General features: G+C 40.8%; 9 protein-coding genes across 17 annotated transcripts; 5 read left to right on the top strand and 4 right to left on the bottom strand.

The window, feature by feature from the left end:
* The first annotated feature begins 9,196 nt into the window (after window positions 1-9,196).
* sptbn4a (spectrin, beta, non-erythrocytic 4a) lies at window positions 9,197-35,009 on the top strand. 3 transcript variants are annotated; one of them, XM_035626965.2, is made up of 20 exons: window positions 9,199-10,256; window positions 18,614-18,877; window positions 20,584-20,817; window positions 21,889-21,978; window positions 22,068-22,346; window positions 22,446-22,576; window positions 22,719-22,923; window positions 23,671-23,916; window positions 24,056-24,190; window positions 24,458-24,699; window positions 25,128-25,266; window positions 25,375-25,459; window positions 25,784-25,995; window positions 26,176-27,563; window positions 27,727-27,787; window positions 27,873-28,141; window positions 29,175-29,192; window positions 29,924-30,094; window positions 30,316-30,358; window positions 32,005-35,009. In XM_035626965.2, exons 1-20 carry the CDS (start codon window positions 10,134-10,136, stop codon window positions 32,302-32,304), a joined length of 4,635 nt encoding a protein of 1,544 aa, XP_035482858.1. In that variant the 5' UTR covers window positions 9,199-10,133; the 3' UTR covers window positions 32,305-35,009. The 3 variants fall into 3 exon arrangements, with proteins under 3 accessions (XP_035482860.1, XP_035482858.1, XP_035482859.1); XM_035626966.2 differs by lacking the exon at window positions 29,175-29,192; XM_035626967.2 differs by lacking the exons at window positions 25,128-25,266; window positions 25,375-25,459; window positions 25,784-25,995; ... (5 more) ...; window positions 30,316-30,358; window positions 32,005-35,009 and having other exon boundaries at window positions 9,197-10,256; window positions 24,458-24,703.
* A 2,897-nt stretch (window positions 35,010-37,906) lies between these two features.
* micu2 (mitochondrial calcium uptake 2) lies at window positions 37,907-44,512 on the top strand. The gene is made up of 12 exons (XM_035626975.2): window positions 37,907-38,222; window positions 38,447-38,582; window positions 40,259-40,290; window positions 40,385-40,460; window positions 40,731-40,778; window positions 40,994-41,076; window positions 41,805-41,858; window positions 41,988-42,085; window positions 43,107-43,278; window positions 43,385-43,493; window positions 43,578-43,735; window positions 43,982-44,512. The coding sequence occupies exons 1-12, from the start codon at window positions 38,025-38,027 to the stop codon at window positions 44,081-44,083; spliced, it is 1,266 nt and encodes a 421-aa protein (XP_035482868.2). The 5' UTR covers window positions 37,907-38,024; the 3' UTR covers window positions 44,084-44,512.
* Window positions 44,513-44,590: 78 nt separating this feature from the next.
* LOC118301453 (interferon regulatory factor 2-binding protein 1) lies at window positions 44,591-49,772 on the bottom strand. 2 transcript variants are annotated; one of them, XM_035626972.2, is made up of 2 exons: window positions 47,711-49,772; window positions 44,591-45,449 (listed from the first exon to the last, which is right to left on the bottom strand). In XM_035626972.2, the coding sequence occupies exon 1, from the start codon at window positions 49,526-49,528 to the stop codon at window positions 47,744-47,746; it is 1,785 nt and encodes a 594-aa protein (XP_035482865.1). In that variant the 5' UTR covers window positions 49,529-49,772; the 3' UTR covers window positions 44,591-45,449; window positions 47,711-47,743. The 2 variants fall into 2 exon arrangements, with proteins under 2 accessions (XP_035482865.1, XP_035482864.1); XM_035626971.2 differs by having other exon boundaries at window positions 47,719-49,772.
* Window positions 49,773-51,028: 1,256 nt separating this feature from the next.
* LOC118301454 (heterogeneous nuclear ribonucleoprotein L-like) lies at window positions 51,029-60,602 on the bottom strand. Of its 2 annotated transcripts, none has more exons than XM_047330624.1 (14): window positions 60,437-60,602; window positions 59,800-59,918; window positions 58,600-58,696; window positions 58,045-58,130; window positions 57,808-57,904; window positions 57,627-57,699; window positions 53,424-53,459; window positions 53,112-53,180; window positions 52,765-53,003; window positions 52,395-52,516; window positions 52,078-52,279; window positions 51,934-51,991; window positions 51,573-51,668; window positions 51,029-51,441 (listed from the first exon to the last, which is right to left on the bottom strand). In XM_047330624.1, exons 1-14 carry the CDS (start codon window positions 60,518-60,520, stop codon window positions 51,383-51,385), a joined length of 1,437 nt encoding a protein of 478 aa, XP_047186580.1. In that variant the 5' UTR covers window positions 60,521-60,602; the 3' UTR covers window positions 51,029-51,382. The 2 variants fall into 2 exon arrangements, with proteins under 2 accessions (XP_047186580.1, XP_035482867.1); XM_035626974.2 differs by having other exon boundaries at window positions 58,600-58,837; window positions 60,437-60,590.
* Window positions 60,603-64,224: 3,622 nt separating this feature from the next.
* slc8a2a (solute carrier family 8 member 2a) lies at window positions 64,225-93,246 on the bottom strand. 3 transcript variants are annotated; one of them, XM_047330491.1, is made up of 14 exons: window positions 93,092-93,246; window positions 80,861-81,266; window positions 79,188-79,325; window positions 78,666-78,893; window positions 78,285-78,563; window positions 77,238-77,672; window positions 76,217-76,578; window positions 75,108-75,211; window positions 74,276-74,293; window positions 70,839-70,951; window positions 68,166-68,265; window positions 66,315-66,581; window positions 66,022-66,165; window positions 65,763-65,948 (listed from the first exon to the last, which is right to left on the bottom strand). In XM_047330491.1, the coding sequence occupies exons 2-14, from the start codon at window positions 81,203-81,205 to the stop codon at window positions 65,935-65,937; spliced, it is 2,547 nt and encodes an 848-aa protein (XP_047186447.1). In that variant the 5' UTR covers window positions 81,206-81,266; window positions 93,092-93,246; the 3' UTR covers window positions 65,763-65,934. The 3 variants fall into 3 exon arrangements, with proteins under 3 accessions (XP_035482861.1, XP_047186446.1, XP_047186447.1); XM_035626968.2 differs by having other exon boundaries at window positions 64,225-66,165; XM_047330490.1 differs by lacking the exon at window positions 74,276-74,293 and having other exon boundaries at window positions 64,225-66,165.
* A 3,118-nt stretch (window positions 93,247-96,364) lies between these two features.
* On the bottom strand, window positions 96,365-99,822 carry nccrp1 (P1, F-box associated domain containing). The gene is made up of 6 exons (XM_035625399.2): window positions 99,622-99,822; window positions 98,531-98,611; window positions 98,351-98,447; window positions 97,402-97,497; window positions 96,853-96,991; window positions 96,365-96,781 (listed from the first exon to the last, which is right to left on the bottom strand). The coding sequence occupies exons 1-6, from the start codon at window positions 99,761-99,763 to the stop codon at window positions 96,620-96,622; spliced, it is 717 nt and encodes a 238-aa protein (XP_035481292.2). The 5' UTR covers window positions 99,764-99,822; the 3' UTR covers window positions 96,365-96,619.
* An 824-nt stretch (window positions 99,823-100,646) lies between these two features.
* On the top strand, window positions 100,647-118,264 carry hlcs (holocarboxylase synthetase (biotin-(proprionyl-CoA-carboxylase (ATP-hydrolysing)) ligase)). Its single transcript, XM_035625398.2, has 11 exons — window positions 100,647-101,121; window positions 105,094-105,234; window positions 105,669-105,831; window positions 107,245-108,272; window positions 109,573-109,746; window positions 111,124-111,404; window positions 113,371-113,438; window positions 114,471-114,631; window positions 114,841-114,955; window positions 115,992-116,205; window positions 117,717-118,264. Exons 1-11 carry the CDS (start codon window positions 100,858-100,860, stop codon window positions 117,886-117,888), a joined length of 2,781 nt encoding a protein of 926 aa, XP_035481291.2. The 5' UTR covers window positions 100,647-100,857; the 3' UTR covers window positions 117,889-118,264.
* A 1,459-nt stretch (window positions 118,265-119,723) lies between these two features.
* Window positions 119,724-133,203, top strand: riox2 (ribosomal oxygenase 2). 2 transcript variants are annotated; one of them, XM_035626589.2, is made up of 10 exons: window positions 119,725-120,020; window positions 122,122-122,568; window positions 123,536-123,655; window positions 125,339-125,467; window positions 126,838-126,941; window positions 129,409-129,511; window positions 130,310-130,475; window positions 130,583-130,671; window positions 131,185-131,292; window positions 132,988-133,203. In XM_035626589.2, the coding sequence occupies exons 2-10, from the start codon at window positions 122,128-122,130 to the stop codon at window positions 133,138-133,140; spliced, it is 1,413 nt and encodes a 470-aa protein (XP_035482482.2). In that variant the 5' UTR covers window positions 119,725-120,020; window positions 122,122-122,127; the 3' UTR covers window positions 133,141-133,203. The 2 variants fall into 2 exon arrangements, with proteins under 2 accessions (XP_035482483.2, XP_035482482.2); XM_035626590.2 differs by lacking the exon at window positions 123,536-123,655 and having other exon boundaries at window positions 119,724-120,020.
* Window positions 133,204-134,181: 978 nt separating this feature from the next.
* On the top strand, window positions 134,182-142,474 carry tiprl (TIP41, TOR signaling pathway regulator-like (S. cerevisiae)). Of its 2 annotated transcripts, none has more exons than XM_035626627.2 (8): window positions 134,182-134,335; window positions 135,869-135,996; window positions 138,291-138,470; window positions 139,615-139,714; window positions 139,868-139,999; window positions 141,273-141,368; window positions 141,510-141,572; window positions 141,926-142,474. In XM_035626627.2, the coding sequence occupies exons 1-8, from the start codon at window positions 134,297-134,299 to the stop codon at window positions 142,052-142,054; spliced, it is 867 nt and encodes a 288-aa protein (XP_035482520.1). In that variant the 5' UTR covers window positions 134,182-134,296; the 3' UTR covers window positions 142,055-142,474. The 2 variants fall into 2 exon arrangements, with proteins under 2 accessions (XP_035482520.1, XP_035482521.1); XM_035626628.2 differs by lacking the exon at window positions 134,182-134,335 and adding an exon at window positions 134,379-134,533.
* The last annotated feature ends 228 nt before the right edge of the window (window positions 142,475-142,702 follow it).

Genomic DNA, 142,702 nt, shown 5'->3' with positions numbered 1-142,702 from the left:
CAGACTGTCCAAAACACAGCGACCAGACTTCTTACTGAAACCAAAAAAAAGAGCACATCACTCCCTTTTGAGTTACTGTTCTTAGCTTCCGGGAAATTTTAGATTGGATTTTTTTTTTTTTTTTTCTGTTGACTTTTGTCGAACCCTTCTGGACTTGCAGGTCTTAAACTCAGCCAAAGGTTTGCTAGTTATGCCGCAGTCTCCGCTGAGGACCGAAGGTGAAGGTGAATTTCAGTCATTTTTGGAATGTTTGATTTTGTTTTCATCTCAAAATATTACAGTAATTCCATTCGAGTTTGAGTAAAATGCTATTGATAGAGTGTAAGTACCTAGTAACTCTTGGTCTGGTTCAGTACAAAGTCACAATCATGGGGACGACTGCTGACCTGACAGTTGTCCAGAAGACAATCATCTACGCCCACTAAGGAGGGTGAGCCACAAGGTAATCGCTGAATCGGGAGAGAAGCTAAACAGAGCAGTATTGGACGCTGCTGTTGTTGCGACCGGCAGCACGCGTTCACTTGTTGCATGTCCGTTTGTTTTGTTCATTCCTTTAACTTGTTTTAAAGCCACAAATGTTCACAAGTTGTTCACCAGCCTTTAATTAAATTTTAATTTAACGACTCTCTCGTCTGCACTGTGTGATCATGGAGATACAATTCCTGGCAAGAGATACACCTGGAAACTACGCTGAACCTCGTCGTGGGCCTGTTTGTCAAGCCTCATGCAAATAAGGGTGCAATACACTCTGGACTTTCTTCTTGGATTTCAATCATACAATGTTCCAGTGGATCAAGCTGCAAACCTGGTCTCAAGCAGTGGGGAGTATGACTGTGACATGCGGAGTTTCAGACCCCCGAAAACTCATGGTAGAAAATATAGGAAAAGAGGGAAGAGGGGCGGTGTTTGGCAGCGAAGTCTTCCTTTACTGTCAATAGATCTGGTTAATGTCCAGTCTTTCAAAAATAAGACTGATGAACTGCAAACGTATGTGTATTGTAGGCACGAGTTTAGAGTTGTGTGTGTGTTGGCTTTCATTGAGACGAGAAAGAGAGGCGCCGACCCGGTCTCTATATTCAACATTGATGGATTTGGATCTGCCTGGACAGTGACTCAAGGGTGACAGGAAAGCACCACGGTGGAGGTGTTTGTATGTATATTAACCCCAAATGGTGTAGGCCCAAAAAGTGCCTTATAAATAAAATATTATATTATTATTATTGTTATTATTATTATTATTATTATTATTATTATTATTATTATTATTATTAAGTGTCACTGTACGTGAGTGGATCTGTCTACCGGACATTGAACTGTTGTTTGTATCAGTCAGACCCTTTCATCTACTGAGGGAATTTCCACAAATATTCTTAACAGTGATGTATATTCATCCCAGAGCAGACGTCAAAATTTGTGATATTCTCAGTGTCACAGCGTCTTCAATCTATCTCAACTGATGCTCCGTGTTTTTTCCTGGTTGAGGTAATCATGTAAATTGTAAAAAGATTCTGAGCAGCTTTACCCCGTACATCACTTGTCCCACTTGTGGTAACAAGACATTGGATCTCTGTTATGGCTCTATTAAGGGGGCCTATAAGTCTATCGCGAGTCCTCCTCTGGGATTCTCCGACCACAATTTGGTTCATCTGCTCCCTTCATACAGGACCATGCTGAATAGGCACAAGGCGCAGACATGTGAAGTCCAGGTATTGAGTGAGGATAGCTCTCTGGCCTTTCTGGGTTGTTTTGACTGTACGGATTGGTCTGTGTTTCAGGAATCATCAAAAAGTATTGATGAATTGACAGATGTAGTATGCAACTATATTTCTTTCTGTGTTGATAATGTGATTCCATCAAAAACAGTTGTCTCCTATCCTAATAAGAAGCGTTGGATCACTAAGGATAAAACTGGTTATGCTGGGAATTTGAAAAGTAGTTTGTGCTGAAATAGCTAAGGCAAAACATAAATAAAGGGCTAACATTGAATCCAAATTCAAAGAGTCCGACCTTAGATCTGTCAGAAATGGTATGAAATTGATGACTGGTCTACGTAAAAGCTGTAATACTGTCTTTCTAAATGGTTTCACTTCAAACGTGCAGCTGGCAAATTAATTTAATAGATTTTCTCTATGGTTGAAAGCTTAATAAACAAATCAAGGTTAGCAAGAGCCCAGGTCCAGATAACATTAGTGGCCGGGTGCTTAAGGCCTGTGCTAGGCAACTCAGTGGAATTTTTCTAATCATTTTTATCCAGTCTCTTCTGGTTCAAACTGTTCCTAAAATATGGAAACATGCCACCTTTGTCCCTGTGGCTAAATGCAAGAACCCTAAAATATTGAATGATTTCAAACCAGTAGCTCTGATCTCACTGGAGATGAAAACTTTTGAGGAAATGGTTTAGTAGGAGATACTGAGGCAGGTTGAAGGTCAGTCGGACCCACTTCAGTTTGCCTATAAGGGCAGGCAGAGGTATTGAGGATGCAACACTTACTGTGTTCAATTTCCTCGTTCAACATCTGCAGGCCTCAAAAACTCATGCTAGGCTTCTATTTATTGACTTCTCATCCGCATTTAATGCTATCCAGCCTTATCTCCTTGCTGAGAAGATTTTATCTTGAACTTAAATCTTGTTGGCTGGATTGTGGATTTCTCGTCGGACAGGTCACAGTGCGTCACGGTTAACGCTATCGTATTCCCTAAATTATTTTCTTCCACTGGTTGCTATCTTTCACCATTGTTTTATTGAATCTGTCCTCCCTTTTTGCTTTGTGGCTTGGTATGGCAGTCTTCCATCGGCCGAAAATAACAGGCTAGCAAGGCTGGTCAAAGTGGCAAGTAAGCAATGGGGTGCAGCAGGCCCAGCTGAAGGATATCTATTGGATAACGTGTCACCTGCAAGGCTCAACAAATTCTTACCTGCCCTAACCACCCACTTGCAAGGAGTTTAAAGTTTTTTTTTTAATATATATATATATATATATACAGTATATATATACTTTAAAATAAAGCACATTTTAAAGTATATAATCTGTTATGCCTGATATTTTGTGTAACATTGTTTACCCCCCCCCCCCCCCCCAAAAAAAGAGTAAAAGGAAATTGGGCTGGAAACCATCCACTGAGGAATTCTGAGACAGTTAATATTCATGATAACGCAGCCTCCACACTATGGTGGCTGCACGGACCTGGTGTCGGCGGGGTCGATAGGGTCGCGGCCGGCGAGGTGTGACGCCCGGACTGCAGGAGAGCGGCGCCCCCGACACGTCCGGTCTGGATGGATTCAGAGAGGGAGCGCGCCGTCGCAGTGAAGGCCGACCACGGGTGCGTCGGGAGACGACACCTGCATGTGCCGCAAAGGAGCTGGTGGACACCGCAAATCGAGTGACGCCCGCAGGTGACCAATCCCTCGCGGGCTCCCGCGCCCCTCACACACAGTGGTAATACACTCTTTTTTTTTAAAGCGTCTCGCAGTCTGGCGCACTGTTGCCTGCGTTTGCATATTTGACAGCGATTGGTTGTCGTATTAGTGACGTACCAGATGAAGCTGGCCAAGGATTCGTTTGGATTAGAAATGTCAGAGAAGTGCAAAGACATGTCCTCCTCCAGGAGAAGAATGTAAAAACACCTCTACAGCGACAGGATTCGCTCCGATACGAGCCCCCATGGTCAAAGTCAGACATGTTAGAGGACAGAAACAGAAGAAAAACACTTTTTTGACTGGAGGGGGTCTCTAGGGTCTCTTGGCCTCTGGCCGCCGTTTCAGAACGCCCAGAACGAAAACAAAGGTTCAATTTGCTTCATTAACTTGCTCGTTCTTGTGGATGGCATTTCAGGATAGATGTTACTGGGTCAGTGTAAATGACACAAATTCAAGATTTCATGGTCGCCTGAAGAAGAGAGGATCAGAGTGAATGTCACCTATGTTATAATGCCGATGAAGCCCATTCCTCTAGAAATCCATAGAACAGATGGACATCATCTGTGCCAAATTTCATGCTGATAAAGCGAAGCAGAGCAAAGGTACATGCTTTAGATTTCATGTCCCACTCCTAGTCAAGATCTTGATTGTTATCTTTTTTGCTCCGGTTTTATTTTAGTGTGTCACATCTGTTGTTTCAGGTCCCACTTCCTGTCATGTGATTGTCTGCCCCGCCCAGAAGTGCTCACCTGTGTCTTGTTATTCCTTGATTGTGGCAAGTTTGTTGTGTGTTCACTCGTGTCGCCTCGTTCCACCTCGCATCGATTTCTTGTAAGTCCAGGAGTGTATGATCATAGCCTGCTTTTTGACCATTGCCTTTGCCTTCTCCATGCTTGTACTGTTTGCCTATGGATTAATTCCCTGTGTCCACCGATCAAACCCTGCTAAACTGATCTGCCCTTGGGTTGAGCCTGCATCTTTGAGTCCCCTGCCTTGTTCAGTTCTGATATTAGTAGGGACATGGTCAGACAGACTCTCCCAATTGGCACAGTTGTTCCATGTGAGGTTTCTCATGGCAAAACTCATTTAATTTCACTTTTATGTCTTTGTAAGACAGTCTGGCTACAGACTAGAGTCTGGATCACCTCCTTTGGAAAGGGATTTCCCTCCGGCAGAAATCTTGCCGGTCCAATCACAACCGATTATCTGATAATGGGAGGGATTTATATCATGATGCGGAGAGAAGCGACTTTGGTAAATAACCAAGGCTGCCGCTGATGAGCGAGCATTTGACCCAAAGTACCAGATATTTTCAACTTTCTCCCACAATAATGGCAACACTCGTTCACACACATTGTGTAATCATCATCACAGGCTTCTCCTCTCTGCTGCAGTCTGTTGACATTATTTTGTCGCTCAGCAGACGTGACATGATTCTTTGCTATCACTGGTTGTAGGTCTATCCAATTGTGTCCAGAGGCATTTTGGTCTGCGTCTGTTGCTAACGCCTCTTGGAAATCGAAAATGAACAGAGACGTCCCAGACTTATACGCATTTGAGTACTAGTCTGTCTATGCCAAGCTAGTGCATTATATCTATTACAACTGTTTTAACAAAGACAGGTGTCCATCTGTTTCTAAAAACAATCTTTGTAGTGCGGCATAATAACATCAGAGCTGGCAGTGACAAGTTACATAGACAGAGCTATAGCTCAGCAGACAGAATGATGGACATGTCTTTCAAACCATCAGAGCCAGGAAAATTGACCATGGGCGTCAGAAGCCCAAAAATGTGGATGGGTCCTTCCCTTGAAACATTTTATTGGAGTAGATGCCTTTCCCTGTATTCTGGTGCCTTTTAAGTAAGCCCAACTAGCCTTTGATTTTCAAGTCCAAGGGATTTAGCTCCATTCCAACGTGTCCGTCTGCAATACTGGAAAAGTTTCCCAAAAATTAACATAACAGCATCTAATACTTACATGATGCCTTATAAAGCAACAACGGAACAAAGCTTCTATGATGACAGTATGTGGGCACAGCAAGACCCAGCTGAGCAGCACATATGCATACGGTGCTCTTTGTAGTCTGCTGCTGCTGCGTCAGTGGGAGAGCAGGCTTGGTGTAAGAAGAACGAGGGACTGCAGCCAGCGGGAGGAGCGAAAAAGCAGTATACAATTCAATTTTATTTGTATTGCGCCAAATCACAACATACATTGTGTCAAAGCACTTAACAATGTAAGGTCAATATTACAACATTACAGATAAAAAACCCAACCACCAAATCCCACAATGACCAAGCACTTGGGGATTTGGCGACTGTGGGTCTAGAGTCGGTTTTTTAAGCAGAGGTTTAACTACTGCCACCTTGCAGGCCTTTGGTTCGCAGCATGTAAATAGAGATAAATTGATCTGATCTAATATAGAACTGATTAACGGTAATACATCCTCAAAGACCCTGATGGAATAGGATCTACAAGACAGGTTGTTGGCTTGGGTGAAGTGACCAGTGAAGTCAGCTCAGGCAGATCTATAAGGGGAAAGCAATTTAAATATAAATTAGGCGATACTGTTGGTTCTGAGGCTACTGTACTGGACAGTGTGTCTGTGCAATTAGTGGGAAGAAGCTGATTAATATTTTTTTTTCTGATGGTAAAAGTCTTGTTAGCAAGGAAGCTCATTGAAACCTTGCTACTAAGAATTTGAGGAATATACTGTTCAGTAGAGCTTTTACACTCTGTCAGCCTGGCTACAGTGCTGAAGAGGAACATGGGGTTGTTTTTATTTTCCTCTATTAGTGAAGAATAATGTGGCATTTCTGAGGGCTTTCTTATATGTAATTAAACTTTTTCCAGTCTAGGTGACTCTGTTTTAAAGCACGTGTCTGTGCATTAAACCATGGAGCTATTCTCCTCTGTTTAACTATCTTCTTTTTCAGAGGGGCAACAGTGTCGAGTGTGGTACACAATGAGGCTGCTCTACTATCAACAAGATAGTCAATTTGTGTTGGACTAAAGTTTTGGAAACGATCATGCATTGTACTAACACATGACAGCAGAGTAAATATCGATTGAATATTTTCGATGAATTTGCTTACAGTTTTCTGATAGACACCTGCTGTAATAGAACTTTTCTCAGAATTCAGTAAAGTTAATAATTGAGAATTCAAATGTGACTAAGAGGTGAGGGTTTCGAGGAAATATTATTAGATTTTCAATTTCTATGCCGTATGTCAGAACAAAGTCAAGGGTGTGATTGAAACAGTGAGTCGGTTTATTCATATAACACACAATTGAATCTATTAGTGAAATAAAAGCGGAACTAAGACTGTAATTTACAACATCCACGTGAATGTTTAAATCACCCACTATAATGGCTTTATCTTTGCTAAGTACTAACTCAGAAAAAAAGTCTGAAAATTCAGATAAAAATTCAGAGTAAGGGCGTGGTTGACAATATACATTACATTACATTGACATTAGATTTTACATTAGCAGACGCTTTTGTCCAAAGCAACTTACATTAATGCATTCAACCATGAAGATATTACTCAAAAGTGCAAGAATTAATAAGTACATAATCATTCATCAAATAGGCAAAAAATGCTTGAAGTGCTAAGTTTTTTTCAATAATAAATTTAATATAATAATACCGACATCATTTTTGCATGTGAGCACATCGAATCAATATTCACTTTTGTGACCTCGATTGGCGTAGTCGGGTGTCATTACTGCCGACGTGAATAATAATTTTACCATATCTGCCGTTATACTTGGCCAGCCGTTTTAAATAGGATTCAACGTCCCCTGCTCTGGCCCCAGGGATACATTTGACTGTGGTTGCTGGTTCCTCTAGCCTTACGTTCCTCAGAATAGAGTCGCCAATGATCAGATTTGTTTCCTCGGCGGGAATGTCGCTGAGTGGAGAGAATTTACTAGAAACACAAAGTGGTTGGTGGTGAACTGAGGTCTTCAGTGTAGGAATATGCTTCTTATTGGGAACAGTCACCCAGCCGCCCTGTCCTCCCGGCTGCTTGGGAGCTGCTAGGGGAGTTTAAGAAGCTACACTGGAGTGGCTCGATATAGAGTTTGATTTATTGGAGCATTCCTCAAGCGAATGGATTTGACTGACAGCGCTCTGAAAGTACCACCGAGTGAATTGACAGATATGCTCAATTACAGATGGTGAAAGTGGGTGGGTCCAATATTATTGGTCTTAAAAATGGGCCTGACGCCAATGGAATCGGCAGACAGCCTCCAAATCCCTGTCAACAACACCATTCGCTAACTTTGAGGGGGCGAATTAACTGTGAGGAATTTTATAGGGTTTATTATTGAATACAGTCTCATTAACACAAGAGATTAGGTGCTAACATTAGCTGCTAATATGAGATCCTTCCTGACTTCTCACACTTTGGGAGTGCCTGGCGAGCAGTGTACTCCTCAGACGTCTCTCTGCCTTGCAGTTGCTCAACTCGTCCTCTGCCGAGGCAGCAGGATTTCAATATAATTATGAACCAGATTTAAGAAAAATATCAGCAAAATATTATTAAGTAATGCTAGTTCACTTGTGAAATATGATAATGTGAGCTATAACATCATTGCTTAAAAAACTGTCATTTTAATGTGTTATGTTTCACACACGATGCACATGCTCGGGTGTTTTACGAATTTCGCATAATATAGTGGCAGTGTAAGATCCAAGGAGTGGAGTCTGCCAACTGGAGTATCTGTACCCCTGTGTTCATCTAACTTAATTTGCTACATCAGCTTGCCTTTGTGTGTCTGCATTTGGATCAATATCATGACAGGCAGGCAGACATACAGACAGACAGCATTGAACTATAACTCAGTGGGTAAGCACAGGCCTGTAGTTGCAATTATGATCATATGAGTGAAAAAAAAATACAATATAAGGAAATTCTGAATTTATTGGTTCATGGTTGGTTTTGTTGGGGACGGATCAAGGCCTCCTGCTCTGATAATTAAATTCCCAAATAAGGGAATATATATATATTATATATATATCAATATTTAATGTTTAATTAAATTAAAATACTCTATGCAATATAATGTTGAGAGTTAATTGTTTTTAACTGAATTATAAACCAAAAAGGGATTTTAATTCTCACTTAAATAAGGGTGGATAAATAACCAGCTTAAACAACAGAACTCAAGAGTTACAGTAGTGCTCTTAGCAGCCACTCGATGATTCCATTTCATAAAAATTTATGTTTTCAACTATTTATTAATAAAAAATGTTTTTGATGCTGCAGCACAATCATACTGAAAATCAGAGCCAAATTCTGAACTAATGTGTGGTGACATGAAATAATTTATGTGTAATTGAGATTGGAGGGAGTTGTAGTAGCTATAACCCACAGTAAAATGTATACACCCTCTGTACCCACATTACATATTTGCAGGAGAATCACACGCAGGAGAATGCATAACGAGGGTGAGCGCACAGTTATTGGAATCAGTCAGCTGCACTGTGGACCATGTGTGCATGCGTCCTCCTTCCCTCTCATTCAGCTGTTTTCAAAACGACAACCCCCCTCCTTTCCCGAATCCTGCTTCGCTCCGAGTGCAGTCATTTCTAGTGCAGAGAAATGTCCCTTGTGACACTGAGGGATGACGCAGGCTCTCTCTTCCTTTCTGTTTCACTATCCCCCTACCCTCACCATCCTTTCCCTCTTTTGACTCGCGCTCCCCTTCTTTTTTTCTCTGATGCTCCCCCTTTTCTCCATTTCCTCTCCCTTTCCCCTCACCCCTTCTCCTCTCGCTGTCTCCCTTTTCTCTACACTCATTCTTCCTCTCTTTCTCTCTCTCTCTCTCTCCTTGCTCTAGCACTGCAGTACTGATTGTGATTGTGCGCACACACACACACACACACACACACAAGCGTGGCTGAGCGGCAAGGACTGCAGCAGCATGCACCAACCGCGGCTGAGCTGTTCAGGGGAACGAGGAAGGGGAACTGAGGAGAATCTATAGTGTGCTATTTTCACACCAGGCTGGGAGTGCATCTTTTCAGTGCTGGGGATGATGTATTTCAAGAGCGGATAGCTTATGTTATCCGGCCTCTTCTGTATCCCATTCACCCTGCTCCTCCCACTCCAATTCTTCCTCCTCCTTCTGTCTACAGCATCGTTAGACAGGACTACAGATTGACCGGGACTGGAACGTGGTGGATGGCCAGGTTTTCCCCTGGATGAAAGATTGGCTGGCTATGCTACATCCATACGTCCACTGATTGCTGGATTCTAATTGACATTAGGAGCTCAAAGATAACCCACAGCCCTCAAGGAATCTTGGATGTGTGTCATTCTTTACCAGTGTTGTCATTGGCGCATTTCCTCTATTTTTCTGTTGCTTTTGCCGCCTATGAAACTGGCTAGCAGGCACTGCAGCATCAGGACCGCAAGACCCATGAAGTAGTAGGGCATGAGGACCCAGGGGCGACCCAACAGAAGGGCTTGAGTGCTTCCATTGCTACCACTGCTGCTGTGGTGCTTATCTCGATTTTTTTTTTTCTTCCAGAAAAGGGTGTCTAGTGGGGGTTGTGGTAGGGTGGTGACAGCACAGGTACCCAGGCCCCTGCAGAGCAGGCAGGACGTCCTGTGGGAGAGGGGGAAAGAAGGGCTGGCGTTGGGCTCCTGATGGTGGCTATTTTTGTCTCCCCTAGCTGAGTGATTGGGACAGCTGGTGGAAGAGAAGATGCTTATGGCCCGAGACACGGCGCGGGATGAGGCTCAAAAGCTGCACAGGAAGTGGCTGAAGCACCAGGCCTTTATGGCGGAACTGGCCCGCAATAAAGAATGGCTGGCCAAGATAGAGCAGGTGAGTGAAGGGGACCATGGCGATAAAGGGAGGGAGAGATGGGGAGGACAGATAGGCAGAGCAGGTGAGTTGGGGGGAATGTACCATGCCAGAGAGAGCACGTGACTGAGAAAAAAATGTTGATGGTGGGTGTGGTGGCGGTGAAATGGAATACGTGAAAGTGGGAGAGATGTCATCACCGAGGTTTCATTTCATCACTTTGCTTGGGGTCATCCTGAATTACATTCTCAAGGTTATATTGTTGTAGGGTCTACTTCACAGGCGGTATGATCCTGTGAACCTGTGGTTCCTTGGTCTTTTTGCACAGAAAAGACCTTTGCAGTAATGAAGGCCTAACGAACAGAGATTGCACATTCCTCTAATTTTCCCTTATTCAAAAGGGTTGTCGGCAAGGAATACGGAGCTGATGTAAAGCCATTCCACAGGACAACATACTCACATTTGCTTTTTTTGCCCTTCAATCCCATCATGCTTTGCTACCTTTATAGAGCAACATCCCATCGACATAGAATGTTCTCCATGCCCTTTGCCTCTGTGAGGCTCAGATGGGCTCTCAAGATGTAAATGATTCTATGAGACTCCAGTTCTCAGCACATTGCATTTGAGTGGTTTAAGTTACAAATATGTTGCTGCTGCTCTTCACAAATATGTGATTTTCAGCTCAGTCACATTTCAAGCTGGAGCTGACGAGACCGTGCAGAGAACATAAGATTGAAGTGCAGTTTGTATGAACAGTATTTTTTTGTAGAATATATCTATAATGAAGAAATGTGCAGTTTATTTGTTTTGTTCAGCACAAATTCAATTCAGTTTTGTTTGTATTGCGCCAAATAAACCTACATTATTTCAAGGCACTTTACAAAGCCAACAGTTTCTACAATGAGCAAGCACAGTGAAGAGGAAAAACTCCCTTTGATGCTTCGATACTTAATCTTTTAAACTATTTAAACAGAAATGCTGACTTAAGGATGCACTCTAAGGTTGCTCTGCTGCATGATAATAATAAATAATAAACTGAGACATGGTTAAACCAAAAGGGCTCTTTTGAATTCGGCCCCCAAGCATCATCAGAACATTTTACTGTGTAAAGTGTGTGCTTTTTTGATTATTTTATAGTTAGTTTTCATACTAACACTAATAGTAATTGAGTGGCTCCTATCAATCCTGTATATAGTAAGCGCCATTGACACACAACAGTCCAAATCTGTAGTATGGTCTTAAGTTGAATTTCTGCATTGGTGACATTTAGCTTTGACCTGACTAAAATGTATTTACATCTCTGATAATGTTCTGACAGGATTTGTTGATATTTCTTTGTTTTCATTATTCTTTTTTATATTGAACACATTAAGAAATTAATAAGACTGTATTGATTTTGTACAACTGTATATTACCTAGTGAAGAAATCTTCATGCAGCCATCCATGTGTGAAATGTATTTTAAGGTTTATTCTGCTGTAGTCTAGACCCTCCCAATGAGCCAGCAGACACCTTGATTTAGTTCAGTCACGATGCAAAAGAGCTAAAAGACGACTTCTGATATGACTGTTGCATACCAATCAATGTTTGCAGATAGATTTGTGCTTTTAGTTGATGACGTTTTATTTATTTTTTCTTAGCTTTAGCGGTTTTTTCCTAATTCCCAGGTTTAGTGACTGAATCTTTGCAGCCACATTATTATGTTTGTTTTCAAGTCAGTTGTCAGGTAAATCGAGGAAACAACTGAGATGTTATTTTCACAATGTCAAATGCTCCCGAGGTTAAATGAATGGGAAAAACAGTAATCAAATGTACTGTACTGCAGCAACAGAGCTCCAATGGAACAGTAAAAGATTTAATATTTAAAAAAAGATACAGGTTGCATGTCCATTACGGTACTTGATGTGACATTGATGTTTCACTCATTTAAAATTCATCAATAATTACAATTTATTTTGGTTTGTGGTTTAGGTTCAAATACAGTTTACAGACACTGGTTGAGGGGCATAGTATAAAGAAATATATTAACTCATTACCATTTCTATTTTAGGTTGATTTTTATTTTTAAAGCAAAATTCCATACATTCTCTTGTTCCAGTTTTTCACATGCAGGATTCGTTTCTTATCTTCTTTTGGACTGTTTGTCAACCAGAAAGGCAATATGAAGCTGCACCTTGGATTGCGATGGATATTTATCACTAATATCTGATTTTTGTTGAGTCAGCTATTTATCAAGAAAATAATCATCAGATTAATCAATAATGAAAATTGCAGTGTCGTTGTGTGTTAGGTAAATCTTTTGGATTTCAGATGTGCAATCCAAACACTAACTTCTGAACATGTTACATCCCAAATCCTCTTGATTGATCCAGTAGGTTTGTGCATGTCAGTTCATGAATGTTATGTATCTTTTTTTCAAGTTTTGATGTTGAAGTAGAAATGGAAAAGTAGTCATATCAGAAAAAAATATGGTTGACTATTCAAAAAGACAATCAGATGGTAGAGTAAAAAGTGGTGGACTGGCCATCTGAAAACTTCTGATCATATTTTTTCATCACTTTTTCTGTAACAACGGTGAAATTAAATAATTTTACCTGGACAGATAATCGTTCAAGGGGAGTTGGACACAAGTAGTGAATAGCAACATGTTTAACAGTAGTTGAGTACAAATGGTGCACGTGAGTTTTAGCGTTATAAACTGTATATACACTGCATATACATTTTATTTAAAATCTTTCCACCATCATGTAAATTTCTCTATTGAAATTGATTTTCATATTGATTGCATTGGCCTCTGTAGGTGCTGCACTAACTTGAATATTGTTTTGTTACCTGTCCATGATGTTCAGTTGTGAGATAGATGGTAAGATCTGACTGGACAGTCACTGAAATCATTAGTTCTTTACTTTCATGTATTTTGCCTTTGTTGGACAGTTATTGGATAGTTTACAGCAGAGATACAGACAAGGAGAATGGGCAAAGGAGGAGGGTGTAATATGCAGCAAAGGTCCAGAAATTTGTAAACCTTTCATGCTAAATACCAGAGAAATTAGCTGATGGGACTGACACTGAGTGCAGAAGATGGCTGCTCCATTGTGGATGTCTCCCATGTGCTGTGTGGCATGATTTCCTAAAGCTCCTGTGTTTGTAGCTTCATGCAGACAGTTCCAGAGACACTCATGTATTCAAAGCCCTGCTAGCATTACTTAATCTGCCCCCACAGTTCCTCTCCCGTTACCTGAGAGACAGAGAGAAGAGATGATGCTGCATCCTGCCATGATTGGAGAACTCTGCGTCCTTTTGGAAGGGTTCTCGACCTCGCCCCATTACCTCTCATCTCTCACAGTACTTACTCAGCACATGAAACCAGCCGCTCCAGACCATTCTGTGTATGTGGACAATCTGTGGGTGTCTCTCTGTTACAGCGAGAGGACTCACAGCTGACCTTGTAATAGGGCTCACCATGGGCTCAAGGGTCAGTGCATTGTAAACACATAGCTGAAGCACATAGATCAGTGACAAAGTAACAGACCAAACTAACAAACATTAGTCATCAGCCATTAGTTGTTCACTTCTGACATATGAGTTACTGGACCTAATATATTTTCCAGTGATCTGGGATCAACTTGAATGTGTCTTTTTCAATTTCGGTTCAGTTGCTGGCCATTTCACATTGAATCATCTTTCACTCTTTTTCTCTGTCTTCTCCTGTGTATGTGATTGTTAAGACTTTTGTAAAGGAAATCAATTGTAAGGACTAGGGCTTCACTTCAGAACATACATTGTTGTATGTATGGCTGACATTGTTATATATATTTAGAAGTGTCAGTAAATTCCATGATCAAACAAAAGACCAAAACAAATAACATGCTCGTCCATCGCTGAATTGCATGTAGCAGCTTCACTGTCAGGCTCCTGGTATTGTTCATGCTGGCTCTCTGTTACACTGTCTTGACTAACTCGGTCTCCTGAACCGAACAGAGCCATCATTCATGTTATCAGTACTAGTAACTATTTCTGACTGACAATGCAATATCTGCTGTGAAGAGGGCCTGCACTTTCTGACATACATGCACTGTCTGTAAGCCCATCTTTAACATAGAGTGCTGATGCAGTACAGTGCACTGGTGAGTATATAGCAGGACGATGTATATTGTGTCTTCTTGTGATTCATTTAATGAAATGACGTCACCCACTCCAGTGGTTTGGATCTTTTTATCATAAATTGTTTCTATATTTTTCCAACACAATGTATTTTCGAATTGCATATGAAAATCAGAATGTGGCAAACAAAAAACCCAAACCTCTTCACCCAAATTTTTTCTCTTTTTGCATCCCTCTAAATAGTGTATATTTTAAAAGTTTGTCATCAACAGTGGCATTGTATACTGAATAATTAATGCCATGTTATCTTGTAAAATAAGCCACTACATTAACATTCAAATATGACCCGATGATTAACTAATCATAGATTCACAACATAAAGGAAGATTTCTTTGTGTGTGTGAATATAATTTACATGTGTTTTTAATGGTGGATAACTGGAGGTGAAACTACAATAAATCACACATCTAGCCCCTCTGCTTTTTATCTCTTTCTTTTTAACAACAACATTATTGTTGCTTTGAGTCAGTCTTACAACATATAGTTTCCTTAACTGTCTTCATCTATTCTCTGATTGAAGAAATGTTTACATTTTATATTTTATTCCAACACTCAACAACAAGGATTATAACACAGAGCAAGGTGCGGCTTAAGAAGGCTGTTTGTTTCCTACTATAATAAACATATAATTCCCAAGTAGTTTCAATGTTTTGACCTATGCATTATTCAGTTAGCTTAACAGTTATTACATTGTCATATCCTGCAATTTATTTGCTACCAACACATTAGGAAGCAGTTATGAAACATGATCGCTAAAGGTTCATGTTTGTTCTCTGAACATTTAATTTACCCATGATCAAGAATATTAGTACCACATGACTCACGTCATGACTCATGTCACATTGTTACATTTTAAATCTGTTTGTATCAAAAACACATGTTGTAGTATGAGAGTAGCTGCATGATGGAAACTTTGGATTAGATTAGCATAATAGGTTTTCATTTACAAAAACATTTATACATTTTGTAATGTTGTCATCCAACTTTGACAATATTAGTATCTTGGCATTTTTTCCTAAAATATTACTATATCTAAACCTTTTGACTAACTCTTCACTGTCCATGTGGCATCTGAGATTTGGAGTAACATAACATAACAGTGTCTCTAAAACAGCAGTGCAATAGGAATCTCAGTAACTTGCATCATAACAAACCAGGTCGATGAAGTGAATAAAGTGAAATAATCTGTTTTTCTTTATTCCAAAGACTTGTTAGCTATTATAGCTTGTGAAAAGGTATTTAACACATAAAGGACTGTTGTTGGCTAGATGTGTTGTACCTGTAAAATCTCGTCCTTGGCAGGATTTGTTCAAACACCACAGCTAACAATATATTGCAATGCACTTGAAAAAAGCGACAGAGCACTGCTGCAGCTTCAGGTAACCATCATCTTAGGACACTCTCGAGTGTGTAAATAAAATAAGATAGGATTTGATAAATTACTTTGATACCTGGCATTTCTTCACAGTACTTTTACTGAACATTATATTGTCTTGATGCTTTTGCCTAAAATATTAAGAATGAATTAAACTGGTTTAGCTATACAGTACAGTACATATCATACAATAATTGTCAGTGGTTTAGTTTGCCTAGATATATTATTTGTACTGCTGGTACACGACAACATTGTCACTCTTCAGACATTGCTTTTGTACTTTATTTTACTTATTTTAATAGCTTAATAGCTATTGTTTGTTGGTTTTTTATTTGTGTTCAATTCAATGCCCTGATCGTTTTCTTTTGAAATTTTTTCTTCACTTGCATTTCTGTATTTTCTGTCTTGTAACCTCCTTGGTTATAACATTTTACTCCAGATTAATAACAGGCCTTACTCCAATTTCAAATAACCAGTACCGTTGCAAGAGCCTATTTCATAATTATAATATCATACATTATGAAATAGATTATATTTCAGGAATCTGAGTTTGGGCCATAAAAATACATTTTAAAAGAATGACTGACAACATCATGTTACAAAATCAAAAGAGTTGTTTGAATGATGAAATCTGATGACAACTGTACGTCTAGAATAAAGAACATGTCACCAGCATTGCGTCATCGCATGCCATCCATGCTTCACTGGTCAGCAATTTTTTTTTTTTCAAAATGAAAGCACTGGCCAAAACCTTTTCAGCCACTATCCATGAGTTGAAATGTTTATGAAATTGTCTCATACAGCTCATGGGTGTGGTATACAGTACAGCTAATAGTTGTTCATACCAAGAGAGATAAATCCAGAAATTGCAAATTGCAAAAATGCAATAATAAGCAATGCAATGTATGTATGCAATGTTAGTGTTTCCTGTTGGGCTGGGCTGTAACAGACAAAATTACATTAAATATCATTTTGTGATATTTACAGCATTTTGACTCTTTGATTTGACAGATTTGAAGTTGTACATCGCCTCAAGTTTGAGGTGTTTTCAGTTTTTTGTTGATTTAACATTGTTTGAAACGTTAAATTATACAAAAGTTTACCAATGTTATGGAAGGTGTGAATACCTTTTTTTTCTGTTAATGCCACCCACTGTTTCAGTATGCTGTATCAACTTTACAAGAAATTAAGCCTGCAGAATTTGGCTAAAATTCAGTGTTGCCATGATAGCACTATTCATATGTGGTAGCCATTAAAATATCACACTATGTCAGTCGTGCCTGCCTGGAAAATTCACTCCACAGATGCCCTTTGGATCCAACTGTGCCCAGGCTGTAGCACGGCCCAGCACACCCGCAACCTCCTCCCTGTTCCACAGACCTTTGATTCTTTCTCCTTTTGCATCCCCTCTTCCTATGCTCTGCCTTTCTCCTCTCCTCTCACCACCCCCTCTCTGATTCCTTCTCCCTCTGCTTCACTCTGTGTCAGTAAAGCCAAGAGAGAGAGAGAGAGACCTGCTTTCTGCTGGCTCTGCATTATGAGACAGAGAGCGAGGCTGAGGAAAGAGAGAGAGGGATGTGAGAGTGAGCACTAGCAGCAGTTAAGCAGTGAGCTTGTGCCAAGAGGAGGAATGCAGCACTGCATTATGAAAGCCATAGGATACAGACCCAGCTCTCTGTGAAAGATAAAGGAGAGAAGCAGGATTTAAAGAGATAAAATCCCTCATCTGCATTGTAGTTATTACAATACAAGCTAAGTAAATAATGAATACATCACTCACTATCATCCAGCATATATCAGGAAAAAAATAGAGCATAAATGCTTGTTTCTTAAAACGTGAAATAAACAATGCAACATCGTCGTGGCTTTAAAGCCTTTAAGACCAACACTATAAATGAGCTTTTCTGAGCCAGATACAAAAATATCCAAAACAGCTCATATTCCCCTCTGGCCTAGGTATGGCAAGAGACTGGTAATAATCAATTTCAGTCAAGAGCTTCATTGAGACAAAAGAGCTACGATCTCTCTGCATCTCCTCACCCAGATCACTACGGAAACAAAGCCCAACATTTTGTGGAGGGGAGAGAAGTCAGGAGAGCACAGGCAAAAAAACAGAGCAAGGGTTTATTAGACTTACAATATATGATTTTTAGGTCAGTCCAAGCCCAACTTTGCTCTATACACCTGCTGTTCTGCAGGCGGGCGGCTCTGAGCCCTGGCATGGAACTGTGTTGTCCAGTGCTATTTTTGCGAACAGAACTGTATGTAGCCACTCGCTTTCTTAACACAATATAATGTTATTGTCACAGTCCTGATCTGAAATAATGGAATACATAAAATATATCAACATCAGATCCAGAGGTTCTCAGTTTAATAGTGTGATGTGTTGAGGTTTCAGTTTGGAGATTTGAAATATGGTTGTTTAGTCCATATCTCTTTCTATGAATCATAAAAAATAGTTGATAAAAGGTTACCAGTTATCTAAAAACATGCGTCATGGACTGGACATGAAAAAGGGTTTAGAATAATTAAAACTCATTTTAGAAATAAAATCACTTCTAATTTGTGCTTAACATATAAAGCGGTGGCTGATTCTACGCTGCAGTTGTGCAGTTGACAGTTTTCTCCTCCTGAGTGGGGCAACATTCAATTCAGCCCATAAGAACCATCCCTTGAAGAAAGAGCTGACATTTAAGAAATTAAGCAAAAGAAATCACTCAACCATAGGTTTAACATGAGAAAAATACAGTGTGACTTGCAGTAAAGTCTGAGCCCTGTTATTCAGTCGTAACAGTAGTTTAACAACTGGGTAATTAACTGTTGTGACTTCCTATCTCCAGGAGGGTCAGGAGCTGATCCAGGAGAAGCCGGAGCTGCGTTCAGTCGTTCAGCAGAAAATGGTGGAGATCAGAGAGTGCTGGTCTGACCTGGAAAGCACCACCAAGGCCAAGGCCCGCCAGCTCTTTGAAAACAACAAGCCCGAGCCGGCGATGAAGAGCTACTCTGACCTTGACAACCAGCTCTCCCACCTGGAGCAGCAGCCCCCCCAGCTGGAACAGGCACACCACCTGCCCACCTTCAACGAGCAGCTCCAGAAGTTCCAGGCAAGTCTCAAGGCTCTCCAGGGCTGCTCTGAGAAGGTTCCGTCATACGTTCAGCACTTTAGTTGAAGGTGCACTCTAGGAGGGGCAGTACTCATTTTGCAAAATGGCTCAATGCGGAGCAACGAATATCTGCAATGATGTTATTAATAATAATAATAATAATAATAATGGGTTTGGATCCTGCAGCTCTGGGGTCAGAGATACACTAGCAGAGAGAGAGAAAACAGAGTTAGTGACATGTAATGTAAATACAGAGCGAGAGAGACGCTCATGATATAAGTTCCCCCAGCAGTCTAGGCCTATAGCAGCATAACAAAGAAAAGGTTTAACACCTGAGCAGCTCTAACTATAAGCTTTATCAAAGAGAAAGGTTTTAAGTTTAACTTTAAATGTGTTTAAATGTGCCTCCCTGATACAAACTGGGAACTGGTTCCAGAGGAGGGGAGCCTGGTGGCTGAAGGCTATGCCATCCATTCTACTTTTACAGACTCTGGGAATAACAGAGAGAAGTGATCTATTGGGATAATATGCAACTATGAGCTCTGTAAGATATGATTGAGCTGGACTTTTACGGACTATGTAGGTTGGGAGCAGGATTTTGAATTCTATTCTGAATTTTGCAGGAAGCCAATGCAGAGAAGCTAACACTGGAAAAATATGATCACACTTTCTAATTCCTAAAGTCTTTAAGACAGTCCGGAAGTATGTCTACCTGATTAATTTCCACTGACTTTATAGATAAATACAGCTGGGTATCATCTGCGTAGCAATGGAATTTTATGTGGTGTTTTCTTATAATATTGCCTAAAGGAAGCATATATAAAGTGAAAAGTATCGGTCCCAGCAGAGAACCTCGTGGAACTCCATGACTTACTTTTTTATTAATGGAAGATTTGTTGTTAACGTTAACAAACTGAAATCTATCAGATAAGTAAGACTTAAACCATTCTGGTGCTGTTCCTTTAATCCCCATGTGTTCTAGTCTTTATAATAGAATCTTGTGATAAATGGTATCAAATGCAGCAATGAGATCTAATAGGTCAAGAATAGAAACATGTCCACTTTCTGAGGCCATGAGAAGGTCGTTGGTAACCTTCAGCAGTGCTGTTGCTGTACTATGATGTTTTCTAAATCCTGACTGAAAATCACATAACTGGTTAGCAACAGATTTTTTAAGGATTTTAGAGATAAAAGGGGTTTGATATGGGTCTATAGTTAGCTAAGATATCTGTGTCCAGAGTCGTTTTTTGAGCAGAGGTATAACTACTACTGCCTTATAGGTCTTTGGTACCTTGCCTGTTAATAGAGATAAATTGATCTGATCTAATATGGAACTATTGATTAAAGGAAATTTAACCAGCAACATAACATCATTTCTCCCTCCACATTACTTTTGTCCATGAGAAGTTTGTCTAACTGAAACTCTATAATCAGCCCTGTTGTAGATCATGCTTTTGACAGACTGAATAGTTCAGATCATTGTAGCTTATGTAATTTTCTCCACCTCTTACATGTGTCCACACAGGCCTCGTTGTGGCATGTTCTTCAACACAAGGTTCAGTGGCATTAAAAAATGCACCATATGCTTTTTTTCCCCTTGAAGTGAGGCAGCCCATTACATAATCCTGAAATGTTCTGATAGGAAAAAGCTGATGTGCTGTGTTTGTACATGCCTGTAACATGACCTTCCTCTTCCCTCCGTTCAGGCTATGGAGTCTCAGATAGGGGACTTTTACAAGGATGTGGGAGAGCTTGGAAGCTTGCAGGGGGTCTGCCTACCCCAGCGAGGGCTGATGGCAGGTGACAAGGAAGGCGGCGAGCAGTCAGGCATGGTGGAGACGCGCATCGTCCGCCTCATTGAACCACTGAAGGAGAGACGCCGCATCCTGCTGGCTTCCAAAGAGATGCACCAAGTTGCCCAGGACCTGGAGGATGAATTAGTGAGTGGCACAGCTCTACCAAATACACAGATCATTTTGCACACCAGTTAGAGTTACTAGCACAGATCCTCCTTAGTGAACATATCAGACTGCACAATGCCACAGCACCTACAGTTTGAGACTCAATCCACTCCAAATCCCAAATGCACTCTCATTTGATTTTTATTTAATTTTTATTCTATTTTGCACAACAGCTACATTGCACATTATTGTATATAGTATTTGTTATTGTTTATAGAGTTTGTTATTGTTATGGCATTGTATTTCTATTTTATCTTAGATTCTGTTTCTATTCTACTTTATTTTATTATTACATTGTCCGCTGTGCTGTTACACTTATGTATGCTTTTTAGATTTTTAATTTTCCCTACGGGGGATCAATAAAGGTACATCTTATCCTATCACATCTTACTACATTAACCCTCCTATTGTTTTGAGTTCCAATTTGACCCATTTTAAAATGTTGATACCTGCATAAGTTTTTCTGATCAAAACAAGGATTCATTACATCCTCAACTGCCTACAGAATAAAACTCCTCTTGATCATCTTATGAGTAGTAATTAGTGAGGTTGTCATTATGTTATGCAGAGAAATACATAGTAAATCTTGGCAAACCATCATTAATAAGAACAAATGTTAAAACTTAAGAATACTTATTACCTTAAATCGTATTATAGTATTGTGTGATCATATACAAATGTTCTGCTTCATGCCAAGAAAATGTATCGACCTGAATTCAGAAGTAAATCCCAGGTGCATATTTTAACCCACAACGCAATAAACACATTTATTTTTACTTATAACATTTTAGAAAATAGATTATTTGTGAATAATTTGCTTAATCATTAGCCTCACATGGCCTCTTTTCCAGTATTCGTTAGTGATTTCAAACACGGGTTCAATTTAATCCCTGAACATTGAGGGTGTAAACCCTTTTCAGAAACAGTGTAATGGTTAAGTTTTACGGTATTTTGGTCCATGTATTTCCGGAATCAGAATTTAGAAGAATGAATCCTAACAAATGCCGTCTGAAAATGAAATGTTATGGCCTGACTTTGGTTACTTGATAGCTGTGGATTCAGGAGAGGCTTCCCCTGGCTTCCTGTAAGGATTATGGGAATAACCTCCAGAGTGTACAGCAACATGTAAAAAAGAACCAGGTAAGTGACAAAAAGGATGTTTTGTAATGGTCAGCTCAAATGTGACCTAACCTCTAAGTCTGAGAACTTACCTCTGATTGGTCCTTCAGACACTCCAGAGGGAGCTGACAGGGCGGCGTGCTCGTGTTGAGGAAGTTCTCGACCGGGCAGGGATCATCGCTTCACTGAGGACTCCCGAGGTGGAGTTTGTACGTGAAGGGGCGGGACATGTGCGACAGCTTTGGGAGGTTTTGCAGCTGGAGACAGAGAGGAGGTCTGTGATGCTGGACGCTGTGCTGCAGGCTCAGCAGTACTACAGTGAGGCAGCTAAAGTGGAATCCTGGCTGTCGGGTCAGAAGCTCCATCTAGTCAGTGAAGAAAAAGGCACGGTATGGACAGCCCTGTGTAATTAAATTAGGTATTTGATGGCATAGCTCTTCAGTGAACATATGACACCAACATCCTGCCTTTTTTGTCATATTTTTCAGGATGAACCGAGCACCCTGCAGCTGCTAAAGGACCACCTGGCTCTGGAGCAAACGGTGGAAACATATGCAGAGACAGTAGGCATGTTATCCCAGCAATGCCAGCATCTACTGGAACTGGGACACCCAGAAAGGTGTGGCAAGACCCTTCCTCACTTGTGTGCTCACAAAGCAACACACAAGGAATGTTTGATTGCCACATTTGCTATGTGTAAATTGATACGAGGATATCATTGTAAATAATTCTCCTGTCGGTTGCTGTAACATTTTCAACAGTGAGCAGATCACCAAGCAGCAGTCCCACATAGATCGGCTGTATGTGTCTCTGAAGGACATGGTGGAGCACAGGAAGACCAAGCTGGAGCAGCAGTACTGGCTCTATCAGCTCAACAAGGAAGTGGAGGAGTTAGAGAAGTGGATCACTGAGCGAGAGTCGGTGGCCAGTTCCACCGAGCTGGGCCAAGACCTCGAGGATGTCACGGTCAGTCCATCAACACGGTTTCAGCAGCTACACCACTCTAACAACAGGAGAGACATTATACTTTTAAACGTACGAGCACAACACTACAAAACATGATCATTTAAGTGTAATAATATGATATTTTTTCATACAAAAACCACCAAATATTTTCTAAAGAGTTTCTTTCTGTCACATAATTAAAGGACTCTTTTATTTAAAGTGGTTGTTGTACAAAAAGGTAAAATATCTGTTTTTTCAGTAATGCTTGTCTAAATAAATCAACATGTAGAGATTAATCTTAACATTAGAGACTTAACTTCACTGTAAGAGTGTAATAATAAATACAATCAAGCTCAAAAATCTCCACAGAAATCAGTTTTTTTGTGTAAAGACCAGGCAATGTTTTGTTTCTGATTTGTGTATGCCACTATTTAAAGATACAATATTTAAAAAATGTTGTGTTTTTTTTGTTATCTTCTGATCAAATCTCAAGATAATAATATGTAACTAGCGTACAGTTTTGTAGTGTGTGTTTTGACCAGATTGGAACATCCTCGATGATGGTGGACCATGGTTGATTTCCAGGTCATGGGCTTGAGGACAAAAAAATATATGTAATTCGCAGAATGGATAACATCCATTGCCTCAAAAAGATTTTTAATATGAGTCTCACACAGTTGGTATTTATCGTAGGGCTGATGCACAGAATTAATTAGGTCATGTTATTGTGTCCAGTCCCTGTAGTGTTGTGTAGTCTATGTGTTTCAGGTGCTTCAGGAGAGGTTCACTAAGTTTGCCTCCGAAACCAACAACATTGGCCAGCAACGCATGGAGCAGGTGAACAAAATGGTGAACGAAATGATCGACTGTGGTCATTCAGATGCAGCCACCATCGCTGAGTGGAAGGACAGCCTGAACGAGTCATGGGCTGACCTCCTGGAGCTGATGGAGACCCGCAGACAGATGCTGGCAGCTTCGCACCAGCTCCACAAGTTCTTCACTGACTGCAAAGAGGTACAATCAAAACAACTATCCATCTCCGACTTTGGTATGCTGCGCGCTTCATCACTGTTTTAAAGGTAGACTGTCTGGCCGTGACATGTGCCTTCTATTTTTAAAGTGCTCATGATGACGGTACTGTCCTGTGTTGCAGGTCTTGGCTCAGATCGCAGGGAAGATGAAGCAGCTGCCAGAAGTGAGGGCATGCCAGGCCAACATCACCAATCCAGCCACCCTGCAGAGACTTATGCACTCCTTTGAGCATGCCCTTCAACTGCTAGTTGCACAGGCAAGTGAATTGACTTTTTTCCGAACATGTGAGTTACACAGTGTACTTGTACTTATTTTTTGGAGGAATAAAAATGTATATGTGACCCTAACCCAGCCCTTAGGCTATATAGCTATTTTTAATGATATACTTTTTTTATGTATGTATTTGAAATACAGGAACCCAAAGTAAATCAGTTCCATTCAATTTACAATATTCTTCCACATTGACTGTTCTTACATGGAATGTGTTGAAGCCACTAACTCTCTGTTCCCTATTTTGGTGCAGGTGAGGCAGCTGCAGGAGAACGCTGCCCAGCTGAGGACCATCTATGCTGGGGAGAAGGCTGAGGCCATCATGGTCAAAGAGCAGGAAGTGATGGAGGCGTGGAAAGAGCTGCTGAGCTCTTGTGAGGCCAGTCGTGTCCAGGTTACGTCAGTAACTGACAAGGTGCAGTTCTTCTCAGTGGTTCGTGAAAACCTGATGTGGATGGAGGGCATCATGGGCCAGATAGGATGGGATGAGCCCAGGTAAGACATTTGCCATGTTCTTGCTCAGCCGTTCACTGTTAATTCCTCTGAGTTGAGAGGTTATATACAGTCTTGTGCAGTCCCTGTGGACATAATTTCATTACCAAGCTCTGTCAAATTAGGTTGCTGTGCTACATTTACCTAATTTCAAATTACATATGTTATTCAATTTTTCTCACTTTAACTGTGCAAGAAGTTTACAACACGTCAACCATTTGTTTTGTATATTAAATGTCTGAAAAAGGTTATCTTCTGCTGTACATATTAATACATTTGAGGTTTCAAATTATGAAAATTACTTGGCAGAATGTAAACTGGTATACTTGTGAAACGTACAGATAACATTTAACTCTCTGCAGGTGCAAGGGTTCTCTAAAAGTATTTATTGCTTAATCTAATTTGGATTATCTATACTAATCTACCCTCAGGGATTTGACCGCACTGGAGGTGATGATAAAACAACACCAAGAGTTGAAGGCCAAAATAGACGGCCGCAGCAAGACCATACTACAGTGTGCAGATCTGGGCAAGATCCTGATAGCTGCAGGCAACCCCGCATCCGAAGAGGTCAGGCAAACAAACTTTATAACACATATGAATGACTGTCACCCATAAATACAATTAATAAAGCAGTATTTTGATTTTGTAATGACTGCAATTTGTGTGTCACCACAGATAAAAGAGAAGTTGGACAGCCTTCTTTCTAAGCAGAAGGATCTTGTTGAAAAATGGGACAAACACCAGGAGAAGATACAGCGCAGTGAGTAAATTATTAGATGTTTACGTCAGAGCAGAAGCAGTTGATAACGCAACAGTGTTAAATGTTGAATGGACTCAAACTCCCCTTTATACTATTATGTGCAGTTAATATGTCATGAATGATGCATGAATCTTACTGTTCTTCTTTGTGCCAACATTACATACTCATTTTAAACATGGAACTCAACGATATGATAAACATTTAAGATGTGATCTTACGCATAAAGCATCACCATGATATACACACAATGTGTACACACAATTGGAGCATGCATTAAAATGTGGTGTAATGATAACTGTGTTGATGGTCTGCTGTTACCTCCAGAGCAGGAACAGTTCCAGTTTGCCCAGGAGACCGTAAGGGCAGAAGCCTGGCTGAAAGCCAAGGAGCCGCTGATCACCTCCAAGGGGCCAGAGGGAGGAGAAGCCCAGGCCCAAACAGATGAGGCTGAGCAGCTCATCCTTCGCCACGAGGCTTTCCGCAAGGCTGCTGTAACCTGGAAGGAACGCTTCAGCTCCCTCCGCCAGCTTTCTGCAGTAAGCTTGACAGTAATTAAATGTTTAATAAATGTGTCAGAAAAATAAGTGACCCTGACATGTTGTGTTTGCTTGTGGGCATATGCATTGTTATGGAGTTACATAGGTCTCATGACATTTACTGCATGTGGTGTCACTCATTTATGTAATGCTACAATTCATTTAAATGCTCTATTTTAGGCTGAGAAGAAAAAAGAGGAGGAGAAAAAAACAACCCCACTGTCCAGTCGAAGGATGTTCCCATTATCTTGTCTGACTCCAAACGTTGCCTCAACCAGTGCTACCTCACCTTTCTTGAGGCACACGGTACAGGCAAATATAGAACACAAACCCTTACAGACCTGTCTGGATCTCGGTGCCACCCCTGCAACCCAGAGATTGTCTTCAGCACTAGCCAGCTACAACCCAGTTATAAATGGATCAGGCTACCACGGACTGGAACAGCACTGCAGTGGAAAGTTGGTGAGCTCCTCGTACCTTGGGATGAACCACCAGGCAGCCGGGGGTGGAAGTGACTCCGGTTTCTCAGCGTTGACCTCCCAGAGTGGTGGAGCAGACACTTCTACTTACCTTGGGATAAACCATCAAACCGTTGGCAGTGCAGAAAGTTCTGGATACTTTGGACTAACTGCTGGTTGTGTAGGTAGTATGCAAAACCATCTTAGCAGTGGCAGGTTAGGGAGTTCGGGTAACCTAGCTCAGCAGCCAAGCAGTGTAGGTCTGGGAAGCCCTGGCTTTCTTTCTCAACAGAATATGGGCAGTTCTGGATATTTGACCCAAACACAAAATATGGGAAGTCCTGGATACTTAGGACAGAAGTCTAATTTAGGGGGTTCTGGGTATTTACCACAACAGCCTAATATGGGGAGTTCTGGGTATTTGGCACAACAGCCTAATATGGGGAGTTCTGGGTATTTGGCACAACAGCCTAACATGGGAAGTTCTGGGTATTTGGCACAACAGCCTAATATGGGGAGTTCTGGATACCTTGCGCAGAATTATCCGAGTAGTGGGGGATTAGGTAGCTCAGGTTTACTGGCACAAAATCATTACAGCAGTGGAAGTCTGGGCAGTTCTGGTTACCTAGCTCAGAGTGGTGGCATCATGGACCCTAAAATGGCATATGCATGGCAGCACCTAAAAGCTGACTTCATGCAGCCCAGGATCAACCACATTCACAAGGCCGTAAACCCCCTCTTAGAAGCCAGCAGAGTGCAGCGGGAACAGTTTGGTGACATCCCAATGGCAGACATGATGGGGCCAGAGTCTGGGCTGGAGCTCCTCCATGGCCGTCTGCAGAGGGATCCTCGTGGTAGCCGCTCTGACCCTCAGATGGACCATCTGAGGCGAGAAAGGGAGTACAAGCTGGGTAGACAGACCTCCAGCGAACAAGAGATCCAGGCCAGGCTGAACGAGCTGCCAATGATTGTGCGTCAGGAGCGCTACCGGAGACGCCTGGAGAGGCAGTCATCCAGTGAACAGGAGGGAAATGGCAAACAGAGAATCCAGAGACAGGACTCGAGTGACCTCGAGGGCTCCATTAAAGAAGGCTCTGAGAAACGCTCAGGGTAAGTGAATGAGTCATGCTGGTGACAGGGAAATTCAAATGATCAGAATTTGGCTTCACAGTAAATGCCTGGTCAGCACTTTCTAGTTTGATCCTTATGATTTTAAAGGTTGCATAGTGATTGTGTTTGCTGTTTGGGTCACTCATCTCTGTTGTTACTGCAGGGAGAAGAGATCTACCATGGCAGAGATTGTAGAACAGGTCCAGGAGAGAGAGGCAGCAAATGTGAGTTTGTTTAAATACATTTTTTTGTATGTTAATTTTTCTTTGTGTCTTTGCATCACATTCATGTTTTTCTCTGCTTTCTCAGGCACGAGGAGAGCCCTATCGGCCTCCTAGCAGCCTCTCAGCACCAGTGACTCGTTTTGACGGACGTCCACGTGCACGAGACCGTCCAAAACCAAGGAGAAGGCCCCGTCCAAAAGAGCCTGAGGAGACGCGACGTTCTCGCTCAGCCCCAGCAACTGGAGCTCCAACGACACCCCAGCCACCTTCACACACTGCCCATAATGAAGGCTCCCTTTACCGCAAAAAGGCCACCAGCTCTGACCTAGAAGCTCAGCAGAGGAGCCCCAACAGGTACAGCCATCACTGACAAATTATACAACAGACAACGCTCATAACTGACTGTTAGCTTAACCCCTCCTCTGAACACAGATTGTCCAATTGTAGCTTGGTGAAATGTTATGCACAGAACTCTAACAAGATTTGGAGGGAGGTGTCTTTTTGTTTTGCAAGCTTTTCCAAAACCAAAAACGTAAAAGCCGAAAGACAGAGTAGATATAGAGTAAACTGTTTATCTCCCTCAATGTAAGATGCAAACTAACTAGTTAACTAACTACCAATTGCCTCTTTGGGGACAAATAAGGTTCTACCACTACTACTATTACCAAAGCCAAGGAGCACATCATGAACTACATGCAGTTGTTTGTTTGTCATTTATTATTTCCTCACTGGGTGGAAGTCGACCCTGGAAGCTAACCTTTGCAGTTCTTTCCGGTTCTTGATTGGATTAGAAATGAATCACATTATTATAAAGGTAGTATTTTTCAAATGGTAAATGGATTGTATTTATATAGCGCTTTTCTAGTCATATAGACCACTCAAAGCGCTTTACAGGATGGTCACATTCACCCATTCACACACATTCACACAGCGCTGCTATTTACCACGCATTTTTCTGTCACATTCATACTCATTCATGCACTGTCGGAAGAGACGTCAGAGGCAAGTTAGGGTTAAGTGTCTTGCCCAACACAACGGCATGTGTACTGGCGAGAGTTGGGATTGAACCGCCAACCTTTGGGTTGGTGGACAAACGGCTCTACATCCTGAGCCACAGCCGCCTTACATTATTTATTCAAAACCCAATTAACCCTTTCTCTTTGTGTTAAAACTGAAAACATTATTTGAGAAAATGTGCACAATTAAAAACTAAGCATCCAAACAGTGCTATGTAAGAAAAAAATAACAGTCTGGTCTCCAAAAGTCCTGATCATACTTACATATTACCAAATGCTTACTTAATAATACATAATACTAGGATTGTCTGGCTCTACACTGTACTATAGTAACATTGCTTTTCTTTATTTCCCTGTCTGCTACTGTTGAGGGTTGAACCGGACCGAAGGTGAAAGCAAAACAACCTCTTAATTGTAAAACATTTGTGGGGTCAATGTTGGGAAAATGTTGCATAGCCAGACCACAGTCTTCACTGGAGCAGATGAGTCAAACTAGAGATTTTTTTAAAAGAAGATACCATGTTTTGCTTGTTTTCAAAATCTGTGGTGTTCTTATTAATTTCAGAAACACTCAGATACTGTAATGAAATGTCATATACTTTAAATAACAGCTGGAAAACTTTTGACCTGTAGTGTATATAGCCATCACGTGTACACTGTATACTTATGACCCCTTTGACTAGATTATTGTTTTCAGCTGGAGACATTGAAAATATTGCCACAGTCAAAGACGTTACCTTACACAGTCTTACTTCAAACCTAAATTCATTTAGAGTTGTAAATCTTCAATAGTTATCTTTATAAACTGCACTTGCACTGTGTTTGGAGAGTTGACAGGTATTACAGCACAAAGTAATAGGGCAGGGCTCAACTACTGGTCAGTTGGATTAGAAATGAATGAATTGATGAATCTGGTTTGCTGCTGTACCTTAGCAATGACTTTGTTTATAAATTTTTCGCTTAAGACATCTGCAATTTTTCGTGAGATGTCCATCTTTAAACTTTAAACAAAGGAAGCAAATTTGGTGAAAAGTTAAATCCAAATGGCCCAACTTATCTCCAGAAATGTATTCAGTCTCAATCTGTTAGGATCTAATAATGTGTCCTTTTGATTTTACAGTAAGTCCTGGGTGAATGTTTATTGTGTGCTGAAAGAGGGAAAGCTGACCTTCTACAAGGATGCCAGGAACCACAACACAACGTACAATGGAGAGCCTCCCGTCAACCTTAGTAACTGCTCATTTGATTCTTCAATGGGATACAAGAAAAAGAAAAATGTTTTCATTCTTCAGTAAGAACAATTTCCTTGTTTCAAATTTTAAAGACAGAAATTGTGAAGTGTAATATTACTTTACTTGAAGAAGTTACATCCTATAGCTGGTTTCTCCATGAAAAATCAAAACATAGAAGAGTTCCAGTGTTAAGTTCTATGTCAGAGTATCCATTAGACATGTGGTGTTAAAAGACTGTTCATGAGGAACTTACAACCCCTGTTGGTTTTCTTTGCAACAGAGTAAACGACGGAAACAACTTTGTATTCCATGCAAAAGACGAGGTAAGGACATTTACTACACAAGACATGTGTAGGAGAAACAGACATTAGGAAATAATCCACCTTCCTCATTTTAAACCTGTGGACACTTATCCATACACCGACAGCTGAATGATTTACCACAAAACCAAATGTGGATTAATCGACAGCTGAAAATAGACCCTTGGAAATCGAATTCGTCCTGTTTGAGTACAATTTACTTAAAACTATGACAATGACAATATCAAGCTGTTCAAGAGGATAATTGAAACTCTCTTTAACTGGAAAAAAAGCCCCAGCTGTTTTGAAAGGTGTATATCTTCACTAAGAACCTATGAACTTGGAGATGAGAGCCACATGCAGGGTATGGAAGACATAAAGGACTTTTTTTCATTTGGTCTTTTTGTCATATTTCCTGAAAATGAGAAAAAAAAGTACATTGTAGAATATTCTTAAGCGTATCCTTCCTGATTAAAAGATTAATATATTTAGAATGTACAAAAAAGTCCAGATAAGCTGATCAACATTCACAAATTACTGAAATTAAAAAATGAACAGAAAACACATTTTTTTCAGTTTTCACATGTTTAGATCCTCACCGTATGCAAATGAATGTCAGACATTGCATCACTTTGGTTTTTTTTCATTTCCTTTTTTTTTTATTTCTGTATGGGGTTATTAAAATAACACTGGATGTGAGTAGAATCTATATTATACAGTCCATAGTTTCAGATATCAGAACAACTATATGAAGAACATTTACTCTTTACATTGTTTAGGTGTTAAACTTAGACTTATTCAAGCCTTTCATTCACCTCCAAAAAAATTACCCAGTCAAACTTATTTTAAAGCTGCACCAAGTAACTCCACATATGAGGGTTAGGGTTTGGCAGTGGTAGATAACTGTGATGTAGTGATGTCCAGTAGTTGATTTGATTAACTTTTATTTGAGGATAATTGTGAGATACTTGTACTTTACATTTCATGGAAAAATATTTTATTTTACTGTGTATATATATATATATATATATATAACATGTATATGACAGATATAAGTTACTTTTAAGATAAAAATGTTTACAAAAAGATAAGATAAACTTTAGAAAACAACACACTGAGGTCGAAACAGTCTTTTACCAACCATTTTAGCTTGAGACATCTCACAAAAAAGATACAAGTGCAAACAAAATAAATAGATTTCAGTATTTTATTCTTTTTATCTTTCTTCTCCCTTACAATCTCAGATTTATTTTGTGGTTCTGTTGAGGACCCCAACCCGAGGTTACAAACAACTGGATTAAACTGCCTGACTGTATCTAAAGTGGAAAACCAGCTCCACCTTGACCAGTTACAAAAGTTTTTGATGTAAACAAATGACTGATGTAATATAGGAAAGATAAGACACTCTATCCAGGTCAGATTCAAGTCAGTTGTTGTGTCTGTGAACTGGGAACATTTCCCATCACTTAGAACTGATGCCTGAAATCAGTTTGTTCAAATAGGAGTTTACAGAGTTACAGTTCCTGTTCTGTTCCAGGCTCAGATATTGTATTTGATTCCAAAAACAAGATGCTGTAAATCCCAAAACACACCATAAAACACATGAGAGAGAATGATAGTAGATAAGAATGAGACTCATTATGTTAACTGTCTCTTGCTGGTCTCTGTAGGAGGATCTGAAGGCTTGGATTTCAAACATCGCTACCTGTATAGCTGAGCATGAGGACATGGCCAAGTGGGACAAGCCTGGCACCTCGTCCATGGACCCTGACCGCTCGGAGAGGAAGGAGAGGTCAGAGGGCGACGCAGACGCCAGGTCAGAGAGGTCTGAGCTCGCCGAAGGCGAAGAGAGGTCTGAGAAGGAGAGGTCAGAGAAAGGGGATGGCTCTGAGAAGTTAGACACATCTGAAATCGCAGACAAGATGGAGGGCGGGGCTGGGGGCTCCAGCACGTCTGGAAAGAGCAAATGAGGAGCCCCTTTTGTGTTTTAATGTTACTCACTGACAAAAGGTGTAGGAGGCGGTGGGTGGGAGGGATGGATGGAGAGCATGTGCAGATAGGTTTGCAGATCCTCAGTCACAGAGCCGGAGCACACTGAGGCCACGGTCCTTGGACTGACTACTGTAACTGTGACAGACTCATCTTTTAGCCCCTCCCCTTCACCCAGGCAATACATCAGTACTTGCATTGGGCGTCTGCTGGTAGACAGGAGGTTGACCCAGACAGACAGACAGACAGACTGACTCCAACAGTGGTCCCAGGAATTAGTCACTGTCATGTCCCATTGTTGATCGTTTAATCTCTTGGATTCACAGCATCCTTCTGTATGTATCTTTGACTGATAATGTAATACTCTGTCTATCTAGACAAACCCAAAAAGTGGTGAATGAAATGTTCCATGATATTTAAAAAAAAAAAAGAGGAAATGTTTTTTTGAAGCAATATACTTTTTTATTTCTTCTCTTTGTTAGAGATAGAAAAGGGGAAAAGGAAACAAGAAATAGTTGCAACTCTATGATTTGTCACTTCCACGTAAACTTATGCGAGGCAGTTGTGCACCTTAGACACCTGACACATCTGTATACTAATCATAATGACATTTAATCCCATCACATGGCTAGCTTTCAATCATGTTAATGTAATGGAATGCTGTGTTACCCACCTGACTTCATCGGTGTCAACGAATACACATTTCTACGCTTTCATTTCAGTTATTTTTATTGTTATCACCATTATTAGTCCACAATGATCCATGTCAAGAAAAGAGCTTTCCATCAGATTCCAATCCATTCACCACAGGTGTGTGGTTCAAAGTGGCAATGATCAAAGTAACACTTGTATACATGACAAAAATCAGAACATTGCATGAAATAATCTGTTCCAGAGGTAAGTCTGACAAAGTAGGGTTGTCTTCTATCAACAGTACGCATGAGAACGAGGGCGGGGGTGTACTGTACCAGAGTACTGACTACTCTTCGATCTGTAACATAAATTAAGAAGCCAAATGGCCCCTCTGCTGTTTGAACTGTATCACTGAAATTTATTTTTCCTCAGAATGTACTTATTTCAGCTGTGAAGTGTCCAGTCGCCACAAAGTCGGTGGTGCCCAAAATTGTAAAACCCTGAGGCAGTTTGCTGAGAGTTAAACCTCTCTGTACCCTGTTTTTCATTTGAAGTTCAGACCGATTGGAATCTCTCCACCAAAGGCAAGTTAAGTGTAAAACTGTCATGATTGAAGTCATGAGTTGTATATATCTATCTTTGTATGCATACCAATAAATCCTGTGCTCTAATAAAACAATACTCTGAACGAAATGGGTAAAATTAAAACATTTGTATTAATCCACAAATTTAAAAAAAAAAAACAATCATCACTCAGATATATTAATGTTTATTACATTTAAATGAAAAATATGCAAATTAGGAGTCACTATTAACTATCATAGTGTATATAAATACACCAGTATCTAGTTGTATTAAACACCTTTTACCAGGGAAGAGCAGGGACATACAGTAGGTATGCTTGTTGTATTTTTATACGCTTATATTTATTCATATCAGATTCAGGAGTTGCCCTGCAGCCCCAGTAAGAACTTGTAATAATAGCTGATTGAGTAGTCAGTGTGTCTGTGAGAGGTGTGCTAAATTTATGTATTACCAACAAGAAATAGTCAACTAGACTGGGCAGTTCACTTACGCTCCTCTGGATAATTGAATTCATTGGTGATTTATCTGAAGTACAGTGTGCTGTGATCACAGAGATAGACAGGCATTAGTCCACTTATTTTTCGTCATTTATGTCACTCATTTTTACATAAATGAGGACAGTTAAGCTTCCCCTTTAAATCAGTGAAATGTGGTCATTTTGACTTATAAAATATGGAGGAAATACATATGTAGTATCATGAAACCTAGGCACATTCGGATTGGCTGTCAGAGTGTTTTCCTGTATTTCCATCATGTCAAACTGAAATGTTAAAAAAATAGTATGTTAAAAAAGAAAAAAAACAGTCTTCCTTTCTATTAAAACACCAAAAGCATATATCCGATGCAGCAATGTTTGAATTCACTGACGTGAATATTATTTGGCAGTGTTGCTGTATCTGTCTGCATTACTGCTGGCCTTCAGATACGGTAGGTTGAAGGAGAGCAGATGCTGTTAAAATGTGAATGTTATTTTTTAAATTTGTGAGCCATTGTTTGTCTTTACATACGTGCCATGCTGTGCAGTTTGCTGAGAGAGTCCTTCAGAGGAGAGACCATTTGGTTATTTGAACAACTAACATTTCATCTGGCTCCACAGCCATCTGACAACGAGCCTTGTCAGTGCAATACATATTTTTATCACTGAATTAGGAACTACAGTATTTTCACGTGGCTGTCCTTGTTCTGAGTCATTGCTCATGGCAGATATATCCCGCATCACCATGGGCATTTTAAATGTTTGCTTCCCATCACTTTTATGAAAAACAAAGGATTTTTTTCTTCCCCCTATCTTCTACCAGTAACAGGGTAAAAATTAAATAGGCAGCATAAACTGTGACTGGAGAAAAAATATATTGTGCAAACTCTGTTTTCTTCATTGATGGTCTTACAACTGTGTATGCCTTTGTTACCTTACATGAAAACGTTGCTGCTATGACATTAAATAAACCTCCAACCTTGCTGATGCAAACTTTACGTGGAATTGATGTGGACGCACATGCTGGTCTCACACACACACACACACACACACACAACGTCAACAGTTTGTTCAGCACATTATTAAGCAGTGGGGATCTCCTCTAACTTGCTCATTCTTGAAACTGACAGTCAACTTTGACTGCATATGGCTCAGTGTCCATGAATTTCAGCTGAAAAGACACGACTCTGTCTTCATAAGGCAGCAGCAACACTGGTTGACACTGACTGAACATGATCATCTCCATTCAGTCTATACTTAAAGCCTTGGTCCTTCCTCATTATGGAGCAAATTCTGAGGTCATGCAAAGGACATAAAGTATGTTGCTACGTTTGTATGTGTGTGTGTGTGTGTGTGTGTGTTTGTGCGTCGGGCGTGCATGCGTGCGTCATCTTAAAGTGCCAAATGGACGTAGAGATGAACAAGTCTTGATATCGATACTCCACTGCAGGACTGAATTATTGGAAGAAATCAACTGAAGGGCTTGGATTTCCAAACTCTGTCCTTGGCAACAGGTTATCGAAATGCTTCAGATTCATCCCGCTTGCTTCTGTACATCGATTCACTGTATGGCTTTCTTAAAGCAACCAATGGACATGCTGAATCTCATCCAGGTTAGGTACTTGCAGTTTTAAATGTGGATGGACATGTGAATAGACTAATTAATGTGAGTAAAAAAAAAAAAAGTTACAAATGCGACTTTTGTTATGCACTAAAGTACAGCCCCATGCACAGTGTGAAACAGTAGTGGTGATGCAGGGTCTATTCTATGATTAAATAAAATAAAATAATAACATACATACATGTATACAGTATTGAACAAATTCTGCACAACTTGATGTATGTTTTAAGAATGTACATTTTCAATATGATTTGTTTATTGAAGTGAATAACATCTGCCAATATCTGTCTGTGGAAATATGAATTACGGTATTGTCTCATAAAATCTCTTCATCCCTTAATTTTGCTGTTGTCTTTTTTCCCCTCTGTAGGTTTACAGTACAAGGTTGATGGCCGCATTGTAGTGTTACTATGAGAGTTCATATGAGTAGAATATCCCGTGAGTAATCTTGAAATGTGATTTTAGTGTTTGATTGATCACAATTTGCAATATATCTAAGACATTGTCAAGCAGCCTTTAGATAAGGCTATGTGTTGGGGCATTTTTAGTAATACTGTGTAGATTATTGCCCAAAGGGCTGCTACAGCTACACCCATGCCATGAAATATTTATAAAAAGTACTGATGCAGTCATCTGCAGCTCTCCGTTATGAGATTTGATGAGTGCCTGTTTAAACATTGTAGAAAATAAGACCAAATCTGCATCCATTTGAGAATTTTGATTAAAGAAGAAAATGTTCCTATTTACAGACAAATTAAAGATATTTTTATGTAAGGTAAAAGCAGTGAATCATTTCCAAAGCATGTGCGAGTTTGTTATGCTGCAGAGAAACGTTCAGGATCCGAGTGCCTATCATATCTCTCTGTAATGACCTTAAATACGTTTTTCCCAAAAAATGTTATTGTATGTTTGTCATAAATTAAATGAATTCCTCTGTTTTATTGCAGTTTAATTTCACTGGAGAACAGGCCCCCTGCCATGAAGTGTAAATGACTCAATGACAATGAGCTCACTGAGACAAAGCAGATTCATTTGATCTTCAACCACTGCTGCTGCCTCCCTGCCCTTCATAACAAAAGTCGTGGGCTCGTCCACAATGTGGCTGCTCACTCACTTGTAGGTCCTGGGTGTCATTCAGGCTGCTGGGTTCACAAAGACCACGGGTGAGGTCGAATTGTCATATTGGCTTAGGAAGTTTCCTAAATCTTGCAGGTGACTCGTGTTGTGCATCGGTTTGGAATAATTTGGCTATCAGCAATAACATAATTCAAAGATAATTATGAATTATGAAAATCAATAGTTTATTAATCAATGTTAATAGCAACGGGGCACCACCCAGAAACCGGGACCAATAATTAAATCCTTAATTCAGTCTCAAGAATTAAAGGTGTTCACTCAAAATGTTCATATCTGGTAGATATGAGCATTTATGGAGTGAACTGAAGGTGTGAATCCGAACACCAGCCAATATGACAATGTACATTCAAATAACACAAAACAACTTCAGAATTTATTAACTTTTGCAATATCAATGTACAATCAGTACTACTTTTTATCAACAAATGTCTATTATAAGCTAACCTACCAATCATATATCATGTGATCATCATATGAAAAGACACCAAGCAAGAGTGTGTGTGTGTATAGTCTTCGTTCTGCGTGAAGTGACACGGAAGTATTTGATCACCAGCCATGATAAGAGCTGTTCGGATTTCTCTAATTGCATAGGACAGGAGCTTCAATGCTTCCTTTACTATCTCCTTTAGCATTATGATTTTCATTTATTTACCCCATCATACATATGTTTTGTGATCCTCAAAGAAATGAAGATAATATTCAGACATACATTTTATAAATAAGGGCATGAACTCTCCACTGCTTGATACATTTTACTAATCTTGCAAGATTATTGTGTCTGTCACACTTGTTGTTTATGGGCCAAGAAAGTGCAGTGTTGAATTTGGACATGTCAATGATACATTTTTAATAAACAGTTGATCCTAGCTCTGGAGAAGCTGCAGCTGGGACGCATCAACGAGAGACAGTGTCAATCACGACAAAAGGCGTGTTGTTCTCCTGTTCACGGTTCTGTCTGTCGAAAAAAAAAAAAAGAAGTCATCCTTGAGGCGCCCCCCTGACATTCGGCCGATGTCGCCTATGCCAAGAACCGGCCCTGGATAGGAATCGTAGATCAGAAGGACCATTCGACCTCACCCAAGCAATCGTGCACAGGAAGGACATTTCGACCGCTCCCTGGGAGCGCGGCCGTCACGTGACCGTCACGTGACCTGTTATTCAGCATGCGCAGTGGGGGGCGTGGCCCTGCCCACATAGCGCAGCTACGGAAGCCCTTGAGTTTACCCATCTAGCGATCGAGCTTCCTGAAAATGGCCAACTGGGTGAAGGTCGTTGCTGTGCTGAGGAGCGCTGTGAGGATCCCCGGGGCTCTGAAGCGTCCACCTGTCCGTCGCACCGTCGGCCCTGCTGTTGTGGGCTCTGTCGTAGGAACCGGCCTCATCTGTTATTACCAATATCATGCCGACAACTGGACGCTGCCCCTCGCCGTTCACGCCGAGGGACGGAAGGTGAGTCCGCACATGAAGTGTATGTCAGGTTGAACACCCAAAACAGAAACATGTCGCGAAATGTCAGTAAGAGCAACAGAAAAGGGCGTGGACGCTTTTTGGCTACAACGACGCCCCCCAGTGACCAGCCAACGACACAGCATGCGTAATGCGGTGGTGTTCACCCGTCATCAAGCCAAATGCTCATCCTGTTCACGGTCCTTCTGTCCCCGGTGCTGCTCCAGGAAGCTGCTGCTGCTGCTCCGTCTCTCTCGGCCAGAAAGATCCGCTTCAACACGTTCGCCTCCGTGGTGTACGAGCAGGAGCCATACATGACCCCGAGGGACTTCCTGTACTCCGTCATGCTGGAGAATGTGGACCGTAAGCTGCTGCATGTTGTGACAGCGCGGAGTGTCACTCTGCTCAGGGGGAGTGTTCAGTCCAACACCTTTTGTACATGTGTCCTAGATACGATGCAGGAGAGCAACAAAGAGAAGGCAGGATAGAGGTTGGCCATGGCAAATTTAGTTCTAATTCAAATGTTGATTCAAATGAAAATAGTGAGGTGCTGTGGAAATATGTGGAGAAAAGTCCATGTTTGCAACTAAAACATTCCATCGAGACATGGAGCAGAGAGAGAAAGAGAGGCTGGCATAAATGAACTTTATTATTATTAATAATTATTAATAATAATAATAATAATACAGAATGCTATTGAAATAGATTCATAAAAGTACCTGATCAGCCAACATCAACAACAAATAAGTAATGTGGATTAAACAATGAGGTTGCCTGCAATATCATAGAGGGATGAGTGAAAATATGAAAATGCTGCATTACAAAATATACTGCCTCATTTATTATCATTAGACCTGAAAAATTTGATCCAATCATAGATATAACATGGTTGTGAATTGCAATTTGCTTTCATTTAAATTCATGAAACATCACTTACAAATGTTACCCAGATGTATACAACAATACTTTTACTCAAATATTGTAAACTGCACAGATTATTTTATAGATCTGTGAATACATCAACTCAATTAAAATGTATGTATATGTGCCATACTACCAATTGAAATATCCTATTTTACAGAGCAAGAGCGTCACTAAAGACCTGATGTTATTATACTGACGACAGCAACAGTTACGACAATGAGCAAACACAGTGGAGAGGAAAAAAAACAATTTTAACAGGATGATAAGCCCAACACAACCACACTACGGTCGGTTGGGTTGAGAGGAGGGAAATGGGAAGAGAGAAGGGACAGAAAAAGAACACAAGTTTGGGAGAGATGAAACACATTGTTAGTGACTTGCAGGGGCGGACTGGACGTTCTGGAGAAGTCCCCCCGTCGGCCAGGCTGGTATATGGGCGATTTCCTTCTTGCAAGCTTTGTTTTGATGTGCGCGTGTAACAGTGGGTAAACCTCACTCGCCGACAAATTAGAAGGCGCGCTAGCTGTCCGGTCAACAAATCGCAGCCTGAACAACACTTAAGTAAAATGAATGAAGACAAATGAATTACTGCAATTATTTTGATCCTGTCATTTAACCCAGCCAACATCCATATTCACACCCATCCGTCCCTGTCAAAATTGCTCAAGAACTGGTTACAATCTCATATCAGACCGCATATCAAGCAAACAGCGAAATTTGCCAATACTTCTGGTGCTACGTGTCAATCTTCACAGTTAGTGGTGGTCAGTTTGGGGGGGAAAGTCCAGGGCCCTTTTTTAGTCCCAGACTGTCCCTCTTGACTTGTAGTAGTAGTAGTATGTAGTGATAGAAATGCATACTGTGAGACATTTAACAAACAGTGTAGGCCTACTTATCACACAAATAGTGGTGATTTCTTTTTCTTGGATCCATATCTCGACACCAACTGTTGTTTGTGCTATCAGCCTCTGTAGTAGTGTAAAACAAAATGTATTGAAATCTGGTATTTTGAACCCCAAAACCCTGCAGACACGCAGACATATAAGACCAAGGTGCATGGAATCATTTCACATTAAATGTTGATCTACTGCTGTTTGTTGTTTTTTTTCTTGTAGGAAAGCTGCAGAAGAAAATGCTAACAACACAGGTATGTTGCATCTCACACTCACTGCACATGTAGAGCTCAGTCGTTAGTTTGGGCTAAAGGTGCTGTCGTCTGTCTCCTGTTGGCATATTTCCAGGAAGTAAATAAGATGTTGGTCACTGCCTCTAAAGCGCGGGCTGGTAATGATCTGTTCAGAAACATAGGAGACAATGGTAAGTTATTAATCTTTCGTCAGATCTCTGTGGAGTTAATTCATAGGAGCTTCAGACCTAAAACCATGTATCTACATCTGTTCACATAGTTAGTCTTTACTCTGTTGTGATTTAATACAGGTCACATTTGACATGAGATTATATTTGTGACCTCAACAGGAAAAAACATACTTCTGGATGTTTGCACATCATTTATTTTCATTCATTCAATACATTCCTCGTTATCTTTTTTCCACAGAATAATTTATCATACAATTATTTGTCTTGCAGGTCTGATATCCTACACAGAGTACCTGTTCTTGCTCACTATCCTTACCAGTAAGTCACTCGTACATCCCCGGACCTTGGACTCTGCCCTAACTCTAGAGATTCATCACTGAGTAATAATCCCAGTTATGGATTTGCATATGATTTCGTGTGATTGTGTTTTGTTCACTAAAAACACTGCTCCTGACGATTGATTTTGTTTGAAGTTGTGGATATTTAGAAAACCAGATTGAGTCCAGATAACTTTCGATGTATTGCTGTTGCAGAGCCGCACACAGGATTTCACATAGCATTCAAAATGCTTGATGTTGATGGCAATGAGCATGTGGACAAAAAGGAATTTCTCAAGGTAAGAGCTCTTACATATCAGGATGATTAGGCATAGGAACAAATAGAAGGAATATTGATCATAACACAGTTTGCTTCGTGTTTAACATCCATAATCTTTTTAAGATATACTATACACAGAGAATTGTAATTCTGTTAGTTCACATGTCAATGTGTGTGCACTTAAATTTCAAAATATTACCACCTTTAATGCTGCCTCAAGCACTGATGCTTCCAAAGTTGTAAGTATGGAGTCATGGAACCATGTGAAGGTGAGGGACAGCTTCACAGCCAGTCTCATCTGTTATGTGTTTGCAGCCTGAGTCAGCTCCTCAGTTTAGTCCATTCATTTAAGGACACTCACAATGTCTGCCTCTCGTCCTCTATGATGGTCAGGCCTGGGCTAGTCGGCTGCATGTTGGCAAGTCATGCACCTTGTGTTGTATTTTTTTGTGTTTTTGTGTTTTTTGTGACTTGGTGCAGAGGCCTAAACTGTTCAATAAAAGTGCATGGACTCTCATCTGCTCGAGTCTCTGTTGTGTGCGACTTTGATGAAGGTCTTATCTCTGATTTGATCAGTGAAACTCTCCTCTCTTTTGTCCCTTTTCTTAATTGTTTGTGGTACATAAGAGAAGAGGGGTGTATGTTCACATTTCCCCCAAAAAAATCCAGTTCAGAAAATGTTTTTTTATTTTCTATGGTTAAATGTTAACAATAATAATAAAATATTTTTTCTTTCTGCTGCTGAAGCTCAAGAAAATTCTTAGGAAAAGTAAAATCCGAGTTCCTAAGGAGAGCACAGAGGTGAGTAGTCACATTCCCTTAAAAGGGCAGTTGTTCATGATTTTGAACATATTCAGCACCACTTGTACAGTTTAATGTCTGGCTACTCTGTTTTTATTAGTAAAACACAGTAATACACTGTTTTTTCAGAAACCAGCAGAGGAAGGGGGGGGTGTGAACACAACGCTACAGGCCTACTTCTTTGGGAAGGATGGAGAAAACAAGTTGCAGTACCAGGAGTTCCAAAGGTAAGAAATTGGAAAAGGAAGTTTCCAAGTGGCAGCCATAAATAGAGTTGGTTGGATTCTCTAAATGCGTATCTCCTTTAGCATAGGATACACTGGACCTTACTTTACCAAAGGACAGAAGATGCCATCCCACAATTCCTTTTGGCAGCAACATTTAAAGTGAAGCACAACTCCACGTCAATAAAATTTGCTGTATAATATAGCCCAGTGTAAGTGCAGTCAGATTTTAGCAATGCAGTTGTCCTAACCAATTTTCCTTCACATCTTTCCTTGACCTTATCATGTTTTCCATCAAGGTCAAAGACAAGTGGTTAAGAAAGGACATTTGTTTTCCTTTTCGACAGCAGCCATTGTCTTAACTCCAAGTCTGTAGACTGTAGATATAAGCCTTCCATTGGCTGCATGTCCAACAAAGCATTAGTCATAGAATCACACGGTCTACATACGACTTTTACTGTTTATTTTGGTGTTATCTTTGTGGGAGAATTAGAAATTGTAGTGACAGTTCCTCCTCCCTACGCTGCGAAATGTTCCACCAAAACACTATTTTTGCAGGGGCACCATTGCTGCATCCTGGGGTTAGCTTCACCTAAGAGGATTGTGATTGGGTCAAAGAAATAAAAACATATCACAATGACCTCCACTCCACACGTGGCAAAAGTGGATGAAGAAAAGCAGTTTAATTCAGGTTAACTTGTAAATATACAAGTAAACGTTTTGAGGTTTGATGTCTGGAATAAAAACTAACTTACTGATGGTACAGAAGAGAAACTAAACTGATGTACAATCACTATCATCATTTTCCCTCGTATTAATCAGATTATTGACTACATCATCTATATTTAAAGTAATATAATATATCCATGAAATTAAAGGAAAGTTTGGAAAACAGGGATTTTTAACCTCTACTTTCACTTGTATTTGACTCACAATGTTAAACTTAATTTTAAAGAATGGCTTTGCTCACAAAGCCCGGCAAGAGTCACAGCATCACATTTCCAGTAAACCATGTGTCCCTCAGGTTCATGGTGGACCTGCAGGCTGAAGTCCAGGAGATGGAGTTCCTGCAGTTTTCCAAAGGTATGGACACCATGCGAAGAGAAGACTTTGCAGAGTGGCTGCTACACTACACCAATGAAGAAGACAATGAAGTCTACTGGGAAAACGTGAGGAAGAAGATCCCGGCCGGCCAGGTACGAAGACTCTCCATCCCCTCTGCCACTGTCGGCTACGACATGAATTCTGTGAAAATGCACTTTAATGTCACATAAAAGTGAACTGACAAATTTTGTCATGCAGAGTATCACATTTGATGAGTTCAAAGCCTTCTGCCTGTTCACCAACAATCTGGAGGACTTTGCCTTTTCAATGAAAATGGTCACCGAAGCCAACCGTCCTGTTGGAATGGGTACTAACTCTCTTCTGGTTATGGCAGTATACTCCACACACTACTTCTGTATAGTAGATGACATTTCCATACTTGTGTTTGCAGCCCAGTTTAAGCGAGCTGTGAGGATCGCCACAGGACACAATCTGTCTGACAATGTCCTGGACACTGTATTTAAACTCTTTGATATGGATGGGGACAACTGTCTGAGCCATAGGGAATTCCTTGGTGTGATGAAAGACAGAGTCCTGCGAGGGCTGAAGGTGAGGCCAAACATCATTTTTAGATAGTTTTTGTTTGAAATTTTTTACATCTGAAGTTGTTTCATGAAGTCATGAAGTGGATATTAAATCTGACTGCTGTTGAAAATAACGAGGAACAAACACTTTGGACACACTTCTATGAGGGACCTGTTATGCATTACATGGTTTTTCGAGCCCTAGTTTGCTTCCTCTGAATGTTAATTTGTCCCAGTGTGTTTGCTGTGTTTAACTCTGTCCTGCCCTCAGGTGCAGCCTCAGAACGGCTTCTCTGGCTACTGGAAGTGTGTGAAGCAAGAGACACTGAAGGGAGCTAAGGAGGCCTTGGGAGACACCGGCTGCCCCATCTGAACCAACATGTTGCAGGAGACGTCTCATAGATGATAGCTCATTTTTCTTTCCTTCTAATCAAATAAGTGGCAAGAACAAGATTATAAATATAACCACATGTAAAGAAACTTAAGGATTTACACCACTGTCTATTGTATGATGTTTACACAGAAGCAAAGCTGATGTCCATTAGCTCACCCGTTGGGGTTGTGTTGTTTACTGTCATTTTCTTAATCAAGTCATGCATGTTACAGAGTGGAGGTGACTTTCGAATTAATTGTGGACTTTGTCACTCCCAAGCAGCTTGTTTACAAAACTGTTAAACTTCATGTCAAGGGATAAATGCCAATTGTCTTCATGTTGACACATTTCCATTTTCATAGACCCCATACATTGTTGGGTTTTGATGGTATTTTCATATTGAGCAATAAAGTTCCATGTTAAAAAATGCCAACGTTTCAATAATGTGCTGCAAATTTGAAGTTCATGCGATTCAAACCAGTAGCAAAAGAAACCAGCTACAGCCAATAACTATGTTGGAATTTATTGTAGAATTGACCTGTTAAGATCACAAGTGTATGTAGGTTAACCATTGAAAAATGTGTTGCTAATTATTTTATCATACATACAATTCAAAAGGTAAATAGAGAAAACAAGCTTACATCTGATAGATGAACAAATTAGTGACTGATGCCAATGTTATCAGTGAATACAGCATAAACAGCTACAATACAGTAAAATTACATTGCGCATGAAGCCATCTTTGGTCTTCTTATCACTATAAACAAATACATATAATTTTGTATTGTATCAAAAATAGAAATTACATAGCCATATTGAAAGTAAATTCACATTTTTACAAACAATACAGGGAGAATACCTACGAGACGTATGATGGGATAAAAAAAATGTAATCCTTGGCTTTAAGGACAATGGTTTTGCCACATTTAGAACATTCATGTTTTTTGTATAATTGCATGATTCTGTGAAACCATCGATCAATATCGCTGTGACCCATCTGAGTAGTATGCAACCTATATACCAAAAACACAAATGAAAGACAAAAGCAATTGACATTCTTAAAAAAACAAGTGTGTGCTTTCAATCCTGGGCTTTAAAACGAGGCCTGGCGAGAGGCGCCTGCTGCACTGCAGAAATGTGGTCGGGACTTGACGTAAGGTCGTGCTGTTGCAGCTCATCCTTCAGAGGTGATACAAGCCCCGACAGACAGCCATCTCCCTCCTCGCTCTCGTGTTGGTTGGTGTGTGTGTGTGTCGCTGTCCTCCTGAGGTTCAGTTATTCTGTTTTCAGAGGCACAAATGATGAACTGCCGCCAGAGGACCTCTGCTTGAGATAATAGGGAAGTGCTTTCAAAGTGTTTGATCCACTGGTGAAAAAGAAGAAAAGGTATGCATAAGAATTTGGGAACATTTAAAAAAAGAAATTGCAATAATGGCCAACTTTCTTCACAAACAGCAGTGATATTATTTAAGGTTAAGTTAGTCGCATTTGGTTTAAGTTGCATGAGGAGCCTTTACTTTGGTCCTCATGGAATCATGCTTGTGTGCACCAGTTTAGAAAATGTGGTCTTAAATTAGAGTAGTGTCTCCAATATCCAATACAGTACATGAGAACAGCTGACAGTTATTTCAATTATTGACTACTTTGTCTGCTACTTTGAGTAGTTTTGTCCATTTTTTTTTAACAATCAGAAAATACCCATGTTGACATTCAAATATATTGTTTTGTCCATGCAACAGTTCAAAGGTCACAGATGTTGAGCTCAGTATCATAGAAGTCAGAGGAAACCAGCAAATATTCACATCAGGGAAGATTGACCCAGGGAACTACCAGTCATTATACAATACACAAAGTATAATGGTTAGTTGGTCACAGAAACCAGAGCCGAGGTCCTGATGCGAGTCAGCAGGTAAACACTTGGATTGAGCTTCAATTTAGAGAAGTGACACCTCAATTGTTTGCATTTACATTTTTTTTTTTATAATTATTGAGACTGATCTTTCTCAATTCAACTCAATTTTATTTGAATAGCGCCAAGTCACAACATACATTGTCTCAAGGCACTTTACATAGTGAGGTCAATATTACAATATTACAGGTAAAACCCAACAAATCCCACAATGAACAAGCACTTGGCAACTGTGGAGAGAAAAAACTCCCTTTTAACAAGAGGAAGAACTCTGTGACAGAACCGGACTCAGTTGTGGGCGGTCATCTGTCTCTACCAGTTGGGGTGAGGAGGAAAACGGGGAGAAGAGGAGAGGTGGGCAGAAAGAGGAGGACATTGTCACATTATACAAATCAGCATCCACCAGACCACGACAGATGACACACTTACCATTAAGACTTTAGTGTTGATTATGTGGCTTCAATTCCGATTAGGGCTTGATTGTTTTCATTATTGATTCATCTGCTGTTTATTTTCTCAATTAATCAATGAATTGTTTGGTCTATTAAAAAAAGCTGAAAATTGTGAAAATGCTTTTTGCATCGTCCTTAAGCCACAGGAGAGTCTTCAGAAAAACTGGTTTGACAGGTGCTGATATTGCTTCAATCGTGTGGCAAAAACTCAATTCATTTAGGCTATTTCCAAAAAAATATTAGATGACAGAATATAACATCTGTTTCTATTACACTTCTCATAAAAAATTCAAACAAATTAAAATAATCCTTAGAAAAATATACAGTCAGATTATCATAAAACATGTTTGTTTTTTGGCTCTGAAGCTATATTTAGCAGGAGCTGTGGCACTCCACTTTTTTGCATAACCATATGACTACATATGATAGAACTGTAGTAAAACTACACAGAATCAAATTGGGGTTGCAAGGAAGTGAAAACTAGTGGAGGCATGCATATTTGAAAATTCATGATTCTTCATTTGGGTACTGTAAACTGCATTTGAGTTCAGTGGTTCAGTTAGTCTTTACTGTAAACATTCAGCAACAACCATTTCATGTTGTACAGTGTTCTTAGTGGGGTCTTGATGTTCAGTACACATTTAAAAACCAATCCAGTGAAAAATAACCAATTGGTAATCAACTTGATGAAAAAGGTAAAACTTCTAAAAAATCATCACTTAAAAGTGTTTGGAGTAGAGCTATAGGATTTTACAAGGCCCTCTGAATTTCAGTGAAGTTTGTACATTATTTTTTTTCAATGAAATCCATGAGGTAAACTGGCAGGCCCTTGTTGAGTTGGCATGGAATTGTGACTGTAGTTATAATCGCCCCTTTATTCCTGCCAATAATTTAAGACATTCTTCACCTTTGTGTATGTTGTTGTATAGTTTGGAAAACAATGACATTAATGTAACATCAATGCTGATTTTTGGGACAATGGTAGCGTGAGTGTTAAAATATCAGCTAAAAACAATGGACCTGTTTTACATATTAACCATACTCTGGTCTACTACCATGCAATTTCAAGTCAAGCAGTCAGCTTCAGCTGTTGGTGACACTGATTCTGCTTTTTTTTTTTTTTTACAATCCCGATGAGGGGTTTTACGTCATAAACGTCTCAATTTCGTTGTCTTTTTCCAGTTAGTTTTCTTCAAATTAATACCTTCACCTGTAAAAGGAAGAGGATGGTCAAGACATAGAAAATCCATATGCAGGTTTTCTCACCATCTTACCATTTACCACAACGAGATGGAGACGTCAAGGGTCGCTCTCTTTCTTTACCGTCACATCTCCGTCTCCGGCCAGGATGGTTGAGATCTCTCCCTGCATGAAGGCCCAAGGCACGGTGGATCCAGCCAGGGGACAGCGTTCCCCACTGGGGCAGTACACCTCCCCCCCTTGACCTTGGCTGCGGATGAATCCCCGGGTACATGGGAAGCAAAACTTGTGGTGCGGGACAGATGGACACTGGACGAAATGAGTGTCCTCCAAGCGCTCTCTGCAGAGGGTGCAGCAGAGTAGGGTGCCCTGAGCGCTGCTTGACGACTCCCCAGCAGTGGTGTTGCTGCTCGGCCCCACCGCATTTAAACCCTGCCCCATGGATGCCTGGGAGACTGAGGTGGAGGCGGTGGAGGGGCTGCTGCTGGTGGGACGCCCAGCTGAGGAGGAGTGGGCTGTGGACATGCTGGGGCTTTCTCTGGCCATCTGACTGGAGCTCAGACTGTCTGCAACTCCCATGAGTGCTGAGATTGGTGAGGGCTGGCTGTGTAAACGGGGCGGGCCCTCTGGAGGGGCAGCCATGCCAGGGAGTGGTTCCATGCCCGAGTAAGCGCCTCTGGGCCAGGGCTCTCTTGCCGGGTGATCAGGCCTCCCTTCGCTTTCTCCGTTCTCAGAGCCTGGAGAAGCCTTGCGGCGCCGACTTGTGCTCTTCGTTTGTACTGGGCGTCCAGCAGCTGCCATGGGCAACACTGAGTCTGGCTGTGGCAGAACCTCTGGGATTGGGGGCTCTTTAAACATGCGCACGCCATCATTCAACAACTCAGACAGCCCACGCCAGTCTCCTGTGCCTTGCCGCTTCTCGTACTCCACATATCGCAGCCCAGAGTTCACCGCTTTACCTGCATCTTTGGCCGAGTCACGGAACATCTGCCTCACCAGGTCTGGGACGCCTGAGAAGATCATTCCAGACCCAGCGGGATACTCAACAAACACCTTGAGCTCAAGCTCTGGGCTTGTGCTGGCATCGAAGGCCAGCACGCGGCCCATCAGGTTGTGGTCTTTCCTGAAGCGCACATTAAACGGGACGCAGCTGCTGAGGGCAACAAGCACATCGCGGACTGCTTTGGGGCGGTTTGGCCAGCCTTCGACCCGACTGCGAGAAATCTCGTTGAGTTCCGTTATCACTTCATTGTTCCTCCACAGTGCAGGGTCTATACCCACCAGGGCAGAGGTGCTAGCTCCCACTCCAAGGGACATGGCCTGTCTTCTTCCAGCATCACCCATTAGGGTGCCAGCTGAGAGCGCAAGGGGTGCAGCCCCAGCCCTGGAGCCAGACAACGGGGCTAAAAGCCCATGAGGGGCAGCCACCAACCCCTGAGCTATCAACGCTTGGGATATGGTGCCGTGAAGACTGGGAACGGCCCCAGCTATAATGGCCCGACGAGTGTTCGGGCTCTGTCGGCTGCTCTCGGACAGGGCTACGTCTTCGGCTCGGTGCAGGCCGTTGGGGAGGCGAGCGGACATCCCGTACTCACCCCTCCCCCTGTCTGCGCGCTCTCCATGCTGCCGCCCCGCTTCCACGGGCCCGGACGAGCTGGGTTTGCCCGGCTGCGGACCGGGGGACCTGCCGTCCAGGACGCCGTGCGTGCTTTTCAGTTGCCTGGCCGTTTCGATGAGGAGCTCTATTCGGTCCGCCCCGTCGTAGTTGACACAGCCCCGGCACACGGCCTCGCTGAACTCCCACAGCATGGCCCAGGGCATCTTGGGGAGATCGCAGAGGTAGCACCATTGCCGTCGGGAGGAGGACTGCGAGGCGGACGACATGTTGTTTACAGGCCCTCGACCAAACTTTCCTCGGAGGCCTACACGTAGCGCTCTGCGTCCGGACAACTGCTGTTCAATGCTCCGCCGCGAGCCGCCACATGCCGCGGGTTCCTTTCACGACGGAAGTTAGACCGGAGCACAGCTAACGAGACGCGAGCGTTGGCGACGGCATTTAAAAGTTAGCGACGTCTGCCTCATCGGGTTCGTTCGCGTCGGTCCGTGTGGAAGGAAGTAAAATGTCATAGGACACCGGAAACACCTACGCCACAGGGCCCCTGGGCGACATGGGAGTTGTAGTTCTTTGGGTCTCGTGTGTCTTCGCTCGAGTCGGGCCGGTTCTCTGGGTATCGAACGTCTGGTGTGGGCCAGGGACGACACGGCGACACGGCGACAGCCTGGTGCCGGTCAGTGGTCAGTGGTCAGTGGTCGGGGCAATGTGCGGCTACACGATATTATTTAGACCACTGGGGTGACCGCTGTGAAGTTTAGCTTTGGTTCAGGTATTCTTCCGACATTCACTCGGGTGTGGCGTACACGACCTTCGCCACAGGGTTTTCATTGAGGGACCGTCAGTGATTCCCCGTTTGAAAAGACCCACTGACCCATATCCTATCATTTTACTACACTGGACAAGTAGAACGAACCTCATTTTATTGGATTGCAGTGCTCGGTGTAGTTTGTGCAAATTTATATCCAAAAAAGAAAACATTTTTTGTTCAATAGTATCCATGCCACGTGGCCCACTGGTCAAAACATATGCTGCTTTGTATAAACTCTACTAGAAATGGGACTGACTGCATTTTGTTGGTCTTATATTTTAAAATATGAATTAATATATAATGTAGTTATCTCCCACGCATACAGGAACTTTTGATGGTCCCAGTTATAAAGTACTGGGGTGACGGCTCCGAGGTGAGATAACTTGTTGTCCTACTGCTAACACTGGATGACACTATTAACTGCCACAACGTTTACAGGGAATGACTGTGGAATACCCAGCCTAGAACTAACTTCACCACAGTCTGATTGCCAGTTTAGTACTGTGGATAGTCAGTATATGACAACTTTGGAATGGCCACACTGAACAAGTAAAACCAGACAGGTTGTTGTAAGTGTTGTAATGCAATGACCTGGTTATTAGTTATTCTAAACTGCATTGAGTGAAATAATGCAGCTGTTGTGCTCAGGCTTCAACTAAAAATGTGTACTTTCAAGATGTCAATAAGAAAACATTCACCTCTTGTGGGGAAAAGGACTCTAGCTCTAAATAACATGAGAATAGTTAGGTGGAGGGCTAACAGCCAATATATATAATTCCAACAATAGTGACATAATATAGTGTGGCCTGTAATGCAGCATAGGCTCAACACAGGCAATTTTAAGATCACGATTCATAGCAAGAATGGTTGTGGCCAGTCTGATGCAGGCTGGTGTCTTCTCCTGATGTAGATATGTGGGAAGTGAAACTTCTAGATAATTAAGTAATCCCAGCCAAAGCAATATTGTCAGTAGTGTTTACTAAAAGATAAAGACTTGTCTTCACATAATGGTGACTATAAACTTCATTCAAAAACAAAACCAGAGGTCCCCATTTAAATGTTATTTCTGGGTAGTGGGGAATTCAATTTAAATCCAATGTTGTGTAAACATACAAAAAAACTTATTGAAAAAGCACAGTAAAAGTTAAATAAAATGGTACAAAACCATTTTATTTAGTTAAATTAGCTTCCCCCTCAAGCACATCAATCCTAGGTTTTGTTGTTACTGCTTGAATGGTTAATCAGATGTGACAACTGAACTGCTGTACGCTATGCGAAGACACAAAACATTACAAATAGCTTGACGGGAGAGTATTTAGTTGGCATGGTGTGTGGTTGAGAAACACAGCTTCAGTGTGTAAGGGTAAGGCCCACCTGTAACAGATAGACAAAATATACATTTAAAAATTGAAGACATTATGAAGGCTTTAAAATATATCGTAAAAACAACACCACCAGCCTTTAAACCCACGATGTTATGTTGATGTAATGAGATGAGTGCATACTAGGGTTTTTCATCTGGTAATGGTTCATCAGAGCGAGGGCTTCCATAGCATCATTGATGGATTCCCACTCCAGCAGGCCAGATGAACTTCGCTCACCTTTTGTGCCAAACAAGACGTTTGATTAGATTACCATAATGGATTACACTTAAGTGTGTGCTAATGCACTGTACAGAACAGATCTGTATGGCTTTCAAGATCACCCACTACCTAATAAATGCCACCCAACAGCTTCAGCATAACCAACACAACAACTACATACAATTTACCAATATATATATATATATAATAAAAAAAACCAAAACTAGCCAAACAATTATCCTTGTTCTTTGATAAAATTCATGACAAAAAACTCATTACTCACTTTTTCTAGTGAACAGCTTCACACTTGTGGGGCTCTTAATCCCCTGTTCATCACAGACCTAAAAGGAGACACCAGTGAAAATTTGAGATGGTGTTAAGGACAAAATCTACCATTCAGAGACAGGATACTAGGAGCTTTCTCTACCTGGTTGAAAATCTCTGTAGATATGTCGGGCTGAGCGTTGAAGAAGTGCAGGACGTTGCTGGGGTGCTGGATTCGGTTTTTGACAGCCTGCTCTGGGGAGGTGAAGCGGTTATTTCGGGAGCCATGGAAATCTTTGAAGCTGCTGGTGTTGTCCTCTAACTGGTAACACTGTCCTGGCACGATAGCCTGCTGTTTGGACACACTGCCAAAGAAAGACAGCCAGAGGTCATACGTCTGTATCTATAGCTCTGTACACTGAATCTTCTATGTTGTGAGAGATTTCTTGGAATTTTTCTTTTCTTTGTAGCTCTTCTTACCAAACACTGAGTTTCTCTCCGAAAATGAAGTTATTGTTGAGGTGAGTTATGGCTCTGTCCACAGAATAACAGTCTCCCATCTCCACCATTGCTGCACCAGGCTTACTCTTCATGAACTTAACCTAAAAGAGACGCATCAAGTTTCACTATACACAAAACAAGATCATGTACAATTTGTTGATCGAGTACTAGTGGAAGCATCAGCTTTGATCTCATACTAACTTGATTCATCACTTCAATGAGCAGTGCAATTTGTTACCATTCCTACTTCAGTAATTTAAAGTAAAGGAGGATATGGCATTCAATATTTTGGGTCTTACAGCTAAGCAACGACTCAGGCTCCAAAGCACGTTGGCTTTATTTTACTCACCCTCTCTACGTTGCCATAGAGGCAGAAGATGTTGAAGACCTTGTCAGCATTGATCTTGGAAGGCTCAAGGCCATACACTATAAGAACTGGGGAGTCTGCATGAGGGCCGTACTCGGGGGGTGGTGGTCCGTACCAAGAGCCATAACGCTGGCTACCACGACCACGACCACCTATCCCTGGCCCCATGCGGTGGGGAGGAGGGGGACCGTAGCTGTCGTCATTGTAGCCATGATGACCTCCTTGAGGGCCACAATAAAGAGAAGAAAAAAAACTGGAGGTACAGATACAGTATTGAAATGTGATCCATTATTCTTAATGTGAGACCACACTCTTTGTCAAATACTTACCATAATCAGGTGGGTGGTCTCCTAGAAGAGCAGGCTGCCTCTGGCGTTTGTTGTGATTGCCATTGGGATCTAAAATGGTAAAATACGAGTTGCCTTTCAAAACATTAAATTACATGAGCTAATATGTGCTAAAGGGCAAGACTGTGATTGACATGCAACATAGAGTCCTGACATCTTGAGTGTTCAAAAAAAAGTCTGCAGGCTCTATTTTTGTAATCAAATGTGACATAATGGAGATTTTTAAACAGTGATTTCGAAAGATAGCTTTCAAGACCTCCTATCTGCCAACCTAGTACAAACACGCACACACACCTTGTGAAGTGTTCCAATTGCCTTCACCATCAGCATCTGTTCAGGTACACATACACACGTCAAATCCAAAATTAACATAACAAAGAATAAATTTGGCATTTCAAGCATTTCTTTATAGCCCAGAATATTATGACACAAACATTCAAATGGAAGATCAAATATTCAAATTTGCATAAGAGCTTTAAGCAGCACCTGCAGTCTAAGCATGTTTTTTATTGGAAACTGTGACAACAAACCAGGATAAGACACAGGTTTAACATCAGAAGTGACAAGACATCAAGCATTTGGACTAAACTTACACTGAATGGGGGGGAAATAAAACAATTGTAGATTGGCTTAAATTAATTTAGAGAAAAAAGCACTGACATTATTCATAAGTCAACTTTGTATATATACATATGCATATAAACTTTTCCACTAGCTCCATTTAACAAAACCCAATGTGAATTATCTGCATCAACGTTCACCACTGTTAGTAGGGGCCCTTTCTTAAAGTTTAGCAGATCAGCCATCGACTCTGCATTTTACTGTAAAAACCCATTTGCCAACTTTAACGTTTACTTTAACAGGGAAAGTCACAATAAGGTTACATTTTTCAGTCTGATCTATAGTTAGTGAGGTTTTCTGCCTCACGACTCTCTACCATTGTTCGTGTTTGAGTGTGAACTGTTAATCGACACTAATTTTTTAAGCACACCAAGAAGTAATTTCAAAAAACTCTGTTGTGCCGCTAAATGTTTCTCACGATGTATTGGATGCAGCATTTTAGCTTCAACTACCCTCAGAAGGTGCTGCTTAGTCAATATAAGCACATTATTAGTTTAATGTAGAGCCAACAACAGATCTGGACCACAATAGTTTTACACTGCAGCAGGTTCATCACCTTCCAGAAATACAGCGGCCTATAGGCAAGTAACATAGTAACATCCAAATTTAGTTCACAAGAGTTTGATGAAACATAATTTCTGTCTGGGTTATAGTTAGTGTTTGTCTAGGGTGCAATGAAGTTAAAGTCCACACCGGGATATAAAAATAACCCCACAACCTCACACACCCACAGCAAACAAAACCTCCAGTGGTAACACTATTATATGTCACCACCAGGTAGGAAAACAACATTGTAATAGTGCTAAAACTAAAATCCAAATCTGTAAAATAAAGCCTACATTTAAATCTTAGATGATCCTGCACAGGAAATCCATGTGCAGCTTTCCAAACACTCCTGTCACAACTAAATTTGAACTATAGGTTAAAGTTAAGAAAACTAAACCTCTGAAAAGAGCCACTCATTCACCTAGATACGAAGGTGCTGACACAAAGTAGTATAATTAGACAGCCATAAATGTATTAAATTCTTTGTACATTTTAGCTATAGTTGTAAACAAAATTTCAATGACAATTTTTAGATTGTTGATTAGATTAATTACATCTATTATTTGCTGGCGTTACAAAGGGCCTACTTCTTTATTGTATTAAAATAGCGGCTCAAAAGTTTTAAGACTAAAATGACTGACATGTGAAACAAAGCCCACATAGCTTTACATTTCAATCATAAAGTCAGATTATTCATTCATTTCTTTGAAGTACTTACAGCACCAGACATGGGACACAGTGGGCAGGTAGAGGGCAGTCTTCAGCAAGGATGCTACCTGCCAACCTCTGATTCCAGCCTCAACTCATTGCCCCTTCTCAGTCATTTCCTTCTTCTTTCCTTCCTTGCATCCCCACCACCAGAGAAAAGTATATCCATGGTCCATGCTTGGATTTGACTTGCTGCCGGTTTGTTTTGAAAGTTGCTATTAGAGGCTCATTTCCAGCTTACCGTCTGACCACAAAGCAGGACATTTGCACCATGTCTGAGTGAGCTGTCAGTCCACAGACACACTGAGCCAAACCTGCATCACACGGGAGGCATTAAAGGCATCACTACGGGCCAGTGCAAAAAAAAGGGAAAAAGTAAATGAAATAATGCTGAAACAATACATGAACAGCACAGAGAGGAGGGAAATAGGTAGGAAGGCATAGGGGAAAAAACAGAGTCCATAAATGTAGAAAGCTTTGGGAAAGGATTTTAAATCTGTTTGCCTCTGTGCATATATGCTTGATAGGTGTTTGATGCTTGTGTCTTCATGGGCCCCCCTTTGGATGTTTCTTCTCATGTAAAAATGGGCATTCACATGATGCTTCCTTATTTGATTGTAACAGCTGTCAGCCACTTGCAAAGTGAAAAGTCATCTGGAATATCTGCGTGATGATGTGCTGTCATGGCGGTTCAGTTCTGTGTGTTGTCGTGGATATTCAGCTTGTTGTGTTATCATGTTGTGTTCGGCACAGGACAGGAGAGATGAGCGAAAAAGAGAATGGCCTCTTTTTTTGTTTACTGCCCCAGTATGTGGTGTCATCTGTTCCCTGGTCGGGCTGAGTTTGTCTGAAAACTCCTCTGTTGCTCCCTGTGCTTGTGTTATGGCAGGCACATCCCAAGGGCTAGGAGGCGCAGCCGCAACGACCACACGCCCGACTCCCCCCCTCATCATCAATGTTTTGTGTCAAAACTGGTGACTCCTTGGGGCTCTGTAGATGTGCTGTAAAGAGGTGGCTGTAGAGGCTTATCAATATATTTTCAGTCTGTGGTGGATATGCAAGGTGTCTTTTCGAGTGGCCTTGGAATATTTCTCACCCTGAAACTGAAATGGTGGCTACTGTCCACCACCAAAAATAAAATGGATTCCCATGTCAGGCGGTGGAGATGGGGGTGATGATGGACTTGGAATAAGGAAGTACTGAGTTGAGGTTGTGCTCCGGTGTTTGTTGACCCACTGTGTCCGTTGTATGTCACAGAGCTGATTTACATTAGCTGTAGGTGCTGTTATACTGTAGCCTTGGGAGTTGGGGTAAGCCTGTATGAGTTTGCACAGTGAGGACACAAGGAGAACCTCTGGCTCATAAGGCAGCACAAACCAAAACCAAGAAATGTCTGAAGAGGACAATATCTCAAACCCCTGTATGAAACTTGCAGTGTACATAATTTTGTTACAACAAATACAATTTTTACAGTGTCCGACGTTAAAAGGTAATTGAGTAGGTTTAACACACCAGTAAAATTCTATTGTTATCCACAAAGAGTTTACGGAAAATGTTTACTACTGTGAACTGCCGTACTGTCTTCTCCATCAGTGTCCTAGCACATTTACTGAATGTTCTTTTTCCAGCTACCCTGCAATCATTGATCCATCGTGTGACAAGTGGCTGATGAAGCTCCTCTCCTGCAGTTTACAGGAATGCAATGACATTGACTTTTAAACCTATTGTTTTGGCGAATATCAAGTCAACATCTAATAGTTCAAGATGTAATCCTTACCTTTAAAAAACTAATTCCACTTCCTACACACACACCATCTCTTTATCTTCTACTAAGCTCATCAGCCAAAAATATCATATACCCGTTGATGAAATAGTGATTTGAAAGCTGCTAAACAAAGTAGGTGCTATGAAGTGTTCTAAATCAAAGGTCCCATAAAATGCAGAATGTTCTGTGCCCCATATCTCTTGTTCCATCATCAATATTGACAGTGACACTTACTGACAGTGTTCATTGTGCTGTTAATAAATGCAGAAATATATGTACAGCACATCAAACCCTGGCAAACATTTCACATCTCAGGGTCATTTCATGGGACCTTTAACCAGAGGCATGTCTAGTAGTCTCTTAAGTCATTTCAGCTGGCTGGTGCAATGTCTAATATAATCTATGATAAAATCTCCACTATGTTTGAAAGAATGCCAACAGGTGTGATAGTCTCTAGTGTTAACTGGATGATAGCAGGCAGGGACATGAATTTGTGCAGCTGTGGCATGCTCTATACAGAATGTGAAACTATGAGAAGAGTGGTGCGCCCACATATGCTACTGTGACGTGTGCATTGGGCTTTTTACATGCATAAGCCTGTAATTGAGGTTGGCTGCCTATGAGGTTGCTCCTCATGCCCTTACTTTGAGCCTGCAGTGTAAAGACTGTGAAGGCATTGCAGGAATACTGCCTATGAACACAGAGTTGAGCAGCATGGTGAACGGTGAAGAAACCATTCATATGTGATCAAAGGCAGTACCCCAGAAGGCAGAGAACCCTAACCATCCCATACAGTGGCATGAGAGGAAAAAAAGAAGCAAAATGGGAAAAGGAAGGGGTTGGGGACTGCATCTTACCTTGGCCACTCAGGTTGGGGTTTGTGTAGTCCCACGTGTCTTGGTCGTTCTTGAAGACATTAAGTCGTGCTGGCTGTGGATAGGACCGCATTACAAAAGAATGAATACTGGTTTCCTCTCAGTAACATTTCATTTTAATTCTCCAGGTACAAAGGTTGAATAGATATTGCCAGACACTCACCTTGGCATATTCGATCTTTAGAGTGCAACAGCCTGAATAGATGTCGGCCCCGTTCAGAGAGGCTTTAGCCCTCTGGGCACTTTGAACTGAATCAAATGTGGCAGCAGCGAGTTAAGGGGAGGTGTCAGTTTTCTGAGTTCAAAAGTATAATTAAACATCAGCTTGTTATGGAATCAAAGTGTGTACAAATACAGAAGAACATGGCCAATTAAACAATGTCAATCTTTAAAAGGATATTCAACCATGGACTGAACCCCATTCTTTCTGAAGATGACAATCCTCTGTACAGGACCACAGTTGTTACAAATGGTGTAGAGCACATCCTATAGAAGCACACAGATATATTTATATAGTAGTCCTGATGTAGTCCTGATGTACTCTGTCAGCAGACAGAGCTCAGCATTAACTCAGTAGTTAAACAAAGAATTGAGTCCAACCCATATTCTCTATACAGCAATATTGGTATCACTCCTCCCCATAATGAAATGCAGTTGGAGAGAAATAGACACTGCTTGATGGATATATTGACACCAGTACCTCCAGCTAAACAGCAACAAAATAAAATAATCTAATCCCTTTATTATTCATAAAGCTAGTTTAAAGAATGTCTCCTATCGAAAACTAAAAACAAAGCTTTAAGTTCAGTTCTTACTGAATTCCTACTCAATTATTTATCCTGCCTTACATGTAAAATCATACAGTAATGTATCCACTTTGACACAATATCACATACTTTGGGATGGGGGGGGGCAATGTCACTGCACACAAGGCTTGTTTTCATTATCATATTACCGTAGTGATAGGATAGACTGGGTGTATGATGGTCAGCAGCAGCACATTGTTGACGCTCCGCGTGTCTTCTGAGTCTCCTGGCCGGGAAATCTTTTGGCTGGTTGAGTAATTGATGAAGGCAGGGTGACCTGCAATGTAAACCTGGTTCTCTGCGGCATATGTTACAGCATTGCAGGAGCCATTCATGTCCTCATACTCCACCAGGGCCTGGCGCTTCTTGGTCATCATAACCACATAACTGTAAATAAATATTTTCAAAAAATCCCAAATTACAGGACCTACATACATAATCCCTGAATCATGTTTGCTAATAAAATGCATCTTTCACAAAACAATTTCAAATCAATGGCAACTTGACTAAACTTGAAAATTATACTACTATTGATTACAAATAATTACATTTAAACAGCGCATTGTTTAGACTTTGACTTTCACTGCAATCAACAAAGTCCCCAATAAAAACAAACGGCAGCTGTTTCTAACAGAAAAGCTCAGATAAGCCATATGTATGCGTGTATGCTACATACCCAGACAAGTCAAATAATTAGTGAAATTGAAGCATCGTGCAGACTAAAAACTTGGAAAAGTAAGCTAGAATTAATTAGTGGGTGAATATTGGATTCCAGCAGTGCTCTTTCATTGCTGAATGTGTTAACCGTTTTCTCACATAACCGCCACTAGAGCAGCAACAGTTAATCGATTAGTATATCCGATTCCTAAATTAATCGCCAACTATGTTGATAATCGATTAATTAGTTCAAGTACTTTTTATGAAAAAAATGTCAAAATCTGATTTCAGCGTCTTAAATGTGATTATTTTTTTTCTGGTTTCTTTGCTCCTCCATGACAGTAAACTGAATATTTTTGGTGTGTGGACAAAACAAAACATCATCTTGGAGTTTTGGCAAAAACAATCAACATTTTTCACCATTTTATAGACCAAACAACTAATCGATTAATCGAGAAAATAATCGCCAGATTAATCGATTCTGAAAGAAATCCTTGGTTGCAGCCCTAACCGCTACAGTCAACACCTCCATTGGGTGACATTGGCTCCACACATTGCTGTCTGTGAGGGCCTGTAACAGGTTATGAAACAGGGGCCATGAAACCGAGAAGTGTGACTATAGCACCACTGAAGAACACATTCAATATTGTGAGCACGTCAGACAAACAGGATCTCATGGGGTCTGATATTACCTGATGGCCCCAAACTCCTGCAGGGACTCCACCAGGTCGGCCTCCATAATGCCATCCACCAGGCCCCTGATGTGCACCACCGGGGAGGGCAGCGGTTTGTGAGGGTCATCGGAGCTCTCCTGGAAATGAAACACACAAGATCATGCTTGTGAGACCGTGCAATGCGTCCACCGCCGATGGAAGTGGCATGGAGCAGCAGCTCAACGTGAGCACATCGTAGCCCCGGTCAGAATGTCTTGCAACATTCATCAGACTACAGAAGATTATCGTTAGAAACTCAGATCATGAACGCTAACGTGAAAAGTCATAATTATTTGTGTTTGCACGTTATATGAACTTCTACATGTTTCATAGACGTGCACAAGGGCAGCAACGTATCATCGAGTAGCTATTTAATTACAGAATTAGATACATTCCGTGACCGCATCAACGTAATTGCATATACACCTGACCGACGTAGCGTTAAAGAACGACTGGTTGGAGTCTGTTAACTAACCTAGCTAGTTAGCTTCTCCGTTTTAGCTAGCAGCGATATTAGCACTACTTTGTCAATCTAAAACAATCTCTTGCAAAAGCAAAACCTCACACATTTAACGCAGCAGCACAATAACTCTCAGGATAAGCAGGAAACCCTTACCGTCGTCATTCCTCCCGCCTCAGTTTTCTGTCGCTTCGTCGCTCTGCCACCTTCTCCGTGGTGTCGGCCCCCAGCAGCCGCCATGTTGTCCTGTCGTCTCGTCTACTGGTGCGTTAAGGGTCCGTGGGAAAAACGGATTGCCATCTATTCGACAAAGACCACACAGAGCTGAACCAAACACTGCCCTTAACAGGCAAACACCCTTCAGGGCTATGTGATAGCTGTGAAATCAAGGAATCAGTAGAGCATGCCATGAATTCACACAAGAGTCATGAAACCTGGAGTTAAAGGACGTTCAAATGCATTTTCCAATGGGATTGGAAATCTATTCCATTGTTCGAAAGAGACATGACTTATACAAATAATTGAATTTGTTTATTTACGAATTCAATTATTTATTTTTATTTATTTTGTGTTCGTCTATATGTTGGGGAGGTAAAACTAGTCCACACTCCAACATGGTAGGTGGCGGTAATGCGCCTTAACGCTTGTTGCCACCCGCCACAAAAAAGAAGAAGAGTTATACATTTTCCAAGGCTACTGTCTCATCTTGTCCTAATGCTCATTGTGCAGTAAAATGGTCTCTGTCAGTGTTTAAATATATATATATATATATATATATATATATATATATATATATATATATATATATATATATATATATATTATTTTTTTTCCATTATCTTTAAAAAAAATTATATTATTTATACATTCATGAGCATGTAGCAATTTACTGGTGCTGGTGTTTTGAAGTTTAGCTGATTTTAACTAAACTGTTGGTACTTAATCATACAGCAATGCAACATATTATATAAAATCATCATATTAAGATCAATACTTTTTGAGATTTGTGGCTTTCACTGGACATGAAAGGTAAGATGAATTGTAATCTGAGTACATTTGCCTCAGAGATGTAATTGAATAGAAGTATAACTTTGCATTAAATGGAAAAACGAATGTAAAAGTACAACTACCTTGAATTTGCAGTTAAATATGGAATTATATCATCAAAGTGAAATGAAATAAACCATAGCTTAACAAATTGTTGTAAATGTATATTATAAAGATTAACTAGTGTATTTTAGTCATACTCTCCTCTCAAGGATATATGTAATACCTAATCAAGTCAGTTAGTAGCGATAATGCAACTCGCCAGTGAAACAGGAAGAAAAAGATGAAGGAAATCTAGGTCAAGCCCATAGACTGTGTCTATATATATATATATATATATATATATTTAGAGAGAGAGAGAGAGAGAGAGAGAGAGAGAGAGAGAGAGAGAGATCCATTTACAGTAGTTGCCTGAAAATAAAAACAAATTGTCTCTATTGACTCAAACTGGCCTTTATCATTGACAGAAGTCCGGAGCTCGTGTGTTCATTTAGTAAGTGACGGGTAAGTTATATTTTGCTATCGTAGTGGGCGGGACAAAAAACATCACCCTACGCCTTCCAGAGGGCCACTGACATCTAGACAGGTCAGGGAGCGCGAAGCATGAGGGCCACCGTAGTAATGACATTTAAAAGCTAAAGCATTTGGTGAATCATTTAGAAGTTTTATCTAACGTGTGTGTGTCTAACATGTCATGTTTTACCATTTTTGGATTTTAGTGGAGTTTGAGGCAATGCATTGCTGGTGATGATTGTGTGTGCATGTGTGTGTGTTTTTGTGTGTGTGTGCGTCCGAGGCTTTAAGCTAATAGGAAGCCTTAAAGCCTGTTGTCCCCACCTCTTCATTAGCATTGTGTGCTACTAGTGTCACTAGTAGGCTTTTTTTGGACATCACTAGTTAACTAGTAAGGTCAGAAGGGCATTCAACTAGTTAACTATTAAGCACTTTGGCTCCCAATAGTTAACTAGTAAAGTCAAAAGAGGCTTCAACATGTTAACAAGTAAACATTTTTGCATTGGCTAGTTAACTAGTAAGCAATTACTAGTTAAGTTAGTAATTCTGTCTCTTATTAGTTAACTAGTGCAGAGAACTGAAGCTCACTAGTAAACTAGTAAGCTGAATCCATGTTTATATGTAAGACCTTTTGCAGCTCACAGATAACTAGTAGGACTTTTAGTTTTACTAGTTCGATCCACAGGACCACTAGTGCGTCAAACAGCTGACTAGTTTGGACTTTGGTGCTACTAGTACACTGCCCTGTGTCACTAGTAAGACTTCAGTGCTCAAATATTACATTTTTAGGGGTGGGTATTGAAGGCGTCACCTCGGCATCACACGCTCCACACGTTCTTATTGGGCACTTACCTTCCCATCATTGATTACGGCCGTGTTCTTGGTCTTTTAAGCCACTTTTAATGGCTGTGAGCAGCCAGCCTGATAGGCGCATTATCAGCACTTTCTGCTCTGGAGTTTTGCCTTTCCTCTGACAATAGCAGATATTAAAATGTGGCGGAAAGGGGAAAGAAGACCAGTAGATGTAGTGAATGGTTTTTATTGTTTTAAAACAAATATATTGGTCATTTTGATAGGTTCGAGAAAAGTTGTCATTTGATGTTAAATTTAGTGTCCAACAACAAGGAACCCTAACCAGAACGATGATGACCTACATGAGCACCCACAGCACCATCAGTGAAACGGCATATGGTGTATGTCTTGCTCATTTCAATAACCTAGACAACTCAAAATTGTGTATGATAAACTGGTGCAGAGCTAATTAGCTACTATATAATGTAGGACTACACTTTACGCTGCCATACTGCTGTTACGTCAATTCTACCGACATGGATCTTGCCCAAGTTTCAGATTATAAATTCCTACTTAAATGGCCATTCCATTGCAAGTTCCAAGTACATTGGGATACAGCATAACCGCTGATTAAACAGTGCAAACACAGATGAGCTCTGAGAACTTGTAACAAACCTGTCTCTCATAAAAAAAAAACTTAACAGCCCCACCTCAACGTGACTCAATAATTCAAAACCACAACTCAATTTAAGTTTTTACACAACCTGGTATGATTTATACCAGTATGCTAAATATATTTGATTCCCCTTTGATTACTTAAATTGTAAATGAGACATTTCAATAACAGAAACTCAATACAAGAGTTTACCCCAAAAAGCTGAATTTGTCCCTGTATTTGCACCACAAGGAATTCACTTTCACTTTCCCCCTTGTTATTTCATATTTTTAATGGGCCATTTCAACACGATATCCCTCCCAAATGAGTTCTTTAAAGTGGTATATAATATAATAATTAGTTCATCCAACTGAGCCATGAGAAGGTCCATTCTGGCCTTGGTGCTCTATGCAGCACGGAGACAGCTCTGCTCAGTGAAATGACTGGTTTGTTTTAGCTATTGACGCAAGGAGATTCCCAGGTCATGGCTTTTTTAGATCATAGCATAATACTGGATATAGTCATCATCTTACCCTGCTTAAATGTCTTAAACACTGAAGAGCATGTCTGATTTTACACTGCTTTTATATCTTATTTACATTTAAGGTGTTATTGTGTTGCCATGGTCTTCCTCTACATAATGACTTGGATTGAATTTAGACATCTTGTTTGGGGTTCATGTCTTTGAGTCTTGCTTATTTTTCCATTTTAAAATTTTAAAACATCTTCCAAAAATACCAAATGTTCCATCCTTTTAAGAACCCTGAAGCCATTATCCATGTGTTTAGAGAGTTTAAAAGTGTAATATTGTATGTGTTTACATCAGTGTGCCCAACATGTCACATTCTTTCAGAAAACCACACCCTCTTCTGCACTGAGGAAGAAGTAATGCAGAAGTCAAACAACAGTGTTGATGATGGATCCGATGCAGACACACTCAGTTAAAATTTCAATGTAATTGACAATTACAATAATATATTTTTGTTCATATGAGCTCAAATACAGTAAATTATGAAGACATTAAAATTCACAATTGATAAATAAACACTGAAGACTTCTGGAGTGTATGTGTCAACACTTTCAAACTTTTTTTTCATTCCACAGCTTATTAGAAATTCATTGTCAGTGTAATTCCTTGTCAATTATTTATTTTGATATTGAGATCATGTAGTGCATTTATGATCTCTTTTTTTTTATCAATATTCATTGTGAGACCAACTCAGTGGGTGCAGTACATTACACAGTTTCTTGTCACATAACTCAGAGAAACAAAATTTACTAGTGAGAGACATTTCACAAAGTCTTATTCCCCAACCTGTTGATTGTAACCAAACTGCTCAGTTTTTTTATGCCATGGCCACAGAAGTTTATTATTATCTGTTTGTTTCTGATTGGCTGGCAGGGTTCGATTCAAACTCATACACCAGGAAAACTCAAACAGTTCCCAACAACAGTTTAACTATTGTTCTAAATCTGTGCCCAAAAACTGGAGGTAGCCATCACAACGATACTTCTGTTCAGAGTTATATTTCCAATTAACTGAACTCACTTAATCATGGATGAATCATGCTCAGGTCCATGTTTACTGACAAATAAACACACTTTAATAAAAGGAAGACAGCTTACACAGCCTCTTTTTTTGCCTGTGACAAGTGGCCATGGTATAAATATGATGATACACAATGACAGCTCCACTGCCATTCACGCAAAGCAGAGTGGTGTTCAACCATGATTTTCATACCCTATATCAGAGGAGCTTGTCCTTTAGTATCACTTAACACTGCTCCTCCCTGTAAAAGAAGCTGTCATTATTTTTCTCATTTAATTACTGGGCCTTTTCTATAGATCCAGCCTCTAAAAAGAATGATGAGAAGGCGAAGTCCAGGTTACTGCCAGGATGAAGCAAAATCCTTTGACTTCACAGAATTGCTGACCATTTGCTCTCCTTTATCAAATACGGTCATTGCATGTTATTTAGTCCACTTAAGGGAAAATTATCAGTTCTGTCACAATTAATGACTCCTGTGGGTCAGGAGGTGGAGTCGGTCGTCCACCAACCCGAAGGTCAGCAGTCCGATCCCAGCTTCCCCCAGTCCGCATGTCCATGTGTCCTTGGGCAATACTAACCATAAATTGCCTCCGGCAGCTCTTCCAGCAGTGTATGAATGTATATGAATATGACAAAAAAGGGTGGTAAATAGGAGTGCTGTATGAATGTGTGTGAATGGGTGAATGTGACTTGTGCTGTAAGGCGCTTTGAGTGTTCAATAGGATTGGAAAAGTGCTTTATAAATATGATCCATTTAACTGTCATGCAGTGGATGATACACCATGAAATAGATTTACATGTCCAGTGTTTGTTTGTACTTGAACCATGGCAGTAGCTGTCAAGTGGTTACAGGTCTATTCGGTTGTAGTTGCTGTAATAGTACTGACCAGGTCAATGTCTTGGTGATGTGGGTGTCTGTGAGTGTGAAGTCATTACTCCACAATGTGATCTCTCAGAAGCCTTGTATATGGCAATAGGCCTCCAAGCTGGAGAAGAGGATGTAGAGAAACCAGAGTCCAAAGAAAAGCAGTGAGGTGAGGATTTTGGGGATCCGCGGGCCTCCCAGTTCGCCGCCAATGGACGGCCTCCGGCGTAACATCAATACTCCCATACTGAAGAAGGCAAAAATGGTGAAGAGTGTGACGGAGAAGGCCAGCGAGCCAGGGTCCACACGGAAGACCTTACCTTTGACTTTCCAATATACAGCAGCCACGGACCAGGCCACTCCAATACCCAAAAACACATTCACTGCATTGCTTCCTGTCACATTTCCCACACATGCATCTGCATACTGGTCCTGAGTAGCAGCCAATTTACTAGCAAAGGTATCTGGGGGGGAGAGTAAAGTTTGTGAAGTTGCAGTGCTTATTATCCTGGTTTAAAAATACATTAACTGACTAAAACATTGTTATTACTGTGTGTGCCTCTCACTTGTGGATATAAAGTATATTGCTGAAAAAGAGTTTAATTTCACTCACCAGGAAGTGAAGTCCCCAGTGCCACAAAGACCACTGCAGTGACAGCATCTCGCAGGCCCACGGTGCAGCCAAAATGGGAGGCTATGTCTCCAATGACGGCAGTTAAGACACCAATGACAGAGATTGACACTATAAAGCATGCCCAGCCATTCCAGTACTCCGTGGGCGGGACACAAGCAAACAAAACCTTCCAAAAAATGCACAATATGTGCACGAAATAGTCGAAGCAGTTCGGCATTCGCTGCTCTTGTCCCTCCTCTTCATCACCTGATGAAAAGGCATAATGAAGATTAATGAAACCAAGCAACAAAAGGCGTCATCAGCCACAAATGATCCTTACACCATTTTTCCTGCTTCCAATAAATCATCTTCAATAACTGACTGTTCACTGCATAATATACCCCAAACTTTTACAGGTGTAATTCACTTTACCTGTCAGTGGGTTTAACGTTGTGGCTGATAAGTGTATGTCCTAACAAGGCATCTAGGGTCAATGATCCAGTTGATATGATGGTGAATAATACAGCTGACACAGGTGGTACCATTTCATAATTCACATTATGTTTTTTATGTAATGTTGACAGTGTGGATGTTATGGCAACATTAAAAGAATAGTTCTACCCTAAGGTTAGGGTTAAAAAAATAATAATCTTACTGACTTTTTGAATAAGTTCGTGAGTTAGATCAATCTGTACAGTAAACACACTGCTACCGACGGCTGTCTGATGAATAAAATCACAACCACACAGTTTTTACACTTTGGTTTTTATGCTAAGCTAAAACAACCAGCTGTTGTAATCAAAGGGAATTTCTGTGTTTTCTGAAATGAGGACCTATTCCTTTTAATAGGCCGCCAAGCCCATTTTCCTTGTGTATGGCAGGCTCACACAGCTAGCAGCAATTTCGATGAAATACTGTACTTTCTTTATTAAAAGTTAGTTGCATTAGCCATTTTGGGAATATTAATTCTGTTCACAGCTGGTCTGAGCATTAACATTAACATCAACATCCTAAGCAGCTACTGTCCAGCTAACCAATCAGGAAAAGCAAAACAAACTAGGTTTTTCAATCAGGTTGTAACATTAAAGGGGCAGTTAGTGATTTTGGTCTTATCTCTCTTTTGTTGTGATTTGACTGCACTGACTGAGCCTCAAACCTGCAACCCTGGGTATGGGAGACCGACGTGCTAACCAACTGGTCAAAAGCCCTGAGTCAAAGCAATTTCTGCTAGCACGTCTCTTGTGAGGTGCGGTCTTTTCAGTGCACACAGAACCGACAGCTAGCGGACGGGAAGGAAATATTCGCTGTTTTTTACAAAACTTGTATTGCTTTAGAATCATGTACTGCCCCTTGTCGGAAACTGATAAATTTCACATTTCAAACTGAGTCATTGTAAAACATGAATTACATCGACATTAATCAGTAATTCTGTGAGCACATCAACACGCATCTGTAACTCTGAAATATGCAGTGGTCAGATGCACAGTTTTTATTAGTTCTGACAAAATCTGTAACAAAAGCCAGGTGGTTCGATCTCCAGCTCCTCACATGTCGGATTGTCCTTTGGTACAGACGGCTGTGCCGACAGTGTGTGAATGATGTATTAATGATAGAGAAGCGATATAGATATATATGAAATATTGCAGCATTGTGTCAATGTGACTAGTGTAGTGTTGAGCTTTTACGCTACAATTAGTAGTGTAAAGCCTATACTACAATTACTAAAATTAGTAGTGTAAAGCCTATACTACAATTACTACAACTACTAAAATTAGTAGTGTAAAGCTTTTACACTACACTAACTAACCATTTATGCACAAAAAACAAAACAAACACATAATAGCCACTGACCTGCACTGACTGTGACTGCATCAATGAACTGCTCTTTCCAAGAATGCGTGCCAATCAATACAGCCAGATTTGTGTCCTTCAGGAGTTTGTCCACGGTGCTCTGTGACAGCACATTAAATAAGTTAGTAAGATGGCAGATAAAGCTGAGATGGTTGTACACAGAACGTATGAGTCCACACTTCTGTCACTTCAACCTTTTTGAGTATGCTCTTCAAACCCACTTTTATTGTTAACTTTTCCACACAGGCTGGTTGATGCAGACTAGGCCCAATGCAATATCCACAATGAATATGGCAAATATGGACATGGTACCTTTTTCACCTACACCCACACAAACACTAGATTCTGCTGCAGAATATGACTTAAATTCAGAATTAACTGACCTTTACATTGCCCACACAGTGCACACTGATACCCACACATTGCCTCAGTGCATTCTCAATCAAAATGCATGATAAATGAGATAAGTTGAGAAATGAATAAGGGTTGAAGTGAACATACAGTATTAGTGGAATTCCTTAAACTCTCAGTATGATGAGAGTTTAAGGAAGACATAATAATAATGAATAACAGTCTTATCAACACAAGGAATGCTGGAAGTAACTGTACCTGGTCTAGTACTCCATTGGGAGTCTGATGAGAGGGCACCAGTTGGTTAATGAGCTAAAACATATACACTTCAAAATTTCCACACTGCAATAACCCAAATGTCTGTGGTCCTTTTATTAAATTTTTTTGAACCCACATGTTGTATGTCAAGTTTTCTGTCACTCAATTGAAAGCCTTTAAGCTGCTATGTTAACTCAATGGAGTTTTACAACTAGGTTCACGAACAAGTACCACGCCTCAGACACATCTCATTTCTGTTCAGAAAGTACATACGCTCACCTGTTCCGTTTCATCCTCCTCTGACTCAATTTTTACGTGACAGACGTGCAATGAGCCTACCGTTCGCCATTGACCACAAACTTCTCCTTCAACTTTCAGACAGATCAGAGACGTCAGGCCACTCCTGAAGTCCGGGAATCCTCCCCAACTCCGGTTGTCCCACCTCACGATTCCACGCATGCGATTGAAAATCCATATCACCCAACAGAACTTCACCACCCACCTCCGGTTGGTACCGCGACCTGCATATGCTACGGCCACTCCTACATCCAAACAAATGCGAACGAACAGTCGCTCGCAGAGGAAAACACTCGTCAGACGAACTTCCCTCTCTAACAATCCACAAAAAGACAAAGGTGTTCAGACTTTTCACCGACTCTCAGCAAAACACCACTCAGGCTCCGCGAGCCTCCAAAGCACTGTGTTGGAGACGACGTCCAGCCTTCCTCATCAGCCTTCCAAATCACCCCCCGTTTCATCAATATCAATTTAATCAAATTCAAAGAACTTCACTTTAAACTAATTTGTGTAAAAGCATCAGCACATACAATACTACAAAATACAACATCCAGAGAACTATCAGGTAATAAACAAATAAATTGTGTTAAAAAAAATAAATAATAAAACACCCCGATCTGCAGTCTGCTAACTTCACTTACTAGCCTCGCCAGATACCTACGAACCCCCCGAGCTTCTGTGCCAGATTTGGTGGCATGGCCCACTGAGCAATACCAGCTTCCTTTTCATTTCTTCCTATTTCACCCCAACGCCATCGACGAAACCCTTCCTTGGGGTCATGAACGTTCCAAGAAAACAATCTACCACCCTGTACTCCAACATCAGCACTGTGAACTGAACTTTCCACAAATAGGTGCCAATCAATACAGCCAGATTTGTGTCCTTCAGGAGTTTGTCCAGGGTGCTCTGTGACAGCACATTAAATAAGTCAGTAAGATGGCATCAGCACCGTCATTGACGTCATCAACAAAGAACGGTTGCATTGCCTCCTCATTTCGCAATCCATTCGTCGGCTCACCCTGATTTCAGCCCTGCTCCAGTTCATAATTCGAGCCTTCCACATTCCACACCATAAAAAACTTAATGGCTGACTTATTCTATCGTTTCTCTTTCCAAATAAAATTCAGACAAACACTACTGGCCTCCAAACCTCTTCCAATTCCGGTCCCACCATTTTAGCCACCCTCTTCAACTGACTCCACAGCTCGGTCACCGCTTCAAAGATGCCATCCGCATGCAGAATCGCTCCCCGTACAATCTCGGTGGGTTGGAACTGCTCCAAAGCTTCCATACCTCTCTTAGCATTTCATTCCCCTCGCTTGTCGTCACATCTCTCTCTAGCATCATCACATAGGCTCATTCCATTCCCAAATTTAACTCCTACTCAAATCCGCAATTTCCCCTGTATCATATTCCATATTATCATCCATTTTGAACTGTAGCTCGAACTTCCAACACCAAGTAGGGAATCCCCAAACGCATAAGCTAAACTCCGTATGGTGGTCCTTCCTGGCTTATCTCACATGCATCTAAAGTGATCTAAACAAAATCAGAAACGGCCATACTGTATATAATAAACTTTATCCAAAACTTGGAGGTGTGGTCCTTGTTAGTGAAACTGTCATTATCATAAATCAATGAGGATAATTAAAAGCTTGTATCTTCTGATTAACTTAAAGTAAAACATGCTCATCAGTTCCTGGAATGTAATGATTTATTTGCACAAAGTACAAAAACTGGTAGGTCATCTGTCAGCCAATCACACACCTTGAACTCACAGGACTCCTCTATAATAACCTCCAGTCTGCTGTGCTCTCCTAGAATGGGTTTGCCCATCTCAGAGATCCTTCTGGCCTCCTCTTCCTCAGGGCAGGGGTTCCCTGTCATGAGAGCACAGACAATTAATTATCATGTCTGTACCGTATAATCCCATTTAGAAAATTAATTTAAATTCGATTCAATTCAACTATATTTGTATAGCGCCAAATCACAACATACATTATCTCAAGGCACTTAACATAGAAAGGTCGAGATCTCACAATATTACAGGGAAACCCAACATTTCCCACAATGAGCAAGCACTGTGAGCAAAAAAAACCTCCCTTTTTACAGGAAGATATTTCTAGCAGAACCAAACACACACACACACACACACACAAAGGGTAAAGGCCCAAACCAATAGAATAAAGACAAAAAAGTTTAAAGGTGCTGTGTGTAACATCTATAACTAGATATAGTTCCTGCTGAAAACAAGTTGTTAGGGTGGCGAGAGTGAATTTATTTTGCCCTCAATTGAGTTAACAGTCCAGTCTTTTTTTTCATAGACTCAAACCACAATCTTGCTATTAAACCTGACCGTAAACATCTGTTTTGCCCAGTACACAGCCTTGGCGAAATCGCTGTCTGCAAGTTTCTGTTCAGGAGAAAAATGCTATAATCTCAGTACCCCAGGAGTCCCAGGCACTTGGACAGGGATCGTTTAAAAGTGTAAACCAGTAGGATATGAGTAAAAGAGAGGATCTCTTTAACTCATATCCTACTGAACCTACTCCAGCCACCAGAGGACCGAATACATTCCAAGTGGATTTGACGCTGCTATCAATAACAACAGAAGGCCCTGGTCTAGCAGCAATTGGCCACACCCTCTGAATCTTTCCTGGCTCCATCTGCAGTGGTGACACATCCTTCCCCAGTCTATTCCTGTGGTCGATAATCAATTTTGCTTTGGAAGGTTCCTTACGGAGTGAAATGTATTTCATCGGCAGCCATGATAAGAGCTGTTTGAATTCTTTAAATACTAAGGAAAGGTGGTTCAATGCTTCCTTTCCTATCTTCTTTAGCGTAGGGTACACTGGACCTTCCTCTGTGAAAGGAATGGAGAAATAAATGTCCCACAATTCATTGCGGCAGCAACATTAAATGTGACGCGCCATGCACAAACTTAAACTATTTAATCCAAAGTAGAAGATGAAAAGTGTGATTATTAAGCATTTCTGTCTTATGCAATAAGGTTGTCATGGGGATAATTATGAGTGGACAGGACCATGAGCAAACATTGTCAATGTAACAACCTTTACCTTTAAGTTTTGTTGCCTATATTATTCATTTTACTTAATAAATATTTTTCAACGTGTTGACCATTTTTAGCCTATATGAGTCAAGCCGCTAAGATCGCACGGTGCGAAGCAGCCTATAAAATACGCATCTTCGGATATGTGTGGTCACGCACGTCAATAACAAACGCCTTTGCATAATTACGTAGTGGAATTGGTTTCTCTTAGCACCACTGTTGGATTTTACTAAGGGCTATGAATCATCCTTCTCACATTTTCGTGACCTCATGACGATTTCCATTAAGGTTAAGGAAAAATGGTTAGGAAAAGGCGATAGGATGGACTTTTCAAAACATTATGCTCCTCTGCTCCAAACATTTCAAAAAATGGATGTCAGTGAAGCCTGTTTTGAGCCTACAACTCAATTCGAAAATTGTCAACTTCCTATTGGGTTTAGGTCTTAGCACCGAGATACATTTTTTAAAATATTGGGATGATACCCTGAAATGTGCCCCTGAAATTTCGTACATGTTGGTGAAACGGTAAGGAAGGGCTTGATTTTGGAAAATTTCTAGGGGATGCTATGGAGCCATTTTGCAATACCCGAGCCCAAAATCCCTTGTTAGATCAAACTACTCATCATTTGCAATGCGTGTGCCAAGTGCGTTTTCAAGCATCCCTAACCTCTTAAGAAACAACTTCCTTTAGAAGAAGTTTGTTAAAGTACGACCCATTCAAATAGTTAAATAGTAGGTCCTGACATGATACAAGTGCCTACCGAATTTCGTCCATCTACAACAAATTTAAAGCTGGGGGCTGTGACTTTGAAAAGTTGCAGGGGGCGATATCGAGCCATTTTGACACAATTAGACTAAAAAGCAATTTCAAACATTAGGAATTGCCACTCTCAACATGTCTGAAAAGTATCTGGAGATTCTAAACATCTCAAGTTACGCAAACACATATTAATATTTGATGACAAACAATGCGTCGCCATTGCATCAGCATTTAATACATCGTCAAAAGTTTCACGATATAACATCTAGGTCTCACAACTTAGCTTTAACTTAGCTTAGATTTGACTTAAATCTGTTGAACCTGCAAGGCAGAGGACGTAATAGTACAAAACTTATAACTTCCTTTTGCCTGTATGGCCGTGGTTCAATATTGACATGCAAATGTGTTTAAGGCAGGACTGTAATCATTCCTTAGGAAATTTGACAAAGATATGACCACATATGGTCAGTCTGATATTTCATGGTGGTGAATTTCGATGCGCGACAAGGACGGCGTCTGGCGAAAAGTCACAGATTTGACTACATCAAATCATCAATGTGTTGTAGCTTTTCTGAGCAAGTTCGAGGTGGATCTGGTAAACCTGCAAGGCAGAGGACGTAAAAATATGAAACATGTCACTTCCTGTTCCCAGCAGGTGGCGCTATGGTGTTCGGTCAATATTGACATGTAGATGTGTGGCAGGCAAGACTGTTATCATGCCTGAGAAGAAACTTCCTTTTTCATGGTGAAAAATTAAAAAAAAAAAAATTTAAACTCAAGCTTTTAGCAACTTTTCATCCAATATTTCTTTAGATGAAACACACTAAATTTGAAGTTTCTCGTGTGATATCTGTAAGAGGAGAACGTTAAAGTATGAAATGTGTGAAATGGCAAAACATACCTAAAATAATACTTTGAAAAAAATGGCAGTCTTCCTGTTTGTTAGGGTATGGTTCCAAGAGTCTTTTTTGTATGTCTAGACATGAAACATCTGCCCCCCAAATTCCGTACATGTGGGTTCATTGTAATCCCAGGACGGTCATCTGGGCGCTGTCGAGCCATTTTGCCCTGCCCATTCGTGAACACCTTATGAAGGCGTAAATTTTCATCTTGGATGAATTTTGAGCGTTATCAGCCTCCAGGCTGTCGGCGCTCTGGCCCGAATAAACAATAGGGTCACCAGTGCCTCCAGAGCTCTGGCCCTAAAAATACATTTCACAACAGGAAGCAATGGGCAAAAGATCCACTGATCTCAAGGAAGTAATTAGGTTTTTTGGGGGGTATTTTGACACCCTAACATTACTGCTGACAGTGTGCAATTTCACAATGCTGCTCAAAATGCTGCACACTGAACCTTTAACACCCAAACCTTACCTTGGTTTAGCAGCAATGCTGTGAGGAAAGAAACAATAACAATATTGTCAGGGCCTAAATATTATATTCTAAAAGATTTTCTACATAATCTAGATTCTAAAAGAATCTAAAATGCAAAAGAAAAACTAAGTTTGGTATGCACAGCATGTCCACAGTGTTAGCTTTCATTTCCACTTTTACCTAATTAAATAAACTGCTGTTCATGTAACTGATTCTGTTGACCGCCACTAACAAGCACATAACCAGGAAATGGACTATACTTATATAGCGCTTTTCTAGTCTTATTGGCCACAGAAAGCACTTTACAGGACAAGTCGCATTCACCCATTTACACACATTCATATAGCGCTGCTTTTTACCTTGCTTTTTATGTCACATTCATACACTGTCGGAAGAGCCTTCAGAGGCAAGGACACGTCGGCACGGACTGGGGGTAGCTGTGTTCGAAACCGCCAACCTTTGGGTTAGTGGATGACCAACTCTACCTTCTGAGTCAAAGCCGCCCTTATGCCTGCACCATGCTGTCAACACTTTAAGTTTACCAGGAACGGGCAACTCAAGGATCCTAAACTAAAACTTTTCTGTAGCTGCAGCAGTGAAACAGAGACAGCAGTGAATGGCAGCGTGTAATCTTCGATAACTGGCTCTGACGCAGGTGCCTGGCATTTAGCCGTCCTCACTACTGTTGTTATTGTTTTCATATGTATTTCTTTTAAGTTAAAGTAAATTAGACAGGAAGAGACATTTTCTCTTGTCTCATACCGCATTATTGTTGCCATAATCAAGGAAACAGGAGTCACTTCGACACCAATGATGAAATTTTAAAACTCACCAGAGAGTCCTCGCTTCAGCCATTTGGGGTCCTCAAGCACAATGAAGAAGTTTTCCTGCTTCTCATATTCTTCCACATTTATGATGCGCACTTGTAGGGTCTGACTGGAGATATGCAAAACATGTGTACACACACACACACAAACACGCACACACACACACACACTTTTATTTCTAAAACAAAATAATTGATTACCATTAAATTAGATTGAACAATAGGGGACATAGATACACAAGACCTCCAGATCTGAAACAATCCCTCTACCATCTAAATCACATCACAAATTGAAGTGGCCTGAATTATTTATCACAATGGACGTGTAAATAATTCAGCGATAAACATTGTGTGCACTTGCTCTTCAGTTTGCCAAGGAAATAGTTAAACTAAATGTCTTGTAACTCAGTCTGGTTGAATACCATGGGTAATCACTGTCTGTTTGGTTAATTTGTGTTATATCTTGATAAATATTTTCAAGAAACACTACAAAATGGTTGCAATTGAAAATGATAAATTAAATAATGAGGCCAAACACCTACTTGCCTTTAAACTATGATCCACACAATTTTATTTTTGTGTCTGTGTAGCATCCATTGATGGGCCCTGTTACATAACAGTGTCTTCCACTAAAGAGTACAATTAGTGAATGTGCAAACACAGCTTATATAACCTGAAAATTTAATGGGAAAAGGATCTGTCAGTTTACATGGGGTGACGGGAGGTTTCCTCACCTGATCAGGGACGGGATAATCTTTGGGTGTCAAGTCGTCTAGTAATTCTGTCTAAAAGGACCTCCTCCACCTGGAGGGGGTCGACTGAACACCCATAGTAATTGTTCAGTGAGGTTCAGGTGCCCCTTTCCTAAGCCAAATCGGAATAAGTCTAAACGCATTGAGGGTGCTGTGTTTCAGAACTACTAGTGTTTTTGAGGTGATAATGCCAAAGATGAATTGAGATGAAGGAACCAATGGGTTTGGTGGTGACTAAGTAATACAGGGCAGGGAAGTGCAACCTTAAGAAACATAAAATCTGCCACTGTTTCCTTCCTGGAAAAGAACAGATTGACTTTCTGAGGAAACTCATCCATCAAACTCTGTGGCTCACTTCCTCACCTGGTCTGTTCATTGGTGAATTCAAGCTCCCCTCTGGTCTCGTCATAGTCCACCCCAGCCTTGGCACTGCCATCCTCTGTATGGTATGGCACAGCTACGGTGCCCCTGGAGCCCGAGTTCCTCACCACTGTCAATGTCAGTGTGCCTGTGCTCTCACTCACCCGGAGCACTTGTTGACCAAAGGTGAAGATGCCGGCATGGTCGTCATCCAAGATTGTGATGGTGGCAATCAGTGGCTCAACTAGTCTACCCTTGGGTGGAGTTCCTGTCCCTTCATTTCCACTTTCTTGTATTCTCAATTTCTGAAGACGCACAAAGAAATGCTCATCCTCCTCAAAGATGTCATCGTCCAAGATACCAACCTGGGGAATGCAAAAAGCCGTCATTGATGAAGATTCTTGAAAATCACTTCAACACAACCTTTGAAAGACAGATTCTGGGGACCCCTGAATCTACAGATTCAGCCAACCCTTAAAACATTTGCTTACTCTCCACTAAGTCTGACATAACGTAAATAATGACAACTACAACCAAAAGCAGCTTGCTTTGCAATGTCTTTACACCTTCTTTTTTTTTTTTATTATTTTGACAGTTGACAGTGGAGACAGGAAGCAAATGAAGTCATTCATTCATCGTCTAACGCTTTATCCATTTAAGGGTCGCGGGGGGTCGCTGGAGCCAATCCCAGCTAACATTGGGCGAGAGGCGGGGTATCACAGGGCCACACACAGAGACGGACAACCATTCACTCTCACATTCACACCTACGGTCAATCTACGGTCTCCAATGAACCTAACCCCATTCTGCATGTCTTTGGACTGTGGGAGGAAGCCGCAGAACCCGGAGAGAACCCACGCATACACGGGGAGAACATGCAAATTCCACACAGAAAGGCCCTGGTTGAACCGGAATTCGAACCCAGAACCTTCTTGCTGTGAGGCGAAGGTGCTAACCACTACACCACCGTGCAAATGAAGTGACGAGCACAAAATACCTTTCAAAGTCTCCTTTACTTGCTCACCTTGATCTCTTTACGGGTCTCCCCAGGCTTAAACACAAGGGTTCCCTCAGTGAATTCGTAGTCTGCCCCAGCATTAGCAGAGCCATTTTCTGTACAGTAGTCCACATAGAATGTGTTTTGACCTGTGCCTCCATCCAGGATCACCCCGAGGCTCAGAGAGCCACAGTTCTCGGTGCACTGGTACTGGGCACTTTCAAAGCAAATGTGCGAGCATGTGGCCTTGTCCATTTCCTGGCCTCCTGAGTGGCGTGCATGCTCAGCTGCATGTTTCCTTAATATGTTACCAGCACCAATCATCATGCGTGTCACCTGGACACGGTAGAAGGCGCGGCTCTTCTTCTTGTGGACCAGGGCAGAGTAGTTAGCCATCTCAATCAGCTGGTCCAGGTCTTTGTCTGGATGTTTGTCCTTCAGGTCTTTAAGGATGTGAACCACCTACACAAGAGTGGAAACTGGTTGTGAGATTACATATTGTATTCATACAGATGTACATTTTGGTATTAACTGTTGAGTAAAAAAATAAATAATTAAAAAACTAAATGCTCATTGTTTACCCTTTAAAACAATTGTTTAACAGAAGTTTTAAGATGTGACAACACAAGATGTGAGAGTAGGGTCCACAGCAGGATGGGAGCAAATACCTTAATTTCTAGTGTTAAAAGCGTTGGTGTTGAGACAAAATTTGCAGACTAATGTAAGGATCTTTATCAAGAAAAACCGTACCGCTCAGCCTCCCACTGATCAACTTCCTTCTGTGAAGACTCCTGCTCTCTCCAGTGCTGTTATTCAGACTCCTGCTGGGATTGTATTCTAATAACTTCAGGAAACCTATACCAATGTTCTAAAAACAGAGTAATGCAGTAGTTTTACCCTGCTCGAGGCTTTCTTTCCTTTCTCATGCCTTTTAGAAAAAAACTGGAGTATCTGTTCCTCTTAAAAAATTACCGAAATGACAGTGAGACAAACAATATATTTTTTTTATAAGAGGGCTATATGGGTCTGACATTAAAAGAATCATTAGTGTGTGTCTACTACAACATGTCTTACCTCATCTTTGTTCTGGTCTAGTTCATCGCCTGTCTGCACAGAGACTGTCACACTGGAGGAGTTTCCAGGGCACGGACTGCAGTCTGACAACTTTCCATCCATGATCATATCAATGCCTTTGGGAGCAAGGTCACCCTCCATTTCCACCACAATGCCATGTCGCTTGTCAGCACGGTAACGCTTGTGCATGTATTTGTAGAAGAGCATGCGACGGTCAGCGATCCAGGCCAAGATCACACACACCGGAAAGTAAAGCAGCGTCACTGCGGCCTCCCACACCTGGCAAAACAGGCAATATAACTCAAAAATCATTTACACACTTGATTTATTCCATTTTTTACATTTATTCTAGCCACACACCCACAGTTATTAGATACACACCTCTACAATCCCAGGTGAGATGACAGCCAGTATGAGGTAGAGCCAAACATAGGCAAAAATACTCCAGAAAGACGTAATAAAAAACACACGCAGGTGTTTGATCTTGCGAGACTCTCCGTCAGGGATCACCCACACACACAGACCAATAATCACAAACATATTGAAGGCAGCGCTGCCCACTATGGTACCAGGACCGAGCTCCCCGGCATTAAAGTTGTGCCCACACACCTGTCACAGTGAAACAAGACAAAAAGACGTTTTTAATGGAAGTTTTAAAATGGAACTGGCTTGAATCAATCAAAATTGAGTATGGATATTTAAATAGTAAATATTCTGAATATATAACTAGAAATAGAAGCCCACAGTTTACAATAATTTTTTACTCTCTTTATGGTGAAAATTCAAAATATAATTTAACAGTTTATTTAAATGCATGATTAAATAAAGACTTTTTTTCAAAGACACATGAAAACAGCTATCTCTTATGTGAAGACAGAATGATTGTTAAAAGCATCTGAGTACCTCAATAACAGAAAGCAAGATCTCAGGGGCAGAGGAGCCGAGGGCCATGAGTGTGAGGTTGGACACCGTCTCATTCCAGATTCTCACTGTAGTTACTGTCGTTTCACCGTTAGGTTTGGTGATGGTCACCTCCTTCTCCTGTAGAGACAGACATTTGTGAAAATGTGAGTGATGCTAAACACATGTGCATATGTTTCCATTTCTTGAATCAAGACTGAACTTAAAATTACTTTACTTAAAAGAACATTACATAATTACATGTTTGGAAAGCCACTCAGGAACTAGAACAACTTTATTCACCCCTGATATATTTTAATTGAGCTTTTAGTGATATAAAACTGAACTTCACTGCAGAGCAGAAAGATTAAACAGTATTATCCAAGTCTTTCCAACATCTGTGGATCCATATTTCTTTGCCTGCACTCCGACAACAGATGAGGGTGGAATTGGTGTTTTCAGGTTGTTCATCGCTTTTTTGTGAATGTAAATGTGTTATGTTCTGGGTTTTTTGTGTTTGAAAAATTCCCCAACGGACACACCAACCAAGAACACCCACGTTCGTAAATGGGTAAGACCAAACGAAGAATCCTCATTCGAGTCCATTCTGTCTGCCATCACAGTTTTGTGCTCCAGATTTGACACACAAGAAAATAAAACTGGAAGATATCAATATTCAGATCAGAGAGAATAACACCATGTTTGGTAGCTTGGCTACAGCATTACAATTGAATGCAGCAGAAATCAAAGATGTCAAAAGCAAGGTGTCTGCTTTAGAAAAGAAAGTAGAAGTACTAGAGAAAGAGAACGCAGCCATTAAAAGAGAGTGGTGGATTCTGAAAGATACAGAAGGCGCTGGAATCTACGAGTGAAAGGCATGAAAGAAATGGCGAATGAAAACACAAGGGAAGAGGTGATCAAGCTACCCAGGAAAATAGCACTGCAGCAGGCACAGAAGATGGACGAGATAGTGGATACATTGCATCGGGTTGGAAGAATATATATATATTATTGGTGTTGCTTGACTTTGATTTGTGTCCGACCACGTCGGACTATTGTGTGTTGCTCTGCCATCGTGTCCGAACTCAGCACACTGTCGTCTGTTTAAAGACCAGAGACGCGCCGGCTCACCAGCTGAGCTGCTGCGCCCCTGCGTCACAGACCAGGTGCTGGATCTCGGTCATCATCGCATGAGCCTTACTGCTGTTTTGATCGCTTTCCCTTTTTTTTCTTACTAACCAACATTTACACACACTCGTGGGTGCTTGAGAGATTCTGGTCCTAAGTTAACTTCGTCCCCGATCTCTCCTTTGTTAGAGTCGCATGTTTAAAGGTAGCCGCCGTTTAACTTGAGGTCTCACGCCCAACCTTTCTCTGGGGCCACGTGACCTCCCAGGTCACATCCGCCATCTTGTTCGTCCTCCTATTTTTACAGGCGCACGCCTGTGCAAGCACGCACACACGCTCACACACACACAACATTGATTAATAAGCTCTATTGGTTTTCATAATTCATAATTATCTTTGATAATTATAAATTATTTCTGATAGACAAATTAGCCCAAACCAATGCACAACAATTATCAGCATGCTCTAATAAGACTGGATACAGAGGATGAAGTTAGTTGACAATATTAGGAAGAACAATGGGATCAAAGCACTCATTTCAATAATACCTGAGATGTGATGACCTCTATAGATGCCATGAAGCGGTCTGCGATGATGGACACACCCAGGAACAAGTACATGAGACAGAGGAAGTAGATGACAGCCCTCCCTGCCTGCTCTCCCAGTGGAGGGTTGAGCGGCAGCCACACTGGCAGCAGGATACCAGGTCTACACACTACAACGCCAGAACACGTCCGCTTTCCAGACCCTGTAGAGTTGACCATGGGTTGAAGCTGCTCGGGGCCAGACGCCCGCTCCACGACCTGTGCCCTAAAGGAAGTGCCACAGGAGCACACAAGGAGCAGCGAGAGGAGGAGGAGGAGTGGGGAGAGGTGAACTGAAAGGGGTCCCATGATATCCCTGAGTCAGGAGGAGCACAGTGGTCACTGTGGTTGGCTGGGTCAAGGACCTCTCCTAGAGACACAGATGGAGCCATATTAATCTAAATGAAGATATACTTTGGGGTGTAACAGATTGCAACAGGTTAGTTTAGTTTGACAATGTAAGCAAGCCGATGCTAACATTTATTTAAAAGCATTGTTTTGAGAAGTCCAACCTTACAAAGCCACTTGCATGTTGTTAAAAGTACATTCTGCCAATAAAAATTATAGGTAATTAGCCATTAAATACAAAAAACATTCACATGCATTACATGGAAAATGCATTAGATAAATCACATGTTAAGGGTTTCAGACACTATTTAATCTTACAGAAAAGCTGCTGTACAACAGTCCTTTCCCTGCCATACCAATTTAAGGTGGCTTTTCAGAGAATCAATGTGAAATCTAACACTGCCCTAAAAGGGGCCTATTTTTAAATTTGCACCACCTCAGCTTTTTGTTAAAAAAAAAATACATGAATAACATTTGGGCACCGGCTGTGAAATAAATATCTGCAAAAGGAGTGATGAAGAAAAACAAAAAAGAAAAATCATCCTGTAAATGTAGAAATATAAATCTACTGCATAGTTTTCATGTTGCTTCTATAAGTTTTGTAATTATTTACTATCACCTGTCAAAACCTCCTTTCCACTCCCACATGGTAATCCTCTGTTATACCCTAATGTTGTGTCCAGCAGGTGACTAAAACACACTCTGATTCATAGTGTTTCAGGGAGGTCTTTTGTCCTGAATACTCAACCAGGGTACAGGATGTTTTCTTTCTGTAGTAATCGTCACAAGCACAAAGGCTTGTTATTAGAAGTTAAAAGTAAACTGACCCCGCTGAGTCATCTCAAAGGCATATCAAAATGAACTAGAAGAAACTAAATCCAGGCTGTTAAGCCATGCATCTCCTGTGGTTAACATTATCTGGCACTAATCACTGAACCCTGGTGGTAAGAATGACTAAGCACTAATTCACGTGTTTCTGGCGGCAGCGCCATGCCAATATCTCTGTCAATACTTTCTGACAGAATATATTTAGATCTGGAACGTCATGAAAAGAGGAGTCAAAAGTTGGTTACTATTGCAGCAGAAGCACAGATTCTTTATGTCAACAAATATTGACATGATACCAGCAAATATTGTAATGCACCAAGAAATCATTAACTATCTGCTTTGTTTCTAATCCTAATTACCATCACTGACAACAATTACTGGCAACTTGCATGAGTAACATGCGTGTGCTCACTTAACTTATTTATCGGCCATTATGAGTCTAATCACTTTTTCAGTGGCTCATGAAGTTTCCACACATACTGATTTCAAAGATGTATCTTTGAAATCAGTAGGATGTGTGGACATTGTGACATTATCCCTATCGAAAATAACATTTTCGGTGATAATTTCATAATATGATACAATATTTTGACTGAAAAGAGATTAAGGTCCAGACACTTAAATATCAGGTTTGCAGACGTGTTAAAGGGAAGCAGATATATTAGCCTTCTCTGAGGATGTATGGATGTGAGTACAGCGGGATGGTAGAGAGCCTTTGGCCTCTAACGCCACCGCTTCCACTCCACCTGTGCGGGTGACACTGCATCATTGTGCACTGTGAGCTGAAACAGATACTTGGGTGCTGCATCTTTGATGCAGCTTGAGCTCTGCCAGCTCATTATGGAGTTGTGATTCAGAAGCACAGCCCAAAGGGCCTGCCGCATCATATTTCACTTTCCAAGTCCTGCTATGGTTACTGCCACGTCTGACAGAGGGCCACCTTACACCTGTGGATGCTGATGGGGGGTAGGCTCGCCAAAATAACTTCCTCAACATTCATATTTCGAAAATAATAGTCCACAGAAAAGTAATGGGTTGCAAGAAAGGGAGTCATGATGGTGACAGTCAAAGCCATCTTGTCAAATAAATTAGTTGATGATGCTTTCATTAATATTTCATTAATAGTACCAGTATTAAGAGTACCAAACTTGTTTCTACCATAACAGCCTGCATTTTAACATGGAACCTGCAAAATGCAGTGCACAGAGAGACAAATACTCTCTAGACACCACCTAAACAAGTAGGGTTAGTATTGATCATGCAGCAATATTTTTACGGTTTTGCCACCTGGGATACAGACTTTGCCTACATCCTGTATTACATCTTAGCAAGAGTCTGTGTGATGCACTTAAGATTCCAAATGCATTGTTTTTTCTGGAAAGTGGTGAATCTGTAGAATGCAGCATTGCCAAAGCAATACAGTGTAAGAGTGCTAGCTAATCAAGAAACTGAAATAACTGGATGCATTATTGATAAATGCATTCAACTAAATATAGCAGTGTATCTTTCCTTTCATGTCACCATAGCCCGTAATCTTTCAGATGAAGAGCCTAGTATATTATATCTCAGTCTTTCAAGCTAGGACAGTAAACAGGGGGGATATATTGGCAGGTTATGAGGTGTAGACACGTCTGTGGTCTCTTTGTTCATTTCTCACACAGAAACTGTGAGCTGGGTGACAGCTCATCTCCCCTTACTCCCTTTGACACGGCCACTATCAGTCAGCACCACCGATAAGTGATTGCCTGGGGTTATCTTATACTGATGGGAGTGCCACCAAAAAAGAGAGTTAGCACCTGTAACAGTTTAATATTTCCTGCTTGTACACTGATGGTGGGGTAAGATGAGAGATGCTCTGTGGGACATTCAGAGGCAGCTAACATTCAGGCAGCTAACAAGCACCCGTCAGTGATAAAATAAATGGAACCATCACCTAGAAAAACTGTGAAATCTGCCGCTCAGTCACCATGTGATTTTACTCACACCGTTTTAAAATTGGTCAAATTTCTTAACACACACACAGGCATGCACGCATGCACGCACGCACACATACACCACTAAATCATCATAAATTCACCAACCATCAGAAGAATCTGCATTGAAACTGCAGTTTGAACATTAACCTTCAGCTTGGAAAATATCACTTTTCCAGGATCTAAGCTCTATGCACAGGTAAACCAATAACATACCAAGTATCACTTTAACAGCTGTCCAATCAAAACATGGCATTGTACTGAATCTTAAACAGTAAGTCACCAAGTGAAGCCCTGTGCTAAAATTCAGAGAGCAGAAGGTCACACTCATGAGTGTAACATTACAGCAATGCCATACCTCCATTCCACGTTGTCATATCTTCATCAAATCTCCAAGTCACCCAATTTCAGTCACACAACTACAACAGGAAGTCAGACCTTTGTGACAAACATCATCCGATTTACATTAAATTGACATGGTGTGCTCTACGCATGATGTACAAAAACATGATGTAGTGTAACTGGGTGTTCTCTAGCGCAGGAAGGTATATCCGCGACACACCCCGACACACGCGTATGTGCAAGGGCCCGATCATCGCTGCTTGCAGCTTTAATTTATTTTGTTTCTGGCCAATAGTGACAATATTCACTTTTTAGCTCAGCCAAATGCTCTACGATGTTCACCAGCTGTAGTCGCTAACTTTATCTGTGTATCATTGGTGCTGAGTAGGTATTGCAGCAGGTTGTAGGTTTTTCCAGAGCTTTAACCACTGAAAACAGATGCCTGTTGATGAAAGTGGTGAGAGTCAACCAAAAGTAAGTTTTATGGTCCGAAATAAAACAATGAGCTGAATGACACTAAACCCCCCCCTTTAAAGTCAGGTCAGAACTATCTGTTGGTTCATTATCCAATCAATTTTGAAAATAAAGAAATGTATTGTAGCAGCCTTAAAAAACTATATAAATCTAATTGTAGAAATGGATTGTGCTCTAAAAAAAAAATATTATCAAACAGAACATCAGAACAACTCAGAACATCAGAACAACTTTATATACTGTATTCTCATGTATAATACTGTTGCGGGAGAAGACACCTGAGCCTTAGTGACTGTTTTCCAACCAGTTGTAATACTGGTGTTAACAATCTAGTCAAACGTAAGTTCCTTTTTGTACAAACTGGGTAAATAAAGACCCTGGGTATATGTTTAATATACATTATACATTGTTACATATTTAAACCCTAAAAAACTCCTTTTGACAACACCTATCCAAGTTTGTGGCATTGGAATTTGACTTATTAATGGTTTTCTACTATTTCACACCAACACTGGTTTAATGAGTGTTGGGAATCTTGGCCAAGGTTATATGGTAACATCTATTCAGTTGCAAACACCAAATATATCAACAGAAAATCCAAGAAAAAGCTGACTAATCTTACTCTACTCAATTCAATTCAATTCCAATGGAATTATCTTTATCTTTAGCAATTCATAGGTCTTAAGTGTTTAATGTAGTTGAATAACTACATTGAGATATTATTGGATGAGTTGGAAGTGTCACATTCTTACACTTTTGAAAATGTATGTGAGACCAACCTGAATTTGTAACACAAATTGTATGAATGTGTGTGAATGTGCTTTGAGTGGTTATAGGACTACAAAAGCGCTACATAAATACAGTCCATTTACCATTATACAGTAAACAAACATCTACTATTTTACATTCAATATTTCTCAATTTATTCCAACTTAAAAGTTGTATTGTTCTACCTGGTCATATGTAGTTACACATCTGTAGATGAAGATATTCCACACATGGTCACATTGTGACTTGGTGTTTATCAGTTTGAAAGAAAAAAATATTGATTTACATTCATATTAGAACTAATATGTCTCCATGAAAAACAACCCGCTATCCCATATTCTTCAACAAATTCTATGTATTCTTTCTTTAATATTGTTTATTATATTAATATATTATATATAATCAATATGTATTACGGCTGCACGGTGATGTAGTGGTTAGCACCTTCGCCTCACAGCACTGGGTTCGAATCCCGGTTCAACCAGGGCCTTTCTGTGTGGAGTTTGCATGTTCTCCCCGTGTATGCGTGGGTTCTCTCCGGGTTCTCCGGCTTCCTCCCACAGTCCAAAGACATGCAGAATGGGGTCAGGTTCATTGGAGACTCTAAATTGACCGTAGGTGTGAATGTGAGAGTGAATGGTTGTTTGTCTCTGTATGTGGCCCTGTGATAGGCTGGCGGCCTGTCCAGGGTGAACCCCGCCTCTCGCCCAATGTTAGCTGGGATTGGCTCCAGCGACCCCCCGCGACCCTTAAATGGATAAAGCGGTAGACGATGAATATGTATTACATATAATATGTTACTTTTATATATATTGATTTAATGTTATATTAAATGGGAAAAAGAAAATGTTTTAATTTGTGTTACTGTTTAATGGTGTCAAAACATTTGACAAATATTTAAGATGACATTATGTGTATGTAAACCACAATCCTCAAGTAATTATTATCAGTCTTTTCAAATTAAGTTATACAACATTTTCCACAGAGCTTTACATTTACAGGCCCAAAGCTGGGTCCTATGCAAAGCAAACCAAACTCTGTCAAAGAGTTATTTGGTCAAGTCTTTCCATTACAATTAGTAATTTCCAGAGCACAATCTCTGCAAATGTTTAAACAATATTCCAACACTTCTCACACACACAGGTTTAGTGATGTTAGTCACTGAATAAGGGACTGAATTTGAGAATGCACTCAACACTTTGACAGACTGAAGAAACAGAGTCTGTCAGGGGGGTTTGCACATCAGATTTCACTCTGAACACATGGGTCCACACAGGACCTCAGAGTTATGGTTTAAATTTACATGATTTAATACAAAATAAATGAAAATTCACCGTTTCGGATTGTCAAAAATAATCAGGCATTTCCAAAATCAAACTAACTGTCACATTTTCTGTGACTTCAGGTACAGTAACCCACTACTCAGGCTGATTGTAATACACAGCAATGTTAGGTGGATGATGGCTAAAAAAACTGATGTGAAAATCTACCTTTTTAGAGGTTCCATTTGTAATGGCACAACCTCCACAAGTCAAATCAACAAGTCATCTCCTTTTTTTTCTACGCATTTCTTCAAAGGCCAAACACAAAATAACAGTTTAGCATTTAGATACCAAGATCTTGACCTACAGACAAACTTCAACATTAGCAGCTGTCACTCAAAGTGCTTCAGTGTGTCTCTGCACTGCATGAAGTCACTCAACATACAATTTAAATTGACTGCACTGGCTCAATCTGTACCCCAGAGGAATTAACTAGTTTTTAAGAGGTCGGTGTACTGATTTCACAGTGGGGAAAGATAAGTCTAGTCGTGCACAGTCCCTGTTCCATCTGTGTCCACTGCGTCAAAATCACCATCAATCTGGACAGCAACATTGAAAGCTTGACTGAGCACAAGGTTTAGTTTACAGAGGGATGGGCGTGTTGCCATGCTGTTCAGCTCCTCATGTATTGTGCTCTCTTCTCAGACACCAATGTTCAGCCCCCTTCCCCTTACCTGTTTATGTCCAGTGGTAAATTGTCAATGACCTGATGCAGCTTGAGAGATGACATAGCTTTTTCAAAGAATTTTACTTGATGAAGGACTAAGGACTTGACTATATATTTCTTTTTGTGAATAACTGGGCCTTCTGCTCACAGAACTTACTACACTCTGCAAAAGGCAGAGTAAACTGTCCTGTGATGTGAAAAACAGAAAAATTAGATTTGTTGTTCTTGACAAAGACAATCTATGTTTCTTATTTGATGATAGCACTGTGGCTTTGATAGATTCACATCCTGACTGACAAGAGTTGATAACAGGCCAGTATCTTTGTGAGAGCTGAAATAATCAGTTGATTAACAGAACAATATTTGCCAACTAATTAGGGTTTTTTGGCCCTAATTTTTCAAGCACATTTCTTTCAAAAAGTGTTACACATTCTCAGGATCCTCCTTTTTAAAAGGCAGGATTTGCTGCATCTATTTCTAATATTTTAGGAGATGGAACGATTAATAGAAAAAAAGATCTGTCCAGTGCAAAGCCTCTTAGCTCCTATAAATATTTGGATTCTTAACCATCATCAATCCCATTATGGGTCTGATGGGACTCAAATTCATTCTGCAGCGAGAAAAATGGGGCCAAACACACAGCTAGTCATAAAGAACTGCTGTATGACTCCCACAGAGCCCTGATCTCAACATTATGGAGTCAGTGTGGATCACATGAGAAGACACTGAGACTGAACCCACAGAACAACTGTGGCAACTTCTCTGAGATGCTTAGAACAACCGACCTACCAAGACAAACTGTGTGCAGGTCTACTGAGGAGATCTGGTGCTGATGGTCACAGTTAATACTGATTGGATTTTGTTTGTTTTTTCAGGTTTCTTCACTTTGTATGAAGTTAAAACATAAATAAAAACGTATTCCATCATTTTGTGAAAGCATCGTCACAGTACTGAGTACTTGTATTGTCATGTCAACCAAAACTGCTCGATACATCCAAGGTTGATTTCAGGTTGAGCATGGATTTAATCCTGTGACGTTTCAGATGAGGCCCCCCTGAGAACTCAGGGATGATTAGGAAGTTCAGCATCTCCCTTTCTTAGCCTTACAGTATGACTTAGAGGAAAACAATTAATATGACATCCCTATGCAATTCTTGTCTCTCTTTTCTCCCTCTCGAGTCATTCTGCCTCTGTCCGAAAAAGATTCACGGTTCCTTTTCCTGAGCCTTCTCCACTTGGGCCGCAGGTGGGCTCACTGAGAAGCAGGAGGCATGTGGACAGAGAGAGGCTGCATGGGGTGCTCAGACGTACGACTGTCAGCCAGCAGACAGCAGCTCCTGAGGTTTCCATTACCTGAGACACCCTGCCCAGCCACTGGTGGCCCTGTCACCTTAGAAGGAACAGTATTCTCAGCTTCAGCATGAACCCAGACAGTGACACCTGTTATGCAATATTCAAGATACTGTCAGAAACATCAACAACAGACAGCATACACTAGGCATGGGCCGGTTTCCGGTATCAAGGTTTACCACAGTATCAAAAAGCCACGGTTCTGAAACCACTGATATTTCCCATCATACCGTCACGACGGTATGAACTGTCCGCCCAAGTTAAAATGACTATTCACTAAGAGATTTGCGATGTAATAGATGTACTGAGTGTCGCTACCTCAGTGGGTTCCCACGGCACAAAGCACACACAGTCCGGACTCAGGATGAGCACTTTATTCTCTGATACACACTTAACTAAAACAGAAGTGTTGAATGAGCGGGGAGAGAGTTCGCCGTGAGTTTGGCTAGCTAATGTGCTTAGGTTCAGTGCCGGTCGCAGTCTGTCTCAATCTAATGAATGCTGCAGTGCCTGAAGTTTAAATAAGACGTGTCGGTGCGTCGGAGCGACAGTGCAGTCTGGACGCCTTGCAGAACAAGGCCGACACCGCGAGCCGCCAGGGGAGCGTGGTAGTTGATTAGCCGGCTCGCCGCAGCTGTGCTAATCGGCCCACCTAGCGACGGCTAAAGCTAGCTCTGTGTCGCCTCACTGTCCTACAGCTCAGGGCCAGAACCACTCTCGTCTCCACAAGTGTTTACAGATATCCTCAATAAGGAACAAACTGGAAGTGCACTGGAATCCCCCCGGTCGCGTGATGTACAGAGGAGCAGTCACACATCGCCATTTCAGTTCATGTAGAAGTGTTGTTGTTTTTTTCAAGACAATAATTCAATTATATTCTTGAGTAAATGTAAAAAGTATTTAATTGTATGTTAACAAACAACATTTACGTAAAAATAAAACACATTTTGGTCAATGGCCAAAAATGTGCTTTCTTTTGTTGTTTTACGGAGATATTTTTAACAATAGCACATTTCAGAGGAAACTGCAGTAATTTTGCCCAAGGTTATCATACCGTCAAGAAGTATCCAGATTACTTATATTAAAGTAACAGTACAACAATATAAAAATACTTCATAACAAGTAAAAGCATTCAAGAGAGCAGAGAGTGAACACACGGTGACAGTGTAGTGACTTTAGCGCCCTCTCTGTTAGCAGCCTGCCTCTTTGACGAGGGAATAGTCGTCACGCCTGTGGTGCTGCTACAGGTTGGTGGTGTTGCCTCGGGATGTAGCGGCTGAATGCTTTTCACAATACCTTCTTTTGTTGCACATCTGTCAGTTCAAACCTGAAACACTCCTGTATCACCGAATTGCTGCTTTTCTTTGGGACAAAATTGTCAAACAATGCTTCGGGCTCCACTAATGCAATGTTATTCTTTGGTTTCACCCGTGTGTTGTTTGGCGACACGCAGTCGCCCTGGGCAACTTCTGATTGGTGAGAATGACTAGTACGTGCGCAGCACAGCATTTCTGATTGGATGGCATAACAATATACTCAATGCATCAAGCAGTGATGTTACTAATGTATTAATATATATGACATATTAGACTGTTAATAACAACAATGCACTTCTGAAGCTGGTCAGTGTAGGACTAGTTTTAACTAGTTTACATACAGCTTGATAAATTTGTTGAGTGGTTCCCAAATCTGGGGTCGAGCCCCTCCTAAGGGTCTTGATATAAATCTGTGGGGATGTGAGATGTGGTAGGAAATGAGAATTTTGCGCTAATATTCATTTGTATTCTTTTTTTTTGGACTTTTCTCTAATCTTTGCTTTTTTGTTAAATATTAAATAATTTGAACAGTTTTCTAAATGAAACCAAGTGAGGAGTTAAAAATGGCAAGAAGTGGAAATACAAGTACATCGAACTTGTACTTAAGTACAGCACTTAAGTTAAAGCACAAACATTCACCACTTTAGATTAACTGCACTTTTGCTTGAGCCCTGTGAGCTATCTCTAACCTCTGAATCTGTTTTCCCGTGTGACATTAAGGGGAACACCTTAACTTATTACCCAGTCTAATGTTCATTCACTGACTGAAATAACAGGGAGAAGAGGGAAAGACAACATACCACTGACGGACTTTTCCATTTCAAACATTTTTTCACACGGCAGACGCAGATGTAGTGGTACCTTTAAGTCAGTCAGTGTGAGCAAGTGCTCGAACTCGGGGCAACAATCTAGTTTAGACCAACAAAATGTTAACAAAATGTGCAGAGGCAGTCGGCAGGCCTGAACACACAATAGATGAGGGAGTCAATGAAAACAAAACAGACCCCACAGTCACCAACTCTCCTCTGACCCCCACACACACAGAGAGAGAGAGAGAGAGAGAGAGAGAGAGAGAGAGAGAGAGAGAGACAGAGAGACAGAGAGACAGAGAGAGAGAGAGTGGTTAATATGAAAAAAATGAACAGAAATTACACTCAACTACATCACTTCTCTGATCCTGATGCTGATGGTGGGGGGGGGGGGGCAGTAATCTCATTCGAAGTAAAGGAGAGGTAAAGGACACCCATCCAGGTATTGGCTGAAATCAAGTGGATGAAAAGTTCCATGGGGGGGCTGATCAACTCTACAGTTATGCTGGCTGTTTGTGAGGGAAATGTGAGAGAAACGTGAGGTGTAGTATAGCCCTTTGTCCCGTGGCACCGGCAACTGCCGGGCATATCGGTGCCTGCATACAAAGCCGCAGCATTGGTTTACTTGTGCAGTCACATACACGGGGAGGAGGATGCATTTCAGGATCTCAGTGAGCATCAGCGGTGGACTGTTTAGATTTAGCTTATGAGTCCCCAACATATATTGACATCATTTTATCGTGGATGAACCTGTTGATTGTGTTCTCGGTTCAATTTTCCCCCCTATAAAATCACAAAAAGAAATAGTAAAAAAGAATCCCCATCACAATTTACAAAAGCTTGAGGACATATATACGACAACGGCCAAAAACAAAAATTCACATTTAGGAAGCTGATATCAGCAAGTGTGTGGCACTTTTGCCCCAAAAGTTGCTCAATAAAGAATCATTTAAGAGAATAGCTGCAGATTAACGGAAAACTAATCATCACTTATTCAATTAACCAACAAAATATATTCTGTATTTGTGTAACAAAGACTCTTCATTTGATGGGTACTTTGCCATTTTTATAAAAATTAATATGAATAGATTTAGTGTATTGTTGTTGGCCTGTTCTGTGCTGCTGAAATGACCCACAGTTCCCTGTGATCCCATCCTAAACACAGATATTGATTCAATGTAAATGATAGAGCATAGAGCGGATTATAGATATTATATATATAATATATAATGGATTGACACTGGAGGTGTATCTGCTGTCAAAGCCTCTTGCCTCACACATCACCAGCTCTTCACACTGCTTGTGGGCAGCCAGTACTCCCATGGACAATGCGTTGATGTTAAATGTCGGCTCTGAGGTTCAGGCCTGAACAGAAAATGTCAGCCTGGGACAAAGCAGATTGGTCTTTCTCGATTAAAAATCAATGGGACCTCAAGTGTCCAGCCGAGACCCACCTCAGTACACTCTCACTTAAAAGTGGCAGTCCAGTTATGAATTCTGCGCAGTGTGGTTCAACAGACTGAAGCGTGGACTGTCTTTTACATACAGATGTGGTGCAGCTTCATGCATCTTCCCGATGTTACAGTTTGCAGATTCCTGTGGTGACTCATATTTTTTTGCTCTGCTGTCACACATCAGCCAGCTGCACCGGTTACAGCGGTTAAAGACTGGATTCATCTTGGTCACAGTTGTATTTTCTACTGTTGGGCTACTGACCTCATTTAGTTGCTAGATCATAATGAGCTCATAATGAATGCAGCGTTGACTGAGTTGCCCCTTCACAAAACAAACAAACAAACAAACAAACAAACAAACAAACAACAATGGTTGAGGATAAAGCGTCGTTGTGCAGTCGTCGTTGTCACATCACCCATCACCACTGCGGACGGGTCCCGGTCGCTGTCGTCAGCCTCGTCCGTCCCCCCGTCCCCCAACACAATGTGCGTGTACCCCGGCGCACCTGTCCCCCCCCCAGCGATCCCTCGCGGCGCCTCTTACCTATGGCACAGCTCCACAAACACCGGCTGCCATCGCTCCCGAAGGTCGACTGGCGAAACGATCCCCGGCCGCGACTCACCGCTGAACTCGCACGGCGCAACTTGTCCCGTCCACTCCCATCGCAGCCGGCTCGCCCCAGTGGTGCTGCGCGGGGGGGGGGGGCTGGTGCCATGCGCCCCCCCCGCCCCCCCGCCACTTCCTGCTCATGCTGTTGTGGACTTTAAATACGCTGATGTGAGAGTCTGTGGTCGGACGCGATGGCTGAAATGGGTGAATAGTGGCCACCGTGTATTGCGTGAGATCTATTGTTTAAAGACTTACTTCAAATTATTTGAAGTTTAACAACAGCATGCAGGTTTAATTTGCAGGCGGCGCAGAACAAATGGATGTAGCTGCACAGTTATTAATCAAGGGGGGGAAAGGTTAGAAGTTAGTGTAAAACTTCGATTATCATTGTCCTCTCTTACCACCCCAGCTTCCACTATGCAGGGGAGATCACGTGTATTATGTTAGTGTCATCTTCAAAAGTGGTTTTAATTGATCATCAGTCAGAGACAAAACAGTGAACCCCTGGCTGCATTAAACTCTCACTGTGCACAGCAGTTTTATTACCCTGTGTATGTGTGTGTGTGTGTGTGTGTGTGTGGAATTTTACCAAAGTGATTCACTTTTGGAGCTGATCAAATGCCAAGGTAGAAAAAAAAAAATCCTACAGCACCATAGACATGACCTAAAGCTTAAATAGATTGAAAAATGATTTATGATCATGTGTTTTAGGGTAATGACCTCCCACTGTCATGTCATGCTGATGTCATTATGAAAAGTTGGCTGTGCCTGAATGGGGTACACAGTTTGTCTTCTGACTCCTTTTCCTTCATGTACTGTACCACTTTATACAATCACAGAACACAGAACCAGACTCATATTGGGCAGCCATTTGCCTTGACCAGTTGGATGGGGGGAGGCAAAAGAGGCTCCCCTCCAGGCCAGAGAACAGATGCATTCATTGGTGTTGGACCTGCGCCTCCTCAGAAAGAACAGCCTGCTCTGTCCCTTCCCGTAGAGGGCCTCCGTGTCCTCCGACCAGTCCACTTTGTTGTTGAGACCAGCTCCTAGTTTTTCCCGATGTTGAGCTGCAGGTGGTTTCTGTTGCGCCATCTTGCAAAGCTCTCGACCAGGTCTCTGTACTCCTCCCCATCATCTGGGATACAGCCGACAATGCAGGAGTCATCTGAGAACTTCTGAAGACGGCATGCTCCTGAGTTGAAGCAGACGTCCATGGTGTAGACTGGAGGGTGAACAGAAATGGTGACAGGACAGTTCCCTGGGGTGTGCCAGTGTTGTTCAACAGCACATCTGACAAGCAGCCTTGCAGCCTGACATAATGCAACCTGTCAGTAAGGTAGGCTGTAATCCATGTCACCAGGTCGTGGTTCACCTGCACCACAGAGAGCTCCTCAGCCTGAGTATCTTTGAGTTGATGTTATCAGGACCTCTGGCCTCGTTGTTCCTGGTTCTAGTGGTCCTTATTGCCAGGATAGCCTTTTTTATAGCAGCCAATGTTTTTTATACACTCTGACTTCACAGCTCATGAACACACATTGGAAGAATGACTTCATAACTCAGGAAATGGAACCTTCCGAGAAGCATGTGAATGTACAAAGACACTAAATTCACAAGAAAGGCAGAGATAATTGTGCACAGGTCACACAATCACAATAGCTTGAAAACAGACAGGATGTGAAGCAAGAAAGAAAAACAGGAAGTAACAGAAAAGGTCCAACCTAAAAATCCGAAAAATTATTTGAATTCAATAAAGAATTCCAAAAAGTCATTTTCATGTCCTTTTCAGGGGCAGATCCCAACAAATGGGGCCAGAGAGTCAATCTGAAACCTATATTGATCAGACAATGATTCCCCATCATATGATATCATTCCCAGCTAACATTGGGCTGGCAACGTAGTCTCCCTGTCCAAAAAGGGTCCTTGTCCAATGGCAAAGATTGCTTTGTGGTTATGAGACTTATGGGACGATGGTGACGTTTCCACTTCAAAAATATTGGCTCAGTTCGACTCATACAGACATATTGATCTTATTATTTCTAATATTTAAAAAGGTTTTTTTGATTGACAATGGATTTAGTTGTAAAATGGTTGTGATCACTTTGGTTGACCTAGTACTCCAGTTGTACCTTGTCCTATATCTCACACATAAAACAAGTCTCTAAGATTGTGTATGGATATGATCCACATTACCTTCTCAGCATGTAATATCCAGAATATTCAGTTATTTCTCTTTGAAGGCGTTTCTTACTCTGGAGCTGCAAGATCCACATCTGCCTTTAATACTATTATTGTTGTGCTGAGCCTTGGTCTGTCAGTCGTTTCTTCCTGTAAAAATGTTTTTTTCTATCTCCACTGTGGCTCAGTGCTTGTTCATGGTGGGAACTGACGAGTTTCTCTCTATAACATTGTCATGACTCATCCTTAATCTGTTAAGTGCCTTGATATGTTGTGATTTGGTGCTGTGCCAACGAAATTGAATTAACTGGTGGTTGCTGGTGGTACAGCATGATACATAATTCATTTTCCCTCTTCCCCTTATCTGTCCACACAAAGTGTTTTCTGTCAAATACTTTGTAAACGTGGTAGCACTTAAGGCCTTAATTCAGGAAACTAAATATAAATTGTACCAATAATTGCTTTAATAATGGTGACTACATAATTTACTAATAAAGTGTGAAGAACGATTAGAGGCCCATGAATGGTGCCTTATATGAAGATAGTACCATAAAAGTCACTTGAGGAGAAATTATGTGGAACATGTTTCAGCATAATGTCGAAATGTTTAAAATATTGATTAAAAATGTAAATGTAATGTTTTAATAATAATATCAATAATAAATATTAATTTAATCAATTAGCCCATGGAAGAACATGTTACATAACTTTTATCCAGTTGTGTTCAAATGAGATTTACTAAGTTTATAAAGTAAAAGTTTACTAAAACTGCCTCTTCTTTGTGTTATTAATATAAAAAATAAGCAGTCTCATTTTTTAATTGTTTCACAAGACATAAGAGGCTTCTTTTTATGTTTTTCATCTATTGATTAGCTAACTGTCATGTAATATTCACACAGTGAAGAACCATTAGAAGAAATATACTGAAACATACTCTCAATTGTCGAGATAGTGCATGTATGAGTATGTTCTCTTCATGCCAATGTATCTACAGTATTTTTTAGATACAGCAAAATAAATAAATCGCCAAAATTGTTTTGGAAGTTTTATTATACGACAGTATATAATTCCTTTTGAACAACACAAATGGTTCCCCTCCCCCTTGTTTAGAAAATGACAAAATAGAAAAGAATTAAGTCACCCTTCACAATCAGCATAGACAGTATAGAAATATAATGATAATTAAAAGTGCATGAAATCAAACCTAGATTAACTAGTCTAAAAGCAAATATGTGTCGATCAGGTTGATTAGATGGAGCGTGTTAGCTGTGACTGTTTTGCAGCATTTCAGCAGGATTCAGCCCAGGAGCTGGTTTTGACTGGTCTGACAATCACTGAGCTGCCAGTGAACAGTGTGGGGAAGAACTCCACCATGAAACTATTCTTCAGTCGGTGCAGGAACTGAACGTATCTCACACCAGGTCCATAGCTGGAGAACACATGCGACACCTGCAGGACAAAACAGAGAAGTGCATGAAACATCTGGATATGAGCTGTAGACTGTAGCAGCCAGGACTCACCTCTTTCCAGGTGTGTGAGTAAATGCTGCAGTCTTCAGTGGGGTTGACAGTGTGCTCTGAGATCACTGTGCTTTTGTCTGCACCCAGTAACTTCACATGCAGCTGATAGATGAACTCATGCAGCTGACTCTCCTCATACCTGATTAAGTAACACAGAATTTAATATACAGGGCGATTCGAGAAAACATAATTTTGCAGTAAGTCTGCCATTTTACAAAAATAACTGAATTAATTGGCACATGTCAGCACATTGAATGCTGCCAAACTGAGAATAAAAACAGTAATTCAAATATTATATAAGTTTATTTTACAAATTATAACCTCATATATTTAGTTTTTTGATTAACCTTCCAAAACACTTGGTTAGTTCTGTCAAAGAGGATTTGCACTTTGATGTTAATCATAACAGTATTTTCAATGCGCTGACTTGTACTGAACATGTTATCATCTATGCTTGCCCCAACAAAGCGGATGAGGCCACAGTGATGACTAATCATACACAGCCTATTATGAGGGAATGGTTGTGAGAGGTAGTGCTCATTAACCCACCAGTCTTGGATGACTATTTCAGGCTGAAATTCATCCAGCATCTCTTCCCACAGTCCCTCTGCCTTCAGGTCCACAACCTGCTCCATGGAGAACCAGCTGAGGACAACAGAGCGGACAAGAGTCACATTCAACACACACTCAGAATTTGGGACAAACTTGCATTTAATTAAAGTCATACCCTTGGCTTGGATATGTACAAGTTTTTTGTATATGCTCATTGGTAACTCTGTTATAACCATAACATATAACATGTTATTTCCATTACTGTATGGTAAACAGTAATGTCCCAGAGTCAGTAAGAGTAGAATGGGAGGCAGAGCCTTCAGCCACCAGGCTCCTCTCCTCTGTAACCAGCTCCCAGTTTGCGCTCAGGAGGCAGACACCCTCTCTACATTTAAAGCTAAACTTAAAAACTTCCTCTTTGATAAAGCTTATAATTAGAGCTGCTCAGGTGTTAACTGAACCATCTCTTATTTATGCTGCTATAGGCCTAGACTGCTGGAGGACCATCATGCACTGATCATCTCTGTCTCTTTCTCTCTCTCTCTCTCTCTCTCTCTCTCTCTCACACACCCCATCTCTAGCATCCAAATTTGACACAACTCAACTATATTTATTATCATAATATTATTATCAACAACAGCATCATTGTCATTATTATTATTGTCATTATAAGAACGTGTCTGACACAGCTTAAACAATGGTTACACAACAGTTCCTGGTTTCTCACTTCTCTCCACCTTTTCTCTTTCACCCCAACCGCTCGCGGCAGACGTTCTGTCTACAACTGGTTCTGCTAGAAATTTCTTCCTGTTAAAAGGGAGTTTTTGCTCATTGTGGGGACTGTTTGGTTTATCTGTAATATTGTGTGGTCTCACCCTTACCTTGTGAGTTGGCACTATACAAATAAAATGGATTTGAATTGAATTGAATCAAACATCTGACCCACCTATATCGAGGCAGTTCACAGATCACAACACCTGGTGGGATGCCGCTGCTATCATAGGGGAGGACCTCTGTGCTTGTGGTCCATCCAGTGTAGTCACCTATGATTTCAAAGATTATCTTAAGACCTAATTATCTTTGTTTTCATTTGCTGCCAAATGTGCTGATCGCATGTGTCTCTCACCGTCAGGTTGGAAACGTGGAGGTCCTCTTATTGGCACATCATGCAACTCAGGTTCAGGGGGAGGAGTATCCTTACTCAGTCCTGTGTCAGGAATGAGACACAGGGACAGTTGTAAAAGGGACCACACCTTGAAACCGCTGTAATCACACTGTACATATCACAAAGCCAAATAATCTCTTTTTCTGACAGGGTCCCTTTGTGTGACTCTGTACAAAGAACACGTACACAGATAGTATTAGTCAGCAGCACATACATATCACAGTTTTAGTTTGTAGTCTTTTTTTCCATTAGCAAACACACTAATCATCTTAATTTAAATAGGACAGTGTTACAATGCAGTGACCTCGTTCACTGATTTCTTCCTTAAAGTAATGTCAGCGTAGCTTTCAGAATTTCCTCTGGCCTAAAATAACTATTTGCTGCTGCTTTTCCTCATTACAGATGGGACTGGACCAATGAATTCTATAATAACACGTACATATAGCATAGAGTATTAGCCAAATTAAAGTTTAACAATTACCTCAGTTTAGTAGCCACGCCTCTTAAAGATTTGCTATCATCAGGTCACTTTCTTCATATTTCATTTCTCATTGTCGATATATATATAGATATATATATCTATATATATATCTATATATATATTTTAAATTATGCTTTTCTGTGCCTATATGATACAGTGTTTTTGATCAAATGTCATGAATTAACTGTTCTTATAGTAATTATATAACAAGCAGACAGTTGACTGATGTTTCCATTTCGTGTGGTTATCAGAGCACGGGGGTTAACTTAAACAGATATTAACTTAGACAGATATGGATGCATTAAACCAATCATTAGTGCAAAGGCTGCAGTGATAAAGTACAGTGAACATAAACACCAGACCAGGGACAGCAGTGAAGACATGAACCCTGAGGATTTACACACGTCTGCTGCACTCTTTCCTCATCCTTCTCCATCCTTCTCCAAACTGTCAGTTTCCAAACTAACAGTTTGGAGAAGTACACAGTGTTGACATGCGTGTCAACACTCGATCCCCCCTCAGGGTTCGTACCGACACGGCCAACGGGACGTGTTAGAGGGAGCAGTGGTACCGAAAGGCGCAGGGTTCCTCAGTAGATTCCTCCCGAGCGGCTTCGCCTCGTACACAGACTTCCAGTCCAGGCTGTCGGGCATCGGTGCGCCGATCAGGCTCCACTCAGCCTCGAACTTCTTCCGGAACTCAGCGGCAGACATGGTGCAGTCAGTCCCTCTGTAGTGTCACAGTCGCTCACCCAGGAAATGTACATGTCACTAAGGTCCGTGTTGCCACATGCGCTGCCTGGCCTCTTAAAGTCACAGTGCTTAGATGTTGCTGCAGGTCTGCACAGGTCAAAAACGTGTGTGTGTGATATGTATCTATTTATTTTTGATTTGAGAATGAATAAGTTAATAAACCTACAGGCGTGTGTGTAGTTTATTTTACATTTTTACATCTATGATTTATTGATATCTCTTCCTTCTTGCTATCACAATATATTATCTGTTAGTTAGTGATGTAGTAGTGTTATTAATTGTAAGCATTTACAGTATATAGTGAGGTTTTTAACTGAACTCTCCAATCAAAAATTAATCAGTGAATATTACTGTTAATTGAATGTTTAAAATATGTAAACGTGTTTAAAAGAGTGAAAAACTAAATGTAAAAACTTGATACTTTCCGTCCTTCAAAGCCGGTTCTCTTCTTACTGAGGTAAATCACAACGGTAACTTATGCTGAGTGGCTGAACTGCTCCTGAGGAGGTTACGTTTGAGATAAGAGATCAAAACCTGTCATAAGCCCTATACCAAATACATGCATAGACTTATTAATATTAGAGCTTAATTTGAAAACAATAGATTGTTTGATTCCGTTCTTATTTCTTATTCTATCATCGCAGCTTGGAACAACACAAGGAGACGGTGACGATAAAAAGTCACAAAAACGTAACAGCATCTCTTTTATTAGAACAATGATCCGCACTGATCAATACTTCTCATGATCATGAATGAACAGCTCAGTTTGATTTACCTCATCGCACGTGACCTGAACTCTGGCGGTAACGTTTTGTGTCACTTCCGGTTGTTGTGGCTTCCGTGAACTGTTCTACATGCTCCGGTACTGTAGGTGGCAGTATGCAATAGTCGTGATTGCAATCCGCCATAAAACACAGGCGTAGAAGAAGAAGAAGCAGCATCCCCAGCGGAGGCCTGCAGTCGACCCGTCGTCAGTTGAATTTGACCACTGTTACTTCCGCGGTCCACGACTTTAGTTTAAACGGCAGAGACAACCACGATGGCTCCCCGGCCGCATGCTAGTTAACATGTTCATAACGCTGTGCTACGTCTACATGTGGGTGCGCTTTCACAAGTGCTATTCGGTCCTGATCCGCAACAGTCTGTCCAGATTGAAGAACGGCAGCTTCAGCTTCGGCGTCTGCTTCCACTCGGCACCGGCCAGCGGACCGCCGTCCGGAGGCCACACGGCCGCACGACGGTATTTCAGCTCACTTCCACCCGAGGACACACTCTTCCTTCAGCTGGGGGACAAGGCCGTCTATGTCACGGAGCCTCAGGTTGGACACCGTAGCTAGCGTCAAGTCGAATGACAGGTCGTCAGTGGGACGTGTCTGGTCGTAGCCCTGTTGGCGTCGGGTCGGGGATGCGAGTCTCCTCCGCGGAGCCGCAGAACGGGACGGACAATATCGTTTCGTTTTAAAAGAGAAAGTCCTTGATTTTTGAACGCGAGCAGCCTGACACTCAACCTGTCGTATTCTAGCCTGTATTGTAGGTGTATTGATAACGCGCGGGCGAACAGTTAGCCACATCCGGTTTTCAAAATAAAATTGTTAATATATAAACAATATATTTACGAAATACATGTCACCCGCGTCCCTTTGACACATTGACATAATCATATTGAAATGTGAGGGAAATGAGTTTATTGATAGGATTCTAAGTCTGTTCCTTCTGCTGTCAAAACATATTGCTCCATATCAAGTTGAGATCAGAAAAACTCCTGCTACTCACATTTTGAAAATCATAATTTTTTTCTTTATCGATTTAGGGTAATAACAAATTAATAATCCCACATCTGCATGCTGATATAAATTAGAATCAAACTTTCTGTACTATTAAAAGACACTGCTCAATAATTTCTGGCAGTCACTGATGGATTTGAGTTACAGCTTTCACATAAAAAAGAAGTTTATGTTAAACTGTGAATCATTTTTCATTGCTTTCACACAAAATGCATTCAATGGCCACAATTTCCAAAATCCATGAACTCTCAATCATACCAATTGCAGAGTACTATATATTTGAAGTGGATTTTCCAAATGTTGATAAAATGTTTACAAAATTGTTAAAAATGCATTCAAAACAGAATGTAATCATTATTGCAGTGATGGAATTATAGGATTTTTACGTTTAACCTTTTATTTTGCACAAGTAAATTGTTATATGTAAGGATTTAGAAAAACTAAAGGATATTGAACCAATTTTGGATTCTTTCTCCTTAGATATACTTGAAGTAAAAAGTGTTTTTTCTATTCTTTGATGTTATACTGATGTGAAAAATCATTAAAACTTCAAAAATAGAAATTCATCATTAATGTGATGCTCCTTGTTGTTAGTGTTTAACAAGGGACAGTGTTTGCTTTCCGATTGAGAATTGTTGCCAGTGTTATGGTCAAACAAGCTAATTTTGAGAAGTCTATTGGTGATTTGAGTGAGTTTTGGAGTTAAGATTAATTGTTTGGACAAGATGCATGTTGGTAATGCAACCTGTATGAAGAGTTTTGAAAAAGTGGCCTGAGTATTAGTATTGACCGATACTTGTTAGCAATTGAATAAAACTGCAAGAACATCACTGACTACACACGTTCTGAAAATTTGTAATTTTGACCGTATCCTTTTTTCTAGCATTAAGTCATTTTTTATATCACAGCATTAAAGGGGCAGTAAGCGATATTGGCGAAAGCTTGTCTTTCTCTTTGTTGTTGTTGTTGTTGAGGATTTTACTGCACCTAGTGGGCTGTGATCCTGCAGCCTCAGGTATGCGAGATGAGGGTTGCAACGGTATGAGGTTTTTTTCGATAACCATCTCAGTAAATATCACTCTATACGGTATTTTCACCATTATTATTATTACACATGCACACATTTGTTAGTTAGCAATGAAAGTTATAAACGGGACATACTTGGATCTGAACGGAGGGTTGTGTTCAAGAAGATGGGCGAACATGTTGGATGTGTTCCTCCTTTAGCAGTCACTTTGCGTCCACATTTCTTACATGTTGGATTTCCGTCCTCCAGGACAACACCACGTTCATTTATGGATATCAAAAGTAATCCCAAGCTAGTGATTTTACTTTTAATGAAGGGGAGTGGAGATCAGTAGAATCGCCTCTCTCTGCCATGTCCCTGACTGCTGCAGTGCGTGGCACCGTTTGCCAAGCAAATGTGAATGCGATGGTGAGATTCTCCGTCCGTTGAAAAAAATGGAAATCGGTAATTAGCAAATGTTTATGGTTTACCATGGTATATCGTGAAACTGGATATCACTGCAACCCTATGGGAGACAGATGCGCTAACCTATTAATGTGTTGGCGAGTGATGTTTACAAACTGCACACTAGGGATGTCACGATACCAAAAATTTAGTAGTCGGTACCAATACCACCAAATGTACACGATACTTCATACCAAATACAATACCACTGTTTAAAATCAAAACCAAACAAGAACAATAATACTTAAAGCCCCAGTGTGTAATTATTTTTATGAAAGTCATTCAAAGTTGACGAAAAAAACATTGGTTTGTTTGTCCCAGGTGATTATACATATATGAACACATAGTTATGGACAATATATTCAATTTCTGTGGATAAGTTCTTCTAAATATCACACACTGTAGCTTTAAACAATAACTTTTTTTTAAAAATATTTAAACATTACAAAAAACAACAACAACAATAGTGGCATGTAGCCTTAAAATGATACATTTAAAAAAGGGTTAGACAATTTAGCATTACAAAACAAGATGTGCAATACTATGGATCACCTTTTTAATGGCAGAGCTTAAATTTTTTTTTCAACCTGGCCGTTGGAAGTCATGGCTTCTTAAAATTTAGCAACTCTTAATATGGCAAAAAAGAATAACAGTGGCATAAAGCCTTCCAAGTACTTAAAACAATACTAAGCATAGAATTAGAAATCATATTTTCTGTGCCTCTGAAGAGCCTCTGATATGGTTGGTTGTGTTAATGTTTGTTGACTTTGCTCCTGGCACCACCTACTCTGGCTCATACTGGCAAAAGAGAGAGAAAGAGAGAGATTTCAGTTATCAAACATACTGTCTGACAATGACTAAGAAAACAGTAGAGGCTACGGGTACAGTATGATGGCATCGTTTGCATATTGGCTTTAGCGCATAATTATAATGTTGTATTCATGCGCCTCGAACGCATCCGCCTCCGATTTACAGAACCAGGGCTGACCCGAAAACCCAGATCTTCTATTCGGCGCACAAATAGGACTGAGAGCTAGTAGATCGCTTACTGCCCCGTTAAGTGTGAAAGGCAGAAAGAAAGATATGCAGCAAAGGGGTGGATTTTATTGTATTTATTTGATGGGCTTTATGTGTTCATGTTGAATCATTTCACGAGTACAGAACGAGAAACAAAATTTGTCCATTCTTTTGAAAAAGGGATTTTTCACAAAAATAAATGTATGTTTCATAAATAAGTATGGTTGAATTTGTGCTCATTCAAAGATAGTGTGTGAAGGACTGGAAGACTTTAAACCAGTTCAGTTTTTATAATGAAGATTCCTTTGTTTCCCCTTTTCAAAAGGGCAATAAATAACCAACACACACACACACACACACATATATATATATATAAAATACAGTGATAATAACCTGACACAAAAACAACAGGGTTTGACCCCCTCAAGGTTAGAACCTGGATATAAAGGAGACAAAATCAGTGAGTTCATACTGTAAAAGAACCAGAACCACATTTCCATACCTTACCCTTTAAAGTATTTGCTTCAGAGGTATTATTATTATTACTATTTAGCCTTCCCTCATACTTGAGTCAGAGATTCTCACTTTGAGACTCATATTGGACTTTTCTGGTCTGAGACTTGACTTGCCTGAGATTATGTTGCTTTATAACTTAACTTGATTTGAGATGTTAGTTAGATCACAACAACACATGCTGGATAAGGTTTTGCTGTGTGTAGTTAAGCAGTATAACTAAATGATATTACAATGGGATGTCAAAGCCTCTATTTTCAGAACTAAAAGAAATAACAATTAGACAATTAGCAGTTTCAATTATTTGTTTAATTATATAAAAATGGCTGCAGTCTGAATATTATTATGTTGCCATAGACTCTAATCATGCATGTTCTGCTGAACCCTTTTCATTCTGTGCCTTTGACCAAATATTTTGATATCCTCTGTTACTAACTATTAATGTGTTTAACGGTCTTATAATGTCTTGAGTTCATTGTTTTCTGTGTTGTCTGTACCGTTCTTAGGCATGTGATGACCTCAGCAAATGGACTGTACTGTTGGGTTCCTCAACAGTTCATGGTCCACAAGTAGAGAATATTTCCTTCATCATAGAAGCTACAGGACAAAGAGTGGAATGCCATTCTCGTCACACATCAAATAAGAAAGTAGGCACCACACAAAGCTTATCAAGTAAAATTGTTGAGTTATTATTCCAATTTAGCAAAGATGGCTTTTAGCAAACATATTCACTCAATTTCATTATCCTGTAATATACTTTACAAAGATAATTTTACTGTAAATCACTCATCAATGTATTTTTATTTCTGTTTTCAACTTTTAATAATTTTAATGGTTATTGAAAATAGTCAATAGTCGATAATATCTACTTGTACTAGTCAGAAGGGGGAGGGGACTGGTGCATTTTCTGGGGAAAGTATGCGTGGTTGCTGCCAGCTGCCAACATGTAATTACTCTCCTGAGAGTCTCTCCTGAAATGTAGTCCTGTTTTTGCAGCAATTATAACATAATGAAGTTGTATTGTCCTGTGCTGTGGAGCCGTACAGAGTGTCAGCTAACCAGTGCTGTTTATCATGTGCAGGTGCTGAGGTGGTCCGATTATTGTCTTCCTCTGGCCTGTAGGCCTGGTCAGCCGTTCAGGGCAGTGGCTCAGGCCACTGCAGATAACTTCACTCGGCTGGGAGTTGCTTTTATTGAAGATCGCCTTCAGCTAGACAATGGACTCGTGCCTTCAAAGATAGTCCGTATGTTGCCTTTGATTACATTTCAGATTTGTCCTTTTTATAATTACTTCTATGCTTCTACTACCTCAGAACACCTTACTTGTGTGTTGATTTCTCTTGCAACACACATTTTATTCAATGCATGGCATTCTATTGTTTAAAGTAAATTCAGTAAAACAATCAGTTCACCAACCAGAATATTTTGTAGCAAACTTAAATTGTTATTAGGTAACAGGCGCCGACCACCTGGAGACTGGAAATCCTGTGAAATTAATATTTGGCATGGGTGTGACAAAATGGCTAAATAGCGCCCCCTACCACATTTCCCCGAGCTTTAAATTTGATGTAGATTAACGAAATGTGGTAGGCACATGTATCATGTTCCATTACCTCCGACCAACAGGAAGTCTGCCATTTTTAATTTTTTTGCTGCATTTTTGGACATTTTCACACATCATACTCCTCCAGATTTCACAAGAGCAAATTCAAATTTGGTATGTGTCATCTAAACACCTATGACATGAAAATGTATCAAAATCCTGAGCAAAAATTCCCAGGCATGATAACGATCTCACCCTCAAGACATCTCCATTTCAATATTGACTTAACGTCATAACACCACCTGCTGAGAACAGGAAGTGACATGTTTTATACTTTTACGTCCTCTACCTTGCAGGTTGACCAGATCCACCTCAAAATTGCTCAGAAAAGCTAAAACACAGCTGATGTCATGTAGACAAATGTGTGACTTTTCGTCAGATACGCCGGTGAACTTTGATATGCCGCCATGAAACATCAGACTGTCATAACTCGAACATATGTGGTCATATCTTTACCAAATTTCTCAGGAAGTATAACAGTCTCGCCTCCAACATTTACATGTCAATATTGAACCACAGTTATAGCGACACTTAGTGGCAACAGTAAGTTACAAGTTTGTACTTTTACGCCTTGTGCATTGCAGGTTCACCAGATCCAGATGTTCTGCCATGAAATATCAGACTGCCATAACTCCACTCCCCATTGTTATATCTTCACCAAAAATCTCATACATACTAACAGTCCCACCCTCAACACATGATCATGTCAATATTGAGCCATTTTCATAGCGCCATCTACAGAAGACCTATGTGACAAATCTCATCCAATTTACATGAAATGCACATGGTGTATTCTATGCATGATGTTCAGAAACATGATGTAGTATTACTGGGTATTCTCTAGCGCCACATAGTGGACACAGGAAGTGATATCCGCGACACACCCTGATGTGCGTGTATGTACAACGGCCCGATAATCGCTGCTTGCAGCTTTAATTTAAATCGTAATTTCATCTTTATTTTCAAAAGTTACTAACAAATAAGGGGATAATCAGTTTGCACTGAAAATTAACTGTTTTTTTTCTTTTTTTACATTTTTGTGGCGTTCTTATAGCTGTTGTCATCCAAGAATCCACACTCAGTCAGCTGTTGGAGAAAGAATGTCCACAGAGCCCAAAGGCTGAGACATCACTGTGGCTCCGCTGCACCCAGACTGAAGAGGGCGTTGTTCAACCTTTACCCTGTAACCTGTTGGCTGATCCCCAGCACACACACTGCTGTAAACGCAGCCTTCTCCTCACCCCGTGTGAAAAAAGGAGGGTTGTAGAACGACGAGGGTCAGAGCCGCTCCGCGGCACACATGACCTTGGACCAGTTGGTGACTCTGAAGTCCATTCCTCGGGTAATCATCATCACATGGAAGGCCATGGACACCACCTCCATCTGTCTAGTTGCCATGAATGTTTGGAGATGGAGAACAGCACCATCCTCTCTGTCAAATATGCCTCAGCTGAGAACATTCCAGACCTTCCTGATGATAACTCAGTCGAGCTGGATAATAGAGCTGAGACTCTGGATGAACATCAGCAAGACACTGGTCAAAGGGATGGTGTTGACTGCAATAACAAGCCACCAAATGTTCTGGTATACACAAGTGGTTGCCAGGAGCGCTTTCAGGCAGTTCACCAACTTTTATCAGAGTGTATAAACTTGGAAAACAATGTAATATATCCCCTCCAACCTCAGCAGGCTCTGAGTGATCCATGGATGGACAATACCAGGCTCCTGGTAGTAGCTGAGGAGGATACCCTGACCCCCCAGCTTCAGACCCGCTTTTTCACCTACCTGAGCCAGGGTGGCCGGGTCCTGGGGCTCGCCTCCACCCTGTGCCCTGCAGGCCTTTGTCTGGAAGTCAGGGAGAGGCTAAGAAGGCGGGTCAGTAGACTGAGCTTTATTAAGGAAGACAACACAGAGCTGGAACTGAGTCTGTTGGCAAGTGGGAAAGTCTATGTTAGGGATACTCAGGGAGGAGGGGAAGTGGAGCTCTGGGGAGAGCTGAAAGGGGAGGTCCCTGATCAGAGGGATATGGTAATCGTCAGGGTAACCCACGGACGGGATAGTGGGGAGGCTGTTCTTTGTCAGGTAAATATACATGACATTACTGAAAGTGATGATTGTTGTTGTTTACGTAGATTAATGTTGTTTAAAGTGATTACAAACTCTGCATTTAATTGTCTCATACTCCTACAACTCTGTGACATTTTTATTAGATGAATTTGTAAAATATAATGCAATGCAATGCAACAGTGCCGCTATAAATTCATCTATTAAGTAGATGCTCAAAGGCATCTACTTAATAGATTGAAGTGAATCGGTCTCTGAGTGGGAGAGAACAGATAACAAATCTTGGTTACCAGAAGTCATGTCAGAATTATTATCTTCTTGAGAATGGAGACATGAAACATCTCAGCCCAAAGTCAAGCTAAAATATTCCAATTCATAAAGGCTTCTCTTACACAATATAAAACGTCTTGTAAGATGCAAGTCACTAATTTCCTGACCGATCTCTTTATAAATCACAGTCCATCTTGAAATCTGCATCAGCCTCATATTCTTCCCTCTCAACACCCACATTCAACCATGATGGTCGATGCAAAGCACTTCATAAATATTAATGCTTTGAGGTGAACCTGCTGATCAATGTTTTTTTATGGTGACTCGTGGCAACAGCCATTAACTTATTTGGAAGATGCTTTTATCCAAAGTGACTTAAACTGGGGGGCAACACTAAAGCTGTAGTACTGTACAGAAAGCTTGAAGTAAATACTAAGTGCTAAATGTTATCACTAAGACAAAGAGTGGGAAATTATGTAAAGAAGTGCCCTGAAATAAGTACAATTCAGGTATTAGGGTGTGTGGACGCCTGCTCTGATGGCATGTGGCAGCTTATTCCAGCATTGTGGAACCACAAAAGGCACATGATGGACTTTGTTTGCCCAGGGTGCAGGGATGGCAATGCCAGACTATGTTCCTTGGAGGAACAGAGCGACTGTGAGGGAGCATAAGCCCGAATGATTGAGTTCAACAAGTAGATGGTAGCAGACCCAGAATTTGCCCTGTACACAAGCAATAGTGGCTTGGATCTGATTCTGTGGAGTTTGTTTGATGAACGGCAAAGTGACATGTGCCCTTTGAAGACTAGATAAGTTTGGTAAATGTGTGTTCCTGTGAGTCTGGCTGTGTGGAAGTTGAACTTTTTTCATTTTTTGTTGTTGCCCTTGCCACAGGCACAGGCCTTGCTCAGTCCCATTACTTGAAACATTCTCATATAGCCCGATAAATCAAATTAACATTGGGTATTAGATGAGAAGATATTTCATCAAGTTGTTAGTCAATGTTCATGTAAGGTAATGCGTCAAATCTTTTCTCTCCCTGTCGGCAGGTCCACCTGGATATTGCACCTGAGAATTTGACGACAGAAGGTTTTGATGAACTGAAGGTCAGCAATGCACTGCGTTATGAAGTCTTGACAGAGATCCTCATCTCTCTGGGCCTCAGCTGTGAAATAAACCATACTTTAGCCCCTAGCCCAATCCACTTGATGGCCACCTGTCTGGTAAGTGCCAGAGCACTCAACTGTCAGTGAAACAAGCATATTCTTAATGGTATTTGTGTCAGTCATGTTATCAGACTGTTTTCTGTGACTCTCCTGAATTTAATCAAGTTAATTGTGTGAGCAACTGCACATATGGAAACAATCACACAACCACACAGCCGCTCCAACCAAAGGTTGGCGGTTCGATCCCAACTTCCCCCAGTCTACATGCCGTTGTGTCTTTGGGCAAGACACTTAACCCTGAATTTCCTCTGACGGCTCTTCCAACAGTGTATGATTGTGTATGAATGGGTGAATGTGACTTTCCTGTAAAGCGCTTTGAGTGGTCTATATGACTAAAAAAGCGCTATATAAATACAGTCCATTTACCAATTTGGCATCCTAAATTTATGCAAATATACGATATGAGCCGCAGGCTTACTACAGGTCTGTGAACAAAAGACCAATACAAACATATGAGGGCAGTCGATCTGTTTTTGATCAGCCATCAAAGTGACTGGCTGCAGCTACTGCTCGTCAGTTAGGGTACTAAGTGGTTAGATTTTGGTGAACACTGAAGTTCACTATATCTTGTGAATGTACCCATTGGAGGCAGACTAATTAAAAAGCTTTAAAAATATTTTTAGAGCAATTAAAACAAAATTGAAGTGTGTCAGTATAATGTACACTGCAGTTTATTAGGTACACCTAGTTAATATTAATGCAATGTAATATACAATTTTAGCATGCTATATTTAGCATTGTATATATTAAAATAGTAATTTTTATCAGATATTGTTTCCTAACTACCTAGTTATAATCTTTTTTTTGAAATTACATCTTCTCCTCTCTCACAAAAGAATCCGGAATGAACAAATTAGATTTCAGTTTCAATTCATGTTTAACGGTGTAAAATGCTTCACTGAAATAGGTTTCTAGTTATCACATCTTACATGTAGGGCCCTTAATACCAACAAGCAACAGGCAAATGGAATTGGGGTCTTCAAGATTGTTTCCAGACTGTTGTGTAGGTTGAGGAAGACAGCTGCTTGCGTGACTTTTCTAGTGTACTATGTGGGGCTTGGTTCCAGTAGACCCTCACCAAATTTTGAATAAACAGCTCTTTGTGCAGCAGCGGGGCAAAGCTTCAGAGCGCTGAGTCTTGCAGCTGGTCTGTGTGTGTGTGACAACAGGCAGTGATAACTGGCCCCGCTCCTTGCAAAAGACAGGCTCTAACCGACAGAGACGCATAGATCTCTCCTAATTGGGAATAGCCAAAAGTCATAGACGAATGCAATACCGTTAGCAGGACCAATAACGTCGGAGCTTATCCATACTACGGATAATAGTACAAATAATAGTGTTATTGTCCTTCTGTTTTCTCTGTTGTCCACACAGAAGGAAAAGACCATCTTCCTGAAGTGGCTGGAGACACAAGCGGATCAAAACGGTCTCCTCAGATTGCCCAAGTCTTCTCTGAGGTTGTTGTCGTGTTCTGACCTCCAGGATGGTCCTTTTTTGCCTGAGGTCCCTCTGGCCTTGGTCACCAACTCTTCAGAGTCCCAGAGCTGGGTGGAGTTCAGAATGGAGACCTACAGAAAGAATCTAAAGACCAGTCAACTGGGGCACATCCTGCTGTACACTGAGAATGTCTCATCTACGATGGAACTGTTAGAAGGGTAAAAATGTCCCTTTGAGTTTTTGATATTTAAATATACATGCTGATGAATTGTGTTTTTTTTGTTTGTTTGGTGACCCTAAATTCCAGCTAATACATTTATGCCATGGCCATGTCAACAGCCATGGCCCAAGACATTATGTTTTTGCTTGTCTATGCTTATGTCTACAAGGTTGTTGTGCATTGACATTGGTAATAGAACCATTTGTCTAAGCAATATAGTTGATTAGTTATGGCTTTCAAAATAATGCAATATTTACTTTAAAAATATTAATATTAAATAATAACTTTAATTAATATCAAAGTTCCTCGTGGCACCACACTTCAAAGGAAGGGAAATGATAGTCAATCAACTGATTCAGTCTCTTACAATATACTAACTATTGATTTGGAATTCTGATTGATGATTAAATTAATAATTACCACCAGAATCACCACCTTGGTAGTTAGCAGAGGTTGAAGGATTTGGAGTTCTACCGGTCAGCGGTTGGCAATAGGGTTGTTATTACACTTATGCAATATTAAATAGACCAGACCCATAACAGAGGACATACCCTAGACCTTGAAGTGACCTATAGCCTTTCTAACAATTTGATTGTAGATAGTTTTAGAAGTAAACTAAGATCTGTCCTGGACACAGTAGCCCCAATAAAACTATAAAAAGAAAGAAAGAAAGAAAATAACTAAACAGAATTTAGACAATTGAACCATTTAAAAGAAACTGCAGAATAGCCGAAAGAAAATGGAGAAAGAAAAAACTAATAGTTAATTATCAAATACTTCATTAACAGCTGATGATTTATAATAAGGCAATAAATCATGCGAGAAGTGAACATTTTTATAAACTGATAATTAACAATAGAATGACCCAAAAATCCTATTTTCAACCATTGACCATTTAATTAATCAATATTTATATAACTTATTCTTATATCCAACAACTCCTAATGTGAGGAACTTGCAGTCCACTTCAGTCATAATATGGATTCAATTTAAAGTACTATCAGAGTATAAATCCTAAAACTTCCAGAATCTTTAATGAGATAACACTCAGGAAGTTTGCCCTGGTTGTGCTGAAATGCTAAGCATAATTATTTGACAACTAAAACCAGCAACCCACTTTTAAGATCCAATCTCTACACTTTTTTCAAGTCAGTTTATAATTCTCTACCTTTACCTATTACCTTGAAAACCGCCATAGTTAAACCTCTTCTGAAGAGAAATGATTTAGACCCTTCACTTTTTGAACAATTTTTTGAACAGTTAAAAGATTTAATGAACTTGCACAACATTTCTGAAAGATATCAATCTGTTTTTAGGGCATATCAAAGCACTGAGACAGCACTAGTCTAGCCTGGGACCCCTAACAAATTCTGGGAGCTCATTTCATTTGCTCTGCTAGACTTGGTCTGGATCCCTTCCATTGGGAAGTGATTTCCCCCAGCAGAAAACTTGCCAGTCCAATCACAACCGGTTAACTGATAATGGGCGGTGTTTGTACCGTGTCGCAGACAGAAGCGACTTTTGTAAAAAAACAAACATAAACAGAAGAGAATCGTCATGCGCAAACTTTAAGTTGCAACCGGTTTGCAGGGCGGGTATTGGTGTCGCTCACAGAGAGGCAGGGCAAGGCGGGGCAAGGCGAAGTTGTGCGAGGGACAGACGGTGGGAGGAGAAATAGGTGAACTGGCAGCTCCACGAAAGAAACTTATTACGTTATTTTAACGCAACATAAATCTCGATATACATAATATTGTCTTATCCTATATCGTGTTTGAAAATATATCTATATATTTTAAAAAATCTATATGTCGCCCAGCTTAAACTGCATCAGAGGCAACAGTTAGAGTAAGGCTGAAGTAAAATCACTAAGTAAAGGTGTAAAGAATATCTCCTGTTCTAGATATCCCTAAAAAGCATTTTGAGGTTGGTTTTAACGTGGCTTAATTATTCTTGTTTTCCCTCAGGTTGAATCTGCACTTACCAAAGGATGTGGGTGTAATAGCAGTGGCAGGTCGACAAAGCCAGGGAAGAGGTCCGTGCTCCTGTGCAGTGTATAGATGCATAGACAAAATATACACATACCTTACAGCAGTGGGCACCAACCCATCGATCGCGATCGACTGGTAGATCTTTAAGACCTTGGCCGAGCTCCTGAAAAAAATAGGAAAAATAAATATACTGTAGCACTGGAACAGGTAGACAGGAGGCCAGAGTGCCAGTTATTACGTTTGGCTTTTATTAAGTCCAATGGGGACAAGAGACCTGTAGAGGAGCACTCACAAAACAGCAGTTGTATAATAAACCCTAACATACACACACAGGCAAGGAAACATTCACTGAACTATGGAAATCCCAGCATCTTCACTTAGCATGCACTCACATGATAGGCTGAGATACGAGAGATGGCTGACTGACTCCTCTAACCAAGGCCTCAGACAAACTGCAATTCAGTCACAGCCATCAGACTGACTTGAGTGAGTCACATGACTGCAAAAGTTTTGCCTTCTGATGGCCTTGTTAAACTGATGCTGAATGTGATGGGAGATAGAACTACGCTTGGCTTAATTAATTGAGAATTTTGTTGGCACACACTACAGTTCTGCTTTTCGTAAATATTAACAGTAAATATAGTGACTTGTATGAAGCAAGTTGATAAGTATCACAGTTAACTGGCACTACATACGATCTACTCATTGCAAAATGTTGTCCACTATTCACAAAATATTCTGCATAATTCTATAATGCAAATAGCCATCATGCCTTAATTAGTTGTATTGGAATGAATTTTAATAATGTAACTTATAATGTATTCTCAAAGCAAGATAGCTAAATTTGATATGCCAGTTACAGTATTTTTTTTATACATCAAATTGAAAGTTGGACCAAAGTATTTCATGTTATTCAAATGCAGTTTGCCTAAAAAAAAAGGCCTCAAGTTAGTATTTTTTTCTCAATGCTTCGATAGGTAGATCTTGCCTTTCTTCAGGGCCGTCAGAAATATCTGTCAGAAATATGCTATGTTTGGTACCAATTTGCATGTTTCCTCTGTTTGCTACTGCTTCAGGTCGGGGCAGGAACACCTGGCTCAGCCCTCTGGGTTGCGCCATGTTCACTCTAAAGGTCCAGGTTGAGCTGAGCTCCAGGCTCGGACAGAGGATTCCCTTCCTCCAGCACCTGGCTGCTCTGGCGGTGGTGGAGGCTGTTCGCACACTGCCTGGATACCAGGTATCAGCCTGCACACTTCCTCATACCAGCTTTTTCAACACTTACCAGACTACATTACTACTATATTAGGCTGTACTGGCAAAATATATTGAATCACAAAGTGATAGTATATTAAAGATCAGTGCATTGGGTATTACTAGTATTGAAATGATGTTGTTAATAATTACAATAATAATAATGATGTTTGAACATATTTCAACCTTTGTCAGGAGATAGACCTGAGAGTGAAATGGCCCAATGACATCTACTACAGTAACCTGATGAAGCTCGGGGGAGTACTGGTGACCTCCAGTGTTATAGGGTCAACTTTTCATCTGCTCATCGGTAACACACTTCCCTTTATTACAGTTAATGAAACTGGAGGCTTTAGTGGAAAGTTTAATTAACTTTTACATGTAATTTAACCTTCACAAGATTGATCTAACACTGCTATCAGCATAACCACAGCACTGTCTGACTGTCGTTGCATAATTTTTTTTCCTAACCGAAAAAATTGGTAGTGCCATTTGTACAGCTGCGGTAACCACCATAAAAATAAAACATATGAATCTCAGGTGCTATAAAATAATTTAAGAATTGTGTTAGGTTATTTGGAATGGATGTATTCCTGTAGCAGTTTGTTCTTTAGACTATATATATATAGAGCATATATAATGTAATGTATATAGAGCCCAGAGTTTGCTGAAGCCAGTTGGGAGTCAGTTTTTTTTTTTCCTTTTAATGAAGAAATACTGTCCACTTCTGATAAAACCGGTGCCACAGCAGCATCTATGCTAACCTCTTTATGGATTGTTGCTTGTTGTGGAAAATTCTGCTGCCTCACAAAGTTAGATTAATCCAACAATGTAACAAATTTCTCCCACATGCCGACTATGCAAACTTTAGTCCAAATGTCACGTGATTTTCATTTTGTAAATTCAACAGTGGCTTTAAGTTTGACATCATGCCAGCTGTGTCTCACTATTGTTTTCCTTCCAAGTGAGACAATGGTCAGCGTCGCAACGTATTCATGTATTGTGTAATCCATTACTAGTTCTAGTCTGATAGACACTCTATCAGATGATTTTGATGATGCCCTGCTTGTGACAAGTTAAAGCTATTCTATCCTTTTTCAATTTTTTTTGTTTTTACCTGGATGTATCGTCAGAATTTAACAACTACTAGAAACGCGCGGCTTTATTAGTGATCATTTTGGTGTGTCATAGTAAAGGGGTTGAATATAATTAACCAGTCAGTTATTTAGTGGTCTCTCATACAATCCTTTGCAATAATTTATACAACATGTACAAGTTAAATACAGTCTCATGTTGTTTGCTCAAAATAACATAGTATTATTTCTTGAATATAATGTGCTCCGCAGGCTGTGGATTCAATGTGACAAACAGCAACCCAACAGTATGCATCAATGACCTGATCCAGCAGTACAACATACAGCATAACTGCAGTCTGCAACCACTCAGCTGTGACCAGCTCATTGCTCGCACTGTCAGCTGTCTGGAGGTCCTCATCAGCAGCTTCCAACAGGGAGGACAAGATGCCATCCTGCCCACATACTATAAGAGATGGCTTCACAGGTAAGCACTGCAATTATTGCCCTGGGCTTTGGACTCATTTAGATTCAGCTAGTACATGCATACAAGGAATTTGTTTTGGTGCTACAGGTAACACTATTGATGCACCGATTCAAGTGTGGTGCAAGGGAGTTGAAATTGCATAGTCCATGACAAAAAGAAAAATAATCAATTGTCCAATTACAGCTTGGGGGCAGATAGAGCTTATCAGACACAGTGTGATGGCAGCATGACAGCCATTGAAACATTGACATTTCACATTGAACTTTTCATGTGGGCTAGTTGGCTGTAGGGTCTCTACTCTTGACTGTCCTTTTAGTTAGGGGTCCAAACACCACTGGTGTTGAAACCGTCTTCTTTACCTTTAGATACTAATAATAATAACATATCTAAAAGCAGTTGTGTGGACGAAACAATAGAAAGTGTATACGGGTTGTGTTTATTAGGCATCAGCTATTACTTGTTTTTAAATGACTGAGTAACCATGCATCACCTTACCTAACAGACCTTTATCATCCCTTATACCCCTGCTCGTACTCTTCATTCTGCTAACCAGCTATTGCTCTCATTGCGCAGGGGATGACTTGAGATAGGGCTTTGACTGTAAGGGCTCCACAGCTATGGAACAACCTTCTGTTGTCAATCAGACAATCTACCACAGTGTCTGCTTTTTAAAGTCTTTTCTCTAAAAATGCATTTTTATGAAATGGCTTTCAATTTGATGTTTGAATTGTTTGATTGATCCACTGTTGTGATTCGGTTTTTGCTAATTTGGTTATCAGCAATAAATAATGATTATCAAAGATAATTATGAAATATTAAAATCAATAGAGCTTATTGATCAATGTTGATAGCAACGGGGCACCACCCGGAACTGAGACCAATAACCAACAAGTCAATTCAGTCTATTTAAGACTATTTAAGAATTAAAGGTGTTCACTCAAAATGTTCATATCTGGTAGATATGAGCATTTATGGAGTGAACTGAAGGTGCAAATCCGAACACTGACTCTGTCAACCAGCCTTTATCACAATGTACATGCAAATAACACAAAACAACTTCTCTGTATACTATAACAGCCTTTATTAACTTTAGCACATCAATGTACAATCAGTGAGTGAGTGAGTGTGTGCACAGGCGTGGGAGGTCACGTGATGCCAGAGAAAGGTGGCGCGTGAGACCTCAAGTTAAACGGCGGCTACCTTTAAACATGTGACTCTAACAAAGGAGAGATCGGGGACGAAGTTAACTTAGGACCAGAATCTCTCAAGCACCCACGAGTGTGTGTAAATGTTTATTGTTAAGAAAGCAAAGGGAAAGCGATCAAAGCAGCAGTAAGGCTCATGCGATGATGACCGAGGTCCAGTGGAGGTGATGCATATTCTCAGTCTCTAAAGCTCTCTTGGTCAAAGTTAAGAAGCAAATACAATTTAGTTCAGATTTGTAAAGTTGTACCTCAAAATATCATCCTGAAGCAGAACGTTAATAGTTGCTCTCTATGCTCTGACCTCAGTGGGACCAAGGTTCATCTCTGGAGTGAGGATGGAATGGAGGCTGAGGTGGTGGGTCTGGACCAGAATGGCTTTCTCCAAGTGCACAGCAAGGAGCATGGCGTGGTCTCAGTGGAGCCTGATGGAAACTCCTTTGACATGCTGAAGAACCTGGTGGTCACCAAGCACCATTGAGACCAAATTCAACAAAAATCATCTTTTTCAAAATGTGTAGTATAAATGTATACAGGTTTTCAAATTGACTAACATCATTTTATGTGCTACTGCAGAGTCACATTTTAATGTTTACACATCATGTAAAACCTGGCATACATTTGAAGTTGTTGTAATATAATTGTAATTTGTTGGAGGACATACATTGATGATGACTGGGTATAAAGGCAGCTATATGTATGCTATGCAATGGGACCCTAGTGCGTATTGTGATTAAGACCGACTGGTTAACGACCAACTTATACTACTTTCTTGGAAGAATAAGTCTTGTCTAATTATCTAAGCATCTTATCTGATGAACAATGATCATAGCAAAAAATAAAGATTCCCACTGAAATATACGGTGCATTTCTTTAAACCATAGCGGTTTACAAAATTATCAGAGAAGAAAATGACAAGTCAATCAATTCAGTTTTATTTATAAAGCACAAAATCATATCTAAGTAATTTAAAGGTGCTTTTTTTATAGAGCGGGTCTAGACTATTCTTTATATTATTATTTTAACTCACCCATTTAAATCATATTAAGATTTGAAATTATGCATAATTAGGGGGCGTGGATACTTGAGTGACAAATGACGCCAAAATGAGACAGTCTGCTCTACGGCAGATTTCCTTCTCCTTTTTCCTGTTTCACTGGTGAGTCGCATTATCGCCACCAACTGACTTGATTATAAATCCTTGAGAGGAGAGCGTTTAGACACGTCAAAAACGGACGTGTTAAGATGTTATTTTTTGACGCGTCGACACGCATTAACCAATGGACTGTTCTATTGTTTTCTAATAGGGTTTTTTGGCTGTTGCTGTTACTAGTCCTTCCTCTAAGTGTCACTTTGCACGTCCACATGTTCGTTCCATCAGTTTGCTGTGGAAACTGTGAAGACATGGCTACACATGAAAAAAGTATTTTTTTTATCTCATTTATTGTGCTTTAAACAAAAAAATCTGATAATTAAGTTAAGAGTAGACATGTCATGCTAATTACTCCCATTTACATTGGATAGAATGCATTGATGGTCCCATAGTAACATAGGAAAAAGAAAAATGTTTTCAAATATTGTATGGTCCCTGTTTCCTGGTTCTCATACAACTGTTTCATATTAATTAAATTGTGACAGACAGAATACAGCATTCTACTCAACATTTACGCTTTTATGGAGAAATGTTGTCTAAAATATTCCCAACTCAATGTGTACATAACACAGCTCTCTCTGGTTCAGCTCTCCAACCCAGACTGTCTGTTTACCCACAGTGGTGTACTGCTCAGGCTACCTGTTACTTCGTTATCTATAACTTTGCTCAACCTGATCCTCTGTCTCCGTATCCTGTTCCTCAGACCTAGTCTCCAGCCATTTAGATGGATAGACAGATCTCACACACCCGAGGCTGCAGGGTTTTTTTTTCCGTCTGCTTCGGGTTTTAATTCATTCCTGAATGCAACAGATATTGATTATAAATATGATTTTTGCAGTGTAATATTACATACTGTATTTTACTGATGGTACTTACTGTACTTTCCCTCTATACACTCATCTATACTAATGAATGGTCGTTCTGGAGATTATCCAGATAACATCCAGATGGCCAGTCCAAACGCAAAATCCTCCAATGCCCCCCCCCCCCCTAAAATGTGTATCATGTATGTTTTCACATTGTCGGAATTTATCTTTGCTTATGTTATTTTTTTGTATTTTCTTTCTACACTACTCCCATGACTGTTCTTTTTCTCTTGAATTGTAACGTATCAGTGATGTTGCTTAAGTTGATCAAAAAAAATAGTACGAGTTTCTTGTCGGACGTATTTAGGGAGACACTCCGGTTCACGTGGTTACGCGGTGTCAGTGAGACGTCGGGGAGAGTCGGGAGAGTTTCTGCGCTTGTTCCGCGACAAGACCTTGTTTACTTTGGCAAAACTTAAGAAAGGCGTTTCTCACAAGCAGGTGCTCCACATGATCAGATGATCCACATGATCAGATGATCCACATGTTCAGATGATCCATGAGCTCTGAAACCGCTCAGTGAAATCGTTCGAGTCAATCTTCCTTTTCTCTGGCCACATCTACTTCCTATCTACTGGCCACAATATAAAACAGGTAAGTACAAATGTTTTGACTATACAGATAGAATATAAGTAAAAAGGAAATCATGCTTTTATTATTGTAACTGCAAAGGTTATTTTTCTGTGCATTAAATGTACCGACAGGGGCGGTTCTGAGCTCCCTGGGGCCCATGGGCCATGGCCCCACAGTTACACCTGACACCCCAGTGCTCCCCTGCAACCCTCCTTTCCTTAAGACCGTCTGCTCCATCTGTCAGTCTAAGAATAGATAGATCTGTATTAACAAACAATATTTGCTGATGATCAGGCATTATTACCACTCTGAGTGGATTAATGATTTAATGTTAGATTACAAGTTTGCTGCTGCCATTGTATTCATGTAAATATCAATCTGCACATTTGTGAATATAAAAGTTCTTAGGCGCACTGCACAGATTATAAACAAATGTAAACTTAATGTTAAAAAAGTAAAGTCTGTCAAGCGTTTAGTTAAAGTGAAAGTATTTTGTTTTTAAAATACATGTTATCGTTATTTGTCTTGAAAGAAACTCACATGTTTGTTTTATTCTTTTTTTGCGCAGTTTTTTTTTCGGGGGGGCGGTAGCCTAGATGGTGAGAAAAATCGTGATTCACATAGTGGATTGTGATTCTAGCGAGATTTCTTCCTGTTAATGCATAATTTCTCTCGGATGTCTTTTATTCACCTTTAGGTGTCGCTCCATAATTTGAAGCGCCACTATTGTGTAACCGATTTCCTCATACATTTAAAATGATACGTGCTAATTTGCACATCACCAGAAGGGCTCTTTACTCGACACTCACTCCAACACATTTAACAGCTCATGCTACATCTCTCTCAAAGATTATCACAGTGACTTTAAAAAACTATTTTCTTTTGGGCTGGGTTTAAAAAAAAACGATTGTTAGATCATATCGCTCTTAATTTCAAACATCCGAAATAGATTCATTAAATCCTTAAATCAAGCTTTTAATATATACCATTTCCTGCATCATTTGCTTGAGTCTCACGTGACCACGCAATGAGTTTTGTCCACACACGAGAGACATTTCAGATGCTTGCCCCACTGAAAGCTCAGTCAGGCCTGAAGGCAGATGTCTGGCAGCATTTTGGTTTTAAAACTTACAAACATGACCTGGCCATCTTACTGGACAATGCTGCGACTATGGTTCGTGCTGTGGAATAGATGGGGCTGTTGCACATTGGCTGTTTTGCGTGTCAGGCGAATCGCTTCATTATTTCACAGGAGTACTGTGTTAAGCCATAAGCTGAAAGAGAAGCAAATGAAACTGCAGCTGCCAGTACACAGGCTAGGCACCAAATACTACTTACTGGCCTAGTGGATTCGATGATCAACCCGCCGGCTGTAGACTGATTTACCATTCATACACTGACAAGGAGTCACAGAAATAAATAGAAATGTAGAAATACAATATTAAACAAATACATGTAAAAAGTGTTTTCAAAACAAATGGAGAAATGGCCTTATTCATCCAATTGAAATATTTGTTTATTTGTGTACATAATTATTTATTTCTGCATTTATCTATACATTTTTTGGATAGTGGTTGATGTGGTGACCCGGTGGAACTTTTCAGATATTATTGTCCTTTCACTGCTGAAATGTGCACATGAAATTACAGTACTTGAATTAAGACCTTCAACTGTACTCTAGAGGTGCATTGTTGACTTCTGGTGTATGTGGATTATGTTAGATAAAAGGTGCATTCAACTGCTTTTGGGTCAATTTTTAATGTAATTATTAGCATTTTTAATAATGCACCATGTTAGAGAGATCCATCTTTGGTCAATTTGCAGCATTAATTCAGTGAAAAACTGTCATAACCAAGCAGATTTGGTATTGAAACTGAAATATCTCTTGATGAATCGATATCGAATCAGAAATTGAATCGATTCAGGAAACCAGTTGCTATACCCAACCCTAGTTTTCTCAGTAGTTCCCAGCACATATATACACAACTGGAGCTTTAGAGGACACAGCTGAAGGAAAAGAGGATCATTACTTGTTGGCACTTCTGTGATTCAGCCTGATTTCATTTCTGCATTACATTAATGGTATTCTCCCCCCCCCCCCCCCCCCCCACCCCCTCCTCAGATTAAAATGCCAAAGAAAAGCAAAACAAAGAGTGTTAAGAGACAGCGCAGTGATGGTGAGCAGCCCACTCCTAAACAGAGCAGGGTAGAGCAAAGCAACACTCCAGCCCCTCTGTGCTTCCACAGCCCTGTCAGCTTGTTCGAGAGCCTCATCCATCCCATGGGGACTGAGCAGTTCTTCATGGAGTACTGGGAGAAGAAACCTCTCCATCTGAAGCGATCCGACTCCAACATAGCTTCCTACTACCAGTCTTTGTTCCAGCTGTCTGACCTGCAGAGCTTGTGCTCTCAGGGTCTGGATTACTACAAGGACATTAATGTTGTTCGTTGTATCAATGGCAAGAAAAAAGTTCTCAACAAGGACGGGAGAGTTAAGGGCAGCGTTCTCAATAAGTACTTGGTTCAGAATAAGGCCACCATCCAGTTCCACCAGCCACAGAGGTTCAAGGTGAGAACTCTGCCAGCAAAGAAAAAATCGTGGCTCTGTATTTTTTGGTCCGAATCATGCTGCTGTTAATAAGTAATCCATCTTTCAGTGTATTATTAACATTGTAGTCCTTAAAGGTTCACATTCAGAAAGCCTTTGTCATTAATGACACCAGTTGTTATATATAGTGCAATCAGTAATTTGTTGCTTGAGCGCAAACATGTGTTTTTACTCTTTAGGTAGGCATGAGCGAGCATCCTGGGCATCAGATAAAACACTGATGGGATGCTCAGTCAGGTAAATAATTTGAGAACTGTATGGCGTTTGGATTATTCAAATTCAAGGATTACCAGTAGGATGAGGAGGAACAGTTTACTCTACTGTGTGGAGTTTGGGATAGGATTAACCGGAGAAAATGTCATTGGATCACCAAAGGCAGTAGGTTTCATCCTATAAGTACATTTAGTATTGACTGAAATCCAAAACTGACAACCTCAAAGCAGGGCTCCAGACAATTTTTACATTGGTACATTATTGAACATTTATTTAAACAAATAACTAATAAAGTACATGATGTGTGTTGAGTGATGGTACTTAAGGTGGATTTATGCTTGACGCATCGGTCCGTCCGCAGTGACGTCATTTTGATGTCACTACCCGTGGCGCACAGTGCGCATCTAGGCCGTTCCGCGAGGTCGCCCACCTCTAATTTTTTGTAACTTGACGCTCCCAGCGCTTGCGGCGCATTGGGTATATGGACGAGCTGGAGGGAAAACTCGAACCGGTCCGCCTGTACAGGCACTTATGATCCGTCAATGAGGCAGATTTTCACAGATGGTAGAAACAGGATTTCTTCCTGTTAAAAGGGAGGTTTTTCTCTCCAGCGTCGCCAAGTGCTTGCTCATTGTGGGATTTGTTGGGATTCAATTGAATTCCTCAAAAGATACTTGTCAGAAGCCGCTCATGTAGTTTTTACCTTTGTTTTCAGGATGAATTATGGAGGATCCTGGAGAAGCTTGAGTGTTTCTTTGGAGCCTTGGTTGGCTCCAACATCTACATCACACCACAGGATTCCCAGGGCCTTCCAGCTCACTATGATGATGTCGAGGTACAAGCATAAATCCCTGACTGGACAGAGTGAGGGTTGCGTCATATTTAACAAAATACTCACCTTCACTTAATGTATATTTTCAAACACAAATATGAGCTAAAACTAATGCAGATAGAGAGAAACCCAACAGTTCCCACAATGAGCAAACACTGGGTGACAGTGGAGAGAGTATTTGTTTTAGATATTCTATCATATTTCAAATTGAAGTTCTGGAGAGCACACATTTGTTATTTCAGAACTTTATAAAGAAAGTAATATTTGATTAAATCAATCAAAATATTTTTTATTTGTATAGCGCTAAATCACAACATACATTATTTTAAGGCATTTTACATAGAAAATACCTGATGAAACGGCCATGTGCGACCTCGCCTGGAAAAGGGAAAACTGGGGCCCTCTCCTGGAGACAGACCAGGGAGGGGAGCTCACTTTCAATCCCTTAAACCTAAGACTCAGAATCCAGCACAACTTAAAACCAACCTAGTAATTTTATCCTAAACCTAACCACCTCCTGCTCCAATGCCTAAACCGAAGACTCAGAATTAAGCACAACTTAAAACCAACCTTAATGTTTATTATGAAAAAACTATCCCAGTTATTTTAACCTAAACATAACCACCGCCTGCTTCAATGCCTAAACCTAAGACTCAGAACCCATCACAACTTAAAACCAACCCAGTAATTTTATCCTAACCCTAACCACCTCCTTCATTGGTGCCTAAAACCTACTTACTTTCGGTTTAGTGCTGTAATAGAAGCGCAGCGAAGCGTGTAAGACTGCAACTCTGCTTCCTGGTCCCAACTCTGAAATGTCACGGGTTTGACCGTCTAGGTTAATGAGTCAAGTTTCTACAAATAAGAGCTGCACCATCCAAAGTAGGGTGAATGTCGTCTCTGCATCAGAACAGGAATTCTCCAAAAGGTGTGCCAGTTATCTATGAAGCCCACATTGTAATCCACACACAACCTTGATAACCAGCCGTTTAGTGATGATGTACGGCTATACATGTTATCACTGTTCAAGTTGGGCAGGGGTCCAGAGAAATCTACAGGGTCCGACATTGCTTTTGCATAAGTACACACCGAATCAATATTCATCTTCATGACCTCCGATTGGCGTAATCGGGTGTCGTTACTGCCGACGTGAATAATAATTTTACCATTTCTACGTTTATCCTTAGCCAGCAGTTTTAGATAGGATTCAACGTCGCCTGATCTGGCCCCAGGGATACAGACTGTGGCCCCAGGGATACAGACTGTGGTCGCTGGAACTTCACGTTCCTCAAAATAGAGTCACCAATGATGAGAGTTGTTTCCTCAGAGGGTTTGTTGAGAGGGTATAAAGGGAATTTATTAGGAACATGAAGTGGTTGGTGGTGAACCGTGGGGTTCAGTTTAGGACTATGTTTCTTATTGTGGACAGCCACCCAGCTGCCCTGTCCTCCCAGCTGCTCGGGAGCTGCTAGGGGGACCTGAAGAGTCTACACTGGAGGGGCTAGCGGGGACTGGCTAACATTATCAACTAATGATTTACTCTGAGTTAGCGAGTGAGTCGCTAAAAGAAAATCAGAATCGAATTGGCACAAAAGCATACCATTCCAGCCCTACTTATCAGCAGATCGCAGGTTTCAATTTGGAGTTGCATATTTTTCCCTTACGCTGATCATGTTCTTTTCCCAGGTGTTTATTCTGCAGCTGGAAGGGCAGAAACATTGGCGTCTCTACAGTCCAACTGTTCCACTGGCAGCAGAGTACAGTGTGGAATCAGAGGAGAGGATCGGCAGCCCAACCCACGATATTATACTTGAGGTACAGTCTCCCTCCACGACCGACTATGTATATATGCGTCCATCCAGTGGTTCTTCCATTTCACAATTATTGAGGCTTTATGTTGGTACCATCACTCAACACACAACACTCTGAGGAAGGGTGTGACATAGCGCTGGATCCCATCAACATCCATTTGTGTTCTTGGCCTCCAGCAGATGGACTGCTTCCTGATCCTGCCTGGATCTTGTAGCCAGTTTCTCACTCCTGTAGGGGAGGACTTTTAACTGCCACAGTCTTTCTTCACTCTGCAGGAGCTCAGCAGCTCATGAGAGGGTGGAGATGTGGAGGCACTGTTGTTCATTAAAGTATGATGTCCCGAAATGCAATCAGAGCGAGGGGCTCAATGTTAGCAAATAATTTCACAACGAATGACACACCTTTCCAGCAAGTCTTCAAATTTTGGTGAGTTTTCTTACATGCGAGATCAGTGAAAAATGAGCTAAATCTGGAAAGAGATTAATAATAAGAAACGGAGCAAATACAAGAGGGCCTTCGCCAGCCTCCTGTCATTTTGTTTGAATCAGTGACTGTGTTTTTATTTTTCGTCACCTTTTAGTTCCCCTATCCAGTGACTCCCATCTCATTTTTGTTTCTGGGTCAAATTCTTTTGTTTATCTGTCATTTTGATAGAATCAGTGGGTGAATGTGTTTTAATGTCTCCAGTCACCTTTTCGAAACCCACTAGTTGACCCATATTTGTGTTACTGTGCAGTATTTTGTTAGTTTCCCATCCTGCTAACCCCTGTCCTTCAGGCTTTTTTTTCTGGGAATGTAACAAGTGTTCTACTGGCAACACTGCTAATGCGTTATGCATTGCGAACCAAGAGCCTTCTTCCGTACCAGGGCCCTTCTATGTGGCGTTTGCATGTTGTCCCCATGTCTGTGTGGGTTTTCTCCAGGTACTCCAAAGATGTGCAGATTTTGTTGAGGTTATTTTGAGACACTAATTTGACCATATGTGTGAGTGTGAATGGTTGTTTTGTTTTTTTGTCTTTCTGGCGAGCTGTCCAGGGTGTACCCCGTCCCTCGCCCAATGTCAGCTGGGATTGGCTTCAGGCCCCTGCAACCCTTAAATTTAGGATATAGCTCGATAGACGATGGATGGATGGATGAATAGATCAGCCCAATAGTTTGACCCTTTTGTCACGCATAACCGATCCAGCTATTGATGTCAGTATCTGACTGATATCCTATAACAGTACAGCAAACATTCATTCTAACTATTAATGTTCAAATTCAAACCTGTTAACAAGTCCTGAGCACAATGTTTTGCTGAACATCAGTTGTTTTTTTGCACAGAATACGGTTACATGTGTTCACTACAAGTGTATTATCTTCTCTGTCTGCAGGCTGGAGATGTTCTTTATTTTCCCAGAGGAACCATCCATCATGCCCGAACACCAGCAGGAGTGGACCACTCCACCCACTTGACACTCAGCACCTACCAGAGAATGTAATTGAGCTCCTCTTCTCTGTTGCCCTCACTTTAACATTGTGTAATGTAACATAGGCACCTGTATCCTGTATTGATTGAAATAGAAGCATATGTGTTCCGGCACAGGCACACGGCACCTGAAAAGGTGGTGGGTGGTGGTAGTGAAATGTCTTCTTCAAGTGTAGACTCAACATAACTTTCCTCTGAGTCGTAGATTTTTTATATTCACTGAGGTATGCTGGGTTTTGCTACAGTACCAGGAGAAGGAGAAGAAATTAATTCACGAAAACACTGCAAAATTACTTTGAATAAGTTGACTAAGATCCATAGAACAGAGGATAATATTCTCTTTAACCTCTGACATCACATCCAACATCACAGCTGGGTGTGGTAAGGTGTGATCTATTGTAGCGTGATACTATTGACCTTCTGTGACCTCAGTTTTGTCTTCTAACTTCTTTTTACTATTGCTGGCTATAGAAGCTAAGTACAAGTCAAAAGTCATGGTAGCACAGCCTACTGTACATTTCTCAGACTTGATTATCTGATAATGAACAAGCATTTTACTTAAAGTACCCGATATTTTCAAATTTCTCCCACAAAAACGATAACACTCCCTAGGGCCCCAATAAGAAACAGAGCTAATACAAGAGGGCCTTCGCCAGCCTCCTGCTGGTTGGCGCTCGGGCCGTAATAAGAAAAGAAGAAACGAAGCAAATACAAGAGGGCCTTCGCCAGCCTCCTGCTGGTCGGCGCTCAGGCCCTAATAATAATCCATACAAATACAAGTGGGCCTTCGCCAGCCTCCTGCTGGTCGGCGCTCAGACCATAATAAAGATGGAAAATATAACATGTACATAAGTATTCACAGCCTTTGCCATGACACTCAAAATTGAGCTGTCATGGCACAGTTGACAGTGCATGTCAGAGCACAAACCAAGCCACGAAGTCCAGGGAATTGTCTGTAGACCTCCGAGACAGGACTGTATCGAGGCACAGATCTGGGGAAGGGTACAGAAACATTTCTGCAACATTGAAGGTCCCAATGAGCACAGTGGCCTCCATCATCCGTATAAAGGAAGAAGTTTGGAACCACCAGGATTCCTCCTAGAGCTGGCCGCCCGGCCAAACTGAGCGATCGGGGGAGAAGGGCCTTAGTCAGGGAGGTGACCAAGAACCCGATGGTCACTCTGACAGAGCTCAAGCGTTTCTTTATGGAGAGAGGAGAACCTTCCAGAAGGACAACCATCTCTGCAGCACTCCACCAATCAGGCCTGTATGGTAGAGTGGCCAGACGGAGGCCACTCTTCAGTAAAAGGCACATGACAGCCCGCCTAGAGTTTGCCAAAAGGAACCTGAAGGACTCTCAGACCATAAGAGAGAAAATTCTCTGGTCTGATGAAACAAAGATTTAACTCTTTGGCCTGAATGCCAAGCATCATGTCTGGATGAAACCAGGCACCGCTCAACACCTGGCCAATACTATCCCTACAGTGAAGCATGGTGGTGGCAGCATCATGCTGTGGGGATGTTTTTCAGTGGCAGGAACTGGGAGACTAGTCAGGATCGAGGGAAAGATGAATGAAGCAATGTACAGAGACATCCTTGATGAAAACCTGCTCCAGAGCGCTCTGGTCCTCAGACTGGGGCGAAGCTTCATCTTCCAACAGGACAACGACCCTCAGCACACAGCCAAGATAACAAAGGAGTGGCTACGGGACAACTCTGTGAATGTCCTTGAGAGGCCCAGCCAGAGCCCAGACTTGAACCCGATTGAACATCTCTGGAGAGATCTGAAAATGGCTGTGCACCGACGCTCCCCATCCAACCTGATGGAGCTTGAGAGGTCTTGCAAAGAAAAATGGGAGCAACTGCCCAAAAATAGGTGCCAAGCTTTTAGCATCATACTCAAAAAGACTTGAGGTTGTAATTGGTGCCAAAGGTGCTTCAACAAAGAATTGAGCAAAGGCTGTGAATACTTATGTACATGTTATATTTTCATTCTTTATTTTTGTTAAATTTGCAAAAATTTCAAACAAACTTTGTCATTATGGGGTATTGTGTGTAGAATTTTGAGCATTTGGAATAAGGCTGTAACATAAAAAATGTGGATGTACTGTATATTGTATATTGCATGGGCTTGAAAGTAAATGGACTGTATTTATATAGCGCTTTAGTAGTCTTATTTATCAGCCAAAAGTCACATTCACACACATTCATAAAACGCTGCCATTCACTGCACTATTTCTGTCACATTCATACACTGCCGGAGGAGCAATTTGGCATTAAGTCTTGTCAAAGGACACATTGGCATGCGAACTGGAAGATGAGGTGATTGAACCACCAACCTTTGGGTTAGTGGACAAAAACAAGTGATCAGAAGGTGTGTGGTAGTGTGAAAATTAATCAGAGCCTCGTTTGATTGTGATCTAACTGTTAAAAAAGTGACACTCCTCTTTCACCTGTCCTCTCTACCTGTACATAGGTCATGGGGAGATATGCTGTTGGACATATTTCCCGGCTTGCTTTTTGACCGCAGCAGGACTGAAGTCAACCTGAGAGAGGGCATGCCCAGGGGACACTTGCTGGTAAAACTATTCTTTGTGGATATGCATGACAGCACAATTCTATTTACCATAAACACTGTATCCACATGTGAGATGTGAACTACAAGTTATAGTTGCAGTGTAGACAGAATGTTCCTGTTACAGCCAGCCCTAAGCCTTCATGTTTGGGTGAAACATCGCAATTCAGAAGGCTGGCATTATACAGCGATCAACCATAACATTATGACCATATTCTCTCTCTCTCTCTCCCGCTCTTTCTGCCCACCTCTCCTCTTTTCCTCATTTTTCTCCTCAACCCAACCGGTCAGGGGGCCATCCACAATTGTGGTTCAGTTCTGTTAGAGATTTTCTTCCTGTTAAAAGGGGGATTTTTCTCATCCACAGTCGCCTAGGGCTTGCTCATTGTGGGAACTGTTGGGGTTTGTCTGTAATATTTGAGATGATGTATGTTTGGCGCTATACAAATAAAATTGAATTGAAAAAATGTAATTACAGTGAAGGGACTAACATTGATTATCTCGTTACAATGGCACCTTTCAGTAGGTGGGATATATTAGGCAGCATGCATTAGGTGTACCCCTGGTTTGTAATTTCCTGCTTCCAAACATCTGGCATAGTATTCATACAGCTCATGGTGATTTGCGATACAATCGCACTTGACTTTGCTCATCTGAACCAAAGGTGCACACAGGAATTTTTGTGGACCTACACATACAGACCTCTCTAAATCAAATCACGGTGCATTTGCAAGCACATTTTCTGGCACAAGCATTACGCTGGCTCTGTCTTTAATTCTCTACTGTGTTTCGTTATGTCTAGGGTAACAGTGAAGGTTTGGACACCAGCAGGCGGCTGGTGACTGGCCTCAGATCTCTGGCCAATGAAATAGAAACAGGACTTCTGGAAGTCCGATCCACTCACATGAAGAGAGACTTTATAATGAACAGACTGCCACCATACAGCCAGCAGCATCTGCTTACACCATGTAAGCTTGTTTTTATATTTGTTTTTTTTACATGTTCCAATATATACAGGGGACTGTATATCATGTGCAGATGTGGAATTTATTTTTCGTATGTGTTTGTCACACAGGTGAAAGGATTCCTTCCTTGGAGGATATGGTGTGTTTGAGGTTTAAGGACCACATGGTAATAACAATGGAGGCCAGCCAACAGAGAACAGTAAGTCCATTAAGCAGCCTGTTTTTGGTCTGATCTGTCTGAATTTTCAGGAACCCTGTTAAATCAAGGATTAAAATAGTTAGGGATAGAATTCATTGGAATTGAAAGCATTGGCTTTTAGATCAGTTAGTGATAGCTAATATTTGTAGTACAGTAACGGTTCGTATCTGACATGTTACAGTTAATGATGGTAGAAATGGTGGTAGCTAGTTTATGTTTAGCTAGTTGTGCTTAACCAAGGTTTAAGCAGATGTAAGCTCCTACAAATATTCATTGGTCTCCTTTATTACTAATAAGCAGAATTGGTATCAGTTCTGAAGAAACATATTGGTTGACCCCTGACTTTAAGTATTAAGTAAGGTGTGTGTGTGTGTGTGTGTGTGTGTGTGTGTGTGTGTGTGTGTGTGTGTGTGTGTGTGTGTGTGTGTGTGTGTGTGTGTGTGTGTGTGTGTGTGTGTGTGTGTGTGTGTGTGTGTGTGTGTGTGTGTGTGTGTGTGTGTGTGTGTGTTTCAGGATGAGGTCACAGAGCTGGCTGTCTTTGTCTTGCACTCTTTGAAGAACCAGAGGGAGCATCACATGATGGGTGGAAGTGATGAAAAGGATGAACATGACATCTCCAGGGTAAACTGTTGCCTCATTTAATCCAGGGGCCATATTCACAGTACAAATAGTTGCTTATTGTGACAAAATCCCTAGAATTCTGATATTTTCTAAAAATGTCCCCTCAGTGAAGGCTAGATCCTGGTAAAAATGAAAATTATTCACAAAGCGGCTCAGCCCTCACGGGAAGAACTGTTAGAATGGTGGAGGATTTTAAAGACATGAAAGAGATTCTTAAGCAGAGGAGAAAATCTTTCTTTGCGATGAGTGATACGCAGGACATTATCTTTGCCTTTGCAGATGATAGAGGAGGACGGCTAAAGACAGAAGAATTGATTATGTGGTTAATTAATGAAGATGTCGTGTATAGCAAAGTGACAGAACATCAGCCACCAAAAAACCTTACTCAACAAACCACCCGGTGGCGTGCCATCAGGGCGATTGAGTCAAGCAGTGCTTGACCTGTTAAAGCTAAAAATAGACAATAACAAAGAATACGCTTCTTTGTCCCATAGAGGATCTGTTGTTGCCTGTTTGCATTCATTGCATTCATCACCGAGGTGCAGAGCTCAGCAGGATGACAGCCGTGGGGAAAAAGCTGTCGCTGAATCTGCTAGTCCGGGGAACGGAGAGACCTGTAGCGTCTCCCAGAAGGGAGGAGGGTAAACAGTATGTGGCTGGGGGGAGAAAAGTCCTTGGCAATGCTTCCCAGACATTGCATGCGCTTGACAGCCTCAATGGAGGGAAGTGAGAAATCGGTGATGCGTTGGATTTTCCATCCATTCAAGCTGACCGTGTGCATTGAGCTCTCGTAAGTTTCCTCAACTTCACTCCGTAGCTACCTATGGTCGCTACTCACGTCATTACTTCCTCAGTCTCGGAGGGATACAGACCTGTGCAAACTGATTGGACACCATAGCCCTGGAATATGCTCAATATAGAATAGCTATGAACCAATCAGATTGCTTGATTTGAGCTTCCCGTTTTATAACATTTTATAACTACTGTATATCTACTGCTGGAAACAAGATCATTTATCTTCCTTGTAACTGACCGATTAATGGCTCAACAAATATCCATAAAACATATCACTTTTAGTGATGGATATAACATAAAGAAAGTGTCTAAAAATGCTGTTTTTTTAAATTTACAATGCCTTATACCAGTTTTGGGATTGTTACTGGTTACAGGAGCAAGGAACAATAGCAAAACTCACGTTAATTGTTTCAGCCCCTGATCTGAATGCAGCAGCCACTGTAATTGTGATTTAGTGTCCACACATTACCACACCCATGGTGTGAGAATGTTTAGTGGTAGAAGTGTTTAATCAATTAATGACTTTCTTTTGGGTTTCTGTGTTCCACCACCACACCAATGCGAGGACTGTTCCTGAGAGTCCTAATGCCCGAAATACTCACTAAAACACAGAATGGGGATTAATCACCACTGTGCCACTGGGGAAAAGTCAGTCTTGTATTTGTCATAAATCACACTAGGGTTGTGAGGGTTTGTGAGCCATTGTACAGATAGAGGGGTAGTCACAGTTGCTGATTTACAGTCTGATAGTAGTGGGCACAATTGAAGACCTGAAGCACTGGTGAATACATCAAGTACTGGCAATAAACAATCCTTGTGTGATGTAATGTATGTGTAAATATGTTTTGTTGATAATGGCCCTAGTTGTCCAAACCTAGAAATGTGGTTTTGTCTCTTCAGGGCTTGAAGTTCCCTCTGTCCCACCTCCAGGCCCTGAGACAGCTCCAAAAGGCAGAGCAGCTGGCTGTGGCCCAGCTCCAGCTGCCTACACAGGAGGCTAAACTCAGTCTTGTCCTGGCGCTCTGGAGTGAGAGCCTGTTGGATGTGCTGTAACACACCACTACATCAAAATATCATTCGTGTTAAATCAATAAAAGTGGATTTTTATGAATACTATTAAATACTTCTATTATTGTTTTCTTTGTGAATGAAATCTTCAGTATGTACATGAATGATTGAACAACACAACATGTTGAGTTAAGTTTGAGATGGCTGTCCACTAGTTCCCTTAAAGACTTAAAATGGGTTTTAGCTCATATTACATATAGGCAGGCATACACACAAACTTTATTTGCACTTACATGCATACTGTCATGCTTATGTATACATGCAGCTGCATCTCAAAAAATGTGAATGTTGTGGAAAAGTAATTTTTTGGGGGGGATATATATGTATATATATTTCAAGTGCAGAATATCAGATGAAATATGTTGAGTTGAACCATTGAGTCTTTTCAGAGCCTCAACACTTTGATCCAACTAAAGTTATGGGTTCATAATGGATTAAAAATAAACGTAATCTTTTATAGGTAGTTACTTTATTTATCTCAAGCTGGGAAATGCCGGTGTAACAGCACTGACATGAGATTCATTTGCGTTTTCTAAGTTAAATTCAAGTTTTTGATAGTGATAAATAATTGGTAGGTTGAATGTGTTTACAGTAAATTTGATATCATAACATGAGACTTTCATTCACATGAATTGAAGGCTGCATGTTGACTCTGTTATGAAACAGTTACACGTGTAGAACCAACCAGGTGTTTTCATGAAGACGTTCACTGTAACCGAGCACGAGGCCTCGGTCCCGAGACGTGACGTCACCGGTGACGTCACTGAGAGAAATACAACTTGTCTTCGCTCTTTCTGAGCTTCGGAAAAGTTTGACAAAGACTGAAAACTCCATGACTTCAATGCACAATGCAAAGAGCAACGAAGGGCCGTGGTCACAGCTGCGGATGTCCCGTTAACAGTTTTACAGGCGACTAAAATATTTATATTAATAATATATATAAAATATTATTTGGGGGCCGCATGTTATGTTTTTTCCCCACGAGTGCTCAGCAGGATGTGCTTCCTTCCAGGCCGAGCGGCCTCTCCCCGTCGAGGTGTTATTACGCGTCTATGCAACTGACACGGAGGAAGTGGCGGAACCACCGCGTGGACGCAGCTAGCACGGCCGGACGCTATTAGCGGCGCACCAGGTCTCCTCCATGGCGCTGATGTATGACACCGTTGGAAACAAGTCCGAGGTAAATGGATTCCTTCCTGTTCGTCTCCGGTGCGTCGCGAAGCTGTGCGGCTCCTCCGCGCTCTGTGTTTCATGTCGGAGCTCGTGTCGACGCCACAGGAAGTGAGCGGTGCGCCCCGGGGGCCACAGTCCCGTCTGCTGCGGCCGGGGACGGACACACGTACGGTGCGAGGGGACACGTCCCCGGCGGCTCTTGACGGTGTGCACCCGCCAGCCGAACTCCTCGTTCTAAAAGAGTGTGCTTCAAATGTGCTGCTTCGTCGGATCTCAGTAGCTCAAGTTAACACGTTCGTGTGGAACGATGATTCCTCCGCGGAGGCTGCCCTGAGACACAGAGACACAGAGACACGGTTGAACCTGCACCGTGTTCAAGCCTGGGCGAGGTCGAACATGTCGACTTGTAGATCGATCGAATAACTTTGGGAGTCAAACCATGAGTGGGTGTTTCCTCTCATGGGCTGTAGTGACGAAGAGCAGACTGACCAACGGTTAACTGGTCGAGGGTCAGGACAGGGACGTTTGAGTTGAGAGACTAAACAAGTGGGGTTGGGCAAAACCTGAGTGTTAATGTGAGCTGCTGTGTTGTGTGTGTGTTGTGTGTGTGTGTGTGTGTGTGTGTGTGTGTGTGTTCCTTGTTTTCAGTATTAAAATGTTATTGGACGAGCTCTGTGGCCACTCGTTGGTCCTTCGGAGGCTGCTGTCCCTTTGCAGGCCCAGAGCTGTTCAATAGTCAACGACAAAGCGTGTCCCGTTAAAAAAGTGGCCAACGATAAAAGCGGATCAGTGGAAGACAGCCTTTTAAGTTAAACCTATGTTTGCAAGAATGCAATGGAAAACAAGGGGCTTCTGACAAACAACTCTTGATCACATATCAAGACCTACGTAGGTCTTCAGATGACACACGAAGTTTGAAGTTGCTTGTGTGAAATCTGTCGGAGGAGTAATAGCTGCCGGACACTTGTAGTTCTTGACACGATACGTGTGCCTACCAAATTGGTAGGGAAATGTGGTACGGGGCTCTCTCGGGTCATTGCCAGAGACCCCTAGAATTTATAACATTTTTCACCAGTCATGATGCGATGTTAAATTTTAACAACTTTTCGAGCACGTTTAGGTCCTCAAATTAGAGATCTATTAGCATGATAATAATAATTACTAGAATAAAAAAAATGTCACTGGTTCTGTTGCATCTGCATATTTTCATCCAAAGTGTAGTTTAGTGCCTTTAATTAGTGTGCATAATAATAATAATTCCTACGATTACATTCACTTCTCTGCTTGTCCTGCTTTTTGTCGCTCGGGCCCTAATAATTCCTATGAATAGGTACTCGCTTGTCGTGCTTGTCAGCGCTCGGGCCCTAATTACCAGAACAACATGACATTCACTAACAAGATATGTTTAGTACAGCACAGTATCGGAAACTATGACAAACCAAAGTCAAACTTAAATCAGGCCTGACTGTGAATGTGAAATCTGACTATACCCTCAGTCAGTCTGATCTGTTGAAATACCTGCTGATGATCTCTCTTGTAGTCAATGCTGTCCACGCTGTCCACAATGATGTCACATGGTTTCAAGAGCAGTAAGCAGGACTTCACCTTTGGACAATGGAGATTCACTGCTGCCAAAAACCACATCATGAAATCCAAAGACATTGAACGGTGAGATGTTCCTCTTACTTGACTCTTTTGCACTTGTTTTACAAGTTTTACTTGGGAAACTCTGATGGGTTCAGCTTCGTCTCAGGTTATGCAGCCCAGCTACAGTTACTTCACAGTTTTCAGGCCCCTTCACCTTTTGCTCACATTACTGATTTGGTGCAAGAGGGTGCAACCTATCACATATTTCCTCAAAACTCAAGATGCCTTCTAGAAACCCTGATTAAACTCACTAGGGGACATATTGTGCTATGTCCTGAACATACACACAGTGTTTCGTGTGATGATGGAACTTTGAGTGCACAATGAATGAAATACTGCATACACTGTCAGGCAGGGTCCAAAAATAGCCCTCACATAATGCAGGTACATTTTGTCAGAAGTAAATTATAGAGACCACACACCACTCTGGCGGATAGGGGAAAATGCCCTAGTTTTTTTTTTGTGTGGGGGGGGGGGGGGTTCTGTATTATAAATCGTCTTTGAGTATCTAGAAAAGCGCAATATAAAATATATATTATCATTATTATTATTATTGTTATTATTATTATAATATAACAAACGTTGCCTTTGTTTTGTCGTATCAGCTGACACTAATTAAATGTGTGTCTCAATACACCACTGTCTGTTCTGTCAGCTTGACAGCTTGTAAAAGAAGAACCACCACTTTGTAACAACACAGTACAAGCACAAGTGAACTGAGTGTTTCTTCAATTTTATAAAATCCAACAGACTAAGACATCCTGTTTCTAATGGATGGCATCATATCTCTGTCCGGGGTGGCATTCTTCCTTCTGAGCCTTCATTCATATCATATCAGTTCTTTACACTTATAAAGTACTGATATAAAAGTAATGTACAGATAAAGGCAGCTGTGGCTCAGGTGGTAGAGTTGGTTGTCCACTAACCCGAAGGTTGGTGTTGGATTTGGACACCTTCCCTAGTCCGCATGCTGATGTGTCCTTGGGCAAAACACGTAACCATAAATTGCCTCTGAAGGCTCTTCTTGCAGTGTATGAATGTGACCGAAAGAGTTCTGTAAAGTCAGTAGCTGCGCTGTGTGAATAGGTGAATGTGACTTGTCCTATAAAGTGCTTGAGTTGTCAGTAAGACTAGAAAACTGCTATATAAATATAGTCCATTTACCATAAATAGTCTACATTTTGGATATTGGTATATCGAGGGACTTGCATCAGGGCCAAAACAAACCTGATTAGGACATCGCTGATCAATAAAGTTGAAAATAAAGGTGGAATTAATTAAAAACCTAGTGTACTTTTTCTATTTAAATAAAAACATTTGAAACTTAAGGACACATGTTCTCCTTGGGAAAAATGGGAAAAGTTTATTGCACGTTACACCCAACACAGTAATATGCACCTGGCGAAGCAACCTTTTTTCCACCATTAGACTACCAAAAGTGAACTAAATGCACTTTCTCCTTGAGCTCAGAATAGAGTCCTAGATCTGTTAAAGATAAAAGTTATTCAAAAAGCATTATCAGCCCTTAAATAGAGCTCCTCAGGTGAAAAAGAAGTAAGAGGGAAGAGGACATTTAAGAGGCTTAAGAAATTCTTAAGCAGTCGAGAAAAGTGATGTTATTAAGTTATTTAAGAAAACTTTGCAAGCAGTTCTAAGTGCATGTTACAGCACTCACCTGTGCAGAATCACAAAACTAAAACAAACTATGTCAAAATTAACTACGTAGCACAGTAGTTTGTTAATGACTCATGGTCTTTTTTCTCTTGGAGAGTCCCAGGATGGAAACCTTTTTCAGGAACAGCACTGCTGCAGCTTTATGCAGAATGCAGGGGAAAGAAAAATCAATTGCAGATGTTACACATTTTGCCACCACTACTGGTAGCTGCACAGCTTGACTTAACATAACCTAGCAGAATTTTTTAGAGAATAAAATGATTGACACAAAGATAAATTATTGTTTTAGCGCTAACAAACCCTGTGAAATAAACTGAAAATAACCTTGTCATAAACAAACAATGTTTGTAGTCATTTTACTCACAGAAAATTGTTTTGGTGGTGTGTGTCCTATATCATTGTATTTCTCTATCTTGTTTGTTTGTCTAACGTACAGGAGGAACTCAAAGTTGTGTGATGAGGAGGCTGGGGCTGTTGAACTGAATGACTGTTTTACTACAAAACTACTTTGCAAATTAATTTCCCTAGCTATATTTATTAAACTGTAAATTAAACAAGAATTTAGTAGTTCTACATTTGTGACTTTGAGAACTTAAGTGTGTTTTTTAGTGAGACTAGCTGTTGGCCATTTGCCTCTCCAGGTTAGCAGAAGAGATGAGCATGCCCTCCCTTCCAGAGATGCTGTTTGGGGACAACATCCTGCGCATCCAACACACAAATGGATATGGCATTGAGTTCAACGCCATTGATGCCCTGAAAAGAGTAAACAACATGGAGGATGCTGTCAAGGTGGCCTGTGCTCAGGAATGGCAGGACAGCAGGCAAGATGACCATCACAATGTGGTACCAAAGACGGTAGCTAGAGGATCAATTCAATTCAATTTTATAGCGCCAAATCACAACATTCATTATCTCAAGACACTTAACAGTGAGGTAGACACTTTACAATATTACAGAGAAACCTAAAAGCCCCCACAATCACCAAGCACTTGGCGACTGTGGAAAAAAAACAACTCCCTTTTAACTAGAAGAAGAAATTTCTAGCAGAGCCGGACTCAGTTGTCGGCGGCCATCTGTCGCGACCGGTTGGGGTGAGAGGAGACAAATGGGGGAGAGAGGAGAGGTGGGTTGACTAGGATTGCTTTGTTAACATTTGATATGTGAATATGTGGTCAACCAAAGCAAAAGAAGAGCCATACTACTTAAAAACAAACAAACAAATGAAAGAGAATTGAAAGAAGATTGGCTCAAACATTAGTTGGCATCAACAAAATGTCAGTGCAGTGGTTTGACAATGGGATATTTGTTGATGGCACAGTTTTGCAAAACTCAGAGTACCCCTTCCTCAGCATGAATTTCAGTCTCCACAAACAATTCTATCACATATTTGAGATAATATATCTGCCACTAATGGGTTCTCAGAGAGGAACATATAATAATCTGCAGATCTCTTTTCAGTGGGGATTTTTGAGCAGTAATGCATACTGGTTCACCCATCAGATGCTTATCCACTTGTTTCTGATCCATGCATCAGATCTCTCTTAGCCTGATACATCCTACCTTTGTTCTCTATTTGGTGGAGTCTTTGTATCAGACCATGCCAAAGCAGGCAGAAACATTATTTCATGAAGAAATGGAGCAAATAACACGACCACTATGCGATTGACCCTGTAGGGTGTGTGGTTTTGTTCCTAATTTAAAAAGATTGGTCCCCTTTTAAGTAGTGATTTACAGGTATGATGTCAATACATAATAATTTAATAACAGGAGGCTAACACAGTAGCTCTCTTTTCACCTTCACAATGACATATCACAAACATCACATGCAGGGACGCTGTCAGAATTAACTCAGAAAACAAAGGAAATCCCCTTTAAGAGTTTTTTTAATTTGAAAAGATAAAAAAGCAGTTGATTCCAAGTATCTCACCTGCATTGTTAATATGAATCTCTGGGATCTTGTTCCAGAGCTGATTCTGAACACTCCAAAGAGGTGGTGAGACCTTACGACTGGACATACACCACAGACTACAAAGGCACTCTCATAGGAGAAGGTATTCAGATGAAGGTATGGGTTATTTTCATTAATTGAATGGAACACTGTCATCAGCACCTTTTGTTATGTGATATTAGAAGTCTCAGAAATATGAGAGTGAGTTTTTCTTTTCTTTAAGCAGCTCTACTTTTGCCTGTTTAATCTCTACATGTTGCTCTTCTGAAGGTGACCGAGACAACAGAATGTATCAACATGGAGAAGCTGAAGGCTCGGGAACAGATCATGTTCTTTGATGACATACTGCTGTTTGAGGATGAGCTGCATGACCACGGAGTCTCAATGATCAGTGTCAAAATTGTGAGTGGTGTCTTCATGTCAAACAGCTGATGCTGTTGTTCCAAATTCGAACCAGATTTTGTAACATTAAAGAGGAAGACAGATTTGCACTAAGCATTTACTTGATATCATCAGTGCTGATTTACTGACGCAATAGTTTGTTTAGCCGTCATTTATTCAAGCCGTCATTATGTTTCGCTTAGAGCCTACCTCTGTGTGCAGGAACCGAGAAACTCTTGCACAGTTACTCACATTCACACCTGGAATCTGACTATAAGATAAGATAAGATGGGTACTTTATTGATCCCAAGCTGGGAAATTCTGGTGTTACAACAGCAGGTATCACACAACACCTTGTTTGACATGTGTAACGGTGGTCCAGCCAGTCGAGCGCGTGCTGTACATTGTGTGTAGACCTCACTCGCGGACACGTTAAGAGCCTTGCCCCGTCTCCCATGCCGGTGGTAGGGGGTTCGAAGTCACTCCGTGACACATGATTTAGTGACAGCCCCCCCCCTGTTTTTTTCACAAATCACTACTCACAGATGATTGCATGAGTGTGAGGGAATAGTGTTATGTCAGTGTTGTTTTCTCCGCCCGTGTTTTGTTTTCTGAGACTGTCAAGATGTACATTTTCAAAGCTGTATGTTTTGTTCTTATTTTACTTGAAGTGAGAAGAGAACACTATTTACTTAGTACTTGTTATTTATAATTCCTCCAGTTCAATATGAAAACTGACAATTAACATTGTTGAAATGTTATTGAATTGCGGTCCTTTTTTCTTTATTCGATTTGACAGTCAGTTGTTGATAATTAGGCCAGATGTCGATACAACCAGCCTACATCAATATGTCACTGAATCATAAAACTTAGACATTATGACATTATGGTTCCGGACCTTTGCTTGCGAAAAATTTCTCCAACTGTACCTCCTTGAATTTTAATTGAATACCCCTGATATATACCCCCAAAAATATACAAATTGCAAAAAAATATAAAGAAAAAGGATAATGATTATTATTTCTATAATGCAGTCAACTCCTGGAACTGCACAGGTGTATTCCGGGAATGGAATGAGAGCGCAGCAAAGCTGAGTGACAGGATGTGGCTTAAGATCATCATGTTCAGAAAAGAAATGATAATGTAGTGATCCTGACTGATTCTAAAATTTGCTTTTTACATGTCTGTAATAAACTGTACACCATATAATGTTGCCTGAACAATAGTTTGAATGAATACTTTTTATGAGTGACAGCAGTAAAACATGTTGATGGGTGTCTTGTTGATGATGCAGAGGGTGATGCCCACCAGTTTCTTCCTGTTGCTGCGCTTCTTCCTACGTGTGGACGGAGTGCTGATCAGAATAAATGACACACGACTGTATCATGAGGCAAGTTTGTTTCCTCCAGCCAACACAAATTTCGGTGCATTGTTTCATAATGAGCTTGTCATAGAATTTGGCAGAAGTTATACTGCACAGATGATATAAGCTTTAATTAGTAATCAATGGTTAACCTGTTTTTGTTTCCAGGCTGGAAAAAATTACATGCTACGAGAGTTCAGCACCAGGGAAAGCAAAATAGAAGAACTCAAGGTGAGTTCTCGACTGATAGCAATATACAAGGCCCAACAGAGCAGGAATCTCTGACCTTGTGTGAATAGGTGAATGTGAAAGTGAAAGTGCTTTGAGTTGTCAGTAAGACTAGAAAAACGCTATATAGATACTGTCCATTTACCATTTACATATAGACATTCATACAACTTATGTTCAACGCTTTTTCCTTCGCACATCATGAAAAAAATTATAAATTAAACTGGAAATGAACTTTAAGACTGGTAACAGAATATGAATTTAAAATCTTGATGATTGATTGAAGATCAATATATTTACATTTCTAGTGCTGTATTTATTGTTGTCATATTAACAGATATTACTCTCCCCTTCAGAATGTTCCTGCTGCACTGTACACTGATCCTAATGAGATTGCCCAGCACTTATCCCTGAAGCTGAAAGTGTGTGAGAAGCTGGAATTTCCTGTGCCACAGCCTCAGACAGCTGTTAATGAAGTCCTTTAGTGACCAGTGTACTGTAAAGTCCACACTGATGCGTTGTGTAATGAAAAACAGGAAGAGTAAACTTGAATCTCTGCAACTTGACTTTTGACAGTTTGAGTATGTGCGAATGTGTATAAACATGCACTGTTATAAACTATTTTACCCCGGTTAAACTCCTTGGTCTTATATATTTGAACTGATGTCATTCAATTAGACATTTTTCACTGTCAAATTGATCAGTATTTTGACTCACTGTATTATTGGTAGGATAGTTGATTTAATGCGTGTAATATTAGTATCAATGTCATCAATAATTTCTGTAAATATGGCTTCTGTATTTTCTACAGCAACTTCAAAAAGTTGAAAAAGGTTGTTTTCCCATTTGCATAATCTGTGAATAAGTACCAAATGGCCAAATAAATTTTGTTTGTGTAAATATAACAGCTTGCTTTTTTCTTTTCTTTTTTTATTCGAGAATTGTTAATGCATAAGCCTGTGTAATAACACTAAAAATAATTTTTATACATGCCCTTCTTTCTGGTGCACAAACCATCTTCTCACTCTGCCACAAAACTAGACTTATATCAAATGTAAACAAGTGTTCATATTCATAAATTACTATAAGAAAGGTATAAAAATAATTTTAGCATTCATTAGTTGTTTGAATTT

This window comes from Scophthalmus maximus, chromosome 2, assembly GCF_022379125.1.
Source record: "Scophthalmus maximus strain ysfricsl-2021 chromosome 2, ASM2237912v1, whole genome shotgun sequence".
Taxonomy (NCBI): Eukaryota; Metazoa; Chordata; class Actinopteri; order Pleuronectiformes; family Scophthalmidae; genus Scophthalmus; species Scophthalmus maximus.
Note: the sequence above shows the minus strand (reverse complement) of the source record. Positions and strands in the feature narration are given on the sequence as shown.

Excerpts from the sequence above, each read along its gene's own strand:
- hlcs (XM_035625398.2), top strand. The coding sequence starts at position 100,858 with ATGCTAGTTAACATGTTCATAACGCTGTGCTACGTCTACATGTGGGTG. Across the intron at positions 108,273-109,572 it reads GGGAGGCTGTTCTTTGTCAG|GTCCACCTGGATATTGCACC; the intron begins GTAAATATACAT and ends CCCTGTCGGCAG. Across the intron at positions 109,747-111,123 it reads ACTTGATGGCCACCTGTCTG|AAGGAAAAGACCATCTTCCT; the intron begins GTAAGTGCCAGA and ends TTGTCCACACAG.
- micu2 (XM_035626975.2), top strand. The coding sequence starts at position 38,025 with ATGGCCAACTGGGTGAAGGTCGTTGCTGTGCTGAGGAGCGCTGTGAGG. Across the intron at positions 38,583-40,258 it reads CATGCTGGAGAATGTGGACC|GAAAGCTGCAGAAGAAAATG; the intron begins GTAAGCTGCTGC and ends TTTTTCTTGTAG. Across the intron at positions 43,494-43,577 it reads CAACCGTCCTGTTGGAATGG|CCCAGTTTAAGCGAGCTGTG; the intron begins GTACTAACTCTC and ends TTGTGTTTGCAG.
- slc8a2a (XM_035626968.2), bottom strand. The coding sequence starts at position 81,205 with ATGGGACCCCTTTCAGTTCACCTCTCCCCACTCCTCCTCCTCCTCTCG. Across the intron at positions 78,894-79,187 it reads TCTTGCTTTCTGTTATTGAG|GTGTGTGGGCACAACTTTAA; the intron begins GTACTCAGATGC and ends TCACTGTGACAG. Across the intron at positions 75,212-76,216 it reads TTCACCAATGAACAGACCAG|TCAGACCCTACAAGTGCGCA; the intron begins GTGAGGAAGTGA and ends GCATATCTCCAG.
- LOC118301453 (XM_035626972.2), bottom strand. The coding sequence starts at position 49,528 with ATGTCGTCCGCCTCGCAGTCCTCCTCCCGACGGCAATGGTGCTACCTC.
- riox2 (XM_035626589.2), top strand. The coding sequence starts at position 122,128 with ATGCCAAAGAAAAGCAAAACAAAGAGTGTTAAGAGACAGCGCAGTGAT. Across the intron at positions 122,569-123,535 it reads ACCAGCCACAGAGGTTCAAG|GATGAATTATGGAGGATCCT; the intron begins GTGAGAACTCTG and ends CTTTGTTTTCAG. Across the intron at positions 126,942-129,408 it reads CTCAGCACCTACCAGAGAAT|GTCATGGGGAGATATGCTGT; the intron begins GTAATTGAGCTC and ends ACCTGTACATAG.
- sptbn4a (XM_035626965.2), top strand. The coding sequence starts at position 10,134 with ATGCTTATGGCCCGAGACACGGCGCGGGATGAGGCTCAAAAGCTGCAC. Across the intron at positions 18,878-20,583 it reads AGCAGCTCCAGAAGTTCCAG|GCTATGGAGTCTCAGATAGG; the intron begins GCAAGTCTCAAG and ends CCCTCCGTTCAG. Across the intron at positions 24,700-25,127 it reads ATAGGATGGGATGAGCCCAG|GGATTTGACCGCACTGGAGG; the intron begins GTAAGACATTTG and ends ATCTACCCTCAG.
- LOC118301454 (XM_035626974.2), bottom strand. The coding sequence starts at position 60,520 with ATGGCGGCTGCTGGGGGCCGACACCACGGAGAAGGTGGCAGAGCGACG. Across the intron at positions 57,700-57,807 it reads TAAAGATCGAATATGCCAAG|CCAGCACGACTTAATGTCTT; the intron begins GTGAGTGTCTGG and ends TCCTATCCACAG. Across the intron at positions 52,280-52,394 it reads GGAGAGAAACTCAGTGTTTG|TGTGTCCAAACAGCAGGCTA; the intron begins GTAAGAAGAGCT and ends TTTCTTTGGCAG.
- nccrp1 (XM_035625399.2), bottom strand. The coding sequence starts at position 99,763 with ATGTCTGCCGCTGAGTTCCGGAAGAAGTTCGAGGCTGAGTGGAGCCTG. Across the intron at positions 98,612-99,621 it reads GAGGAACCCTGCGCCTTTCG|GACTGAGTAAGGATACTCCT; the intron begins GTACCACTGCTC and ends TTCCTGACACAG. Across the intron at positions 97,498-98,350 it reads TGTGAACTGCCTCGATATAG|CTGGTTCTCCATGGAGCAGG; the intron begins GTGGGTCAGATG and ends TGTTGTCCTCAG.
- tiprl (XM_035626627.2), top strand. The coding sequence starts at position 134,297 with ATGGCGCTGATGTATGACACCGTTGGAAACAAGTCCGAG. Across the intron at positions 138,471-139,614 it reads CAGGAATGGCAGGACAGCAG|AGCTGATTCTGAACACTCCA; the intron begins GCAAGATGACCA and ends ATCTTGTTCCAG. Across the intron at positions 141,573-141,925 it reads GCAAAATAGAAGAACTCAAG|AATGTTCCTGCTGCACTGTA; the intron begins GTGAGTTCTCGA and ends TCTCCCCTTCAG.